Source organism: Cherax quadricarinatus, chromosome 37, assembly GCF_038502225.1.
Source record: "Cherax quadricarinatus isolate ZL_2023a chromosome 37, ASM3850222v1, whole genome shotgun sequence".
Lineage (NCBI taxonomy): Eukaryota > Metazoa > Arthropoda > Malacostraca > Decapoda > Parastacidae > Cherax > Cherax quadricarinatus.
This window is the reverse complement of record NC_091328.1, coordinates 5,402,218-5,524,113: the sequence shown is the minus strand read 5'-3', so window position 1 is coordinate 5,524,113 and position 121,896 is coordinate 5,402,218. Positions and strand designations below refer to the sequence as shown.

At 38.0% G+C, this 121,896-nt stretch overlaps 3 protein-coding genes across 10 annotated transcripts in view; 2 read left to right on the top strand and 1 right to left on the bottom strand.

Annotated features, from left to right (window-relative positions):
• Positions 1–316: 316 nt before the first annotated feature.
• LOC128701865 (ubiquitin-protein ligase E3B) lies at positions 317–67,892 on the top strand. 3 transcript variants are annotated; one of them, XM_053795829.2, is made up of 20 exons: positions 317–539; positions 1,706–1,902; positions 7,685–7,837; positions 14,945–15,047; positions 17,054–17,278; positions 20,459–20,647; positions 21,343–21,534; positions 31,279–31,497; positions 32,090–32,375; positions 32,762–32,933; positions 35,044–35,140; positions 39,704–39,898; positions 42,097–42,242; positions 49,129–49,265; positions 53,121–53,284; positions 54,662–54,799; positions 55,032–55,286; positions 55,464–55,628; positions 61,169–61,268; positions 63,803–67,892. In XM_053795829.2, the coding sequence occupies exons 2-20, from the start codon at positions 1,742–1,744 to the stop codon at positions 63,985–63,987; spliced, it is 3,282 nt and encodes a 1,093-aa protein (XP_053651804.1). In that variant the 5' UTR covers positions 317–539; positions 1,706–1,741; the 3' UTR covers positions 63,988–67,892. The 3 variants fall into 3 exon arrangements, with proteins under 3 accessions (XP_053651804.1, XP_053651796.1, XP_053651813.1); XM_053795821.2 differs by having other exon boundaries at positions 318–544; XM_053795838.2 differs by having other exon boundaries at positions 359–446.
• A 12,580-nt stretch (positions 67,893–80,472) lies between these two features.
• Positions 80,473–107,144, top strand: RhoGAP54D (Rho GTPase activating protein at 54D). Of its 4 annotated transcripts, none has more exons than XM_053795866.1 (11): positions 80,473–80,620; positions 82,975–83,124; positions 84,202–84,377; positions 92,105–92,314; positions 92,663–92,886; positions 93,749–93,835; positions 97,484–97,558; positions 99,450–99,710; positions 102,973–103,080; positions 103,385–103,951; positions 105,859–107,144. In XM_053795866.1, exons 2-11 carry the CDS (start codon positions 82,976–82,978, stop codon positions 107,047–107,049), a joined length of 3,048 nt encoding a protein of 1,015 aa, XP_053651841.1. In that variant the 5' UTR covers positions 80,473–80,620; position 82,975; the 3' UTR covers positions 107,050–107,144. The 4 variants fall into 4 exon arrangements, with proteins under 4 accessions (XP_053651841.1, XP_053651870.1, XP_053651847.1 ...); XM_053795872.2 differs by having other exon boundaries at positions 80,514–80,629; XM_053795876.2 differs by lacking the exon at positions 80,473–80,620 and adding an exon at positions 80,714–81,028.
• A 10,115-nt stretch (positions 107,145–117,259) lies between these two features.
• Sbat (LSMD1 domain-containing protein Sbat) overlaps positions 117,260–121,896 on the bottom strand; it is a 17,626-nt gene continuing 12,989 nt past the window's right edge. For 2 of the 3 annotated variants that reach the window (XM_053795908.2, XM_053795914.2), the window contains one exon: positions 117,260–117,870. The gene's annotated coding sequence lies outside the window, so the exon portion shown is untranslated. Of the gene's footprint in view, positions 119,035–121,896 lie in introns of all 3 variants that reach the window. The other variant, XM_070091811.1, reaches the window with a different exon arrangement.

Sequence of the window (121,896 nt, the reverse complement as noted above, 5' to 3'; positions counted from 1 at the left end):
ATGTATAATTAGACACAGGTACACATAAGTACAGTTAATATAAATAAGTATGTATATTTAGGCACAGGTACATATAAGTACAATTATTATACATAAATAAAAAAGTATATTGAGGCACAAGTACACGTAAATAGTACAATTATCACATAGGGTTCCTAGGATAACCCTCCCCCGAAAAAGGTCAAAGTGACTTATTTGCATTGTAAATAAGTCACTTTGTCTGACTTTTTTGGGTTATCCTACTTAAGTTACACTATATATGATAATTGTACTTATGTGTATCTGTACTTAAATAAACTTACTTCAAATTATAGTTGGTGAGGGTGTGACCACTGAGCTACGGGCGAGTCCCTGGTGGTGGTGACGTCACAGTGTTGTGGTGTCACAGTTGATTGTGACACTTGTGTTACCTGGTGTGTTACCTGGTGTGTCCCTACACCACACAGGTACACTGTACCACATCTCACTAACATCCCTGCCACTTGTACCACCTTAAATACGGGGAGAAGCCACAAGACCCTGCCAGGCAGGGGCTCCCTGTACGGTACTGTACACAAGACACTCTTGTGGTGTTAAGATTATTATGGGTCATAATTATGGAGTTGTCATATAATACCCACTAAGGGGGCATTTTATGAAGGGCTTTTGATCCAAGGGTCCTTTACCTGGTTACCTCCCACTTAACTAGTGCTCTTTGACTCCTACAGGCTTAGCGCTCTCCCATGCTAATCTTTTTACTTCATAACATTCTGTATAATCTTGCGGGTTTAGCTCTCTTCCATAATTCTAATAATTATAATACTTTATAACATCTGTAGACCCCAGTGGGTTTAGCTCTTGGTTATATTTGTAATAATAATAATCTTACATTTGTAAATTTAATATAAATACTACAGCTTAATGTGTCAAATATGTCTTGTTATAAATGTTCTTTTGGCTACTCGGCATTGTGTGACCCATACGGGTTTAACACCTTTTATTAATTAAATAACCTGTGTGTTTTTCTGGGGATTGAGCTATAGCGCTTGGCACCCCCCACCCACTGACTGAGGTGCATAGTGGCACCCAAGTATTGTACTGTGGGGTTACTCTTCGGCTTCTTGCCGCCCACATTAATATGTATACTTATGGATCTTGTTGTTTATTCATAACAAAAATGTTCATAGATAAACTTTAATTAACCTAACCTGTCTTTCCCTATCCTAACTACCTAACTTAATTTTACTTAACCTAACTCTTAATGCTTCCTATCCTAACTTTACTTAATCTAACTTTATGTAACCTATCTTAAAGACAAATTGAGGGGTAATATAATTGAGGTATACAGTTAGGTACTTTAATTATATCATCAGTTCATTTTTAAAATGTTGTACATAAGTAAATATGCTACATAAAATACAACATTCTCAGTTCATGTCGGTTAACTCATGACCATAAAATGAAATGTGCAGCCTTGACTCCTGCCCACGTCTTTGTAAAATTTAAGGCACAACTGGCATAAATCAGTAATTGATAACAAGACGATCGTTGGGCTAACACCCGGATCATTGCAACTAGGTAATCTACATATATGCTGCTATGTAGGATTATTTAACTGTATTTATGTGCATCTGTACCTGAATAAACTTACTAAATCATAACTCAAAATTATCATCACTCAAGACCATCCTAACTCAAGGGACCACTGTACTGTTTGTATTTTTAGAGGTGGATAAGGGCAACAGGCAGCAGCTCCCCCAAGATGTTTGGGACAAACAGTTCCAATCGAGGAGCATTTTTGGAGGCAACAAGGGAAGCTAGAGAAGAGCGAGCAGCAGAACGAAGACGAGATGAAGCTGCTGTGAAGATACAGGCCACTGTTCGGGGCTGGCTTGTCCGTTGTTCATTGGATAAAAATGTCAGGTGAGAGAAATTTTTTTTTTAGGGCTTTAAATGTAATAACAATTACATTATCCCAATATTTTTCAATACTGTAGTTTATTTTCAGAACAGTATCTTATTACATGTATCCAAATAATTTTGTTAAATCTTACAAAGCTTATTCACTGGCAATGTACTTATTGTCTTTTGGGGTTATTGCTTCTTGATGATTGTTTTGAGAATTGGTTTCTTCTAATGACATGGTGGACTTTCAAATAGCATCTAAAAAATGGACCAATAATTTTGCATTGTAATTGACATATACCAAGGGCTATCAGAAAGTTCTCAAACTCCTGTGAAAAAATATATAGGGTTATCTAATTACTTAGCTGAAGTTGTCTCCCTCAAAGTACTGTCTTTGGGAGGCTGTACACTGATTCCAGTTTCTCTGCCACTTCTTGAAACATATATGGAACTCTTCTTTCCTAATGGCATCTAGTGCAGCCTGTGATTTTGCATAAGTCTTACATCATTAAAACTGTCTCTTGAGTGCCATTTTTATTTATGGGAAGAGAAAGAAGTCATGGGGGCAGTATCTAGGGAGTAAGGAGGATGGAGGATGACTGCCACTTTGTTTTTGGTCAGAAAACGATGGTCTTTCTGGTCTTAAGTCAACAAGCTGGGCGCACATTTCACACCTACTCACCTCACGTTTAAATTTTCATTAAAAATGCTTTTACACAACTCATGAGAAATTGTCACAGAATTTGCACCATTCTGATGATAACCTTCATGAAAACCTTCTTCACTTTTTCAATGTTGACATCTGTTTTTGATGTTAAGAACATAAGAACATAAGAACGAAGGAACACTGCAGAAGGCCTACTGGCCCATGCGAGGCAGGTCCAAGTCCCTACCGGCTTAAGCCAATGCACCCAACCTAGTCAGGTCAGGTCACATTGACTTAAGGGAGGAACACGGCAACCGACCTGTTAGCACAAGCTATCAGGTCCAACTCACACCCACCCACATCTACTCATGTATTTATCCAACCTATTTTTAAAGCTACACAACGTTCTGGCCTCTATAACGGTACTTGGGAGTTTGTTCCACTCATCCACAACTCTATTACCAAACCAGTACTTTCCTATATCCCTCCTGAATCTGAATTTTTCCAACTTAAAACCATTGCTGCGAGTCCTGTCTAGGCTAGATATTTTCAGCACACTATTTACATCCCCTTTATTTATTCCTGTCTTCCACTTATAAACCTCAATCATATCCCCCCTAATTCTACGTCTTTCTAGAGAGTGCAGTTTCAGGGCCCTTAGTCTATCCTCATAGGGAAGGTTTCTGATACATGGGATCATCTTTGTCATCCTCCTTTGTACATTTTCCAGAGAATTTATATCCATTCTGTAATACGGTGACCAAAACTGTGCAGCATAATCTAAATGAGGCCTAACCAAGGATGTATAGAGTTGAAGAACAACCTGAGGACTCCTATTATTTATGCTTCTTGATATGAAGCCAAGGATTCTATTAGCTTTATTGCGAACACTTATGCACTGTTGTCTTGGTTTCAGATTACTGCTAACCAGAACTCCCAAATCCTTTTCGCAATCCGTAATATTAAGATCTACATTATTTAGTTTATATGTGGCATGGTTATTGTCCTGTCCAACATTTAGAACTTTGCATTTGTCTATATTAAACTGCATCTGCCACTTCTCCGACCACTGCATCAGTCTATTCAAATCTTCCTGGAGTGCTCGAATGTCCTCGTCAGAATGAATTCGACGGCCTATTTTGGTGTCATCGGCAAACTTGCCGATGTCGCTCTTTATGCCCTCATCTATGTCGTTTATGTAGATTGTGAACAGCAGGGGGCCCAACACTGACCCCTGTGGAACACCGCTCGTGACGCTTCCCCACTCTGATTTCTCCCCATTTATGCAAACTCTCTGCTGCCTATTTGTCAACCATGCCTCTATCCAGGAAAAAATTTCTCCTCCTATTCCATGTGCTTTAATTTTCCTCAATAGTCTCTGATGTGGGACCCTGTCAAAAGCCTTACTGAAGTCCATATACACAATATCATATTCATTACCATGATCTACCTCCTCAAATACCTTAGTGAAAAAAGTTAATAAATTCGTAAGGCAGGAACGCCCCTTTGTAAAACCATGCTGAGATTCGTTGATTAATTTATGCTTTTCAAGGTGGCTACGAACTGCCTCGGCAATTATTGATTCCATAAATTTTCCCACTATGGAGGTTAGGCTTATTGGTCTATAGTTCGAAGCTAAGGACCTGTCACCTGTTTTGAAAATAGGTATCACATTTGCCATTTTCCACTTATCTGGCACCATGCCAGTTTGTAGTGATATGTTGAAAAGATTAGCCAAAGGTGTGCTAAGCTCCTCTTTACATTCCTTTAGAACCCTTGCATACAGTTCATCAGGGCCTGGGGATTTGTTAGGTTTTAATTTATCTATTTGCCTAAGGACCATGTCACTTGTGACCCTAATAGTGCACAGTTTATTATCGTCCTGTTCTACATAATTCATCATTACTGGAATATCGCTGGTATCCTCCTGTGTAAAAACTGAGAGGAAGTATGTGTTAAAAATTCTACACATTTCCTTATCACTGTCAGTGAGCTGACCCGAGGAACTTTTGATTGGGCCTATCTTGTCCCTGATCTTACTTCTGTATACCTGAAAGAATCCTTTTGGGTTAGTCTTCGATTCTCTTGCAACTTTAACCTCATAATCTCTATTTGATGGACAACCAGAGTGTTCATCATCCTCAACTGATGTTCCTCCAACTTTGAATTGAGAAAACCATTCAGAACACTGTCCGATCCATTGCTTCATCACCAAATGCTTGCTGAAGCATTTTGTGAGTTTCACTAGCTCTTTTTACTAGCTTGAAACAGATTTTCACATATATACATGTTGCTTTCTTTTAAAGATCCATTCTGTTACCAAAAAAAAAAAAATTGCAACATCACACTGACAACACAACAAAAAATGCCTGTCTAACCTCAACAGAATGACTAATTGTAATGAAACTCACCATGATACTTAACATATTTCACCCACTAAGTGTGTGAAAAATTTATTACAGGAGCTTTTTGATAGCACCTTGTATGTGCACCATATGGGGCATATTCCATGGTACTCGTACCATGGAATATGCCCCATAGTCTTAGCTGATATTTGTAAAGAATTTCAGTCTTATTTTTCACTTCAGGTAATGTTTCTTGGTTTCTTGAAAAATGTTTAGAACATTATGATTGGACTACATAACTTTGGGTATTTTGGTACTCTTCACTGTGCTATTTAGGTATAAAGATAGTGAAACCTTTGTTGTATTATTGAGACTGTGCTGTACTTTTTCTTATTGGTATTTATAGCCCATTTGTGGAAACTTAGCGTATTTCATTATATTATAGGTGTAGATTTTTGGTTATGAGCAAATGTCTTGACTGCCTCACCTCAACTGCTTCCATGTTTTGTTAGGTAAGACACATATGCAACAGTTAGACAACTTTATTCCGAAACGTTTCGCCTACACAGTAGGCTTCTTCAGTCGAATACAGAAAGTAGGCAGGAACAGTAGAGATGTGAAGACGATGTAATCAGTCCATCACCCTTAAAGTCGTAGAATTTGAGGTTGTCAGTCCCTCGGCCTGGAGAAGTTCAGTTCCATAGTCAGGAACTATCTGAAGATCAAGCGACAGTGCGGAGACTTAAATACTGTCGGAAGGAGAGGTGCAGGGTAGTAGTAGTAGTAGTAGTAGTAGTGAGAGGCCACTGAGAGGTCATGTCCCTCTCAGATCCAACACTTCTCACTTGAAAAGCTTGTCCAAGGTGTTTTCTGTACCAAGATGCCACGTGTTGCAGTGTCTGACAAGATGAACATCAAAATGGTATACAATACCGACAGGTTGTTAGGTAAGACACATATGCAACAGTTAGACAACTTTATTCCGAAACGTTTCGCCTACACAGTAGGCTTCTTCAGTCGAATACAGAAAGTAGGCAGGAACAGTAGAGATGTGAAGACGATGTAATCAGTCCATCACCCTTAAAGTCGTAGAATTTGAGGTTGTCAGTCCCTCGGCCTGGAGAAGTTCAGTTCCATAGTCAGGAACTATCTGAAGATCAAGCGACAGTGCGGAGACTTAAATACTGTCGGAAGGAGAGGTGCAGGGTAGTAGTAGTAGTAGTAGTAGTAGTAGTAGTAGTGAGAGGCCACTGAGAGGTCATGTCCCTCTCAGATCCAACACTTCTCACTTGAAAAGCTTGTCCAAGGTGTTTTCTGTACCAAGATGCCACGTGTTGCAGTGTCTGACAAGATGAACATCAAAATGGTATACAATACCGACAGGTTGTTAGGTAAGACACATATGCAACAGTTAGACAACTTTATTCCGAAACGTTTCGCCTACACAGTAGGCTTCTTCAGTCGAATACAGAAAGTAGGCAGGAACAGTAGAGATGTGAAGACGATGTAATCAGTCCATCACCCTTAAAGTCGTAGAATTTGAGGTTGTCAGTCCCTCGGCCTGGAGAAGTTCAGTTCCATAGTCAGGAACTATCTGAAGATCAAGCGACAGTGCGGAGACTTAAATACTGTCGGAAGGAGAGGTGCAGGGTAGTAGTAGTAGTAGTGAGAGGCCACTGAGAGGTCATGTCCCTCTCAGATCCAACACTTCTCACTTGGCCTTCTCAGTGGCCTCTCACTACTACTACTACTACTACTACTACTACTACTACCCTGCACCTCTCCTTCCGACAGTATTTAAGTCTCCGCACTGTCGCTTGATCTTCAGATAGTTCCTGACTATGGAACTGAACTTCTCCAGGCCGAGGGACTGACAACCTCAAATTCTACGACTTTAAGGGTGATGGACTGATTACATCGTCTTCACATCTCTACTGTTCCTGCCTACTTTCTGTATTCGACTGAAGAAGCCTACTGTGTAGGCGAAACGTTTCGGAATAAAGTCGTCTAACTGTTGCATATGTGTCTTACCTAACAACCTGTCGGTATTGTATACCATTTTGATGTTCATGCTTCCATGTTTATTAAGCATATAATATTTGAAAACAGAGTAGTGAATTGGTTGAGCTGGGAATTGTCAGACTGCTTACAGTATAGTTTATAGTTAATGTGAAATTCTAATCTTAGTGGAGTTCATGGTCACTGGTCTGTCTCAGTTACTGATTGTGCCTTCGAGAGACATACCGAGCTACAACAGAATTTACTGACGGTAGCCTACATGAGAGCTTTGGATTCATCCATTCAAAAAACCATATCAGTCAAAAAACTTTGATAAACGTCATGTGCAGAATATCAGGGAATTCTTGAAAGATTAAGATGCTAGTCATATTAAGCAAACAAATAAAGTACTAGTTTATTCCACACGTGAGTAACGAAGAGGTATTGAAGATATTTATTCAAGGAAAGGTGTTGGAGTGCTATGCAAAATAAAGAAAGGACTTGGAAACAATGTAAGAAGTGGGCCATTCTAGAGATGTAATGTCAGTATCAGTACCAATTCAGTTGAACCCCCAAATTCGTGTACCTTCAAATTTGCTTGCATATATTACTCTACTTTTACTGAAGCATTTTCCACAAATAACTTTGATTATGTGTGTCTTTCCTCAGTTCTCTCTTTGCTACATATATCTTGTTAATTTGTCATACTACATACCCAGCAACTACACAAGAAATAATGTAAAACATCTATGATGATTGATTGTGTTATAGTTGATGTGATAGTGTTAATTATCATTTTGACGCTCTTCAGGGAAAGGTTTGACGACTTGTTCGGAAGTGAAGTAGTACTGTCGGACCAGACACCCACACTACCTCCTGCCTTGGATGTGTTCCAACAGATCACACACTTCATTAAGATATTTAAATTGGAGAAGGATGAGAAGAGATTTGAGATATTTACTAGGTAAATATACCTTTGATTCATAGCAATATATAGCAGTATACAGTTTATAAGTTCAATATATCCTTTCTATAACCAACTTTTGTTATGCAAGGCTTTGCTTCTTAAAGTCTCACAAGTTCTTCCTTACTCAGTATCAGTGTAAAGTATAGTACTACTGTACCGTAACAAAAGGTTACATATATTACACTTGTTAATTCACTATTGTAACAATGTAGATTCCATTATAATTTCTTTTACAGGTAATTCTGTGATTCATAGATTTTTTTTTTTTTTTTCAACAAGTCGGTCGTCTCCCACTGAGGCAGGGTGACCCAAAAAAGAAAGAAAATCCCCAAAAAGAAAATACTTTCATCATCATTCAACACTTTCACCACACTCACACATTATCACTGCTTTTGCAGAGGTGCTCAGAATACAACAGTTTAGAAGCATATACGTATAAAGATACACAACATATCCCTCCAAACTGTAAATATCCCAAACCACTCCTTTAAAGTGCAGGCATTGTACTTCCCATTTCCAGGACTCAAGTCCGACTATATGAAAATAACCGGTTTCCCTGAATCCCTTCACTAAATATTACCCTGCTCACACTCCAACAGATCGTCAGGTCCCAAGTATCATTCGTCTCCATTCACTCCTATCTAACACGCTCACGCACGCTTGCTGGAAGTCCAAGCCCCTCGCCCACAAACCTCCTTTACCCCCTCTTTCCAACCCTTTCGAGGATGACCCCTACCCCTCTTTCCTTCCCCTATAGATTTATATGCTTTCCATGTCATTCTACTTTGATCCATTCTCTCTAAATGACCAAACCACCTCAACAACCCCTCTTCTGCCCTCTGACTAATACTTTTATTAACTCCACACCTTCTCCTAATTTCCACACTCCGAATTTTCTGCATAATATTTACACCACACATTGCCCTTAGACAGGACATCTCCACTGCCTCCAACCATCTCCTCGCTGCTGCATTTACCACCCAAGCTTCACATCCATATAAGAGTGTTGGTACTACTATACTTTCATACATTCCCTTCTTTGCCTCCATAGATAACGTTTTTTGACTCCACATATACCTCAACGCACCACTCACCTTTTTTCCCTCATCAATTCTATGATTAACCTCATCCTTCATAAATCCATCCGCCGACACGTCAACTCCCAAGTATCTGAAAACATTCACTTCTTCCATACTCCTCCTCCCCAATTTGATATCCAATTTTTCTTTATCTAAATCATTTGATACCCTCATCACCTTACTCTTTTCTATGTTCACTTTCAACTTTCTACCTTTACACACATTCTCAAACTCATCCACTAACCTTTGCAATTTTTCTTTAGATTCTCCCATAAGCACAGTATCATCAGCAAAAAGTAACTGTGTCAATTCCCATTTTGAATTTGATTCCCCATAATTTAATCCCACCCCTCTCCTGAACACCCTAGCATTTACTTCTTTTACAACCCCATCTATAAATATATTAAACAACCATGGTGACATTACACATCCCTGTCTAAGACCTACTTTTACCGGGAAGTATTCTCCCTCTCTTCTACACACCCTAACCTGAGCCTCACTATCCTCATAAAAGCTCTTCACAGCATTTAGTAACTTACCACCTATTCCATAAACTTGCAACATCTGCCACATTGCTCCTCTATCCACTCTATCATATGCCTTTTCTAAATCCATAAATGCAATAAAAGCTTCCCTACCTTTATCTAAATACTGTTCACATATATGCTTCAATGTAAACACTTGATCTACACATCCCCTACCCACTCTGAAGCCTCCTTGCTCATCCGCAATTCTACATTCTGTCTTGGTATAAACCTTGGTAATAAATACCGACAAGTTGGTTTAGAAAGACACGTAAGCAAACACTATAACATATTTATTAGAAAACGTTTCGGTCCTGGAACCTTGATCACTTCTAACATACAGGGGTAGAAAGACATTATATATATAGGCGGAGAGTGAGATGTGACGCACGTGACCTGAGGAATGTCATAAGAACATAAGAATGGAGGAACACTGTAGAAGGCCTACTGGCCCATGCGAGGCGAGGGTAGACGATGAAATCACGTGACTCCTGTGTTGTTGGGTTGGTGCTGCTTAAGTATCATATATGCCAATGTTTTTGAAATTTTGTAGTTTCCAGTGTTGCGTTCTATAGTGTCGGTGACGGTGATTAGTGAGGCTTCTAGGCACCGTCGGCGTCTGAGGTCTGGTTCGGTGAGAACGAGTTGTGCCTCGTTCCAGTTCATCAAATGCCCCGTGGAGTCTCTGTGGAGGACACAGGCGTACCTTACATCGTCTCTGTTAGAGGCATTTCGATGCTCATTCAGGCGGACTGCAAGATCTCTGCCTGTCTCGCCCACATATTTCCTGGGACAGAACCCACAGGGGATAGTGTAGATGCCTGCTGTAGAAGTTAGAGGTGTGGGGCTGCGTTTAGTAGTGAGGTCTTTGATAGAGGATGTGTTTATGGTGGAAACGTTGATGTTACTCATACCAAGTGCCCGGCGAGTATTCGTGGCAACATCGCCACATGGGAGTACTATGAACTGTTTAGGGGGCTGTTCCATGGGCGGTTTGTTGAGGATAGCTTGTGCCTTGAGTCTGCAATCTCGGCTGAAGAAAGATGGGAACTGAAGATGTGTAAAGGCTTGTGTTATGTAAGTGCATTCTTCTTCTAGAAAACAAGGGCTGGAGATGCGAAGAGCTCTCAAGAAGAAGCCAATGAGGACTCCTCTCTTAGTGCGGGTATCTTGGTGTGAATAAAAGTGTATAAGATCGTCCTTGTTGGTAGGTTTTCTATACACTTTGAAGAGAAGTTTGTCACTGTCGGGAGATCTGCACAGTAGAACGTCGAGGAAAGGAAGTTTGCCATCATTTTCGAGTTCAAGTGTACACTTTATTGATGGTTCAACTGCATTGATCTTGTTGAGAAGGGCCTGGATATTGAGACGTCTCGGATAGAAAACCAATATATCATCAACGTATCTTAGCCAGGTAACGGTGTTGGGAATGAGGGTGCTGAATTTCTCTGTCTCCAAGTTTTCCATGAAGAGGTTGGCAAGCACAGCACTGAGCGGGCTGCCCATTGCCATCCCAAAGCATTGTTTGTAACAGTTGTCCTGATACTTGAAGAAGTTGAAATTAACACACAGTTCCACTAGATTGATGAAATCTAGAAGAGGTAAAGGGAGGTCGTGGTTTTCAGTGAGCCTCTGTCTCAGAATGTTGATTGCAGCGTCAGTAGGAACGTTGGTAAAGAGGGCTGTGACATCGAAGGAAGCCATGCTTTTGTTTTTGACATTCAGGTTGGAAATTCGGGAGAGAAGGTCACCTGAGTGTTTGAGGTGGGCTTGACTGATAGTGCCCAGAAGCGCTGAAAGGTATTTGGCAAGGTGGCCGGCTAGTCTGTGTGGTGCACTCCCTATGCCCGAAGTGATAGGCCGTAGTGGGATGCCAGGTTTGTGTGTCTTAGGAAGGCCATACAGGCGTGCTGGTTTCGGTTGACCTGGTAAAAGTTTAAGTAGTTTTTTGCCTTGTTCTGATTTTCGTAAGATGCTACGAGCCTTTTGAAGGAAAGTCTGGGTACTTTGAAGTAGCACTGATTCCGATACAGGCTGTCTTACCTCTAATTCTTTCAATTATAACCCTACCGTATACTTTTCCTGGTATACTCAGTAAACTTATTCCTCTATAATTTTTACAATCTCTTTTGTCCCCTTTCCCTTTATATAAAGGGACTATACATGCTCTCCGCCAATCCCTAGGTACCTTCCCCTCTTTCATACATTTATTAAACAAAAGTACCAACCACTCCAACACTATATCCCCCCCTGCTTTTAACATTTCTGTCATGATCCCATCAGTTCCAGCTTTCAGACTTTTTTGTGTGTTATGTTTCTCATATATAGTATATTTTTTTCTTTGCTGGTTGCTTAACTAGGAGTGCTGTATCAGTCTATTGTAGGACATGTTTTGCCAAGTCAAGACACTAATTAGGCAAAAAAGAAAGGTATGAGAAGGATGCTTCAAAATAGAAAGAAAGTAGTGGAAAGAACAGTCGGTAATTATAAAGGAGGAAGAGTTTTAGAAGCTGTGATGGCACCATTTGAAAATAAATGGTATAAAATACCGACACAATGGAAACATAAACACATATGCAGTTTAATGTGATCGTTTATTGACAACATTTCGCCCACACAGTGGGCTTTTTCAAGTCACACACAGATCTACCTGGGGTGGAAGGTACCGGAGAATTTATAGTCAGGTTCAGAATGTTGAGGTCAGGTGGAGAATGCTGCATCTGATGATCTACCGGGTGGGGTTAAAGAGTCTTGGGTAGCTTGGCAGGGGTATTGGAGAAGTTGTGAGTAGACCTTCTGCAGTGTTCTATGTTCTTATGTGGGATAGCGATGAAGAAGTTTCTTGGCGAGTGGTTCAGCTATGTTATAGAAGCCGTTGTTCTGGTTGAAATTGTTGGTACAACATCGCAATTTACACAACCATTTAATTAACTACAGAAACTCAAGACTTATGGCCACAGAAGACAACACTCAATACCGAAGAATCCTGGACTCATCGCTTATCTCTATAACCAACGATTTCATGGATTAGTTAGTTTAATATCTTTATTTTGTCATACCCATTGTGTGGGCAGCATTCAAATTATTAGAGGCACATAATGAGTCCAGGGACTGAGCCACAAAGTTTTAATAACTAAGCAAGTTAGTCATATGGGTCCCTGTTGACCACATAGATCTAGACACACACAAAAACACAGTAAATAATAACAAAAGCTGACCACAATATGTTTGGCAAGGTTTCTGCAAGCAACAGGTTAATCCTTTCACTGTCAGGCCCACAAAAATGAAAGTGCTGACAGTGTTGGAATTTAATAAACAAAATTTTTTGAAATTGTAGATATTATTTTTCTGAAGCTAATGGCACCAAAACTACAAAATTCGATGGAAAGCTTAATGATTTATACGGGAAATAAGTTGTTTGTTTGGGCGCAATTTACGTCTCGACAATTTTGCTCAGTTTGAATCCTATTTTAAGTCAATTCCATTGCTCAGTTTGACCAAGTTCTTAGCTTTTTACCTGGTATGCCTTCCAGTCTGGTTGACCAAGTTCTTAGCTTTTTTGCTATTATGCCTTCCAATCTGTTGATTGAACACAAGAACCCACTTATTTAACTATCAGAACTTCTCTATAACATTCACAGAAGTAGGTAATTTGGCCAGTTTGACAATTAAATAAATTCCAGTTTAAAAACAGAATCCAAAATAAACTCTGTAATACATTTCGGCAACTAATGCAACCTATCCATTAACCCTTTCAGGGTTGGCAGGCCCTCTCCTAAACTTGTTCTCAGGGTCAGAAATTTAAAAAAAAAAAAAAAAAATTTCTTATGGAATGATAGAGAATCTTTTCCCGATCATAATGACACCAAAAGTATGAAATTTGATGGAAAACTTACGGAATTACGCTCTCGCGAAGTTAGCGGTCTCGACGATGTTTGCGCATTGGTGATTTTGTCCACTTTGAGCCCTATTTTTGGCCAATTCCAATGTACCAGTGGACAAAAATCATAACTATTTCGCTAGAACTCCATGTTTTCTATCGAATGAGTACAAGAAACCACCCATTTACCGATTTCAACTATCCAGCAAAGTGGTCCGAAATTAGCAATTTTGCCAATTTCACACAAATTTCAAAAGATACCAATTTCCAAATAGGGTCCAGAATAAACAAGACAGACATTCCTGGCACTAAAATAACATTTCCTCTGTTCATTAGTCACATCCCCAGGCCTCTGTTACATTTCTTTTGTTTTCCACTTTGAATTTTTATTCTCACAAAAAATAGAAGATTTACTGTTATGCAGACTACTGCATTAGTGTAGAAATGGTCTAAATAATATCAGCAGACTTGTAAAAGAATATTAGACTCACCAATTGACGTGTATTGGACGCGTGGGTTGATTGATTTGATTTTGAACTCTGGCAAAAATCGAACATTTCTGCTACTTTGAGCTCAATTTCAAGGTACTTTTCATTGTGAAACCAATAAAAATCATCTCAATTTCCATAATATGTCTTCCATTCTATAAAATGAGACTAGGAAAACTAGAATACAACCATAAATAACATACGAAAATACACTGCAAAGTCGCTGTTTTAAACCAAAAACACGGTCGGAGTTTTTTTTTTTCTCATGCACTGTGTGCTGCAGGAGTTTTTTATACTGCACACACTGACCACATAGACACATTCTTTCATGTGTAGTCCTACCAGCTTTCTCTCGGTAGATTTGAAGGCGCTAGAATTTGAGTACTAGTTCGGCACCAACCCTGGCGTGCAAGCCGTAATAGTACGGCACCAACCCTGAAAGGGTTAATTGCATCCCCAGGCCTCTCCTATATTGCACTTGCCCTCCATTTTGAATCCATCATCATGCAGGAAATCAAAGTTTTATCCTATTTCTCGGATAATAAAATATAACCAGAAATGTTTGGTCATGGTTTAGGGGGTCCCATTGATTGAAATGGACTCATAAAAACCTATAAAACAAACTGGGGGGGGATGTGCCTTACCCTTTCTCTGGAAAAATTGTAAAAGATCAGATATTTCCGTGACTTTGAGCTCTGTTTCAGGTTACTTCTGGTCCTGAAACCAACCAGAATCATCCTATTTCAGTAGTGTGTCTTTCATTCTGTTAATTCATACCAAGAAGCCAATAAAATCATAAAAACCATCCTAGGAAATGCCTCACAGTAGCTATTGTAAAGCAAACACAAGGTCAGTGGTTTGCTTTTCTCATCATGCGGTGCATGGAGCAGGATTGTTTTATACTGTACACACTTGCTGCACTGAACCATTCTCTCGTGTCTAGGCCAAAATTTACCTCTCACAGGATATTTGAGGGTGCTGTGCTTAAAACATAGATATATGTAAGAGAGAGTGAAAGGGTTAAGGGTTAGAGAGGTGAGGATATTTAGGACAGATCAAAAATAAAAGTTGTTTGATGAACAGTTGATTGTGAAGATGAATGAAACTCTCTACATTATGTAACTTTCCTTTAGATATTTGTTGGCAAGCATGGACAGTGAGAACTTGCAGCTGAGTTATGTTTCCTGTGGCATGAATAAAGACCTTACTCTACATTGGATTCAGCATATGAAAGATGTGAGTATATGATAATCAGTATTAATCATATTGTATTTTAGTGATTTCTCTGTTATTTACACATTTTTGACACAGATTCTTATTAGTATATAATGTTATGTACTGAGCCTTCCTTTTTTAGCCAACTGAGAATTATTTTTTGATAACCTTTAGGAAAATATACAGGTTCTTGGAGTATGCTCATGTTGAATAATAATAGAAAAAAATATGCTGCTGCTAAACAGTACGGTAGTTTGCTGCAGCTAGGAGAATGAGTTTCCCAACCTTGAGGTTCCTGGCTCTAATGAAAAAAAGCTTACTCCTTGAATGTTTCTTGAAATGCCACACTTTGAGAAGCTTCTTGATTGAGAGAAGATACACTACAATATGCGAGTTTTTCTTGCATCATTGCCTCCAGTTTCTGCTATTAGCATTTCTAGATTAGTTGGTGACATTGCTAAGAGGATTAAATACCAGTTAGAAAAGCTGTTGAGCCTGGATATCATTCACTTGGTTAGAATAGTAGTGCTTCCTCTACCTTAGGGTTGCTTCTCATTCCTCATAGCTATGGATATAGGGTCATCTAAGCATAATGGTAAGAGGATCCTAGTCATGCACAGTTCAACTCCATTCCAGTCATTTTCCAAAACTACAAAAGCTAACTGTCAATACCTCCACTATATATATATATATATATATATTAAACCTTCTCAGAAGGATGAGGAGGGGTTGTTGAGGTGGGTAAAGAAAACTAAATAAAATATTCTCAGTGAACATAAAAAAATAAAAGGAAGATGACACTCGGTGAGTTTGATCTGGGCAGAACTAGAACCCTGAGGATGGTGCACAGTATGATGACTAGGAGGGTATATAAGTCTGGGGAGGAAGGTAAGAGGGGTAGAGATCATCCAAGGAAAGATGAGTGCTAGTGGCTTGCACATTCAGCAGGCTAGTGTGATCAGAATATAGACAAGTGGTTTGTATGACTTAATGTCCTGTTGGAATGTGAGCAGAGTAACATATAAGAGAGGATTCATGGAACCTGGTTTGCCAGACTTGAGTTCTGGAGATGGGAAATACAATAACTGTCCTCTGAAAGGAGGGGTGTGGATGTTACAGTTTGTAAGGCCATTTGAACTGTAATTTCAGCATGCTTCTGGCAATGGTGAATGTTTTTTAAGTCACTCAGCCTCACTGGGAAATGGCCTTTTTGTTAAAAAATAATACAGTGGTGTCCTTACAATCCAGTGGCAGTACCTTTGGCTCACAACTGAAGGACTTGAGTTCAATTCTGAGTGAGTAGAGATGTACATATCCAAATCTCTCCATACCTGTTACTTTTGTTCACTTAGCAGTATTTTGAATAGGTACTTGGGTGTTAGCTGACTGTTGTGGGTCACATCCTGGCTGCTAATGGTTTACTACACCTTTGGTAGAGTTGGGGTTTAAAATGAGCTGAAGTAAGATAGATTTGTTTTTCTATGTGTCTTTCTAACCACATGTCAGCTACACTATACCTCATCTATACATCAGGATGCAATTAAGTGGGGCTTTTCTGTAATATTTTCATGTAATAGTTATCCTAGTGTGGATTTTTTTACTAAATTGAATACCATGTCATTATGGTTAGTTTTTGAGAAAACACAAGTTTCATTATCAACAAGTGTGTGCCATATTTGAGATGGCAGGATCAGTAGGTAGATTTTGAAATAAAGATGGAATAGGAGAGGGCTTAGAATGCTCCCTTATGAGGAATATAGGTTTATTAGTAGAGTAAATGAAATCATTTATAGTTATAGATGTCTTCTGCTGAGGTAAGATCGGATAGCATTTTAAGTGACTCCTGACTCCATGGTGTGTTAGTTTGAGGAGTTTCTGTGGTCATGTCTGAAGTTTTCCATAAATCTATAAATAGTTCAGTTGGATATACAGTACCGTAGTCCTGAGTAGATTATATGTGGTACATTAATATATTTTTATGTGCACATTTACTTGCATTTGTACTTTATGCAGCTGGTGTCTGACAGGTTCTCTTCATTGCCTGCAAAGTATTGGAAAGTTTGCAAGCAGAAGTATCATCAGAGAACCGGCTGATATCCCTATACCTGCACCTCCTCCTTGCGTTTACTGCAACTAACACTTGGAAGATTGTGCGCATGAAGAATTTTGAACCACTTAGGCCAGCACTTAATAAGCTAACAGAAAACATCATGGGAGATTTAGTGTGCAGGGGCTTGTACACTACTTTGAATGTGAGTATTTAGCTATTACAGTGTAATGATACAGTGTTTGAGAAATTTTGGAAATAGGCAGTACAGTGCCTGCACTTTAAATGAGGGGTCTGGGATATTGACAGTTTGGAGGGACTTCTAAACTATCGTATCTGAGCACCTCTGCAAAGACAGTGATTGTGAAAGTGTTGAATGATGAATGTATTTTCATTTTGGGGATTTTCTTTCTTTTTGGGTCACCCTGCCTCGTTGGGAAATGGCCAACTTGTTGGAAAAAAAAAATTAATATTTTACGAGAATAGTGGTACTCTGTGGGGCTTTAAAATGAAGGTTATTTCAGTCATATGAAACACACTAAAGTTCCTGGTATTATGAAAGGACAAGATTGTGGTTTTTAGTTACACAACATTCTGGATAACTTGCTGTACTCTTCTTGCATCCTGTCCTCACATCATGTGTGAAGAAATATGTAGATTTTAATTACTGTATATGCATTTTCAGTGAGACCTTGCTGCCAGATGTGTCATTGCTTTTTTTTTCACTTGTGGTTAAGTAAACTTTTATACTTTTGTATAATATTATGTAAACCTACCCTAACATAACCTAATACAATACAAACAATTTAAGTGTTCAGAAATTAGCACCTGGCAATGAATAATAAAATGTTTTAAAAATTAGAATGGGTTGGCACTTTAAACTCCCATCAAAATATTCAAGCTGTTAACTTTATTGATCACCTGGAAATAAGATGACACGTATAATTAAAGCACTGAAGATTTTTTCCAGAGTATATCTACAGTACCACACAGTATACCATTCATATCATAACCTGTAATGAAGAATCACATTTTAATAACTGTAATGATATAAAAAATCTTATAGTATGTTGTGGTTTTGTTTTTTGCAATTTAAGATTTACTATAGCATTACTTTCAAGTTAGTTGTATTATTTCAATTTTCTTCTTCCCCCCCATCCCCTCCCCACGAAAACAAAGAAAAAAATAGAGCTTCACATGTTGCTTCTATAGCCAGGTTAGGAAGTGATTCCTGTCACAGATCTACTGGAAACTCCATACTAAATCTATAACAGGTAAAGATGAAGAAATGGAAGTGAAAACAAATCATAACTGAACTATGGACCAAGGCTTCACTTACCATATACTCGTGCTAAGGATGAATCCCACAGCATCAACTTTACGTGCAATGCAAGCAACTCAGAATCCTGGTTTTGGCCTGTGCTCATTTTCAAGACTCATAGGAGAAGTGGTGGTTCTTGCATACAAGAGAGAAATGTTGAAGAGTCAGCATTAAGAAATGTTCCAGTACAATAACAATTCATTTATAATATGTATATTATGCAGAGAGTAAGGACTGAAACTTATGAAATCCTATGGTTAAATTTTTGCTATAGGTGTTGTGCACCAAACATGAAAACATAATGGGAACCAAAAAAGCATATATGTAATCAAAACTATCCACTAAATGGGCTTCATTGGAAGCTTTGTGTAATATACTGTATTCCAATCATGTGGATTACGTAATGCATAAATTCATGGGTTGGGCTGTATTTCAGTGGGTCACCAATAGATAGTGATGCCTTGGGTATTCAGAAAATGCAGTTAGAGATGAAGTAATGGTAAATGTTTCTTCTTCAGGTAACCCTAAATTAGTAGTAAGCTGTAGATAAGTTAATTAAAATGGTGTATACACGTTACTACTGTATGACAAAAAATTCACAAGGATGTTGCAATCACTGTACAGGCAGGAACGCCCCCATGGTTTTACAAAGGGGCGTTCCTGCCTTACGAATTTATTAACTTTTTTCACTAAGGTATTTGAGGAGGTAGATCATGGTAATGAATATGATATTGTGTATATGGACTTCAGTAAGGCTTTTGACAGGGTCCCACATCAGAGACTATTGAGGAAAATTAAAGCACATGGAATAGGTGGAGAAATTTTTTCCTGGATAGAGGCATGGTTGACAAATAGGCAGCAGAGAGTTTGCATAAATGGGGAGAAATCAGAGTGGGGAAGCGTCACGAGCGGTGTTCCACAGGGGTCAGTGTTGGGCCCCCTGCTGTTCACAATCTACATAAACGACATAGATGAGGGCATAAAGAGCGACATCGGCAAGTTTGCCGATGACACCAAAATAGGCCGTCGAATTCATTCTGACGAGGACATTCGAGCACTCCAGGAAGATTTGAATAGACTGATGCAGTGGTCGGAGAAGTGGCAGATGCAGTTTAATATAGACAAATGCAAAGTTCTAAATGTTGGACAGGACAATAACCATGCCACATATAAACTAAATAATGTAGATCTTAATATTACGGATTGCGAAAAAGATTTAGGAGTTCTGGTTAGCAGTAATCTGAAACCAAGACAACAGTGCATAAGTGTTCGCAATAAAGCTAATAGAATCCTTGGCTTCATATCAAGAAGCATAAATAATAGGAGTCCTCAGGTTGTTCTTCAACTCTATACATCCTTGGTTAGGCCTCATTTAGATTATGCTGCACAGTTTTGGTCACCGTATTACAGAATGGATGTAAATTCTCTGGAAAATGTACAAAGGAGGATGACAAAGATGATCCCATGTATCAGAAACCTTCCCTATGAGGATAGACTAAGGGCCCTGAAACTGCACTCTCTAGAAAGACGTAGAATTAGGGGGGATATGATTGAGGTGTATAAGTGGAAGACAGGAATAAATAAAGGGGATGTAAATAGTGTGCTGAAAATATCTAGCCTAGACAGGACTCGCAGCAATGGTTTTAAGTTGGAAAAATTCAGATTCAGGAAGGATATAGGAAAGTACTGGTTTGGTAATAGAGTTGTGGATGAGTGGAACAAACTCCCAAGTACCGTTATAGAGGCCAGAACGTTGTGTAGCTTTAAAAATAGGTTGGATAAATACATGAGTAGATGTGGGTGGGTGTGAGTTAGACCTGATAGCTTGTGCTAACAGGTCGGTTGCCGTGTTCCTCCCTTAAGTCAATGTGACCTGACCTGACTAGGTTGGGTGCATTGGCTTAAGCCGGTAGGAGACTTGGACCTGCCTCGCATGGGCCAGTAGGCCTGTTGCAGTGTTCCTTCGTTCTTATGTTCTTATGTTCTTCTTATATAATATTATATTTTTTTAGTAAATTATTGCCATACATATAAACACATAATTTATTGTGATTTGATCGAAAGCATGTGTTGGTGCGAGGGTTGTGTCGAGGGAAGGCGGCACTGCGAGGTCCAGCTGTCACAACAATTACAACACTGGCACTGCGTCCTCTCGTGGCAGCTCAGTATTCGGACAAGCTTCTCTCACTGATCACCATCCACATCCTCAGTGTTCCTGCACTTATTCATCATCTGGTTACTTTAGCTCCTGAGGTATGTTCATAAAGTTTTTTTTATCTAGGTGTATACTTTATATTATTGTCATTGCATAAGAAAAAGTAGCATATATGCATATTGAAATTGTTCACTACAAATTTACTCTTGGGAAGCAATACAGTGTATGTGACAGTGATTTAAAAATTCTGAGATAATCCCTGGTCCAGATTATTGTCAAGAAAATTCTTTTTGTTAATCCTGTTTATATAAAATCAGGTGTATGTGGGTACAGTATTATCTGACATGAGAAGATATATTTGCTGTATATTATGAGCTAAAAGTTGTGCTAATTTATGTGCAGAATTTAAAGATTTATTCAGTGAAATGTGTCAAAGATTTAATTAAGCACCATTTTTTTTTCAGTTCTTCATACTTCTTTTTTATATGTTTTAAAAATAAAATTTTTGATTCTGATATCAAACAATTAATTCTGTAACCCTGAGTAATGAGTCACTGAAAGTAATGATGTAGGGGCTGGAACTTTACTTACCTGTATTCTGTAAGCTTTAACAAGTTTTGCCAGTTCATGCTCCTTTTAAAACACTAATTCATCTTCCTTATTTTTAGCATTTTTTTTTTCAGTGTTCTGTTTATCAAACTTTTTAACTCTATACAGTATTCTTTATTATCCCAGAAATTCAAAAATAATCCACAAACTTACTTGTTTTTACTAATGATAATTTTTTTATCAGGCATTACAAATGTTTCATGCCAATGAGCTATTTGAGAGAGTTGTGGAATTTGTACAGACGGAACAAAATTTGCGTATTGTCTTTAATACTCTGGAAGGTTCGTACTCTCTGTGTCTTCTAGCAAACCTCGTTCATCTGGCATATGAAGAAAAAGATAGAGCTCTTCCAAGGCTGGCATTTCCCAAGTTTAATGTAAGTACAGTGTAAGTTCATCTTCATTATGTATTTTCAGTTTGAAAAGTGTTAAACTAGTGAAAATCACTTTGCTTGGTAGCTTAGATGCTGTACATTATACTACTCAGTATATTGTACAACATAGACACTGCAATAAACTTTGCTACCCAGGATAAATTCAGCATTTGGAATACAGTTGACCCTTGAACAACATGGGTTTGAACTGTGTGGGTCCACTTATACGGCCGACTTGTTGAAAAGAAAAAAATATTGGAAATTTTTTTGGTTTACGACAATTTGAAAAAACTCGCAGACAAACCACATAGCCTAGAAATATTTCTTCTTTCAATGCACTGATCATATCCCACTGAGATGGGGTGGCCCAAAAGGAAAAACAAAAGCTTCTCTTAAATTTAGTAATATATACAGGAGAATGGGTTACTAGCCCCTTGCTCCTGGCATTTTAGTTGCCTCTTATGACATGCATGGCTTACGGAGGAAGAATTCTGTTCTACTTTCCCATGGAGATAGCCTAGAAATTACCACCCAAGCTTCACACCCATATAAGAGTGTTGGTACTACTATACTTTCATACATTCCCTTCTTTGCCTCCATAGATAACGTTTTTTGACTCCACATATACCTCAACGCACCACTCACCTTTTTTCCCTCATCAATTCTATGATTAACCTCATCCTTCATAAATCCATCCGCCGACACGTCAACTCCCAAGTATCTGAAAACATTCACTTCTTCCATACTCCTCCTCCCCAATTTGATATCCAATTTTTCTTTATCTAAATCATTTGACACCCTCATCACCTTACTCTTTTCTATGTTCACTTTCAACTTTCTACCTTTACACACATTCCCAAACTCATCCACTAACCTTTGCAATTTTTCTTTAGAATCTCCCATAAGCACAGTATCATCAGCAAAAAGTAACTGTGTCAATTCCCATTTTGAATTTGATTCCCCATAATTTAATCCCACCCCTCTCCCAAACACCCTAGCATTTACTTCCTTTACAACCCCATCTATAAATATATTAAACAACCATGGTGACATTACACATCCCTGTCTAAGACCTACTTTTACCGGGAAGTAGTCTCCCTCTCTTCTACACACCCTAACCTGAGCCTCACTATCCTCATAAAAACTCTTTACAGCATTTAATAACTTACCACCTATTCCATATACTTGCAACATCTGCCACATTGCTCCTCTATCCACTCTATCATATGCCTTTTCTAAATCCATAAATGCAATAAAAACTTCCCTATCTTTATCTAAATACTGTTCACATATATGCTTCAATGTAAACACCTGATCTACACATCCCCTACCCACTCTAAAACCTCCTTGCTCATCCGCAATCCTACATTCTGTCTTACCTCTAATTCTTTCAATTATAACCCTACCGTACACTTTTCCTGGTATACTCAGTAAGCTTATTCCTCTATAATTTTTACAGTCTCTTTTGTCCCCTTTCCCTTTATATAAAGGGACTATACATGCTCTCTGCCAATCCCTAGGTACCTTCCCCTCTTTCATACATTTATTAAACAAAAGTACCAACCACTCCAACACTATATCCCCCCCTGCTTTTAACATTTCTGTCATGATCCCATCAGTTCCAGCTGCTTTACCCCCTTTCATTTTACGTAATGCCTCACGTACCTCCCCCACACTTACATTCTGCTCTTCTTCACTCCTAAAAGATGGTATACCTCCCTGACCAGTGCATGAAATTACTGCCTCTGTTTCTTCCTTAACATTTAAAAGTTCCTCAAAATATTCTCGCCATCTACCCAATACCTCCATCTCCCCATCTACTAACTCCCCTACTCTGTTTTTAACTGACAAATCCATATTTTCCCTAGGCTTTCTTAACTTGTTTAACTCACTCCAAAATTTTTTCTTATTTTCATTAAAATTTCTTGACAGTGCCTCTCCCACTCTATCATCTGCTCTCCTTTTGCACTCTCTCACCACTCTCTTTACCTTTCTTTTACTCTCCATATACTCTGCTCTTCTTATATTGGAAGAAATTAAGAAAAAGTTAGGTATGTCATAAATGTATAAAATGTGTAAATACTAGTCTATTTTATAATTTACTACAATAAAATACAGCCTCTCTTCACTTAACAATGGAGTTGCATTCCTATGACCACGTTGGTAAATGAATTCGTCGCTAAGTGAGGAGCACACTATAATGGTAGTGGGTTTGTGTCAACCATCTTTGATATTCTTTTAATGTCACCTTTGCACCATTTATAACATTTCTGGTATATTTTTAAATGTTTATACAGTAGTGTACTGTATATTGTAATAAAAGGAATAGAGGAAATCAGCTCTAATACACATTATTTAGGTATGCATACTGGTCAGAGAGCCCGTTGTAAATCTGAGTTGTCAGCAAACAAGTATGTTGTTAAGTGAGGAGAGGCTGTGTAAACAAATCTCTTATAAAAAGTTAAAATTGATCAAAACCTACACACACAAACACTTGCAGATTATACATGGCACCATTTGCAGTCGAGAGAAATGTAAGCAAATGTAATGATGCAATATTAAATCTCAACTGCATAAAATTAACTGTAGTACATACTGTATTACTGTTATCTTTTCATTTTTGATGTCTGATGTTCGTAATATGTATAACATCTACAGTGTTTTGTGTCATACAAGACAATATTGATGTAGATACTGACAGACACAATTCATCTCATAAACAGATGATGTAAACTTTTAGTATTGATAAATACAGTACAGTGCTGCAATAATAACATTTTCTTTTCTCTATCTTACTTTATTGTAAGAATACAGTATATAATACATTTAACATACAAAATTGTAGGTAGTAGGTTGGTAGACAGCAACCACCCAGGGAGGTACTACCGTCCTGCCAAGCGAGTGTAAAACGAAAGCCTGTAATTGTTTTACATGATGGTAGGATTACTGGTGTCCTTTTTCCTGTCTCATAAACATGCAAGATTACAGGTACGTCTTGCTACCTCTACTTACAATTAGGTCACACTACACATACGTGTACAAGCATATATATACACACCCCTCTGGGTTTTCTGCTATTTTCTTTCTAGTTCTTGTTCTTGATTATTTCCTCTTATCTCCATGGGGAAGTGGAACAGAATTCTTCCCCTGTAAGCCATGCGTCTTGTAAGAAGCGACTAAAATGCCAGGAGCAAGGGGCTATATTACTGTATATATTACTAAATGTAAAAGGAGAAACTTTCGTTTCTCCTTTTGGGCCACCCCGCCTCGGTGGGATACGGCCAGTGTGTTGAAAGAAAGAAAAAAACATACAAAATATATGTTAATCAAGTGTTTGTTATCGATAAGGCTTCTGGTCACCAGTATAGGTTATTAGTAGTAAAGTTTTTGAAGGGTCAAAAGTTATACGTGAATTTTCAACTGTGTGGGGGGTCAGTGCCCCTAACCCCTACGTTGTTTAAGGGTCAGCTGTATATAGGTACATGTATTCAGTATGCTGATGAATAGCTCAAGAATATTAATTTCTCTCATACTCATAATTTTTTCACATGCAGAACTTAAGTTTTAAAATTAGAATGGTCTCTACAATTTGTTTTCTGAAGAAGGGAAAATTTTGAAAGAAGATTGCTTAGCTAGCCTGTTAAGACTACAGTCAAACCTTGTATTGTGTGGTAGTTATGTTCTTGGAAACATGTATGGTACAATATAAATATTCCTTGCTGTAAAAAAAGTAAAGAATATACAGTACCATACAAAAGAAGTACAGTGGAACCTCAGTATTCATCATTAATTCGTTCCAGAAAGTCTGACGAAAGCCGAATTCAATGAAAACTGAAGCAATGTTTCCCATAAGAAATAATGTAAATCCACTTAATTCATTCCAGACACCCAAAAGTATTAACAAAAAATGCATTTTATAAAGAATAACTAGTTTTACATACAGAAAACAATGAGAAATAATTTTTTTTTTTTTTTTTTTTTTTTCAACAAGTCGGCCGTCTCCCACCGAGGCAGGGTGACCCAAAAAAGAAAGAAAATCCCCAAAAAGAAAATACTTTCATCATCATTCAACACTTTCACCACACTCACACATTATCACTGTTTTTGCAGAGGTGCTCAGAATACAACAGTTTAGAAGCATATACATATAAAGATACACAACATATCCCTCCAAACTGCCAATATCCCAAACCCCTCCTTTAAAGTGCAGGCATTGTACTTCCCATTTCCAGGACTCAAGTCCGACTATATGAAAATAACCGGTTTCCCTGAATCCCTTCACTAAATATTACCCTGCTCACACTCCAACAGATCGTCAGGCCCCAAGTATCATTCGTCTCCATTCACTCCTATCTAACACGCTCATGCACGCTTGCTGGAAGTCCAAGCCCCTCGCCCACAAAACCTCCTTTACCCCCTCTTTCCAACCCTTTCGAGGACGACCCCTACCCCTCCTTCCTTCCCCTATAGATTTATATGCTTTCCATGTCATTCTACTTTGATCCATTTTCTCTAAATGACCAAACCACCTCAACAACCCCTCTTCTGCCCTCTGACTAATGCTTTTATTAACTCCACACCTTCTCCTAATTTCCACACTCCGAATTTTCTGCATAATATTTACACCACACATTGCTCTTAGACAGGACATCTCCACTGCCTCCAACCGTCTCCTCGCTGCTGCATTTACCACCCAAGCTTCACATCCATATAAGAGTGTTGGTACTACTATACTTTCATACATTCCATTATTTGCCTCCATAGATAACGTTTTTTGACTCCACATATACCTCAACGCACCACTCACCTTTTTTCGCTCATCAATTCTATGATTAACCTCATCCTTCATAAATCCATCCACCGACACGTCACCTCCCAAGTATCTGAAAACATTCACTTCTTCCATACTCCTCCTCCCCAATTTGATATCCAATTTTTCTTTATCTAAATCATTTGAAACCCTCATCACCTTACTCTTTTCTATGTTCACTTTCAACTTTCTACCTTTACACACATTGTCAAACTCATCCACTAACCTTTGCAATTTTTCTTTAGAATCTCCCATAAGCACAGTATCATCAGCAAAAAGTAACTGTGTCAATTCCCATTTTGAATTTGATTCCCCATAATTTAACCCCACCCCTCTCCCGAACACCCTAGCATTTACTTCTTTTACAACCCCATCTATAAATATATTAAACAACCATGGTGACATTACACATCCCTGTCTAAGACCTACTTTTACCGGGAAGTAGTCTCCCTCTCTTCTACACACCCTAACCTGAGCCTCACTATCCTCATAAAAACTCTTTACAGCATTTAGTAACTTACCACCTGTTCCATATACTTTCAACATTGCCACATTGCTCCCCTATCCACTCTACCATATGCCTTTTCTAAATCCATAAATGCAATAAAAACTTCCCTACCTTTATCTAAATACTGTTCACATATATGCTTCAATGTAAACACTTGATCTACACATCCCCTACCCACTCTGAAACCTCCTTGCTCATCCGCATCCTACATTCTGTCTTACCTCTAATTCTTTCAATTTTAGCACTTTTCCTGGTATACTCAGTAAACTTATTCCTCTATAATTTTTACAATCTCTTTTGTCCCCCTTCCCTTTATATAAAGGGACTATACATGCTCTCTGCCAATCCCTAGGTACCTTCCCCTCTTTCATACATTTATTAAACAAAAATACCAACCACTCTAAATAGCTCTTGTTCCTCTTTATTTCTTCTATTGTCCATGGGGAAGTGGAAAAGAATCTTTCCTCCGTAAGCCATGCGTGTCGTATGAGGCGACTAAAATGCCGGGAGCAATGGGCTAGTAACCCCTTCTCCTGTAGACATTTACTAAAAAAGAGAAGAAGAAAAACTTTATAAAACTGGGATGCTTAAATGTGCGTGGATGTAGTGCGGATGACAAGAAACAGATGATTGCTGATGTTATGAATGAAAAGAAGTTGGATGTCCTGGCCCTAAGCGAAACAAAGCTGAAGGGGGTAAGGGAGTTTCGGTGGGGGGAAATAAATGGGATTAAATCTGGAGTATCTGAGAGAGTTAGAGCAAAGGAAGGGGTAGCAGTAATGTTGAATGATCAGTTATGGAAGGAGAAAAGAGAATATGAATGTGTAAATTCAAGAATTATGTGGATTAAAGTAAAGGTTGGATGCGAGAAGTGGGTCATAATAAGCGTGTATGCACCTGGAGAAGAGAGGAATGCAGAGGAGAGAGAGAGGTTTTGGGAGATGTTAAGTGAATGTATAGGAGCCTTTGAACCAAGTGAGAGAGTAATTGTGGTAGGGGACCTGAATGCTAAAGTAGGAGAAACTTTTAGAGAGGGTGTGGTAGGTAAGTTTGGGGTGCCAGGTGTAAATGATAATGGGATCCCTTTGATTGAACTTTGTATAGAAAGGGGCTTAGTTATAGGTAATACATATTTTAAGAAAAAGAGGATAAATAAGTATACAAGATATGATGTAGGGCGAAATGACAGTAGTTTGTTGGATTATGTATTGGTAGATAAAAGACTGTTGAGTAGACTTCAGGATGTACATGTTTATAGAGGGGCCACAGATATATCAGATCACTTTCTAGTTGTAGCTACACTGAGAGTAAAAGGTAGATGGGATACAAGGAGAATAGAAGCATCAGGGAAGAGAGAGGTGAAGGTTTATAAACTAAAAGAGGAGGCAGTTAGGGTAAGATATAAACAGCTATTGGAGGATAGATGGGCTAATGAGAGCATAGGCAATGGGGTCGAAGAGGTATGGGGTAGTTTTAAAAATGTAGTGTTAGTGTGTTCAGCAGAAGTTTGTGGTTACAGGAAAGTGGGTGCGGGAGGGAAGAGGAGCGATTGGTGGAATGATGATGTGAAGAGAGTAGTAAGGGAGAAAAAGTTAGCATATGAGAAGTTTTTACAAAGTAGAAGTGATGCAAGGAGGGAAGAGTATATGGAGAAAAAGAGAGAGGTTAAGAGAGTGGTGAAGCAATGTAAAAAGAGAGCAAATGAGAGAGTGGGTGAGATGTTATCAACAAATTTTGTTGAAAATAAGAAAAAGTTTTGGAGTGAGATTAACAAGTTAAGAAAGCCTAGAGAACAAATGGATTTGTCAGTTAAAAATAGGAGAGGAGAGTTATTAAATGGAGAGTTAGAGGTATTGGGAAGATGGAGGGAATATTTTGAGGAATTGTTAAATGTTGATGAAGATAGGGAAGCTGTGATTTCGTGTATAGGGCAAGGAGAAACAACATCTTGTAGGAGTGAGGAAGAGCCAGTTGTGAGTGTGGGGGAAGTTCGTGAGGCAGTAGGTAAAATGAAAGGGGGTAAGGCAGCCGGGATTGATGGGATAAAGATAGAAATGTTAAAAGCCGGTGGGGATATAGTTTTGGAGTGGTTGGTGCAATTATTTAATAAATGTATGGAAGAGGGTAAGGTACCTAGGGATTGGCAGAGAGCATGTATAGTTCCTTTGTATAAAGGCAAAGGGGATAAAAGAGAGTGCAAAAATTATAGGGGGATAAGTCTGTTGAGTATACCTGGCAAAGTGTATGGTAGAGTTATTATTGAAAGAATTAAGAGTAAGACGGAGAATAGGATAACAGATGAACAAGGAGGCTTTAGGAAAGGTAGGGGGTGTGTGGACCAGGTGTTTACAGTGAAACATATAAGTGAACAGTATTTAGATAAGGCTAAAGAGGTCTTTGTGGCATTTATGGATTTGGAAAAGGCGTATGACAGGGTGGATAGGGGGGCAATGTGGCAGATGTTGCAGGTGTATGGTGTAGGAGGTAGGTTACTGAAAGCAGTGAAGAGTTTTTACGAGGATAGTGAGGCTCAAGTTAGAGTATGTAGGAAAGAGGGAAATTATTTCCCAGTAAAAGTAGGCCTTAGACAAGGATGTGTGATGTCACCGTGGTTGTTTAATATATTTATAGATGGGGTTGTAAGAGAAGTAAATGCGAGGGTCTTGGCAAGAGGCGTGGAGTTAAAAGATAAAGAATCACACATAAAGTGGGAGTTGTCTCAGTTGCTCTTTGCTGATGACACTGCTCTTGGGAGATTCTGAAGAGAAGTTGCAGAGATTGGTGGATGAATTTGGTAGGGAGTGCAAAAGAAGAAAATTAAAAGTGAATACAGGAAAGAGTAAGGTTATGAGGATAACAAAAAGATTAGGTGAAGAAAGATTGGATATCAGATTGGAGGGAGAGAGTATGGAGGAGGTGAATGTATTCAGGTATTTGGGAGTGGACGTGTCAGCAGATGGGTCTATGAAAGATGAGGTGAATCATAGAATTGATGAGGGGAAAAGGGTGAGTGGTGCACTTGGGAGTCTGTGGAGACAAAGAACTTTGTCCTTGGAGGCAAAGAGGGGAATGTATGAGAGTATAGTTTTACCAACGCTCTTATATGGGTGTGAAGCATGGGTGATGAATGTTGCAGCGAGGAGAAGGCTGGAGGCAGTGGAGATGTCATATCTGAGAGCAATGTGTGGTGTGAATATAATGCAGAGAATTCGTAGTTTGGAAGTTAGGAGGAGGTGCGGGATTACCAAAACTGTTGTCCATAGGGCTGAGGAAGGGTTGTTGAGGTGGTTCGGACATGTGGAGAGAATAGAGCGAAACAGAATAACTTCAAGAGTGTATCAGTCTGTAGTGGAAGGAAGGCGGGGTAGGGGTTGGCCTAGGAAAGGTTGGAGGGAGGGGGTAAAGGAGGTTTTGTGTGCGAGGGGCTTGGACTTCCAGCAGGCATGCGTGAGCGTGTTTGATAGGAGTGAATGGAGACAAATGGTTTTTAATACTTGACGTGCTGTTGGAGTGTGAGCAAAGTAACATTTATGAAGGGGTTCAGGGAAACCGGCAGGCCGGACTTGAGTCCTGGAGATGGGAAGTACAGTGCCTGCACTCTGAAGGAGGGGTGTTAATGTTGCAGTTTAAAAACTGTAGTGTAAAGCACCCTTCTGGCAAGACAGTGATGGAGTGAATGATGGTGAAAGTTTTTCTTTTTCGGGCCACCCTGCCTTGGTGGGAATCGGCCAGTGTGATAATAAAAAAAAAATAATAACCAACCACTCCAACACTATATCTGCCCCCTGCTTTTAACATTTCTGTCATGATCCCGTTAGTTCCAGCTGCTTTACCCCCTTTCATTTTACGTAATGCCTCACACTCCTCCCCTACACTCACATCCTGTTCTTCTTCACTCCTAAAAGATGGTATACTTCCCTGACCAGTGCATGAAATTACCGCTTCCCTTTCTTCATCGACATTTAAAAGTTCCTCAAAATATTCTCGCCATCTACCCAAAACTTCCATCTCCCCATCTACTAACTCCCCTACTCTGTTTTTAACTGGCAAATCCATTCGTTCTCTAGGCTTTCTTAACTTGTTTAACTCACTTCAAAATTTTTTCCTTTTTTCATTAAAATTTCTTGACAGTGCGTCTCCCACTCTATCATCTGCTCTCCTTTTGCACTCTCTCACCACTGTCTTTACCTTTCTTTTACTCTCCATATACTCTACTCTTCTTATAATGCTTCTGCTTTGTAAAAACCTCTCATAAGCTAACTTTTTCTCTTTTATCACACCCTTTACTTCATCATTCCACCAATCACTCCTCTTTCCTCCTGCACCCACCCTCCTATAACCACAAACTTCTGCCCCACATTCTAATACTGCATTTTTAAAACTATTCCCATGCATATAATAATAATTAATAGCAAGTTCTCTCTGTTAGTTTGTAGTGAAGCGTCTCCTGGAGAAGTGTGGGGAATATGTAACCACGAAGCAGAGTAGCCTGACACAGTGGCATCCTGTACTCGGTTGGTTCTCTCGACCCCTTGACCAGCACCTCAATGAATCTTTAACGTTGGTCAAGTCACAGCTGCAGCTCCTGTGGTCAGGCTCAATCATTAGAGTTATGTTTTCATGTCTTTCTGACCTTATGGCAGATCAGGTTAGTAATATTCATTCGTTCTTCTGAGAGGTGTGACCAATAATGAATGATATACTAAAATATTATGATTATATTGACACATTGGTGTATGTACGTATTCTGATTGAATGTGCATAATTTTACAAAAACAGAAAATGCATATTGAATGAATGGGTATAACTGTAGAGATACAGAATAATTAAAAAAAAAGTGGGTGAACATGTCTCTGAGTGATTCTTATTTAACCCTTAAACTGTCCAAGCGTAGATCTACATTTGCACGCGTAGCGCTCCGAACATATAGATCTACGTTCAATTTTACATTGTTTCTTATGTTAAAAAAAAATATATCTACGTTTGGAGCACTACACGTGCAGACGTAGAGCTACGTTTGGACAGTTTAAGGCTTAATGAACAATGGTTATCATTTCCACAGTTTATCATTATGAAAACCGTGATGCATAGAAATCATGTAAAGTACTTGTATAGACAAATACAATATATAGAAATGGTTGTCTTTTAGTAATTTGGAACTATAACTTGTGGCTCAGTGATTATTGCCAGCGACATATAGTGGCATTTACTTACTAAATATTACCTGTGCCTTCCATCAGGAACCACAGTCAAATGACTCCAACAGCAATTCAGGAGTTACTGCAACTTCAACCACCTCCTCCTTGAGCAATGCAGGTTCCATTACACCTTCGAATCTCTTGAAGAAGGTACTGGAACGTAAACTTAGTTGTACTGTTACTGGAGGGGGCCTTAGAAGTGGAGGTCTACGAGGTGGAGGTTGTCGGAAACTAGGTTCCCCAACAGTGTCCACTGTGGCCATAGTGTGTTCTATGTACCACACAGCAATAACAACTCTATCTCAACTAAGAATGGATATTCTTACAGGTAAGTAATTTCACACGTCTTCTTTCCTCTGCGTTGAATTAAGTCTGAATTCAAAAGACTTTTGCAACATAATTCAAGCCGCATGTAGTTAACATGAACATCTGTATTGGGCAGAACAAAGTTACAAAGTTAGTGTATCTGGCCATGTTTTCTTGTAATTTACATTGTTTATTTTGCATGATCTAAAGCATTGTGTTCAAATACATCTTTTTTTTTTATAAGAGGTATTACACTAATTCACCATTATTGAATCTTCTGTTCTGCTATCCAAAACACTGTTAATGTTTGAACATGATTTCTAGGCTGTTAATGTTTGAACTTGATTTCTAGGCTGTTAATGTTTGAACTTGATTTCTAGGCTGTTAATGTTTGAACTTGATTTCTAGGTTTATGCTACAAGAGTGATATGGTGCCTCAACTCTGGCATATCCTGCTGTCACTTGGTCCATCCTGTGGAATCAAGAATTACTTAGACCTGCTTTCAGTGTCAACAAAAGCTACAGCACCTGAATTCCACTTACTCATCCTTTTCTGTGATGCAACCACTCATCTTGTTACGTAAGTTTCGTAATGTTTTTCATTTCAGATTTGCTCTTTCTTAGTATTTCTTTTATTTCTTTAGTGTTCTTGTGTATTTGAAGCATACAGAAATGCATACAGTATTTGACTGATTATATTGAGTTTAGCTTCTTTGTTGCATCATGTGGTTTCTCAGTTGGTTGATTCCTAATACCTCTAATTTTTTTCATGGAAAAAAATAAAGTGCTTATTTAAGCTCTTTCATTACTTTTTTAATAAGAAGAGACCATAGGGTTTCCTGTATCTAAATTATCCTAAAAAAAATTATTGAAACTTATTTTTTTTATATGCGTTATGTGAAAGTATATTGACCTAGGTACTGTAAGTTGATTGGGGTTGAAAGTGTTCCATGTTGGTTATTACATTATTATATGTACAGTAGGTGTACTAAATATGCATGGGCACAAGTACACCTTTAGCAGACTATTTGCTGACAGTTTTGAGAAGTGCTAGGGCAACTTTTGTATGTAAAGCTGTGCCCCTTGCCATACTGCCAAAGACACAGTTGCCTAATGATTGTGAAATTTCAGTCTTTAATGACTAGCCTTATAATTCACCAGACATAAATCAGATAGCGAACATGTGGAACCTAATTGAGTGTCAGCTTCATGGCATGGATGTGTCCACTATTCCCAAACACTCAAGTGCCATTAAAGCAGCTGTGGGAGGGTACTGACTCTTCTATCCTCCATACTTTAGCTTTATCAGTGCTTATGAGATTTAAGGAGAGCATCAAGAAGGGTAATCCTATGAAATACTAGGCTAGGTGACTAACATACACACATTTCAGTATTTTATGTTCAAAATAGTAATTGATAATGAGCCTTCTCTTTAACTGTATGATGATTAGTATATATTTTACATGATGATTACTGTATATATTTTATTATTATACCCAGTATAAAACAGTTTTGATTTAAGCTATTCATGGATACTGTACATACACAGTAATAAATACTACCTGGTATCTACTACACCCAGCATTGGTGAATTTTGTTGAAAATTAAAATAAACTATAATTTTTTTTTTCAACAAATCGGCCATCTCCCACTGAGGCAGGGTGACCCAAAAAGAAAGAAAATCCCCAAAAAGAAAATACTTTCATCATCATTCAACACTTTCACCTCACTCATACATAATCACTGTCTTTGCAGAGGCAATGAGATGTGACAGTTTAGAAGTCCCTCCAAACTGTCAGTATCCTAGATCCCTCCTAAATTTAAAGTTCAGGCATTGTACTTCCCATTTCCAGGACTCAAGTCTGGCTAAATCTATAATAACTGGTTTCCTTGAATCCCTTCACTAAATATTACCCTGCTTACACTCCAATAGCTCATATACTGAAAAAGTATGATACAGTTAATAATGTTGAAAGAGTTTGTCCTGTGTAGTTGGAGCATAGCACTGTGGGTGTAATAAGTGGGGCACTTGGCATCTTAGTTTACTAGGTTTAAAGCCTGTTAATGCAAGACTATCATTGAGGCCACGTTTCACCCAGACATTAATATCAAGGATACTTTTAATCCATACCTTAACATATATATACATATACACACACTAAAGTGTACATAATGTGATGGTAGATTTAGTTAACTACATTATTTCAGGATCACTTCACATGAGGATGCTGGAGGAACTTACGTGAGGGTTGATGTAAGCACTTTGAAAAACTGAATGGTAACAAAATGTTCTGACCATTATCACATCTCTGTTTTAGTCTGCACTTTTATCAAAGTCATAACCCCACCAGAAGTTTTTCATTTTTTCACCTGGGTCCTATTCCAAACATGTTTTCACAATAAATTAATACTCAATGCATCAATTGAACTAAGTCAATAAAAGCTGGCTCATGTATGTCTTCATTTTCACAATGTTCATAATGAAATGCTGTACTGTACACTACATTCATATTAATTAATAAAAAGAAATCTGTACTAGGTTAGGGATAAAAAAAAATAGCCTTGACAGGATATCACTTACCCAATAGAATACAGACAAGGGATTTTCATCACCAATGGAATGGTATGTGGTTAATAGACAAAAAAAAAAAGCATAATAAATGCTATATTTATACATGTTACATTTTCAGGGTTCTGGATGATTTAGAGATGTACGAACAACAAAAGCCTTTCACTCTTGCTGACTACTCAACTATGGCATCATTTCTTAACAACTTCACTTACAAGGTATATTAATTTTTGTATATGATACATTGATCTTAGTATCCTGTTGGTCCTTGCAGGTTTTTGTTGTTAAACCTTTCTGGGTCCGTCCAGTAGATCTACGGCTTTACGTTCAGGGTCCAAACCGTAGATCTACGTCATGAGCTCAGCTCACTCTGATAAACTGTGAGTGGTAAATTTGGGCCTAGATATGAGAGAATACATCTATGTGGTATGTGTGCACCACATAAAACAAATCCTGCAGCACACTGTGTATAATGAGAGAAAAAAACTGAGACCGTGATTTTCGATTAAAACAGCGACTTTGCAGTATTTTTTCGTATGTTTTTTATAGTTGTATTTGTGATTTCTTGGTCTCATTTGATAGAATGGAAGACATATTACAGAAGTAGAGATAATTTTGATTGGTTTTAGCACTGGAAATGGCTTGAAACTGAGCTCAAAGTGGCGGAAATGTTAAATTTTTGCCGATGTTCAAGAGTAAACAAACGACCTCACACGTCTAATACACGCCAGCTTGTGGGTCTAATATACATTCACAAATGTGGTGATGATATTTATACAATTATTACAATATTGCATAACAGTAAATCTTCTATTTTTTGGTGTGAATAAAAATTCATTATGTGAATAAAAAATCAAAATGGAATTTATTTGTAAAGCCTCAAAACATAACTAATGAACAGAGGAAATGTTTGCTTAGTGCCAGGAATGCCTACATTGTTTATTCTGGACCCTATTTTGAAATTTTAATATTTTGAACTGTGTTAAATTGGCCAAATTACCAATTTCCGGTCACTTTATTTTGTAGTTGAAACAGTTGACTTGGCGATTTCTTGTGCTCAATTGATAGAATAGAAGTAATACTAGTGAAATAGCTAAGAATTTGGTCGACTGGAATAATGTAATTGGCCGAAAATGGGAGTCAAAGTCAGCAAAATCACCGATTCGTAAATGTCGCTGACACATCAAAATTCACGAGAGCATAATTTCGTCAATTTTCCATCAAATTTCATACTTTTTGTTTTATTACATTCACAAAAAGATTCTCTACCATTTCATAAGAAAAAATAACAATTTTTTTTTTTAAATTCTTGGACACTGGGGCACCACTTCAGATTTTGGCCTTGGACCCTGAAAGGGTTAAAGGATCAGTGCTTGTCCCATTTTTAGTACACTGCAGTATTTAGTGTGTATCCCATTCCAGTTGTCTTCTTGTATTTGTGAAGACATTTCTTCAAATTTCTCTGATTTTTTGCTGTAAAGGATATTTCTGACTGAAATTGGCACCTTCTCACATATAACTGAACTGTAGTATTGGCGCAACTCTGGCAAGACAGTGATGAAGTGAGTGACAGTGAAAGTGTTTCTTTTTCAAGATGCCCTACCATGGTGGGAGATGGCTGGTGTGTTAACCCCTTGACTGTCACAACCCCAAATCTTAGAGGTGTCTCCTGGTGTCGAAAAATTTTTGAAAAAAAAAAATCTTATGAAATGATAGAGAATCTTTTCCCGATGGTAATGACACCAAAAGAACGAAATTTGATGGAAAACTGACGGAATTACGTTCTCAAGAAGTTAGCGACCTCGGCGATATTTACAAATCAGCGATTTCACCCACTTTGAGCCCTATTTTCGGCTAATTCCATTGTTCCGGTCGACCAAACTCATAGCTATTTCTTTAGAACTCCATCTTTTCTATTGATTGAGTACAAGAAACTGCCCATTTACCGATTTCAATTACCCAATAACATGGCCAGAAATTTGCAATTTTGCCAATTTCACGAAAATTAAAAAATATGACAATTTCAAAATAGGCCCAGAATGAACAATGCAGACATTCCTGGCTCTAATATAGCATTTTCTTTGTTCATCAGTCATGTCTCCAGGCCCATCTGATATTACTCTTGCTTTCTATTTTGAATTTTTATTCAAACAAAATATAGAAGATTTACTGTTATGCAGACTACTGCAATATTGTAATAATTGTATAAATAATGTCAACCCATTCATGACTGCATATTAGAATGGCTACTTGGACATTTATTGGACAATGACATCATTTGTTTACTTTTGAACATCGGCAAAAATCAAACATTCCCCTTACTTTGAGCTCCATTTCAAGGTTCTTTTCATAGTAAAACCAATCAAAATCACCTCTATTTCTATAATATGTTTTCCATTCTATCAAGTGAGACCAAGAAAACGAGAATACAACCATAAATACTATACGAAAATAGACCACAAAGTTGCCATTTTAATTATAAAAAACGGTCGTAGCTTTTTTTTCTCATTATGCACTGCGTGCTGCAGGATTTTTGTTTATATGGTGCACACAGACCAATTCTCTCACATGTGGGCCTACCAGCTTTCTCCTGCTTGATTTGAAGCCGCTAGAATTTATGAGTATACGTATATACATCAAACATAGTGGCTCATAAGACGTATTTATATGACCGAAACAGTCCAAGGGTTAAAGAAAAAAATTATGTAAGGCAGTGGTGCAAGCTGGCTAGTATCTTGCACATGGCATGTGCAGTCAGTTTCAGGTTATATTTGTAATTTTATAGGTAAATTCTTAATATTTTAATTACAATCATTCTGGACCACAGTTTGTATTTGAAATACAGTGGACCCCCGCATAACGATGGCATCACATAGCGATTATTTCGCATACCGCTTACTTTAATTGCAAAAATTTTGCCTCGCATACCGCTTAAAAACCCGCTTACCGATTTTCGTCCGAGACGCGTCCAATGTGCGGCCTGAGCCACGCTCACATGTTCCGCCGGTGGCATTGTTTACCAGCCAGCCTCCGCGGTAACATCCAAGCATACAATCGGAATATTTCGTATTATTACAGTGTTTTCGGTGCTTTTTCTGGAAAATAAGTGACCATGGGCCCCAAGAAAGCTTCTAGTGCCAACCCTACAGCAATAAGTTTGAGAATTACAATAGAGATGAAGAAAAAGATCATTGATAAGTATGAAAGTGGAGTGCATGTCTCCGAGCTGGCCAGGTTGTATAATAAACCCCAATCAACCATCGCTACTATTGGTGGTACAGCTGCTGCTGCTGCTGCACTGTCAGCTGCTGCTGCTGCTGTAGCACCGTTGTTGGTGTGGCTTATTGAGAATACCAAGAAACAATTAACCCCAGAGGATTTGCCACCCAGGATAACCCAAAAAAGTCAGTGTCATCGAAGACTGTCTAACTTATTTCCATTGGGGTCCTTAATCTTGTCTCCCAGGATGCAACCCACACAAGTCGACTAACACCCAGGTGAACAGGGAAAAATGCCTGGAACTAGTGCTCATATTGGTGAATTTAAAGCCAGCAAAGGTTGGTTTGAGAGATTTAAGAATCGTAGTGGCATACACAGTGTGATAAGGCCTGTTCTGGAAGAAAATGCCAAACAGGACCTACAGTACTCAGGAGGAAAAGGCACTCCCAGGACACAGTGTCTCATCAGTCATTGCTGCATCTTCAATAAAGGTAAGTGTCATTTATTCTTCATTTAGTAGACTAGTACATGCACAATATATACTGTGCATGTACTACTCTACTATTGTGCATGTATCCTTCTCTTTGTGTGTGGGAAAATGTATATTTCATGTGGTAAAATTTTTTTTTTCATACTTTTGGGTGTCTTGCACGGATTAATTTTATTTCCATTATTTCTTATGGGGAAAATTCATTCACATAACGATTATTTCGCATAACAATTACCCCTCTTGCACGGATTAAAATCGTTAACCGGGGGTCCACTGTACTGTATAAATTTTAGCATATGAGTATGAATATGCATACTCTTTTTTTTTTTTTTTTTTTTTTTTTTTTTTTTTTTTTTTTTTTTTTATCTCCACGTCAGTCTTCTGTCAGGGATGATAAAAAGAAGGAAACACTTTCCATCATGTGCTCAACCACTGTTTTACTAGAAGTTTCCTGACACCACAATTCAGACCTCTCTCCAGCTGTGACATCCCCACCCCTCCTTCAGAGTGCTCAAGTCTGGCTAATTCATTTTCCTGAATCCCTTAATACAAGTTACCTTGCTCACACTCCAACAGCACATCCGTTAACCCTTTCACTATTATGACATCTGAAATTTAAAGCTTCACCAGTGTCCAAATTAAAATAAATAATGTGAGGTAGATAGGTATCTGTAGTTAGATTATTAGGCAGCACAGGAGGGCCCCACTTTACAGCACTTCAGTTTACAGCATTTTGCTAGTGCAGCAGTTTTCAGTTATACCCATTCTTCATTTATTCGGACTTTTTACAATAAATATATTCACAACTCCCTATAAGCTAAGGACAGAAATATTTTAAGGTAAGTAATGTGTGTATTGTATATGCATTTTTTAGGCCTAGCTCTATTGCTCACATATATGATGGTGTAAACATGTTATCAGGCTTTTATATATGCATTTGAAAGTGAAAAAAGGCTTTGTTTCAATTTACAGCAATATTTACTCTTAGCGGTAGCCTGGACTCTAATCTGCTTTATTTAATAATACTGTATTTTAATAATATGTATAAGATTAATCACAGTATCTCTTGCAGATAATTAACAATGGATTGGTTGATGTTCGCAATGTCCAGAATAGTGCCCTCTTTGTCTCTGCACACACACTCCTCATGCTCTTATATAAAAGAAACTCTCGCAGAAGCTATGTACCTGACACACACTGGCTTATTAAGGAGGTGCGCGTATCTGCATTCATGGCTGATCTGGAGCATGGCAAGAGATCTGCACAGGTAGGAATTTTGCTGTTCTTAAAAACAACAATTTGTCATGACTTTTGGTTTTCCAGTTAATTTAAAAAAAAAAATTCTGGTATGATTGTTGCTCTGCATTCTAGCTAGTTGATCAGGATACATCTAAATAGTATTAATGCAGTAGATAGTATTAATACAGTATATAAATGAGTACAAATAGTAAGCATGTCTGTCTTGTTCTCAGCAGACAGAGGATCAAGCCTTCACCGTGTCTTGCACTGAATGACCCACATTTGTTTAACGCTTAACAAGAAGTATTATAGCAACTGTGTCAATTCCTAATTTGATGTTTGCATGCTTTCTAGATGTATCATATCTGTTCTACTCTGTATGCATATATTTTCACCTGAACCTCTGGCAAGACAGTGATAGAGTTAATGATGGTGAAAGTGTTTCTTGTTTTTTTGGGTTACCCTACCTCACTGGGAGCTGGCCAGTTTGTAAAAAAAAAAGAAAATTGAGGTAAAGCAAAATATTGTGTATTTATTAATAATGTATTACATAGCATGTGTCATGGTTATTTTAAAGTCAGAGTACTCAGACAGGCTAATTTTTCTACAATTTTTTTTTTACAGTAAAAACACACACGCACGTGCACATGCATGCACGTATGTATGTATGTCAGTGGTAGGTAATGAATGGGGCTTTGGTCACAGTTCAAAGATGAAGTAGAATTCAGTAATGTAGATGGATCCTAAACAAATGAAGCCAGGACTGCAGAAAAAGGCACATAATTGGATCAAAAGTGCATAGTTACTCATAAATTACAAATATATTTGTATATCTGTCAGTGGTTGTTGTTCTCTAGTAGTTTATTGAATCCCAGCCACAAATGCTTTCAGTAGCTGGGCAGCTGGCACACATACAACTATAGTCTTTAACCCTTTCAGGGTCTGTCCCATAGATCTACGGCTTTACGTTCAGGGTCCAAACCGTAGATCTACGCCATGAGCTCAGCTCACTCTGATAAACTGTGAGTGGTACATTTGGGCCTAGATATGAGAGAATACATCTATGTGGTATGTGTGCACCACATAAAACAGATCCTGCAGCACACTGTGTATAATGAGAGAAAAAAACTTAAATCATGATTTTTCCATTAAAACAGCAACTTTGCAGTGTTTTTTCGTATGTTTTTTATAGTTGTATTTGCGATTTCTTGGTCTCATTTGATAGAATGGAAGACATATTACAGAAATAGAGATGATTTTGATTGGTTTTAGCACTGGAAATGGCTTGAAACTGAGCTCAAAGTAGCGGAAATGTTAAATTTTTGCTGATATTCAAGAGTAAACAAACGACCTCACACGTCTAATACACGTCAGCTGGTGGGTCTAATATACATTCACAAATATGGTGATGATATTTATACAATTATTACAGTATTGCATAACAGTAAATCTTCTATTTTTTGGTGTGAATAAAAATTCATTATGTGAATAAAAAATCAAAATGGAATTTATTTGTAAAGCCTCAAAACATAACTAATGAACAGAGGAAACGTTAGTTTAGTGCCAGGAATGCCTACATTGTTTATTCTGGACCCTATTTTGAAATTGGAATATTTTGAACTTTGTGTTAAATTGGCCAAATTAACAATTTCCGATCACTTTATTTTGTAGTTGAAACAGTTGACTTGGCGATTTCTTGTGCTCAATCAATAGAATAGAAGTAATACTAGTAAAATAGCTAAGAATTTGGTTGATTGGAATAATGTAATTGGCCTAAAATGGGAGTCAAAGTCGGCAAAATCGCCGATTCGTAAATGTCGCTGACACATCAAAATTCGCGAGAGCATAATTTCGTAAATTTTCCACCAAATTTCGTACTTTTTGTTTTATTACCTTCACAAAAAGATTCTCTACAATTTCATAAGAAAAAATAACAAATTTTTTTTTTGAAAATTCTTGGACACTGGTGCGTGACTCCAGATTTGGGCCTTGGACCCTGAAAGGGTTAATGACCATACTGTACTTGGTTATTGCTGCAAAATTAACAAGTTGAAAATCAATCTTACTTACTTTCACCAGTTGAGGCAGATAAATAATATATTCACATTTAGCTTCTTTTCTTCTTGTGAGACTTACTTATTACATTACAAATTTCATTTATTAATGGCTGGTTGGATTACTTTTTTGCTGGAATTATTTTGATACATTTAACTTTTTTCTTTGCAGGTTCTCATGCAAAAAATGCCGCACATCATCCCTCACACAGAGCGAGTTTTGTTATTCAGAAAGAACGTTAATAATGAGAAGGCAGTGTTAGGGCTAACGGATGCTGCATGTGCCACACCACATTCCACCCTCATCACAATACATAGGTGAGTCAAAGCACTTAATAAGCACACATTTCTTAAGAGAAATTTTTGATTGTTGCTTTTAAGGGATTCTTTACTGTACTAAATTCTCTTTTCTTTACTTTTTATTGTCAGCAATTTCACTGCATCATTTGAGATGCTAAGTAAATCAGTGCAAATGAGTAAGTTTTTAACATCTAGCTCTATCCTACTGTGTGCAGTATTTTTTTGGTCGTAAGTGATAAGTTTGTATGTGGATTGAAACTATTGTCATCATTCTTAATAATGGGTTCTGTAATAGGTGTATACTCTGCAGTTCCTTCAGTGAGAATCTCACCAATAAAAGACTTAAATGTGGATACAGTCATAGTAATACAAATTTGTTGTCTTTATATAGGTAAAGATTTTTTTCCAACAAATTGGCTGTATGCAACCAAGGCAAGGTGAGCTAAAAAGGAAAACAAAAGTTTTTTTCCTTTTAAATATAGTAATTTATACAGGAGAAGGGGTTATTAGCCCCTAGCTCCTGGCATTTTAGTCGCCTCTTACAACATGCATGGCTCACTGAGGGTGAATTCTTTACCAATTTTCCATGGAGATAAGTGGAAATAAAGAAGAGCAAGAACTAGTAAGAAAATAGAAGAAAACCCAGATGGGTGTGTAAATATATATATGTATGTACCATGTGATGAAAGATTGAATATCAGATTGGAGGGAGAGAGTATGGAGGAGGTGAACGTATTCAGATATTTGGGAGTGGACGTGTCAGCGGATGGGTCTATGAAAGATGAGGTGAATCATAGAATTGATGAGGGAAAAAGAGTGAGTGGTGCACTTAGGAGTCTGTGGAGACAAAGAACTTTGTCCTTGGAGGCAAAGAGGGGAATGTATGAGAGTATAGTTTTACCAACGCTCTTATATGGGTGTGAAGCGTGGGTGATGAATGTTGCAGCGAGGAGAAGGCTGGAGGCAGTGGAGATGTCATGTCTGAGGGCAATGTGTGGTGTGAATATAATGCAGAGAATTCGTAGTTTGGAAGTTAGGAGGAGGTGCGGGATTACCAGAACTGTTGTCCAGAGGGCTGAGGAAGGGTTGTTGAGGTGGTTCGGACATGTAGAGAGAATGGAGCGAAACAGAATGACTTCAAGAGTGTATCAGTCTGTAGTGGAAGGAAGGCGGGGTAGGGGTCGGCCTAGGAAGGGTTGGAGGGAGGGGGTAAAGGAGGTTTTGTGTGCGAGGGGCTTGGACTTCCAGCAGGCATGCGTGAGCGTGTTTGATAGGAGTGAATGGAGACAGATGGTTTTTAATACTTGACGTGCTGTTGGAGTGTGAGCAAAGTAACATTTATGAAGGGATTCAGGGAAACCGGCAGGCCGGACTTGAGTCCTGGAGATGGGAAGTACAGTGCCTGCACTCTGAAGGAGGGGTGTTAATGTTGCAGTTTAAAAACTGTAGTGTAAAGCACCCTTCTGGCAAGACAGTGATGGAGTGAATGATGGTGAAAGTTTTTCTTTTTCGGGCCACCCTGCCTTGGTGGGAATCGGCCGGTGTGATAATAAAAAAAAAAAACCATGTGTATGTGACCTAAGTGTAAGTAGAAGTAGCAAGATATACCAGTTATCCTGCATGTTTATGAAACAGAAAAAGACACCAGCAATCCTACCATAATAAACATACATGCATATTTATGATTAACATGAATACTTAAAACTTAAGTTTAGTCCAAAATACAGTACATAAAATTTTTTTTTTTTTCAACAAACTGGCCGTATCCCACCAAGGCAGGGTCGCCCAAAAAGAAAAACGAAAGTTTCTCTTTTTAAATTTAGTAATTTATACAGGAGAAGGGGTTACTAGGCCCTTGCTCCCAGCATTTTAGTCGCCTCTTACAACACACATGGCTTACAGAGGAAGAATTCTGTTCCACTAACCCATGGAGATAAGAGGAAATAAACAAGAACAAAAACTAGAAAGAAAATAGTAGAAAACCCAGAGGGGTGTGTATATATATGCTTGTACATGTATGTGTAGTGTGACCTAGCGTAAGTAGAAGTAGCAAGACGTACCTGAAATCTTTCATGTTTATGAGACAGAAAAAAGACACCAGCAATCCTACCATCATGTAAAACAATTACAGGATTCCGTTTTACACTCACTTGGCAGGACGGTAGTACCTCCCTTGGTGGTTGCTGTCTACCAACCTACTACCTGCAAATAAATTAAATATTAATGCTAATTTAAATAAGTATATAGAATCATTATCAACTTATGCATATATTTTCATATAGTCGGACTTGAGTCCTGGAAATGGGAAGTACAATGCCTGCACTTTAAAGGATGGGTTTGGGATATTGGCAGTTTGGAGGGATATGTTGTGTATCTTTATATGTGTATGCTTCTAGACTGTTGTATTCTGAGCACCTCTGCAAAAACAGTGATAATGTGCGAGTGTGGTGAAAGTGTTGAATGATGATGAAAGTATTTTCTTTTTGGGGATTTTCTTTCTTTTTTGGGTCACCCTGCCTCGGTGGGAGACGGCCAACTTGTTGAAAAAAAAAAAAAAAGCATATATTTTTTTTTTTTCCAGCACTTCTTCCATCTCCCACCAAGGCAGAGTGACCCAAAAAAGAATAAAAACACTTTCACTATCATTCACACTTAATCACCGTCTTTGCAGAGACACCCAGATACGACAGTTCATATGTCACTCCAAACAGCCAACATCCCAAACCCCTCCTTTAAAGTGCAGGCATTGTACTTCCCATTTCCAGGACTTGAGTCCGGCTAACTGGTTTTCCTGAACCCCTTCATTAAATGTTACCCTGCTCACACTCCAACAACTCGTCAGGTCTCAAAAACCAGTCTCCATTCACTCTTATCTAACATGCTCACACATATCTGCTGCATGTCCAAGCCCCTTGCACACAAAACCTCTTTTACAGAGTACAGAGTACCACAGTCAAACATTTTTCACTTTAGTGAAAAACTAGGAAACATGATTACTGATGCACACATGAATGAAGACCACCTACTACTAACAGGTGATTTCAACATAAACATACTACACGACCAAGACCCACAAGTAACTGAATTCACAAACACAATGAGTAACTGCCTGTTGCTACCAGCAATATCTAAACCTACAAGAATCTCTGAGACAAGCATCTCCTTAATAAACCACATCTGGACAAACACCATATCCCCTTTAAAATCAGGCATAATCATAGACAACACTACAGACCACTACCCAACCTTTTTCATAACTAATCTGGGCAAACTACCACAAGACATTACTAAAGTAACCTTCAGACTACATAACGAGACAGCAGTTAACAACTTTATAGCAGCTATGAATAACATCGATTGGCAAAATGAGCTTGAAACATATACAGATATGAATGAATGTATAAATAATTTTCTAAAAAAAGCCCAATGCCTCTATAACAGACATTGCCCCAGAAAAACTAAACAGATCACAGCAAAGACATTGAATAATCCCTGGCTAACACCAAGCATCCTCAAATCCATTAACACAAAGCACAAATATGAAAAACAGAAATTACTCATCAGCGCTTACCAGCCTGATAAGAAGGTCAAAAAAATTGTATTATGAAAATAGATTACATGACATCAAAGGTGATATGAAAAAAATCTGGAAAACTCTATCTGAAATTCTTGGAACTAAAAAGTTATCCAAAAACCAAGCAATCAAACTAACAAAATCAGACGAACCCCTACTCACTCCAACCGAAACAGCAAACAGACTTAGTGTTTTCTTCTCCACCATAGGAAAAAATCTAGCAAACAAAATACCAAGCGCAAACGCCTGCCCATCAGACTACCTCATAGAACCTACCCAAATACGCTATTCTTAGCTCCAACCAACCCCACTGAAGTTATGCTCATCATAAACACCCTTAAAAACAAGGCAGGAGACATAAACAACTTGCCTGCTTTTATGTACAAAAAAGCTTCTCAAATATTGTCACCAATTATTGCAACGCTCTTTAACAAATCCATTGAATCATCTACCTTCCCAACAATCGTCAAAATAGCAGGGGTCACTCCGATCCATAAAGGAGGTGACCAAGCTGACTTGAATAACTATAGACCAATATCTAACTTACCACTGCTCTCTAAAATCTTTGAAAAATTAATTCATAGACGGATCTGTTCCTACCTCGTTTCACACAGCATATTAAACCCTTGTCAGTTTGGATTCAGGAATAATAAAAGCACAAATGACGCTATCATACACATGCTAGAACTAATATATACCACACTTGAAAAGAAAAGTCCCGCTGGGCATATTAATTGATTTACGTAAAGCTTTCGATACAGTCGACCATGTACTACTGTACTCCAAATTAATGCACTATGGTATCAGAGGCCACTCCCTCAACTACCTAAAGTCAAATCTTAGTAACAGAACTCAATATGTGTATGCAAATGATGCAAACTCCTCCACCCAACCAATCACAGTAGGAGACCCACAAGGAAGCGTCCTTGGACCACTCCTCTTTTTCATCTACATCAATGATCTACCGAATGCATCACAGCTACTCAAACCCATATTATTTGCAGATGACACCACATATGTATTTTCCCACCCAAACGCAGTCATACTAGCAAACACAGTCATTGCTGAATTACAGAAAATATCTGCCTGGATGATGACTAACAAACTTACCCTGAACACTGATAAAACCTATTTCATTCAGTTTGGAAACAAAGCTGCAAATGATCCAATTAACATTACACTAAATGGATCATCAGTCACAAGACTCTCAGAGGAAAAATTCCTAGGTATCCACCTTGACAGTAGCCTTAAGTTCCGAACACGCATACAACAAATCACCAAGAAAATCTCCAAGACTGTAGGCATACTATCAAAGATAAAGTACTACGTTCCACAATCATCTCTCCTGGCACTGTACCATTCACTCATATACCCTTATCAACAACATCAAATCACCTAAAACCCCTAATAACCCAGCAAAAGGCAGCAGTAAGAATGATAACAAATTCCCAATCCCACAAGCATACTCCACCAATTTTCAAAAGTCTGAATCTGCTTACCATTAAGAACATCCATACTTATTCGTGTGCCTACTACATACACAGAACAATACACGCAAATATAAACCCCCCACTCAAACTTTTCCTCACCAACCTAAACAGGACACATGACCACAACACAAGACACAGATCTCTTTTTGATATACCTCGTGTCCATATCACACTGTGTAAAAACTGTATGCACATAAAGGGCCCCAAAATATGGAATTCATTACCAGAAGATATTAAAGTAACCCAGTCTGAAAATTAATTTAAGACTCTTCTCAAAAGCCACTTAATTACCCTAGACTAAATGCTAAATACTCAGTACATATTTACTCACCTATGTACTCCCACATCATATCTGAAACAATCACATTGAACCTTTTATCCATTGTTGACAGGAATATAATTGAATCATTGTTTTACACAAAAGCATTTTAGAATATAAATACGTATATCTTTGTATTATACAAATTTTGATTCATTTATAATTAATATTCTACTGTACAATTATGAAATAACTACTTTCCTGCTGTACAACTATGATATACTACTCCTTAGTGTTAAGTAGAATGTAAGCCAATAATGTTAAGTTGGCCCATAATGCCAAGGCATAATAGAGGCTCTCTTTGCATTGCAACCCACTATTGTATATACACAATCTCAATGTACTGTTTGCAAAGACATTAAATAAATAAATGAATAAATAAATAAATAATTTTTTTTTTTCCCAACAAGTCGGCTGTCTCCCACCGAGGCAGGGTGACCCAAAGAGAAAGAAAATCCCCAAAAAGAAAATACTTTCATCATCAGTCAACACTTTCACCTAACTCACACACAATCACTGTTTTTGCAGAGGTGCCCAGAATACAACAGTTTAGAAGTATATACGTATAAAAACACACAACAGATCTCTCCAAACTGCCAGTATCCCAAACCCCTCCTTTAGAGTGCAGGCATTGTACTTCCCATTTCCAGGACTCAAGTCCGGTTATATAAAATAACCGGTTTCCCTGAATCCCTTCACTAAATATTACCCTGCTCACACTCCAACAGATCGTCAGGTTCCAAATACCATTTGTCTCCATTCACTCCTATCTAACACGCTCACGCATGCTTGCTGGAAGTCCAAACCCCTCGCCCACAACACCTCCTTTTTACATATTTATACAGTTAAATTCACGACAGAAAATAGATTTTTTATGATAGGCTTGAACAGTTTGGGTGGCACTCGTAAGTTAATCTAACACTTGAATCTAATTCCCTCTTTACAAGTGATTCAAAGTATCTGTACTTGTAGTGGCCATATAACAAGAATGTTACCACTATTATGGGGAGTAGTCTGATTAAAGAATTTCCTCTTAAGAAGATAGTTGTAAAAGTTCTATTGTTATTTCTAATTGGATGTGAATATTTTCTGAATAAAGAATTAGGAATAAAACTCTTATATTATAATTTTATGTACAATTTATATATAATGAAAAGGTCACTGGAAGATGAAAGAAGAGCATAGTTAGATCGTTCAACTCGGTGGATAACCAGAGAAATGAGTGACAATGAAATTTAAGAGGATATAGAGTGAAGGTGCAGATCCCAGAAAACTTGGATGAATTAGCTGTTAAATACAGGGTTGTTGCAAAAAATATATATTGTCTGTATGCACATAGTTCATCTGAGAGTGTTTTTGTCTGAGAAAAGCATATTATTAAAGGCATAGGCATCATTTAACCAGTCATCTTAGAAAGTAATAATGTTCTGCTTTTAATTAATAACATGGAAGTGTTTGCTTTAATTTGTGATGTATGAATTTAAGCTCCATTTTTTCTATAGGTTTCTTGCTATTTCACAGATGTCGCCTTGTTGAGGATGGCTATAGACAACTGGCTTCACTTTCTCCTCGGTCCCTAAAGGGTATGATTCGGGTGCGGTTTATCAATGAGCAAGGATTAGACGAAGCTGGAATAGACCAGGATGGAGTTTTTAAAGGTGATTGTCTTTATTACTTTTACTTCAGATGTCAGACATAAATAAAATAAAAAAAGCTATATTCAGGTAATTACAAATATGTATTTTACAGGTGATGGCATGCATTTCTACCAGTGTTTTAGGCATACAGCAATAGTACATAATTTTGATTCAACCTAGGATGAGCAAATTAAGCCAAATAGTGAACTTGGTTCCACAGTAGTCCTTGTCATGCACTGTTGTTGTATCTGATATATTAACTCTTGAAGAAGCATTGAAGCTCCTTCATAGTTTTATTTTTAGTAAATTACTTTTCCAGTATTTTTCTCTGGTGGGTAAGAGTTCTTTTTTCTATTGACAGAGAATTATGAAGCCCTGTTATTCCTTGGCATGATTGTTAATAAGAGTTAAATCCCATAATATAATGGGGTTAAGTTCCTGGAGGTGACTTGAATCCTGAGGCTGCAGATAATAGGAAATTACACACTGACCCGTATACCTTTCAATATTGCCTTAATCTGCTTAGCACTGACATTCATAAAAAAGAAGTACATGGTTGCTTAATATATTTATAGATGGGGTAGTAAAAGAAGCAAGTGCTAGGGTGTTGCGGAGAGGGGTGGGATTAAATTATGGGGAATCAAATACAAAATGGGAGTTGACCCAGTTATGATTTGATTATGATACTGTACTTTTGGGGGATTCTAAAGAAAAATTGCAAAGGTTAGTGAACGAATTTGGGAGGATGTGTTAAGGTAGAAAGTTGAAAGTGAACAATAGATAAGAGTAAGGTGATGAGGGTATCAAACGATTTAGATAAAGAAAAATTGGATATCACATTGGAGAGAGAGAACCTGGAAGAAGTGTGTTTTCAGATATTTGGGAGTTGACTTGTCAGCAGATGGGTTTATGAAGGATGAGGTTAACCAAAGAATTGATGAAGGAAAAAAAAGTGAGTGGTGCATTGAGGTATCTTTTGAGACAAAGACTGTTATCCTTGGAGGCAAAGAAGGGAATGTACGTGAGTATAGTGGTACCAATATTCTTATATGGGTGTGAAGCATGGGTTGTAAATGCTGCAGTTAGGAAGTGGTTGGAGGCAGTGGAGATGTTGTGTCTAAGGGCAATGTGTGATGTAAATATTATGCAGAGAATTCATAGTGTGGAAATTAGGAGGGGGTGTGGAGTTACTAAAAGTACAGTGGACCCCCGCATAGCGAACTTAATCCGTGCAAGAGGGCTGGTCGTTATGCGAAATGTTCGCTATGCGAATTAATTTTCCCCATAAGAAATAATGGAAATAAAATTAATCCGTGCAAGGCACCCAAAAGTATGAAAAAAAATTTTTTTACCACAAAAAAATGTTAATTTTAGTACACACAAACTGAAAAAGGCATGCACAATTACATGACACTTACTTTTATTGAAGATCTGGTGATGATTGATGGGATGGGAGGAGGGGAGAGCATTACCTTCTTACTGTTTAGAAGGGGAATCCCCTTCCATTAGGACTTGAGGTAGCAAGTCCTTTTCTGGGGTTACTTTCCTTCTTCTTTTAATGCCACTAGGACCAGCTTGAGAGTCACTGGACCTCTGTCGCACAACAAATCTGTCCATAGAGCTCTGTACCTCCCGTTCCTTCAAGACTTTCCTAAAATGGGCCATAACATTGTCATTGAAATAGTCACCAGCACGGCTTGCAACAGCTGTGTCAGGGTGATTTTCATCCATAAAGGTTTGCAGTTCAACCCACTGTGCACACATTTCCTTAATTTTTGAAGTAGGCACAATGGATTCCACAACTGGCATAGGCTTCTCAGGGTTAGCCCCAAACCCTTCAAAATCTTTCTTAATTTCCATACTAATTCTCACCCTTTTTACCACAGGGTTGGCACTAGAAGCTTTCTTGGGGCCCATGGTCACTTATTTTCCAGAAACAGCACCGAAAACACTGTAATAATACGAAATATTCCGAGTGTATGCTTGAATGTTACCGCGGAGGCTAGCTGGTAAACAATGGGACGGGCGGCACATGTGAGGCTGGCTGAGGGCCCACATTGGACGCGTCTCGGACGAAGTTCGCTGAGCGGGTTTTTGTCTACTATGCGGGGCAAAATTTCAGCGAACAAAGCGTTCGCTATGCGGATTGTTCGCTATGCAAGGCGTTCGCTATGCAGGGGTCCACTGTATTATTCAGTGGGCCAAAGAAGGGCTGTTGAGGGGGTTTGGTCATTTAGAGAGAATGGAACAAAGTAGAATAACTTGGAGAGTGTATAAATCTGTTGGGAAGGAAGGCAGGGTAGGGGTCATCCCCAAAAAGGTTGGAGGGAGAGGGTAAAGGAAGTTTTGTGAGCGAGGGGCTTGAACTTCCAGCAAGCATGCGTGAGCGTATTGGATAGGAGTGAATGGAGATGAGTTGTTTTTGGGACCTGACGAGCTGTTGGAGTGTGAGCAGGGTAATATTTTGTGAAGGGATTCAGGGAAACCAGTTAGCTGGACTTGAGTCTTTCAAATGGGAAGTACAATGCCTACACTTTAAAGGAGGGTTTTGGAATACGTATTGGCAATTTGGAGGGACGTCTCAGCTGTCGTATCTGAGCACCTCTGCAAATGCAGTCATTATGTTTGAATGATGGTGAAAGTGTTGAATGATGATGACAGTTTTTTCTTTCTTTTTGGGTCACCCGGCCTCAGTGGGAAACAGCCGACGTATTAAAAAAAAAAAAGTACATTTTGAATGAAATTCTATGGTTATTTTTTGGTTTAGGGGTTGGTCACCCAGCAAAAGAGTTGGCATCAAGAAAGAACATGAATAATACAAGCTATCTACTTAAAGGCCTTCTGTAAAACACTATATAATCAAATCGTGTGAATTACAAAGCATGTGTTTTTCAGGTTCATCTTTACCTGGTTAATTAGAAAGAGGTATAGCATACATACAATTGTCCGCCTAGTAGATAAAATATTACAAGGTGAAGTAAGAATCTGTGATGATTTTCAAGGAAATAGTGAGTGTTCCTGGTGAGAGCTATGATTAGATTGAGAATACAGAATGAACGATATACACATTCCAATATTTAGAAAGAGCTTGAATCTGTTTCCTCTAGTGTAATAAATAACTAAAATCATTATGAGACAGTTTTCAAGACAGAGACTTCTGAAGAGACAACTAATGTTTGATCCTGTCTTCCTTTAGTGCATTGAATAGATGGAAAGTATTAGAGTATAATTTCTGCAGTTAATTAAGACAAAAGTTGCTGCGTATTCTGTACTGTATATGTGAGGCAGTGGGCCTCCAGCAGCAACAGCCTGGTTGGCCAGGCAAGCACCAGGCGAGCCTGGCCCATGGCCGGGCTCAGAGAGTACATAAACTCTCAAAATTCTTCAAAGGTATATCAAGGGTATTTCTGTGTAAGGTTCGATGAAGCACTTTAGCATACAACCTCTACTGTAATACCTATCCTTGCCTCAGTATGGTATATGGTCTCCATCACTTTTAGCTGAGTTCACTGCTCCTACTTTTCCTAGGGAGTGTCTATTATCTATTGTCCTTTGACTTCGCACTCCCAGCATATCCTGTCGTGACAACTGTTGTCTCTAAGGGTAGTATCTCTTTGTTTATTCATTGGTATGGAAAACACTCAGGCTGGTGATAAGAATAGCAGTTTCTTACATAACTTAATTGATACTTAATAAAACCACATTGAATGTTAGTGCATTTAATTTTCTATTATATACAGTACAGAATTTTCTGTTATATACAGTACAGTACCACATTAGCATAACCTTTATATAAATTATGCCCTGAATTATTTATTTCAAATCCCAAGAGTGAGATTGTGTACAGTTTTCTGACAAGCACTTGTACTCCTCAAGAGTTTCTAGAGGAGACACTCAAGAGGGTATTCGATCCTTCCCTCAACTTATTCCGTCTTACAAGTGAGGAGCGGCTCTACCCATCTCCAACCTCCTCCATGACAGAAAATCACCTCCAGTTATTTGAATTCACTGGGCGTATGTTGGGAAAAGCGGTATATGAGGTAAATTTTAACTTAATTACTGATTTCAACTTAAATTTTAATGAGACAAATGTGGTGATAAATGTGATAGCTGCTGTTTAGGCATAGAGAAATAAAAATTATATTTATAAATATTTTAACCCTTTCAGGGTCCGTGCCGTAGACCTACGGCTTTACGTTGAGGGTCCAAACCGTAGATCTACACCATGAGCTCAGCTCTCTCTGATAAGCTGTAAGCGGTGAATTTGGGCCTAGATATGAGAAAATACATCTATATGGTATGTGTGCACCACATAAAACAAGTCCTGCAGCACACAGTGCATAATGAGAAAAACTGAGACCGTAATTTTCGATTAAAACAGCAACTTTGCAGTGTTTTTTCGTATGTTTTTTATAGTTCTATTTGCAATTTCTTGGTCTCATTTGATAGAATGGAAGATATATTACAGAAATCGAGATGATTTTGATTGGTTTTAGTACTGAAAATGGCTTGAAACTGAGCTCAGATTAGCGGAAATGTTAAATTTTTGCCTATGTTCAAGAATAAACAAATGACCTCACACGTCTAATACACGCCAACTGGTGGGTCTAATATACATTCACAAATGTGCTGATATTATTTATACAATTATTACAATATTGCATGACAGTAAATCTTCTATATTTTGGTTTGAATAAAAATTCATTATGTGACTTAAAAATCAAAATGGAATTCATTTGTAAAGCCTGAAAATGTAACTGATGAACAGAGAAAATGTTAGTTTAGTGCCAGAAATGCCTGCATTGTTTATTCTGGATCCTATTTTGAAATTAGAATATTTTGAACTTTGCACTAAATTGGCCAAATTACTAATTTCCAATCACTTTATTTTGTAGCTGAAACAGTTGAATTGGCGATTTCTTGTGCTCAATCGATAGAATAGAAGTAATACTAGTGAAATAGCTAAAAATTTGGTTGACTGGAATAAGGTAATTGGCCTAAAATGGGAGTCAGTGTCGGCAAAATCGCTGATACGTAAATATCGCTGACACATCAAAATTCACGAGAGCATAATTTCGTCAATTTTCCATCAAATTTCATACTTTTTGTTTTATTACCTCTAGAAAAAGATTATCTACCATTTCATAAGAAAAAATAACAAAATTATTTTTCGAAAATTCTTGGACACTGGTGCACACTCTGAAATTTGGCCTCTGGACCCTGAAAGAGTTAATTGGTACATTATATTCAGATGTAAATGTTTTATTTTACTCTTCAGATTTAATTGTTGATGTACATTTGCTTATAGTTATATTTTATTATTACTGCTATGTTGTAATTAACTGTATGTTATTTGAATTGTTATGAAATGATCTAACATAGTATATTTTTACAATGCCTGCCAATTTACTTTGTAGGGTATTGTGGTTGACTGCCCATTTGCATCGTTCTTTCTTAGTCAAGTATTGGGTGAACAGCAGTCAGCCCTCTACTCTTCTATTGATGAGCTGCCTTCACTAGACCCAGAACTGTACAAATCAATGACATATATTAAGGTGATAGAGACATTGCCTTTAATAGCTTATGCAAAAAAAAAAAATTGATACTTCACAGTAGGAGTATGAAATAAAATATCACAGCAGATTAGTGTTTAATAGTATTTTCCATACAGCAAATTTTTGTGAGTTGTTTGATTTTGTGTGTCAAAACCTCATCTGTAAAATATACAGTACTGTATGAAAATATTTTCAAATTATTCTAATAGTAACTTTCATTTTACATTGTCAGCATTATGATGGAGATGTAAATGAATTGGATCTCACCTTCTCTTATGATGAAGATTACCTGGGTCAGATAATTACTCATGAACTCAGACCTGGTGGTAAGGTAGTACCTGTGACTAATGATAACAAGATAGTTTACATTCACCTTATGGCCCACTTCAAGATGCATACACAGATCAAGGACCAGACAAAAGCCTTCATCCGTGGCTTCCGCTCCATCATCAACCCAGAGTGGCTGTCACTCTTCTCTGTTCCAGAGGTATATTTTCTAATTAATGAATTAAAGAGTCCAACTGTTTAATGTGAATAATAGTACAGTACTTATCATTAACTATATTAATAATTTTGTGAAAAGTGCCCATAGATTGTCATGTATATAATGCTATGCATTTCTCATATTGAATAAAAGATTAATTTCGCAAATATTTTCTCCTAGTTTCAACGACTGATCTCTGGAGACAATGTAGCAGTGGACCTTAAAGATCTGCGTGAAAACACACTTTATTATGGAGGCTTTCATGATAAGCATAGAGTTGTATGTTGGTTGTGGGATATTCTTGAGCGAGATTTCAAAGAGGAGGAGCGAGCTCTTTTCTTGAAGGTATTGATTTGGTGATAATAGTAATATAGGTTCGTTATGGAAGTTTTCCTTTTTTGTAGTTGCTGCCTTATGTAGTCTCCTGGCAACTGCCAATGATTGCCACATATCCTCTGTCCTAGTAACCAGCAGTAATGTTCAATATTTCTTTCCTTTTATGTTTGCCATAATATTTATATATCAAACTTAGAATTTTGACATAACACTTCAACATTCTTGATCTGTTACCTTATTACAACATTCAGATACTATGATTGACACTCATGCAAAAGTGTAAGTATCACTATACAGTTCTGTAAGACTTTGATTTAATGTGCTCTGATTTAACCCTTTGAGGGTTTTCGTCGTACTAGTACGTCTTACGCGTAGGGGTTTTTGACGTACTAGTACTCATAAATTCTAGCGGCCTCAAATCTAGTGGGAGAAAGCTGGTAGGCCTTCATATGAAAGAATGGGTATATGTGGTCAGTGTGCACAGTCTAAAAAAAATCCTGCAGCACACAGTGCATAATGAGAAAAAAAAAACTTTGACCAATTTTTTTGAATAAATCAGCGACTTTGCTGTGTATTTTCGTATGGTATTTATTGTTGTATTCTAGTTTTCTTGGTCTCATTTTATAGAATGGAAAACATATTACAGAAATTGAGATGATTTTGACTGGTTTTACAAAGAAAGGTGCCTTGAAATTGAGCTCAAAGTAGCAGAAATGTTCGATTTTTACCAAACTTCAAAAGTAAACAAATTGTGCCAAGCGTGCAATACACGTCAACTGGTGAGTCTAATATTCTTTCACAAGTGCACCAATAATATTTATACCATTTTTTACACTAATGCAGTAGTCTGCATAACAGTAAATCTTATATTTTTTGTGAAAATAAAAATTCAAAGTGGAAAGCAAAACAATATAAGAGGGGCCTTGAGACATGACTAATGACTAGAGGAAATGTCATTTTAGTGCCAGGAAAGTCTTTCTTGTTTATTCTGGACCCTATTCGGAAATTGGCATCTTTTGAAATTTGTGTGAAATTGGCAAAATTGCAAAATTCTGACCACTGTACTGGATAGTTGAATTTCATAAATGAGTGGTTTCTTGCATCCATTCGATAGAAAAAATGGAGTTCTAGCGAAATATTCATGTTTTTTGTCGACTAGTACAGTGAAATTGGCCGAAAATGGGGCTCAAAGTGGGCAAAATCGCCGATGCGTAAACATCGCCAAGACCGCTAACTTTGCGAGAGCATAATTCCGTAAGTTTTCTATCAAATTTCAAACTTTTGGTGTCTTTATGATCGGGAAAAGATTCTCTATCTTTTCATAAGAGAAAATAATTTTTTTTTTTTTTAAATTTGGCCGACCCTGAGAACGAGTTTCGGAGAGGGCCTGTCGACCCTCAAAGGGTTAATGGATTTCATATTAATGGATAAATTTAATGGACAAAATCTGTTCAATCCAGAATTGTCCATTATTGTTATTTTTTTTTTCAACAAGTCGGCCGTCTCCCACCGAGGCAGGGTGACCCAAAAAAGAAAGAAAATCCCCAAAAAGAAAATATTTCATCATCATTCAACACTTTCACCACACTTGCACATTATCACTGTTTTTGCAGAGGTGCTCAGAATACAACAGTTTAGAAGCATACACATATAAAGATACACAACATATCCCTCCAAACTGCCAATATCCCAAACCCCTCCTTTAAAGTGCAGGCATTGTACTTCCCATTTCCAGGACTCAAGTCCGACTATATGAAAATAACTGGTTTCCCTGACTCCCTTCACTAAATATTACCCTGCTCACACTCCAACAGATCGTCAGGTCCCAAGTACCATTCGTCTCCATTCACTCCTATCTAACACGCTCACGCACGCTTGCTGGAAGTCCAAGCCCCTTGCCCACAAAACCTCCTTTACCCCCTCTCCAACCCTTTCGAGGACGACCCCTACCCCGCCTTCCTTCCCCTATAGATTTATATGCTTTCCATGTCATTCTACTTTGATCCATTCTCTCTAAATGACCAAACCACCTCAACAACCCCTCTTCTGCCCTCTGACTAATACTTTTATTAACTCCACACCTTTTCCTAATTTCCACACTCCGAATTTTCTGCATAATATTTACACCACACATTGCCCTTAAACAGGACATCTCCACTGCCTCCAACCGTCTCCTCGCTGCTGCATTTACCACCCAAGCTTCACACCCATATAAGAGTGTTGGTACTGCTATACTTTCATACATTCCCTTCTTTGCCTCCATAGATAACGTTTTTTGACTCCACATATACCTCAATGCACCACTCACCTTTTTTCCCTCATCAATTCTATGATTAACCTCATCCTTCATAAATCCATCCGCCGACACCTCAAACTCCCAAGTATCTGAAAACATTCACTTCTTCCATACTCCTCCTCCCCAATTTGATATCCAATTTTTCTTTATCTAAATCATTTGGCACCCTCATCACCTTACTCTTTTCTATGTTCACTTTCAACTTTCTACCTTTACACACATTCCCAAACTCATCCACTAACCTTTGCAATTTTTCTTCAGAATCTCCCATAAGCACAGTATCATCAGCAAAAAGTAACTGTGTCAATTCCCATTTTGAATTTGATTCCCCAAAATTTAATCCCACCCCTCTCCCGAACACCCTAGCATTTACTTCCTTTACAACCCCATCTATAAATATATTAAACAACCATGGTGACATTACACATCCCTGTCTAATACCTACTTTTACCGGGAAGTAGTCTCCCTCTCTTCTACACACCCTAACCTGAGCCTCACTATCCTCATAAAAACTCTTAACAGCATTTAGTAACTTACCACCTATTCCATATACTTGCAACATCTGCCACATTGCTCCTCTATCCACTCTATCATATGCCTTTTCTAAATCCATAAATGCAATAAAAACTTCCCTACCTTTATCTAAATACTGTTCACATATATGCTTCAATGTAAACACTTGATCTACACATCCCCTACCCACTCTGAAACCTCCTTGCTCATCCGCAATCCTACATTCTGTCTTACCTCTAATTCTTTCAATTATAACCCTACCGTACACTTTTCCTGGTATACTCAGTAAACTTATTCCTCTATAATTTTTACAGTCTCTTTTGTCCCCTTTCCCTTTATATAAAGGGACTATACATGCTCTCCGCCAATCCCTATGTACCTTCCCCTCTTTCATACATTTATTAAACAAAAGTACCAACCACTCCAACACTATATCTCCCCCTGCTTTTAACATTTCTATCATGATCCCATCAGTTCCAGCTGCTTTACCCCCTTTCATTTTACGTAATGCCTCACGTACCTCCCCCACACTTACATTCTGCTCTTCTTCACTCCTAAAAGATGGTATACCTCCCTGACCAGTGCATGAAATTACTGCCTCTGTTTCTTCCTTAACATTTAAAAGTTCCTCAAAATATTCTCGCCATCTACCTAATACCTCCATCTCCCCATCTACTAACTCCCCTACTCTGTTTTTAACTGCCAAATCCATACTTTCCCTAGGCTTTCTTAACTTGTTTAACTCCAAAATTTTTTCTTATTTTCATTAAAATTTCTTGACAGTTCCTCTCCCACTCTAGCATCTGTTCTCCTTTTGTACTCTCTCACCACTCTCTTTACCCTTCTTTTACTCTCCATATACTCTGCTCTTCTTATAACACTTCTGCTTTGTAAAAACCTCTCATAAGCTACCTTTTTCTCTTTTATCACACCCTTTACTTCATCATTCCACCAATCACTCCTCTTTGCTCCTGCCCCCACCCTCCTATAACCACAAACTTCTGCCCCACATTCTAATACTGCATTTTTAAAACTATTCCAACCCTCTTCAACCCCCCCCCCTCCCCCACTACTCATCTTTGCACTAGCCCACCTTTCTGCCAATAGTCGCTTATATCTCACCCGAACTTCCTCCTCCCTTAGTTTATACACTTTCACCTCCCTCTTACTTGTTGTTGCCACCTTCCTCTTTTCCCATCTACCTCTTACTCTAACTGTAGCTACAACTAAATAATGATCCGATATATCAGTTGCCCCTCTATAAACATGTACATCCTGGAGCCTACCCATCAACCTTTTATCCACCAATACATAACCTAATAAACTACTTTTATTACGTGCTACATCATACCTTGTATATTTATTTATCCTCTTTTTCATAAAATATGTATTACTTATTACCAAATCTCTTTCTACACATAGCTCAATTAAAGGCTCCCCATTTACATTTACCCCTGGCACCCCAAATTTACCTACTACTCCCTCCATAACATTTTTACCCACTTTAGCATTGAAATCCCCAACCACCATTACTCTCACACTTGATTCAAAACTCCCCATGCATTCACTCAACATTTCCCAAAATCTCTCTCTCTCCTCTACACTTCTCTCGTCTCCAGGTGCATACATGCTTATTATAACCCACTTTTCACATCCAATATTTATTTTACTCCACATAATCCTTGAATTAATACATTTATAGTCCCTCTTTTCCTGCCATAGCTTATCCTTCAACATTATTGCTACTCCTTCTTTAGCTCTAACTCTATTTGAAACCCCTGACCTAATCCCATTTATTCCTCTCCATTGAAACTCTCCCACCCCCTTCAGCTTTGTTTCACTTAAAGCCAGGACATCCAGCTTCTTCTCATTCATAACATCCACAATCATCTCTTTCTTATCATTTGCATAACATCCACGCACATTCAGACTTCCCACTTTGACAATTTTCTTCTTCTTATTCTTTTTAGTAATCTTTACAGGAAAAGGGGTTACTAGCCCATTGTTATTATGGAAAATAATCTCATGATTTGGATTTAAATGGTAATTGGCATGAACTTCCTTAAATTAAATTAAGGTTCACTGTATTTAGTCAGTTTTTCTGTGTTCCCTTCCTGATATACAATGTACAATATACAATGTATATTGTACATTGTGACTATACCCCCTTAGAATCTTCCTTTAGTATCATGAGTCTCAATTATTTGAATCTGTCCTCCTAGCTCAGTTTTAAGTTAATGTTGAAATGGTTAAGTTGGGGCTTCAGAACTGAAGACATTATGGTATGTGAGCAGTACAAGTCGTGCCTTTGAAGACATACACTGATTATTCCTTTTAATGAAACTGCATGTTAGATATTAGTGGAGAGAAATGATTTTTGGGACTTGAAGAGTTGTTGGAGTGTGAGCAGGGTAATATTTTGTGAAGGGATTCAGGGAAACTGGTTAGCCAAACTTGAGTCCTGTAGGTGGAAAGTACAATGTCTGCACTTTAAAGGAGGGGTTTGGGATATTTGCTGTTTAGAGTGACATCTAAACTGTCGTATCTGCGTGCCTCTGCAAAGACAGTAATCACGTGTGAATGATGGTGAAAGTATTTCTTTTTTTTTGGGGGGGGTCACCCTGCCTTGGTGGAAGACAGCCAGTGCATTGAAAAAAAAAAAATGTAAGTAGGTGTGAGGGGACACCTACTTACATTACCATCTTACGTTATTGTTATTAATATTGTATCTCTCTTTCAGTTTGTGACCAGCTGTTCAAAGCCACCACTCTTAGGATTTACACACTTGGAACCACCTTTTTCTATTCGTTGTGTTGAAGTAGGCGATGATGAAGATACAGGTAGAGTAAAGTATATTTTCATTGTTTAGCATATTCAGTGTATGTCTACCATGGCAACTTAGATAATACAGTGTATGTTTCTACTGCTGCTTTATAGATAGCAAAAATTGAAAAGGTCATTTCTTTCTTTCAACAAACTGGCCATATCCCACCGAAGCAGGGTGGCAAAAACAAGAAGAATGAAAGCTTCCTTTTTTAACTTTAGTAATGTATACAGAAGGGGTTACTAGTCCCTAACTCCCGGCATTGTAGTCGCCTCTTACGACACGCAAGGCTTACAGAGAAAGAATTCTGTTCCACTTCCCCATGGAGATAAGAGGAAATAAACAAGAAAAAGAACTAGTAAGAAATCCCAAAGGGGGGTGTATATATATGCTTGTACATGCATATGTAGTGTGATCTAAGTGTAAGTGCATGTTTATGAGACAGAAAAGACACGAGCAATCCTACCATCACGAAAAACATTTACAGACTTCTGTTTTACACTCGCTTGGCAGGATGGTAGTATCTCCCTGAGTGGTTGCTGTCTATAAACAGAAGAATGGACGCTGGCTCGAACCATGGACCATACATGTAACAGGCCCACCGCTGTAAACAGACACATTTCTTCTTTCTTTCAACACACCGGCCGTATCTCTCCGAGGCGGGGTGGCCCAAAAGGAAAAACAAAAGCTTCTCCTTTTAAATTTAGTAATATATACAGGAGAAGGGATTACTAGACCCTTGCTCCTGGCATTTTAGTCGCCTCTTACAACATGCATGGCTTATGGAGGAAGAATTCTGTTCCACTTCCCCATGGAGGACAGACACATTTATATTTTTTAAATTAATTTTTCAGAAAAAATATGCTATTTTGCATTTTTTCATGCCTGTTGTTCTTTTAATATGACGTTTGGTGCTTTATACAATATTTTTTTTTTTAATTTATACTTAGCTGGTCATTCCAGTTTTATGGTTCATGCACAGTGGAGGGGTGGGGGGTACAGGAGACTGAGTGATAGGGGCTTGAACATCTAACAGCCTTGTGTGAACATGTTAGATCAGAATGAGTGGAGGCAGATGGTTTTTGTGGCCTAACATGCTGTTAGAGTGTGAGCAAGGTAACATTTTTGAAGAGATTCAGGAAAAGTGGTTAGCCAGGCTTGAGTCCTGGAGAAGGAAATACAGTATGTGTGGTTTGCCACTCCTTTGTTCTTATCTACTATTTCATATACAATACAGTAATTCATCTGAACACTGCCACAGTTCGAATCTTGACCTAATCCATTAAAAAAAATCTACAGTACCCTAAATTTTAAGAATTCATATGTAAAATCTTTCACCGAGATAAAACTAGCAATTATCCTACTCTCATAAAGGAATGTGACTTGCCTAATGTTCTACTATTACTGCAGCCTTGTTATAATATTCAACTGTGCAGAGGTACTTTTAAACTTGTTAATGCATTCAGCAGTTGCTTTCCCACATTTGTCTGCCCCACAATTTATGTAGTAGCGTCAAATTTTATATCACTCGTTATCATTAGGTCATGCTTATTATTGCTGCTTCTTGAAGCAATTGATAAATCAGCATTACTAGATGCCTTTTTCAAAGGATTTCAATACATACGTTAGAAAGGATGGAGCAAAGTAGGATGACTTTGAGGGAACACAGGGTAGGGATCATCCTAGGAAAGGTCGGAGGCAGGGATGCAAAGGAGGTTTTGAATGCAAGAGGATTGGACATCCAGCAAGCATGTGTAATTGTGTTAGGAGTAAGTGGAGGCAAGTGGTTTTTATGACTTGATGTTCTGTTTGATTGTGAGCAAGGGAACATTTGTGAAGGAATTCAAGGAAACCAATTAGCCAGACTTGATCCTGGAGGTGGGAAGTACAGTACTTGCACCCTGAAAGAGGAGTGGGGATATTGGAGTTTGGAAGGGCATCTGAACCGTGGTATTAGCATGACTCTGGCAGGAGATGGTCAGAGTGTTTCTTCTTTTTTGGGTCACCCTACCTTGGTGGAAGATGGCCTATGTTAAAAAAAAAAAGTCACTCTTAATTGAATAAAAGTTAATTGATGCTAGGTCACAGTGCTAAGTGAAGTGTATAACATCAGTGGGACAGTGCATCTCACATCTACAATAAATACCCATATGTCAATATAGCCTTACCATGCCAGTATTTTACTTAACTTAAATGTATTTACCAAAATGTAACTTATGCCAAAAGTTACTGGTTATCACTTTCTTATTTTTACTCCTCTTTTTTTTTGTTTTAGCACTTATGGTGCCCAGAATCTTCTTTCCTCTTTTTATTCTAATGCTCTTGGCTCTCTTGCCACTACTAAGGCTTTCTGCCACAGAAAAAATCTCACTGATAGGACGTGCAGTCAAGCAAAGAGCATTCATAGTGTTAAATGTTTCAATAATCACCCACAACATTTGCTTAAGCATTCTTCAATATACATATGCTAGAGTAACAAACCTGTGATTGTTTTAATCTTATGTAACACACAAACTACAACTAATAAGCCCCTCTAATTTTAATTTTTAGGTGATACAATTGGCAGTGTTATCCGTGGCTTCTTTGCTATACGAAAACGTGATCCTGTGAACCGCCTTCCCACCTCATCCACATGTTTTAACCTGCTTAAACTGCCAAATTACCAGCGAAAAAGCACCTTAAGGGATAAATTACGTTATGCTATCACAAGTAATACAGGATTTGAGCTTTCTTAAGGGTAAGAATTAAATAAACTGAATCGGCTCTATTTTTTTTTTTTTAATTCTGTTGTTGAATTATAAAAGATGGTATGCTGTATCATGAAAACTCTTTGATATTGTAAGATTTGTTAGGAAATACTTTTCAAAATGTGGAACATATGTGACCCATAACTGGTTACAAGGATACAAGGTACTAAAGTGGAACTTGTAGCCATTGTAGAACTGTATTGTAGTTTAAAAAAAAAGTCAGTGGCGAGCTATTATTTTCTCAGAACTAAAAGTTAAAAAAAAATTCACTTTATACCTGAAGATATTATTTTTCAAGACAATTTGATCTTATATTATTAGAATATATGAAGGTATTTTAAGATATTACATATTAATTTTTGTGCCTCATCAGATTTGCACGGGACATTTAAACTACCTATGTATTATACTGTATAATTATCCTTGATTCCAAATTGTAGAATGAATAATGTACAGTATATTGATAATTTATTTTCTGAATAGAATCCAATAGGAAATTATAAGCTGTGTATACTTGAATAGTATCATAATTATTTACAGAATAGTACAAACATACATCTGTCAATTATGTGATGGGATGATACATATAAATGTCACTTGTATTTCTTCTTTCTTCTTTCAATGCACCAGCCGTATCCCACCGAAGCAGGGTGGCCCAAAAAGAAAAGCAAAAGTTCCTCTTTTTAACTTCAGTAATGTATACAGGAGAAGGGGTTACTAGCACCTTGCTCCCAGCATTTTAGTCACCTCTTACAACATGCATGGCTTACGGAGGAAGAATTCTGTTCTACTTCCCCTTCTAGTTATCATATTCATTAAGCTTATCATACTAGATTCGTGTATGACTCAAGAAATAACAAGCATTTGTTACTAAGTAATGATTGAGCATGCAGGTAACAGTTATGTTGCTCTCACATGTAATAACACTAAGCAGTACTTCATGTTTGTTTCATACATCTTACTCTAAGTACTCTTTAATTTGTATGATAGTTGATAAAAACCATAGATATTTCTTTTATAATTTTTATTGTAAAATAAGTGATTACATACAGTGAGGAATACAAGATATGCAAGAACAATCTTCTCTACAAATTCACAGGGTTATGTTCTAGATTTCCTGCAAAATGGAAACTATTCCTAAGATCTCCATACCAAATTGAGTTTAAATTTGGGCTCATTTTAGAGGGACATGTGAACTATCGTATCTGAGCAACTTGGGAAAGACAGTGTTATTGTGTATGATGGTGAAAGCATTTCTTTTTCGGGTCACCTTGCTTCAGTCGAGACTGCCAGCATGTTAAAATATGTAAAAAAAAAAAAATCTGTAAAATATCACTTTGATATTGACATTCTTAAAAATAGTTACCAAAATAAGAGAGATTTGATTGTGGGAAAGTCATTGTACCAGAAAAACATTGGATAATTAAATCTATTTGCTGGATGCCCATCTGTAAAAAAATTTGATGATCAAAGCCCATTAATATAGAAGTACAGTAGGACCTCCATATCCGTGGGGGATATGTTTCAAGAACCTACCGTGGATACTGAAACCATGGATAATAGCAAACCCTACTATTTAGAAAGTTTAATTGATAAATTATGCACAATAAATGGAGAATTTGCAGTTTTTCACTGATGGGAAGCACTTCACAGTTTCTCTTAGGCTTTGAAGAACTGCCAGCTTCTCTACATTTGTGTTTTGGGGCCATTATTATGCAAAATTAAGAGGTATTTTTGGGCCACTGCAAACCGTGGATAACTGAGGCCATGGATGCCAGATCAGTGCATATGGGGGTTCTACTGTATCTGAATCTGTAAGGTTAATTGGACAGTAGATTTGATGTGTAATATAGGTCTGTATTATACTGTATGCTCTCTTATTAGATAGCATATAGTATTAGAGAGCATATAGGATAAAAGAAGAGTTGAAAATTATATACCGTGATGGATTTAGGAATGAATGTGTTTGCTTATTTTCATAATTCATATATAATTACTTTAGGTAACACTCATGGATATGTAATTCATAACTGATACAAGCTGTTGCATATTATATACAGTTATACAACTTTTTTTTTTTTAATGTTGGTTGAGAATCTAAGCTCTTCATTTCATCATCCAAGTCTAACTAGCTGAGTAGCTTCCTGAGAATACTTAGTGGATGACATAATCTGGAGGATATTTGAAGTACATGTTCTTCGTTGTATGGAGACATATTTTTGAAATGGGAAACAGTGATGTAATGGTGAATGCTAAAGCCATAATCATGTCCAGTCCAGTATTTACCTATTTTAATTACTTTCTTGTTGCTACAGGAGCAGGATATTTCCTCTTAGATGTTTAATATACAAAATCATATCATTTTTAAAAATTTTCAGTGGTTGCAGCAGTTATTACCTCGTTTTGTAACCTGTTTCATTGTTCTACCACTGTTTATGAAGAATGTCATTTTAGTATTCTTTCTGCACCTGTTCTTCCTTAGTTTATAGTTATAGCCTCTTGTTCTTCCTGTTGTTGATGTTAAGAAACTTTCCTGATGTATTTTTTACTATCATTGTATTTTTTTTCTTTTCAACCAACGAGGGCATGGTTAATGATTTTAGTTTTTATTCATGACTTATTGATTTTTTTATTATTTTTATCCTCATGATTTTTGAATGTGTGGATATCATATAACCACTTCATATTGCAGTTTTAAACAGGCTTTTTATCATTACTTCACTTGTACAGGCACTCCTCACTTAATGACCTACCTGTTGAACAACTGCTTGGACTTACGACCAGCTCTCCGACCGGTATACAAGCCTAAATAATGTATATTAGAGCAGATTTCCTCTATTCTGTTTATTACATTATACAGTACACTATTTTATAAATATTTAAAAATATACTAAAAATGTTATAAATGGTGCAATTGTGACATTAAAACAATATCTAAAGATGATTGACACAAACCCACTACCAGTACAATATGCTCCTCGCTTTATGATCAATTCGCTTATTGACCTATTCTTAGGAATGGAACTCAGTTGTTAAGTGAAGAGTACCTGTATATCAAAAATCTATTCTAAGTGTGTTCTACAGTTTAAATAATGTGATCTGTTGATGATAGTCATTGGTGAATCTTAGGTCCTCAGCTTTCTCTTAGGCTTTTATATTTTATCACAATCTATTCATGTGGCCTATTTTCACTTTCTCCTATATCTCTTACATGACACTTATCTGTTTTAAATTCCATAATACATCTAACATTCTACTTGCTCAGCTTATCCAGGTCTTCCTGCAGACAGGGATTCTTAGTCATATACAGTGGACCCCCGGTTAACGATTTTAATCCGTGCAAGAGGGATAATTGTTATGCGAAATAATCGTTATGCGAATGAATTTTCCCCATAAGAAATAATGGAAATAAAATTAATCCGTGCAAGACGCCCAAAAGTATGAAAAAAATTTTTTTTTACCACATGAAATGTTAATTTTAATACACACAAACTGAAAAAGGCATGCACAATTACATGACACTTACTTTTATTGAAGATCTGGTGATGATTGATGGGATGGGAGGAGGGGAGAGCATTATCTTCTTACTGTTTAGAAGGGGAATCCCCTTCCATTACGACTTGAGGTAGCAAGTCCTTTTCCGGGGTTACTTCTCTTCTTCTTTTAATGCCACTAGGACCAGCTTGAGAGTCACTGGACCTCTGTCGCACAACAAATCTGTCCATAGAGCTCTGTACCTCCCGTTCCTTTACGATTTGTCTAAAATGGGCCACAACATTGTCATTGAAATAGTCACCAGCACGGCTTGCAACAGCTGTGTCAGGGTGATTTTCATCTATAAAGGTTTGCAGTTCAACCCACTGTGCACACATTTCCTTAATCTTTGAAGTAGGCACAATGGATTCCACAACTGGCATAGGCTTCTCAGGGTTAGCCCCAAACCCTTCAAAATCTTTCTTAATTTCCATACTAATTCTCACCCTTTTTACCACAGGGTTGGCACTAGAAGCTTTCTTGGGGCCCATGGTCACTTATTTTCCAGAAACAGCACCGAAAACACTGTAATAATACGAAATATTCCGAGTGTATGCTTGGATGTTACCGCGGAGGCTGGCTGGTAAACAATGGGACGGGCGGCACATGTGAGGGCACATTGGACGCGTCTCGGACGAAAATCGGTGAGCGGGTTTTTAATCGGTATGCGCGGCAAAAATTTTGCGATAAAAGTAAGCGGTATGCGGAAAAATCGCTATGTGATGCCATCGTTATGCGGGGGTCCACTGTATTGCTTAATTTTCATAAAATCTCTGCATATTTACAGACAGGTTCATGTAGTTTTTTATTCCTTCTTGCAAGTTATATAAATTAAAAAAAATTATTGGACCAAACACCTATCCTTGCTGTAACCCACTGGTGACGTTACCCATTTTACCTCGTATCACTTTTCACATTTTTATTTCAAATGCAAAATCTTCCACACTAATGGTTTGAGTTTTGTTCCTCTTATCTTTAGTTGTTTCCATATAAGTTTTTATTGGTTGCATAGTTATATTGTTTGCCACTGAATATTTGGTATTGCATGAATATTCTCTCTCAGGAATATGAACACATACAGACAGTTCAACATACTTTTATTTGAACAATAAATTTGTACAGGTTGTGCTAGAGACACAAGCAGCAGGTGTGTGGGGGTTGTTGGAGATACAAAAGGAAAATCTGTGCAGGTTATGCTAATAAGATAAGATAAAATAAGATTTCGTTCGGATTTTTAACCCCGGAGGGTTAGCCACCCAGGATAACCCAAGAAAGTCAGTGCGTCATCGAGGACTGTCTAACTTATTTCCATTGGGGTCCTTAATCTTGTCCCCCAGGATGCGACCCACACCAGTCGACTAACACCCAGGTACCTATTTGCTGCTAGGTGAACAGGACAACAGGTGTAAGGAAACGTGTCAAAATGTTTCCACCCGCCGGGAATCGAACCCGGGCCCTCCGTGTGTGAAGCCAGAGCTTTAGCCACCAGGCCACCAGGCCACCTAATGGTGCAATGACTTGTTCATGTTTTATACCTTGTTCTAGTATGTATTTATGTCTTTTTAAAAACAAATGCTTGTATTCCCTACTTTTGGTAATTACACTTCATTATCACCTAACTTTGTCATTTTACTAATCATTCACAAAATACTTGTTTCCATTATTTAATATTTCCTTCTATTACTTTTGTAATGTCATTTTATAATTCAAAATCATTTCACTTAAATGAAAATGCACACTATTATTCACTGTTAGTCATGATCAATAACTTCAGTTTATAGCAATATTAATAGTGCTAGTTATCAGCTTGAGCACCGATATTTAATTATCAGTATAATTTTTTTTTTTTTGGGGGGGGGGTGAAAAGTATTATGTATTAATCTTCTGCATGTTGTAGCAGTGGTGTGCTAGATGTGTACTGTTGGTCTTACTCTGTTTGTGATCAGTAATTCATAAGTTCTCAAGCAGAGAGGTGGGGTATACAATATATCTAGCAGTAAGTTAAGGGTAGAACTGTATTAGTAAGTACTAAGCTGATAAATATAATACTAAGGTTATAAGAGACAAAGCTTCACTGTGAGCATATATTGTTGTCTGTGATATTATTATGTGGGTATGTGTAACCTTACATTGTAAATACTTATACTGTTTATAACATCTCAGCTGAAGTCATACTGGTGATGTTTTAGAATATAAGTTTTAAAACTGTAGGACTAATGTTGACCAAATCTTCTTTAAACTTATTAATTTTTGTTACTTAACTTTTTATCTTATTAACTTCAGTTTTAGTGCAGCCTGTATAAGCTGCACTATTATTGTATTTTATAAATTAGTAAATTTATGTGGGGTGTTCATTGCAATGAATGGTGGATGCTCCAACCTTCACCTGCTGATAGTGACCCTGCCTCTGACCAGTCAGGCTATATTATCGGTAATGAAGGTAGGGATGACATGATCATCCATTTATAAGCAAGATTGTTTGTTCTAGGTTATGCTATGCATTCCTAGTTATGGAATTACTGCTAATTTCAGGCCTTTGTCCAGGTACCTTGTGTGTACTTAAAGCTCTTTCCATTATTACTATACTCCAATTGTATTACTGTATTATTCAACAGTGTATATGCTCTTCTGTGAAGTAGTAGAATTTAAGGAAAGGGTTTTCTGAATTGGTAAGAATAAATTCCATGTTAAAAATGTAAGTAAAATGTAAAGGATGCGTGGGTCTCATAGAGCCTAAGAAGAATAGGTCAGGGTATTAAGAGTGAGTGAGTGTGTATGTGTGTATGTGTATGTCCATTGGCATACTGAAGAGTGATATACTTTCAATATTTCTCTGCCTTCAAACTCTATCTCAGACTCAAGCCTTTATAGAAAGTTTTGAATGTACATATAATGAAGAAGTAAAATTAAATATAACAATAGTGTTCAGATGATTAATGTAAGGTCTTTATGGATGTAGATCTTTACATCTCATCCTACATGATAATTTATCTTGTTAAAAAGGTGACCTGTAACTTCCTTTGTATTGATTATTTCAGTAATACAGGTTCTGACCTGATACCCTGACTAGATGCAGTTTTGGTTATGATGTTTTATTAGGATTACAGATGATGTCTTGTAGTACAGTTACTGTGAAAAGTGATATGGGAAAGACAAAACAAGGTGGATTTAGGAAGGAAAGAGATGTATGTATGTATCAAGTGTTCACATAAGAGCATATGAGTGAGCAATACTGTGATAAGAGTAAGGAGCTGTTTGTTGCATTTATGGATTTAGAATAAGCTTCTAATATAGTGGATACGGAAGTAATATGGCAAGTATTGTAAATGTATGGAATGTGTGATGTTCTACTAAAAACTGTAGTGTTTTTATGAGGAATGAGGAGAGTTTGGCTTAGGTTAAGTTATGTAGAAGATGAGGGTATTTTTTATTAAAAGGTGATCTTAGGGATGTCATATGTCACTGTGGTGAGTTAACGTTTATAGATGGGGTTATAAATAAAGTGAATGTTAGTATTGGGGATAACTGCAATATAAAGGGAAAGGGGACAAAAGAGATTGTAAAAATTATAGAGGAATAAGTTTACTGAATATACCAGGAAAAGTGTACGGTAGGGTTATAATTGAAAGAATTAGAGGTAAGACAGAATGTAGGATTGCGGATGAGCAAGGAGGTTCCAGAGTGGGTAGGGGATGTGTAGATCAAGTGTTTACATTGAAGCATATATGTGAACAGTATTTAGATAAAGGTAGGGAAGTTTTTATTGCATTTATGGATTTAGGAAGAGAGTGCAAAAATTATAGGGGGATAAGTCTGTTGAGTATACCTGGTAAAGTGTATGGTAGAGTTATTATTGAAAGAATTAAGAGTAAGACGGAGAATAGGATAGCAGATGAACAAGGAGGCTTTAGGAAAGGTAGGGGGTGTGTGGACCAGGTGTTTACAGTGAAACATATAAGTGAACAGTACTTAGATAAGGCTAAAGAGGTCTTTGTGGCATTTATGGATTTGGAAAAGGCATATGACAGGGTGGATAGGGGGGCAATGTGGCAGATGTTGCAGGTGTATGGTGTAGGAGGTAGGTTACTGAAAGCAGTGTAGAGTTTTTACGAGGATAGTGAGGCTCAAGTTAGAGTATGTAGGAAAGAGGGAAATTATTTCCCAGTAAAAGTAGGCCTTAGACAAGGATGTGTGATGTCACCATGGTTGTTTAATATATTTATAGATGGGGTTGTAAGAGAAGTAAATGTGAGGGTCTTGACAAGAGGCGTGGAGTTAAAAGATAAAGAATCACACACAAAGTGGGAGTTGTCACAGTTGCTCTTTGCTGATGACACTGTGCTCTTGGGAGATTCTGAAGAGAAGTTGCAGAGATTGGTGGATGAATTTGGTAGGGTGTGCAAAAGAAGAAAATTAAAAGTGAATACAGGAAAGAGTAAGGTTATGAGGATAACAAAAAGATTAGGTGATGAAAGATTGTATATCAGATTGGAGGGAGAGAGTATGGAGAGGGTGAATGTATTCAGATATTTGGGAGTGGACGTGTCAGCGGATGGGTCTATGAAAGATGAGGTGAATCATAGAATTGATGAGGGGAAAAGGGTGAGTGGTGCACTTAGGAGTCTGTGGAGACAAAGAACTTTGTCCTTGGAGGCAAAGAGGGGAATGTATGAGAGTATAGTTTTACCAACGCTCTTACATGGGTGTGAAGCATGGGTGATGAATGTTGCAGCGAGGAGAAGGCTGGAGGCAGTGAAGATGTCATGTCTGAGGGCAATGTGTGGTGTGAATATAATGCAGAGAGTTCATAGTTTGGAAGTTAGGAGGAGGTGCGAGATTACCAAAACTGTTGTCCAGAGGGCTGAGGAAGGGTTGTTGAGGTGGTTCGGACATGTAGAGAGAATGGAGCGAAACAGAGTGACTTCAAGAGTGTATCAGTCTGTAGTGGAAGGAAGGCGGGGTAGGGGTCGGCCTAGGAAAGGTTGGAGGGAGGGGGTAAAGGAGGTTTTGTGTGCGAGGGGCTTGGACTTCCAGCAGGCAAGCGTGAGCGTGTTTCATAGGAGTGAATGGAGACAAATGTTTTTTTTTTAATACTTGACGTGCTGTTGGAGTGTGAGCAAAGTAACATTTATGAAGGGGTTCAGGGAAACCGGCAGGCCGGACTTGAGTCCTGGAGATGGGAAGTACAGTGCCTGCACTCTGAAGGAGGGGTGTTAATGTTGCAATTTAAAAACTGTAGTGTAAAGCACCCTTCTGGCAAGACAGTGATGGAGTGAATGATGGTGAAAGTTTTTCTTTTTTGGGCCACCCTGCCTTGGTGGGAATCGGCCAGTGTGCTAATAATAAAAATAAAAATATTATGGATTTGGAAAAGGCATATGATAGAGTGGATAGGGGAGCAATATGGCAGATGTTGCAAGTATATGGAATAGGTGGTAAGTTACTAAATGCTGTAAAGAGTTTTTATGAAGATAGTGAGGCTCAGGTTAGGGTGTGTAGAAGAGAGAGAGACTACTTCCCGGTAAAAGTAGGTCTTAGACAGGGATGTGTAATGTCACCATGGTTGTTTAACATATTTATAGATGGGGTTGTAAAAGAAGTAAATGCTAGGGTGTTCGGGAGAGGGGTGGGATTAAATTATGGGGAATCAAATACAAAATGGGAATTGACACAGTTAGTTGCTTTTTGCTGATGATACTGTGCTTATGGGAGATTCTAAAGGAAAAAATGCAAAGGTTAGTGCATGAGTTTGGGAGTGTGTGTAAAGGTAGAAAGTTGAAAGTGAATATAGAAAAGAGTAAGGTGATGAGGGTATCAAATGATTTAGATAAAGAAAAAATGGATATCAAATTGGGGAGGAGGAGTATGGAAGAAGTGAATGTTTTCAGATACTTGGGAGTTGATGTGTCGGCGGATGGATTTATGAAGGATGAGGTTAATCATAGAATTGATGAGGGAAAAAAGGTGAGCGGTGCATTGAGGTATATGTGGAGACAAAAAACATTATCTATGGAGGCAAAGAAGGGAATGTATGAAAGTATAGTAGTACCAACACTCTTATAGGGGTGTGAAGCTTGGGTTGTGAATGCAACAGCGAGGAGACGGTTGGAGACAGTGGAGATGTCCTGTCTAAGGGAAATGTGTGGTGTAAATATTATGCAGAAAATTCGGAGTGTGGAAATTAGGAGAAGGTGTGGAGTTAATAAAAGTATTAGTCAGAGGGCTGAAGAGGGGTTGTTTAGGTGGTTTGGTCATTTAGAGAGAATGGATCAAAGTAGAATGACATGGAAAGTGTTTAAATCTGTAGGGGAAGGAAGGCAGAGTAGGGGTCGTCCTCGAAAAGGTTGGAAGGAAGGGGTAAGGGAGGTTTTGTGGGTGAGGGGCTTGGACTTCCAGCAGCCGTGCATGAGCGTGTTCGATAGGAGTGAATGGAGATGAATGATATTTGGGACCTGACGCTCTGTTGGAGTGTAAGCAGGGTAATATTTAGTGAAGGGATTCAGGGAAACCGGTTATTTTCATATATCCGGACTTGAGTCCTGGAAATGGGAAGTACAATGCCTGCACTCTAAAGGAGGGGTTTGGGATATTAGCAGTTTGGAGGGATATGTTGTGTATCTTTATATGTATATGCTTCTAAACTGTTGTGTTCTGAGCACCTCTGCAAAAACAGTGATTATGTGTGAGTGAGGTGAAAATGTTGAATGATGATGAAAGTACTTTCTTTTTGGGGATTTTCTTTCTTTTTTGGGTCACCCTGCCTCGGTGGGAGACGGCCGACTTGTTAAAAAAAATAAAATAAAATAAAGCTAGAGTTGCCACAGTAGATTTTTGCTGATAAAGTGCTTTTAGTGGATTCAGAAGAGAAGTTGCAGAGGTTAGCAGAATTTAGAAGGGTGTATAAAGGAGAAACATGAAAGCAAATACAGGAAATACCAATTATAGTTGATAGTAAAGAGTGTAAATAATGTCAGTTTGGGCATGATCCTGGAGGGAAGGAGAATGAAGGAAGTGAATGTATTTGGTTATTTCAGCATGAAGATGTGGGCAGATGTGTCCATGAAAGATGAAGTGAATCATAGAATATATGATCGGTTTAGAAAAACTGGTTAGCCGGACTTGAGTATAGCTGATAAGTATAGTGCTTGTACTTTGAAGGATGGGTGGGGATGTTGCAGTTCAGTGAATTGTGTGAAGACTTATGTCCTTTCACTTCTAGCAAGACAGGTAGGTAATAATTGATGGGAAAGTATGTTCCTAATTTGGGATTTGGTCATCCTACCTATGTAGAAAATTGCTGATGTGCTAAGAAATTGGTTTAGAGAAATTTAGTGCAGTGGCACTGTTATATGATACGCTGATAAAATGAGAACGAGGGATATAGTATTGTAAAGGTTGACTGTTGATTGCCAAGTACACTGCGATATCAACACTAAAATAATATAAGAAAAAGTATTTAAAGTTGTGCACAAGCACCAATTTTTTACATTAAACTTTAGACAGTGGTTTAATTCACAAGCAATTATCAATTGTTAAATGCATCTGTATATATCACTGTACTTTATATCCGTGTATTTATTTATAATTAACAGCAACTGTTTAAGCTGTCACTGGCAAAAGTATGTATTGTATACATGTTAGTTATTATAAAAAAATAGTTGAAAAGTTGGTGCCCTACTGACATGAATTAAGTGTTACTCACAAATATATTAATGTTTTCAGTCAAGACAGTATAGTTGTTGTATATTGGCTTCACTCTTCATTTAATTGCAAACAGTAAGAAAAATATAATATGTTAAAACCTAGACAAGAGTAATGGAAATCTTGCATTTTGCATTTATATAAAACACTAAGATCTTGTTCGTATGGCAGTATTTGCTGAAGCAGTAACACTTAATCATTGTCTGATGTAGATGTCCAATAAGTTACCCATTGCATAGACAAACCCTGTACAGAGAGCTTATACAAATTTGCAGAAATAAGTACTGCATTAAAGTGAGAGTCAATAGCTAAGTGCCTCAGATGTTGTGTAATTGACGTAGATAGACAGAAAGCCATGTACTGTATGGTTTTTGCCATAGAGGATGAACTGTATATTCTCAATAAAATGCAAATGTTGTATTGTCTTATTTACTAAGATCTAGATCCTTCTTGATTGGTCTTGCCCGAGTGCTGCCTCAAGGAATTTGGAATTCCTCAAAGTGGATGATTTTTTTTATTGCTCATGCTAGCATGAACAGTCAGGCAATGGTTGCTTCACTCCTATGTAGAGTTGACTATTTCCAGTTGGGCCAGCTCATGGCTTGAGGTTTTCTGTATCCACATAATGATCAAGCTGACTATCTTTTCCCAGTTAGCTCTCTTCCTGTTGAGTAAAAGGACACAAGTGCAACTAAAGTGACATTTTATTGTGACAATGTTTTGCTCTCCAAGAGCTTTATCAAGCTCCTGGAGAGTGAAACTTTACCAGAGTAAAATGTCACATTAGTTGCACTTGTGTCTTGTTACTCAAAATATTGTCGGTGTGTAAAGGTAGAAAGTTGAAAGTGTATATAGATAAGAGTAAATTGATGAGGGTATAAAATGATTTAGATAAAGAAAAATTGGATAGTACAGTGGAGGGAGGGAGGGAGTATGGAAGAAGTGAATGTTTTCAGATATTTAGGAGTTGACTTGTCAGTAGATGGGTTTAAGAAGGATGAGGTAAACCATAGAACTGATGAAGGAAAAAAGGTGAGTGGTGCATTAATGTATCTGTAGAGACAAAGAATGTTATCCATGGAGGCAAAGATAGGAATGTATAAGAGTATAGTGGTACCAACACTTATATAGGTCTAAAGCATGGGTTGTAAATGATACTGCAGTGAGGAGGCAGCTGGAGGCAGTGGAGATGTTGTCTAAAGGGCAATGTGTGGTGTAAATGTTGTGCAGAGAATTTGTAGTGTGGAAATTAGGAGGAGGTGTGGAGTTACTAAAAGTATTAGGCAGTGGGCTGAAGAGGGGCTGTTGAGGTGGTTTCGTCATTTAAAAAGAATGGAACAAAGTAGAATGACTTGGAGAGCATATAAATATATTGGGGAAGGAAGGCAGGGTAGGGGTTCTCCCCGAAAAGGTTGGAGGGATGGGGTAAAAGAGGTTTTCTGGGTGAGGGGCTTGGACTTCCAGCAAGTAAGCATGAGTGTGTTAGATAGGAGTGAATGGAGCCGAATAGCTTTTGGGACCTGGTGAGCTGTTGGAGTGTGAGCAGGGTAATATTTTGTGAAAGGATTCAGGGAAACCAGTTAGCTGAACTTGAGTTCTGGAATTGGGAAATAGAATGCCGGCACTTTAAAGGAAGGATTTAGGATATTGGCAATTTGGAGGGACGTCTAAACTGTCATATCTGACGCCTCTGCAAAGACAGTGATTATGTATGAGTGATGGTGAAAGTGTTGAATGATGATGAAAGTTTTTTTTGGGGGGTTTTCTTTCTTTTTGGATTACCCTGCCTCGGTGAGAGGCAGCCAACGTGTTAAGAAAAAAAATTGTCGGTAATTCTACCAACTTCAATAAAGCTCTTCCTGTACCCTGGTTCTCTAGACTTACATTCCATGGTGAATTATCCTTAGTCTTCATTCTGCTTTAGTCTTTTCTAAACTTGACCATTGCAGCAAGTTACTGTATTTTTTCAGCTGCCTTTTCTAAACTTGATGACATTCAACATTATGGTTTGTGTTTTTTTTTTTTTCTCAATTTTTTTGTTCCTTAATTACAGGCTTTCCAAGATCCAGTATCCTGTTAACTTTCATGGCCTTTATTATAAAGCCTATAGAATTATTGATGATATCAGTAAAATTATTAATGTATTTGCATCTCCAGGTACAAACTGATAATTTTTTTTTGAGTCCCTGATTATTCTGGTGATCAGGGTAATGAACTCTCCAGACTTCCCTGCATATTTTGTAGTTAAGGACCTTCTAGTCTCCTGCAGGAAGGGTGCTCTCTGACTATTTTCCAGTACTGTCTTGGCATTTGTAAGGCTGCTGGCAGCATCATTGATCTGAGTTAGTGACTTAAGACAATTTTTAATTATATCAGAATTAGGCTTCGTGCTATTCTCCTTTCATCACTGTTGGTTGAGGGGAACAGTGCAGTTATGGTTGTTGTCTGTATTAAGGGACAATGTAGCACTGTATGACTCATGGAATTAGCATTTTTTGCAAATTCAATAAAAATAATAGACACACATTCATGTTGTGGAGAGCTGCCCAGTGATTGTGTGTGAATTCTAGCATTTTTGGTAGGTTATCCCAATTAACAGTCATATTAATTTTAGTGTCAACCTCTCTCTTTTAATGGCCTGACATGTCTGCTGTTGTCCCACCTCTTTATAAGACTCACTTTGTCTTACGTGAAACTGATTCACTGCATGAACTGTAACTTGATTCTTTCACCACAGTGCTTACTCTCCATGCTTATCTTCTAACATGAGTGCCTCTGTCATGCAGCATTGAACAACCTACATGGGCTTCAGTGCTTTCTGTGAATATATTATGTAAAGTATATTAACTATTATTAGGAGGAAGGATCTTAACATTTCCTTCAAGGTGAAGGGCTATGCTCATGGCTTGGTTGGTAGCATCCTCAGCTCTTGCAGACAGACCAGAGATTAATACTGGGCATATTTCCTTACACCCGTTGCTCCTGTTCATGTAGCAATAAATAGGTACATACCTGTATGTTAGCCAACTGCTCTAGGCTGCATTCTGGGATAGAAGTTTAAAGGATCACCGCGGAAATAACATGGACAGTTCTCAATGATGCATGGGCTTATTGGTTATCCTGGGTAACTAACTTCAGGGATAAAAATCCAAACAAAATTTTATCTAGATAATTGGTGCAACCTCCCTTTTCTTGGATTGAATCTGATTGTCTCCTGTTCCCCCAGCCTCTGTACAACCTGTACAAGATTAGTATTCCCCCATGAATGTAATACATGAATCAAGTCTGATTATTTCCCATTCCCAGGCAGCACTGTATGACCCTCGTGGGTTTAGTGCCCCTTTGTTATGATTGTAATAATAATCCTATTCCCCAGATGCTGTATGATCTCTGAGTTTAGTGCTTCCCCATTAAATGCTGTACCTCCCATCCTGCACCCTGAATAAAGGATAAGGGTGGGAAGTATGGTGCCTGCATTATGAAGGAAGGATGGGGTGGGAAGTATAGTGCCTACACTGGAGGGATGGGATGGGAAGTACAGTGCCTACACTGAAGGATGGGTGGAGGTGAGAAGTAGTGCCTGCACTCTGACAGACGGGGTGGGTGGGACATACAGCGCCTGCACTCTGAATGACGGGGTGGGTGGGACGTACAGTGCCTGCACTCTGACGGACGGGGTGGGTGGGACGTACAGTGCCTGCACTCTGACGGCAGTGGTGAAGTACAGTGCCTACTCTATGAAAGGACGGGTGGAGGTGAGAAGTAGTGCCTACACTCTGACGGACGGGGTGGGTTGGACGTACAGTGCCTACACTCTGACGGACGGGGTGGGTGGGACGTACAGTGCCTGCACTCTGACGGCGGTGGTGAAGTACAGTGCCTACACTATGAAGGATGGGTGGAGGTGAGAAGTAGTGCCTACACTGACGGATGGGGTGAGTGGGACGTACAGTGCCTGCACTGACGGCGGTGGTGAAGTACAGTGCCTACACTATGAAGGATGGGTGGAGGTGAGAAGTAGTGCCTACACTCTGACGGACGGGGTGGGTGGGACGTACAGTGCCTGCACTCTGACGGACGGGGTGGGTGGGACGTACAGTGCCTGCACTCTGACGGCGGTGGTGAAGTACAGTGCCTACTCTATGAAAGGATGGGTGGAGGTGAGAAGTAGTGTCTACACTCTGACGGACGGGGTGGGTGGGACGTACAGTGCCTACACTCTGACGGACGGGGTGGGTGGGACGTACAGTGCCTGCACTCTGACGGCGGTGGTGAAGTACAGTGCCTACTCTATGAAAGGATGGGTGGAGGTGAGAAGTAGTGCCTACACTCTAACGGACGGGGTGGGTGGGACGTACAGTGCCTGCACTCTGACGGCGGTGGTGAAGTACAGTGCCTACTCTGTGAAAGGATGGGTGGAGGTGAGAAGTAGTGTCTACACTCTGACGGACGGGGTGGGTGGGACGTACAGTGCCTACACTCTGACGGACGGGGTGGGTGGGACGTACAGTGCCTGCACTCTGACGGCGGTGGTGAAGTACAGTGCCTACTCTATGAAAGGATGGGTGGAGGTGAGAAGTAGTGCCTACACTCTGACGGACGGGGTGGGTGGGACGTACAGTGCCTGCACTCTGACGGCGGTGAAGTACAGTGCCTACTCTATGAAAGGATGGGTTGTTTCATTTGAAAGGGTCTTTTAATTAAATTGTGACGCCAGCACACTTCTAAGAAGGCAGCTGGATTACGTGAAGCCAGCAGCAACAGCCTGGTTTATCAGGCTCTGAGCCACCCGGAGGGCAGGTCAAAGAGTGTGCCATGGGGGCGTTGACCCTGGAACGACCTCCAGGTGGACTCCTGGTAGGTAGGTAGGGTTCCCTCTCCTTTTGTGGGTCACCCTTCCTTGGTAGGGGTTACTCTACCTTGGTGGGGTCACCCAAATAAAGCTATAATATATATTTTTTTTTTTAATTATTCTTGATTCAATCATCACTTAAGAGAGGTGCCACTGCCCTGTTTCTGAAGTCTTTCATTCCAAGAATTGGAGCTACCTTCTTCCCTTTCCAAGATCAAAGTTCATTACCTCCCTACCTAGTCTCTATATGACCCCCACCTGATTATAATAATAATAATTTCTCCACAATTGTCATAAAAAAATATAATTTCGAACTAGTTAATGAGGCGAGTGTCAGGACTAGTGAGGAAGGCGCCTCACTATTGGCTGGGAGGGTTGTGGCTCAGCCAATCACAGTGCAGGTAACGTCCAGCCACCAGAATTTGAATGTTGTTGTTATGGTGCGAGTGTGTGGAAGGTGCCACCTTATTTCACTATTTTCTCAGCAAGTGACGGCTTAAATATCACCATGATTGTTTAAGAGAGCAGCCTAGGGTACGAAGGGTAACTTGACAATGTTTCTTGGAGCAAGGTGTGGCGGGAGCTGCAATATTCCGTAATAATAACCAAGCTACTGTCATTCTGGTTATCACGATTTGTAGATAAAAATATTTACTGCTCATGTTTACGGGAATCAGTATAGCTCCTGGCCCCACCTCTTGCATATTGACCGGCATGGCTTTTCTGAGCCCTACCATACTTATCTTTGCAATTGTTTTAATTAAACTTAGACCATAAGAATACAAGAATAAAGGAATACTACAGTAGGCCTACTCGCCCATGATAGGCTTGTCCAACTCAGACATACTTTTCCTACCAAAGTTCTTGCCTCAGTGATGCTGGATGAAGACAAGGCAGTATAATTTATAAAGGCTCCGGGGGAAGGGAGCTTTATCAAGTCAAGTATGTATAGTGAACACCATCTTTCTCCTCGATAGACCTATCTGACTTGATAAAATCCATTGGTTGGGCCAATTTTTATAAAAATTGGAGAGAATTTTTATATTTCTCCAGTGATGCTATATCAAGAGTTTGTTTCACTCGTCTACAACTGTTACCAAACCAATACTTCTCTATATCCTTTCTAAATCTATTTTTTTAAATTTTAATCCATTTCTGAGTTGTGCCTTTATTAAATGCCTATAATTCCGTGCCTTTCCAAAGTGCAGATTCATTCCTTTTCAGAGTGAGATATTACATGAACCCCAATGAAACAAGTCACTGACTCTTTTTGGGGTTATCCTAGGTAATCTACACACATGCTGCTATGTATAATAATGTAACTATTTGTGTGTACCTGTACCTTAATAAACTTACTTATTCATTCCTTTCCAGAGTGCAGATTAGTTGCCTTTGGCCTATTTTCATAGGAAAGGTTTCTGACAAATGCAGTTAACATCTTTATATTTTCCAACACATTTATTTCCATCCTGTAATATGGAGACCAGAACTGAGTAGCATAATCTAAATAAGGCTTCACCAAGGACAATGAAGTGCTGTAGTATAAACCTTATGACTTATACTTCTTGGTATGAAGCTAAGAAGCCTATTAGCTTTAAATTTCTGTTGACCAGAACGCCTAAGTGATTTTTGAATTCATTTTGACTAAGATTTACATTATTTATCTTTAGAGTACTATAGATATTTTGTTTTTCTAGGATTAGACCCTTTACTGGGCAATGGGGGCAGTGACCCCCAAAACTCTAGATATTACATCTACCACTTCTCTGACTTATTCAAGTCATCCTGAAGCTTTTTAGTGTCCTCATCAGAACTGATCTTTTGGCGTATTTTAGTGTCATCAGCAAACTTGTGTTGCTATTTACTCTCTTGTATGTCTTATGTACATGTAGATTGTAAACAAGGATCCCACTACTGACTCCTTGTCATACCACTCATTCTGATTTCTCCCCATTTGTGCACACACTGTGAGCCATGACTTCACCAAAGAAATCATTTCTATGCCATGTGCCATTACTCTCATAATCAGTCTCCTGTGTAAGACTATCAAAAACCTTGCAGAATTTTTATTTAGATTCTTTATTTCCAGTCACTGCATTTGCAAAATACAGTATAAAATCAAAGTCCACAGGATGCATTGTGTATTCTTTATCTTAGTATAATGCTTCTAATATCTTAGTGAAAAAGGTTAATAAATTCAAAAGACAAGAATACCCCTTTGTAAAATAGTGTTGAAATGTGTTGATGAAATGTAGCTTTGAATTGCATTGACAGTATTGATTCTACGTACAGTGCTATGTACCCTCTACTTGCCATGCCATTAGACTTTGTGCAGTTAATAGTGCATATCCTACTCTAGTTTTTATACATTTTTTGTCAATCAACAACCCTGGTTACCTACATATAAATATTGATATAAACATTGGCAACTGATACCGCCAAGGTGTAAAAAGAAGTAAGCAAATACTAGGACACAGCTTAGGACCAATTTGCCTGTCAAGATAGTGATGGAGTGAATGATGATGAAAGGTTTTCTTTTTTGGGCCACCCTGCTTTGGTGGGAAATGGCCAGTGTGTTAATAATAATAATAATGAAAATATTTTTATTTACTATTTCATTGTTATACTTTTATACTTAACTTTTTAAAAGTTCCTCTTTTATTTGATTATCAGTTTTGACACTAGAGAGCATATGTCACTTATACTGTCCTGTAATAAAATCCTAGTGTATAATTAATTATGAAGGTTCACTCCATGTACCTGCCTCATATATCAATATCTATAGGGATATGTAAGTTGCAGAGTAAACACAGCTCTACTCTATGGTATCAAATGTGACAAAATCTAGTAAAAGTTATTTGTACTGTATATCTTTTGTTGACTTTCAGGATGAATCTGTCACTAAAGCAGAATGATGGGGGTAGCAATAATTGTAGTATACAGCAGCAGCTGTGGAATCTACGTCATGAAGACCCCACGCAGTACCACACACTCGTCAAGATGCATCTCTCTTTTGCCACAGACCTCCCTACAGACCAGTATGAAATTATAAAAGTGTACAGCATATTTGCCTATGTCTTCTTTACTACTTTTTTATATTTGATTTTAATAACTGGAATACTACAATAATTATATTAATTTCCATAGCATCATTTTGTACCTAGATAGTTTGTACATTGTGAAGACATATATTAGTATAGGTCGGCCATCACTAATCCGGCAATCAGTTATCCAGTTCCATCAGTAATCCGGCACTAATTTCGGCTAGCATGATTTCAAATTTCATCATTATACTGACTCAAATTTCATCATTATATGTACTGACTCAGAAATTGTGCAGATGCTTGTAAATCCACAGCAGCAAGCCAGTGGAGGAGAAAGCAGTGATGAAAATGAGAAAGATGTAGCAGTCTCTCTGTTGATAGGTTAATTAAGTGTATTCTAACCTAACCATTCTGTAATTTGGCAAACTCACTAATCTGGCATGCTACAGGTCCCAATGATGCCAGATTAGTGATGGTCAACCTGTACCTATGTATTTAATTCCATAAATTCATAAGTGTTTGTCTGGTACCTGGCAGATTGTAATAAAATACAAACTTAAAAAAAAAGAAGATAAAGTACAAGACAAAAGTTCTTTTTTTTTTTTTTTTTTAAAGTGTTTAAATGAGAGAGAAAATTGAACATGTACATATACAATAACCCCTTCTCCTGTGCACATTACTAAACATAGAGAGAACCCCTGCCTTGGTGGGATACGGCTGGTTTGTTAAAAGATGATGATGATTATATGGAGACAAAAAATTTTGGACTGCTTTCTGTGAATTATTTCGCAAGCATTGTAGTGAAGACCAGGCATTTTCACGAAACTAAACCTTTGTGATTATTCCCATGGATGGTTGGTCAAGTTTAAGAATTGCTGTGGTAGTCATCTGGCTAAACCATATGGGAAAGGGGCTTATGTGGATCATGCTGTGGATTATTTTTTCTGAATTGGGTTCTTTACTGGAGAGAGTGGCTGCTGTAGCATGCATATGTATATTTCAGTGACTGGAATGTGACTGCCTTGGGAAGTTCTAGAATATCTACTTTCCTTCTAAATTTTTTCTTTGAAGCTGTGAAGGAAGAGCAAATGAACAAACTTCCAGCAGACGATGGCATTTGGCACCACTGATCAGGAAACTGGGCCGTGTTGCTGTACCCAACAAGGGAGTGATGGAGGGGGCTCCACTCACACAAGAAGGGGTGTGCCAAGCCTTTCAACTAATACACTACCTCAATAAAGATTACAGTATGTATTAGCATTGTTAATCTTTACTCTGGTCTTCAGGTTTTTCTTAAAGAGTGATTAAAGACTTCATCCTTCATCCTCTTGTTACTATTTGTGCCAATTTTTTTCTACCTTAAATCTCCTCTTTTTGAACAAATACCCATGTGCACCTCACAACATGGAGAAGATAGATAAGATTTTTTATTTACTTTATAAGCCCCCTTTTTTTTTTTTTAACAAGTCTGCCATCTCCCACCGAGGCAGGGTGACCCAAAAAGAAAGAAAATACTCTCATCATTCAACATTTTCACCTCACTCATACATAATCACTGTTTTTGCAGAGGTGCTCAGAACACTATCTTTTATATGCTGTATTAATTTAAAATTTCTAGTTTCCTTGTGGTAGATTTGGTAATTAGTTATTTTTGAGACCTATCAGTCAGTATCTTGAGTGACCTTAAAGTGGGCAGGAAGTCAGTCTATATAGAGTCCATCCATTTTTGTCTAATGTGCTGTTCACATTGGCAAAACTTGTTTCCCATGATGCTGCTAAGTTTGTAAGGTACTAAGGTACCACAGCAACTGATTATCATCCTGTATATCTTTTAACCCTTTTTATTATTCATTATTCTGATGAAAAATTAGACGTGTGTGCAACATCTGGGTATCTTTATTGTAGGCATTTTGCTATCCAGTGGCTTTATCAATACAGATTCAAGGACATAATTGGAAGACAGGAGAACTATATATAAAAGATGAGGTAATCAGTCCCTCAGCCTTGGAGTTGGTGTGAAGAGCACCATAGTCATGAAATCGAGAATCTTCAAACTCACTGAGGGACTGATTACCTCATCTTTTGTATACAGTTCTCCTGTCTTCCAATTATTTTTTTTTTAACAAGTTGTCCTCGTCCACCAAGGCAGGGTGACCCAAAAAGAAAGAAAATTCCCGAAAAGAAAATACTTTCATCATCATTCAACACTTTCTGCTCACTCATACATAATCACTGTTTTTGCAGAGGTGCCCAGAACACAACAGTTTAGAAGCATATACATATAAAGATACACAACATATCCCTCCAAACTGCCAATATCCCAAACCCCTCCTTTAGTGCAGGCATTGTACTTCCCATTTCCAGTACTCGAGTCTGGCTATATAAAAATAACCGGTTTCCCTGAATTCCTTCGCTAAATATTACCCTGCTCACACTCCAACAGCTCGTCATGTCCCAAATACCATTTGTCTCCATTCACTCCTATCTAACATGCTCACGCATGCGTGCTGGAAGTCCAAGCCCCTCACCCCAAAACCACCTTTACCCCCTCTCTCCAACCTTTTCGAGGACAACCCCTACCCTGCCTTCCTTACCCTATAGATTTATACGCTCTCCATGTCATTCTTTGATCCATTCTCTCTAAATGACCAAACCACCTCAACAACCCCTCTTCAGCTCTCTTGACTGATACTTTTATTAACTCCACACCTTCTCCTAATTTCCACACCGAATTCTCTGCATAATATTTACACCACACATTGCCCTTGGACAGGACATCTCCACTGCTTCCTCGCTGCAGCATTTACACCCCAAGCTTCACATTCATATAAGTGTGTTGGTACCACTATACTTTCATACATTCCCTTCTTTGCTTCCATAGATAATGTTTTTTGTCGCCACATATACCTCAATGCACCACTCACCTTTTTTCCTTCATCAATTCTATGGTTAACCTCATCCTTCATACATCCATTCGCTGACACGTCAACTCCCTGATATCTGAAAACATTCAATTCTTCCATACTACTCCTCTCCAATTTGATATCCAATTTTTCTTCATTTAAATCATTTGATACCCTGATCACCTTACTCTTTTCTATATTCACTTTCAACTTTCTACCTTTACACACACACCCAAACTCGTCCACTAACCTTTGCAACTTTTCTTTAGAATCTCCCATAAGCACAGTATCATCAGCAAAAAGTAACTGTCAATTCCCATTTTGTATTCGATTCTCCATAATTTAATCCCACCCCTCTCCCGAACACCCTAGCATTTACTTCTTTTACAACCCCATCTATAAATATATAAAACATCCATGGTGATATTACACATCCCTGCCTAAGACCCACCTTTACTGGGAAGTAGTCACCCTCTCTTCTACACACCCTAACCTGAGCCTCACTGTCCTCATAAAAACTCTTTATAGCATTTAGTAACTTACTACCTATTCCATATACTTGCAACATCTGCCACATTGCTCCCCTATCCACTCTATCATATGCTTTTCTAAATCCATAAGTGCAATGAAAACTTCCCTACCTTTATCTAAATACTGTTCACATATATGCTTCAATTTAAACACTTGATGTACCCATCCCCTACTCACTCTAAAACTTCCTTGCTCATCCGCAATCCTACATTCTGTGTTGCCTCTAATTATTTTTTTTTTTTTTTTATTATCACACTGGCCGATTCCCACCAAGGCAGGGTGGCCCGAAAAAGAAAAACTTTCACCATCATTCACTCCATCACTGTCTTGCCAGAAGGGTGCTTTACACTACAGTTTTTAAACTGCAACATTAACACCCCTCCTTCAGAGTGCAGGCACTGTACTTCCCATCTCCAGGACTCAAGTCCGGCCTGCCGGTTTCCCTGAATCCCTTCATAAATGTTACTTTGCTCACACTCCAACAGCACGTCAAGTATTAAAAACCATTTGTCTCCATTCACTCCTATCAAACACGCTCACGCATGCCTGCTGGAAGTCCAAGCCCCTCGCACACAAAACCTCCTTTACCCCCTCCCTCCAACCCTTCCTAGGCCGACCCCTACCCCGCCTTCCTTCCACTACAGACTGATACACTCTTGAAGTCATTCTGTTTCGCTCCATTCTCTCTACATGTCCGAACCACCTCAACAACCCTTCCTCAGCCCTCTGGACAACAGTTTTGGTAATCCCGCACCTCCTCCTAACTTCCAAACTACGAATTCTCTGCATTATATTCACACCACACATTGCCCTCAGACACGACATCTCCACTGCCTCCAGCCTTCTCCTCGCTGCAACATTCATCACCCACGCTTCACACCCATATAAGAGCGTTGGTAAAACTATACTCTCATACATTCCCCTCTTTGCCTCCAAGGACAAAGTTCTTTGTCTCCACAGACTCCTAAGTGCACCACTCACTCTTTTTCCCTCATCAATTCTATGATTCACCTCATCTTTCATAGACCCATCCGCTGACACGTCCACTCACAAATATCTGAATACGTTCACCTCCTCCATACTCTCTCCCTCCAATCTGATATTCAATCTTTCATCACCTAATCTTTTTGTTATCCTCATAACCTTACTCTTTCCTGTATTCACCTTTAATTTTCTTCTTTTGCACACCCTACCAAATTCATCCACCAATCTCTGCAACTTCTCTTCAGAATCTCCCAAGAGCACAGTGTCATCAGCAAAGAGCAGCTGTGACAACTCCCACTTTGTGTGTGATTCCTCTAATTATGTCCTTGAATTTGTATTGATAAAGCCACTGGATGGCGAAACGTCTACAATAAAAGATACCCAGATGTTGATATTGTATACCATTCATGTACAATTTATGTTTCTGTTCTTGGTAGGTGTTTTTCCACTTCATGAATTTGGAAAACTAGATATTCATAAAGATGATAAACTGAGGTGGTCTTTAATATTATGATTAATGTTGGAGGCAGTGATGTCCTGTCTAAGGGCAATGTGTGGTGTAAATATTATGCAGAAAATTTGGAGTGTGGAAATTAGGAGAAGGTGTGGAGTTAATAAAAGTACATGTATTAGTCAGAGGGCTGAAGAGGGGTTGTTGAGGTAGTTTGGTCATTTAGAGAGAATGGATCAAAGTAGAATGACATGGAGAGCGTATAAATCTGTAAGGGAAGGAAGGTGGGGTAGGGGTCGTCCTCGAAAGGTTTGAAGGGAGTCAGTAAAGGAGGTTTTGTGGGAGAGGGGCTTGGACTTGCAGCAAGTGTGTGTGAGTTTGTTAGGAGTGAATTGAGACGAATGGTATTTGGGACCTGACGAGCTGTTGGAGTGTGAGCAGGCTAATATTTAGTGAAGGGATTCAGGGAAACCGGTTATTTTATATAGCCGGACTTGAGTCCTGGAAATGGGAAGTATAATGCCTGCACTTTAAAGGAGGGGTTTGGGATATTGGCAGTTTGGAGGGATAGGTTGTGTATTCTTTATACGTATATACTTCTAAACTGTTGTATTCTGAGCACCTCTGCAAAAACAGTGATTGTGTGAGTGAAGTGAAAGTGTTGAATGATGATGAAAATATTTTCTTTTTGGGTCACCCTTCCTCGGTGGGAGACGGCCGACTTGTTAAAAAAAAAAATTAGGGATGTGCCAGAGTATCAGTAGTGACTAAAATTGGGTATTGGGAGCATCAGTTAATTTTGATAGTAATGGGTACTGGCTATTTTTTATGGGAGTGGCATTGGCCTAAAATTGATTATCAATATCTGTATCGGCAAAACTTTTGGTATCATCTCATCCCTGCTTAATATATTAATTGCCTGAACCAAATTGCTTTATAGTAAACCTTTGCTTTGCGAATATGCAATGCATATTTACAGAAGACTTTATTGCTTCCTAGATGCATGTTTTAATACTACTTCGGACAATCTTTCTTATGGGCAGTTGTTTTATTTGAGTATCCTGACAACTCTAACCTAATTTCTTCACATTTGATAAGCTTGTCCTTGGAATCTTAGTGTTGTGCTTTCAGATGGAATATTTTAGAATGTAATACCTGTCACATTAATTGGTATGTTTGTCAGGTCCATGATTTCTCATAAACAGAATTCAGCCATCACTAAATCTGACCAAGTGATATCAAGTGATAAGTTATTGCTTAACAAAGCTTATAGATTCTGAGCTCAAAAGGTCAGTTGTTACAACTGTCCCTATATCCTATTTATCCTTATGGGTAGTAGGTTGATAGGCAACAACCATCTAGAGGGGTACTGCATCCTTTCATTTGAGTGAAACAGGTGTCTGTTAAATGTTTTGCATTCTTCTGAATTTTTTTTCTTTCTGTCTTGGAATACTATATTATGGTCCATGAGGAGTATGTACTTTATATAAACTTAAGCTTTTGATCTTAAAACTGTATTGCACTGCTGGAAATGGAACATCACGCACAATAACTACAGATTACTAATCTCGCACCTAACTTTACTACAGTAACAGCACAGTAGGATGGACTTAGCCCACTACACTGGCATTTAAACACGCTTTCTTAGGGAGACAGTGTAGGATGAACAACCCTTGAAGTAAAATGCAAGTGTCAGTCAGATGAAATGCTATTAGCACCTTGCAACAAGTTCGACATTACTTCCCGTGGCCTCCTTGACCCAATCGCCTTTCAGGTAAGCACAAGGAACATGCACTCTGATCACCAAATGATCAAAATTGCAGTAGACTGGAGTGCACATCCTGGGTCACTGGCTCACTGGAATAAGACTTTGACTGCAGCATTGTTGGGCTGAGTAATAAAAGTTATTTTTTTTTTTTTTCAAAATGCAGTATATTTATATCACTGGCACTGTATGACCCATATGGGTTTAACACTATTGTGAATATAACAATTATAATGGTGAATGTGTTTTCTTTGTGTCACTCTGCCTCAGCAGGAGACAGCAGTTGAGGTAAACAAAACTGTTTATTCACAATGTTTTGGGATAGTCTGCTACTGGATACACTATACTCATTATCTTTGCTCTAATAATTAGTACCTTGAATGTGTTTTTTCTATATTCTGTGTTCCTCTAATTTATGTTTATTCTATAATCTTAAGAATTGCCAGGAAGTTTCACATACTGGGTGAAAGTTGCAGTTTCCTTTTATTGTTTCATGACATATTTTTGGTGAAAATAATTTTTTCAAAATGTACTTAATCATTACAAAATCAGGTGACATTTCATACATTTTATGAAACCCCTGGTTATGCAGAGCATCTTGGGCAGACTAAAACTAGAACTTAAAACTACTTGACATTGTATAGTTGAAGTTAAATTATATGAATGCAAAGTCTGATGTTAATTAAGTTGTCTGCAGATGATAATTGTAAGCAATCAAGCTTTGTTTATTAAAACAGCAGTGTTAATGTGAGATAGTTGTATAAAACTTCATTGACAATTTTAGTTATAATAATTACTGTGGGTGTAGAAATAGCAGTTTCACAGAGTAATCACCTGTATGTACTTGCCTATTTGTGACTGCAGATGGAGTCATGACTCTTAGACAATTACCCCCTAAACTTGCCACTTGTCAAGGTCACTCTCCTAGCCTCGTGGAGCCCTATTATACCTGCTCTTATAACTATGTATGGAGCCCATGTCCTCTGCTTCATCAAGATTATTCTACTTCCCAACAACTCTTGAGACTGAAGAAGTGCATTCCTGACATGCTTGTGCCTTATAGTATATGTCTTTAATTTCCAGCTATGTCCTTGTGTACCTGTTTCATGCCTCTTGTGTAACCTTTAAAACCCATCACCATCTACTCTTATCAGTTCCTCTTGAGTATTTATATGTTATGTTATGTCTCCCCTGGCTCGTCCTCCAATGTCAATAGATTAAACTGTTAGCTTCTCCTTGTAGTTCATACTGCTTTGCTCTGGAACAAACCTCATTACATATGTCTGCTTTCTTCAGTATCTTAATATTCTTTTATAGATGTGGGTTCCATACTCCGAGATGGGCCTGACATACTCTACATAAAGGGCCTACAATGACAGTGTGGACTGTCTTCCAGATCTCTTGCAACTTTCCCTTGTCCATTGACCTGTACATCTTAGCTACTAGGTCAGACAGTGCTTCTGCTCCCTCGGAATCCATGGTGACACCGTGTCAGGTCTCATTGCCTTTGATGCACCCAGGTTCATCCAAAGTTTCTTTACCTCTCCTCCTGTTGCATGTATAGCATCTGGTACCTATTGGAGCAACCTCTTCCCTAGGCTTCTTGGTGTTGCCCATTTCCACCGAGAAGACTTCTTCAAATCTTTTGATCAACACTTCACTAAAATTCCTTATCATTTTTTGTAAGCTCCCCTGCCTCCATTCATTTGTATTACCTGGATTTTTGGCTGTTGTCTTTTTTCTGATGTGGCTATGAAGTAGCTTTGGTTCAGACTTTGCCTTTGCTGCCATGTCATTTTTAAATTGTCGCTCAGCCTTTCTCATCACCCTTGCATATTTGTTTTTTGGTTATTCTACTCACTTCTATTCCTGTATGTGTGCTGTTGGGGTTGCCAATGTAAACATCCCATAATTTTACTTATTTGATAATAGTTTGATTGTGAATGACTTTCAGATGCATTCGTTGTAATTTTGTCATTTTCTTGAAATAGTAGACTGACTCTGTCCCATGGCATGTGGGGGTGGGTGTAGCAGTGTTGTACACATACATTAATGGTGTTCATTCTACAGGCATACTTGTATTCTCTTAGGCATATAGGAAAACTCCTAGCAGTTTCTCCAGTGCAGGCTTGATCATATCCAGTAATGGGAAGGCTGTAAGTTCCATGTCCTTAGGTTCTGTGTACGGTGTAGAAGTCCTCATGATGTGTCATGGTGGCAACCACAGCAATATTATTGTTGGATTTTCATAGTATTTGGGTCACTGTTGACTGTGGTCTCATGTGCAGAGAGCGCTGAATGAAAAGTATATTGTTACAGACTAGACATTAATATTTTCAGATATCTCTCAGGAAGGTTTGTTCCGAAAGAGTGGAAGTCTAAGTCGGCAGCAAGAGCTAAAAGCTCTCCTCAACTCAGGTGGTGACCTCAACTTGGACTATGGTGTATACTCAGCCCATGACTGTGCCTCAGTTCTCAAGAGCTTCTTGGCTGATCTGCCAGAACCTCTCCTTACAGAGGGTCATTATTCCATCCATTGCAAAGTGGCTGGTAAGGAATTTTTTCATGATTATGAGATTTCTGAAGGATTTGCATACTGTAATTTTAGGAAGCATCATACTTCAGTAGGCAAATAATGCAATTGTCACATGGATCATGGTAATGTTCTTTTATTTAATAAACTCAATGAAGATGTAGCAGAAATGCAACATGCAGAGCTACTATTTCAGGTGACATTTCACCTTCAGTGTCTGATAAAGATCACAATAGCAGGTCAAAATATGTAGCCCCTCACATTGTGTGTTTTGCTTATTGGTTTATTCACATACAGACTAGTGTTTAATATACTTCAAAAATTTTCAGCTGTTAATCCATGTAAAGGGTAACATTACTTCACAGAAATGCTGCAGTCACACATGAGCACTGACCAGAAGGACCTTGCTCATTCTCGTCAAATCAAGGCACTTCGTCTTTTGTTTCTTTTACTGCCTCCAGAAAATTACCAGTTGCTCCATGACTTACTCATGTTACTACATCGCGTGGCAGCCCACCAGAAGGAAAACCTGATGTCAGCTATTAATCTGGGAACAATGTTTGCTCCACATATTTTGTGTCCAAGAAAGGTACAGTATGCTTTCAATCAAATATTTATATTTTATTATGCTCAGGTAACAGTTAAAATTTGGCTGTTGGGAAAATTATAAAGAAAATGAGAATAGTAAAGATAGATGAGAATATTAATAGATTAAAAGAATTGTATAATTATTGTTATATTCATGGGGAGCACTAGAAATGGGTCATACAGTATTTGGGAGATGTGAGTTAATGGGGTTTGATGAAAGGAAGAGAATAGCTCCAATTTTTTGTATCAAGAGGTCTTCACCAGTATCAAGGTATCTGTAAGGGTAAAAAGAATTAACCAGGAATGGCGTTTTGAAAACCTGACTGGGAAGCAACTGGTTAAAAAAGTGCAAAGAAATGGAGAGGAAACAAGATGGAAGACCAGTTGATATATGCACTTTGAAGAGGTAAGAGCATCAGTGCAAAAGTTAAAATATGGTAAAGCAGCTGGAGTGGATGAAGTGATGTGCAGAAATTAATGTGCCAGAAAAGAATAGAATGGATGTAATGGATCTTCAGAAGGTTACCAAAATGTCACTTTAATAGAGCATTGGAGGAAAAGCTGGGAACTGGGGAAGACTAGCATTTTTGTATTTATAGAATTTTTTTTTGAAGTGCATATAAAATTTATTTTAGTCTATGCAATAGTTTTGCAGATTCATATATTTTATTAAATGTTTAACAATGTACTCATTATGTACTCACAGTCTGTTATCTCATTCCACCAGAACAATTTTGGAAAAATAATTTAATCTGAAATAAGTTAGCAACTGTTGAATTTCAAGAGTTTTGGGGATCTGTGAATACCATGGTGTTCACAAAGTTAAATTCATTATATTAAAAGTACTTTTTTCAACTTTTCAGATGGCTCCCAATGATTTGCAGTATTTATCAGGTACACTTAGTACTGCTGTAGCCTTCATGATCGAGCAGGCTTCACAGCTGTTTCAAGTAAGCTCATGAAGATTGTATTTGGGTACAGGTGGTGTACCATACTGACAAGCACAAAGCTTTATTGAATCCTGTAGACCCTTCTTGCAAAACAAAATATGTAGGTAGCAATGCAGGTAAACAGAAAGGGCGAGATGACCACTTTATATCATTGCACACGGTTAGCTGAACAGAAGTTCTGAGATGTTTGAAGGCTTAAAGCTTTGCAAGTTCTGTCTTGATGGTATTTGTAGTGTTAGCCCAGGCTCATACAAAGCATCACCATTTGTCTGTCTTCTGAAATAATGAGGTTGGCTTCAGCTTCACCTCATGAAAGAAGCCGAGGCCCAACTAAATACAGGTACCATCCGACTTACGACCAAGCTTGGTTCCCACCAACCTGTCGTAAGTCAAAATGGACGTAAGTCAAACCTTTGAAAATTGCCGACATACTGGGTTGGGCATACTGTCAAACCTTTCCTGTATAAACTACCTACATAGTAATGTAATGTACAATCATTATTTTTTCTTTTTACCATAATTTACTTCTATTTTTATACTGTATATAATGTATACATGGTAGTGAACTGTATTGCAAATTTTACATCGCATACAGTATCATATGTTACTGTTATCTTTATGTATTGTCGACACAGTGGAATGGGAGAATACCACTGGTAGTGTCATTCTGTATAACCTATATCCTAAGTAAGGAGAAACCACTCTGGAACATGTGTAATATGTATCTGGCTGGCTGGCTGGCCGGGTGGGTGGTTGGTTGGCTGACTGAATGTGGCTGTCTCTGTCTCTCTCTTTCTCTCTCTCACAGGCACACGTACGTGAAGTTATCATACATAGTATAAATTACCTAGGATAACCCAAAAAATCCAGACGAAGTGCTATATAGTGGATCTGTGCTCCAGTGCCCTAAATTAATAGTAATATTAATAATTATTATTATTACAATAATACATACGTACTGATATTAATAATATTATTATTATTAAACTATAATATAATAATCGTGTCCACTCATTACTTACCTTAAAATATCTGTAGTCTTAATGTAGAGTGAGAGGCGAGTAAACAAGATTAAATGAATAAATGAGAGAGAGAGAATGAGAGTGTAGAAGGTTCACGAGTTATGTAAACAAATGTTGTTGTTGTTACCAGCCCGGACACGAATGGTTTTTGTTCACTTTCAGAAGAACATCTCATATTTGTTAATTTATATTTATATGTTATGAATTCAAAATGGGAATTGACACAGTTACTTTCTGCTGATGATACTGTGCTTATGGGAGATTCTAAAGAAAAATTGCAAAGGTTAGTGGATGAGTTTGGGAATGTGTGTAAAGGTAGAAAGTTGAAAGTGAACATAGAAAAGAGTAAGGTGATGAGGGTGTCAAATGATTTAGATAAAGAAAAATTGGATATCAAATTGGGGAGGAGGAGTATGGAAGAAGTGAATGTTTTCAGATACTTGGGAGTTGACGTGTCGGCGGATGGATTTATGAAGGATGAGGTTAATCATAGAATTGATGAGGGAAAAAAGGTGAGTGGTGCGTTGAGGTATATGTGGAGTCAAAAAACGTTATCTATGGAGGCAAAGAAGGGAATGTATGAAAGTATAGTAGTACCAACACTCTTATATGGGTGTGAAGCTTGGGTGGTAAATGCAGCAGCGAGGAGACGGTTGGAGGCAGCGGAGATGTCCTGTTTAAGGGCAATGTGTGGTGTAAATATTAGCATGTTTATTACATAATTTTGAAAGAAAAATCATAGATGGATTAAGCAAAATGTCTATATTAACGTTTTATACACGTTCAATGCGCCTCGGTGATTATTATTGTGTTATTATCATTATTAATATGGCATCTTCAAGACCACTTACACTCTTAATGAGTGGCTCTGAGACAGAAGCAGACAGAAAGACACACAGGTAGACAGAAAGACAGACACACAGGTAGACAGAAAGACAGACACACAGGTAGACAGAAAGACAGACACACAGGTAGACAGAAAGACAGACACACAGGTAGACAGAAAGACAGACACACAGGTAGACATACACACACACAGAGATACAGACAGACACAGATATACAGGCAGACAGATACAGACAGGTTTATGTGCAACAGTGAAAACAAATAGAGAGTTCGAGAGTAAGAGCCTTTCTTGCCACAATCTCCAGTGCAAGATTCAGACTTCATCTTAGGGGCCATGGTGAAATTTACTGTCCAGTTAGTACAGTTAATACAGTATGTTGCTGCTGATAGGGCAGGGTTACTCAAACTGATGCTGCCTGCATGATGCATTGCCGCCACGAGTATTGTCAAATATTGTACAGCAGTGCGCATCAGTCGGCCCAGCCCATCTGCCAGATGCACGGTCGTAAGTCGAGTGGATGTATGTCGAGCAGGTTGTAAGTCGGATGGTAGGTGTAGTTATTTCGCTGAAGACAAGAGGGAAACAGCAGTGCTCAGAATCAACCTGCACTGCTGCCCAGTATTTGTATGTTTTTTCCAGGTATTGCATTCTCTACAAAATTAATAAATGCTTGATGTCTATACTCCTTATGCAACTTTTATTAGAATATATACAGTTGGGTTCCTACTTAGACACTTTAACAAATTAATTTCTTATTAATGCTGATCTGCAGATATAATAATTATTAATATTCACACATTATTTTCATTATGTGTGGTGGGTTCATGCCTGTCATAGAAAATGGTCAAGAATTTAAAATTAAATACAATTTTGCCAATAGCTGAATTTAATGTAGAATTTTTCCTCGGTTCCTTTTCTAGAAAAAATGCATTAAAATTTTGTATTATTTTACTGTATGTATGTGTGGAAGGCTCATGTTTGGTAGAGATTGGTCAAAAGCTAGAATTAATATTTACAGTAGTCCATTAGGCAGAAATTGTCACGTCATCAACTGCATGTCAGTGAGTGAAGTGATGCGGCTTAGTTCACCAACACCACACCCCTCCCCCATACACTGCAGTCTGGCCTGCAGTAAACTGCATTGTTATTTTCTCACATACCAGCATTCCCAGGCACCTAATACTCTCAACATTAAAGTGAGAAAGTGGAAAACATATGCAGAGAATGCCATTTCTGATATGATGAGAAGGAAGAAATAGGAGATATTGGAAGAGAGGGAGGCAGTACTGTGGTTGCTTCCTGTGTCATGTGGTAGACATGATGGGAGAGTGGAAGTGTGTTCAAGAGAGGGAGGGAAGGTAGGAGAGAGGGACCCGGATGAGTGTTGTAGCTGGTTTTTTAATTCATTATTAAAAATGTAGATTAAATTAAATATGGAATATTATGGCTGAGAATCCCCTCTTGGATTATAACTTGGGTGTCTGGAGAAAATAGGTCCCAAGTTCCAAACAACCAAATAAAAAAAAAATTTTTGGAAACTACTATGTCATAAATCAGCCCCGTTTGTTTGCCTTATCATCTAGTTTGGTTTTAGCAACAATCATCCTTTTGGAAATGAAAAAAAGAGCATTTATTTTTTGTAAATTCATAAATTAAATTATCAGTATGGAGAAAATAATGTGCCTTGGCTTTTGTAAGTATTTGAACCAATGAATAAATGCTACATTGTACTTCATTAATTTTTCCCTGCTTGACTTACTATATGCATTTATTTTCCAGATTCCACTTGAGTTGGAATATGATGTTCGACAGTACTGGAGCAATAAAAAAAATATGCGACATCAACTATCAAAGGTAAATGCTATACAACATTAGTATTCACAGCATCATGGAGGGATTGTCAGCCAATGTAAAATTCAGTGCTATTGATTTTTTCTTTTTTAACATGCTGGCTGTCTCCCACCAAGGCAGAGTGACCCAAAAAAGAAACTCTAACCATCATTCACCCTATCACTGTCTTGCCAGAAGTGTGCAGATAAGACAGTTTTGATGTCCCTCCAAACAGCAAATATCCCAAACCCTCCATTAGAGTGCAGGCACTGTACTTCCTCCTCCAGGACTCAAGTCTGACTAACTGGTTTCTCTGAATCCCTTTCACAAAATTAAATATCTGCATAAATTTTTGGAAAATAGAAGATACAGTATCCCTTAGGCTGCATTCTGAGAGTTAATTTAATAAAATTACTGACCAACTTTGCTAACCCTACTTTATAAAAGTCTACTAAACTTGCTTCAATAAAAAGGAATTAAAGCACTGGTCTGAATAATAATCTTGGAATGGAACATTTTTTCTTCTTTTTTCCTTTTAAAAAAATTCTGGTTCTTCATAATTCAGGAGCATTTAATCATGAAACAAATATGAAACTACGACAATCTCCAGTATTTTTTAACCACTGGTATAAGGTTTAGCTTTTGCAAACTGCCTTCATAGCTAATTTTCCTTATTTCAGGTACTCATTTTGATACTGGGAGTTAACTACTTTGACAGCTGTTGCACTACATATTTTAGTCAAGGTGTCATATAGTGGATAGGTTTGTAATGTCTCATCTGTTGTATGTCAGAATGTTGTACTGTTCATAAAATGTTAAACTTGATTTACCTTGCCAATCTACAATTTTTTGTTGTACATCTTTGTAGGAATATTGAAATTATATTGTTAGTTATATTTATATTATATTATATTATATTATATTTAGTGAAGGGATTCAGGGAAACCGGTTATTTTCATATAGTCGGACTTGAGTCCTGGAAATGGGAAGTACAATGCCTGCACTTTAAAGGAGGGGTTTGGGATATTGGCAGTTTGGAGGGATATGTTGTGTGTCTTTATATGTGTATGCTTCTGGACTGTTGTATTCTGAGCACCTCTGCAAAAACAGTGATAATGTGCGAGTGTGGTGAAAGTGTTGAATGATGATGAAAGTATTTTCTTTTTGGGGATTTTCTTTCTTTTTTTTTTGGGTCACCCTGCCTCGGTGGGAAACGGCCGACTTGTTGAAAAAAAAAAAAAATTGTTAGTGCTATGCTGCAATCTCTGCTTTTTGAAGGTCTTACTAAATCATACTTGTGCCTCATGGCAGGACTTTTGGTATTAGTGTTTTTAGTTTTAGTTTAGCTTTCAGCAGTCAAATTTTTCCTCTAAACTTTTCTTGCATTCTTTAGGATTTTATACCACCTTTTTTTTTTTTTTTTTTTTTTGGCCAGTAAGACTTGGAAGCTGTGGATTCTGGTGTTCTAGTTTTAATTTGTGTAGTTAAAAAAGAGTAATTTGTTTTTGGGTTTGAGTAAGGAAGTTATTTACTCCTGTGTTGATATTTTGTATGTAACATTTCAATTTTAATTTTTAGCTGTGACTGCATTTATTGTGTAACAAGCCTCAGATATTGCACTATAGTGATGGTAATGAGTAAGGTGTGTAGTAATCAGTCATTCTGTCAGTCATTATGCCTGATTTGGAAGGGACTTTTTTGTTCATCTTGATATTAACTTGTCTAGCTTGATTTGCTGAAGAATGTTATAGTATATTCTCAGTATATGTAGATGAAGATAGTATATTAGAATACACTGTAGTACTCTTTGTTCACTCTATCAACAAAATTTTAAAATGTTGTACTTAAAATATTAGCATTTTTATGTATAGCATTTTGTTCCTTAACTGCCATAGATACTTTTTTTTTATTGCAGCGATCGATGATGGAAGCTCCAGCTAAAACAATTTTTACCTTCATTGACCGAGAGCTTACAGCACAAGCCAATGACAAAGATGTTACTGAGATAGCTCTTGCTGAACTTTATGCCTATGTTCAGTCACTTCCAGATTCTGCTAAAAAACGTAGACTTATTAAACAATTTAACCATGCTAGTGGTTCAGGAACCCCTCAACTTAACCAGAGTTTTATCAAGAAGCAAGAGGCTCGAGGCAAAAGGTTAGGAGATTCCATCAAGGTAAGTCAGCAGCAACATTCTTGGTAATGTTTTAAGCTTTTCATCCTAATCTATATTTGGGAGTGTTTAATTGGCAAGGAGGCATGAACTAAATCAGCTAACACAATCACTAATTTTTTTTTTTTCTTCACGATTTAAAGTCTAAAAACTGTGATGACAATGAAGTTCCTTTCATAAGTGGTTTCAGAAATGCAATGCTTGGAGCATATAGAAACCTGTATTGGAAATTTCTTGGACAGTAAAATCTGTATACCAATGTATAAATTGTACAGAAGTTATAAGCTAAACAAGTTGCAAGGAGTAGATATGCATGCAAGAAACAGTTGCACAGAAATGTTGAAATTATTAAAAATGTTAGCAGTGCTTGGAATAAAAGTAGAGACCAAAAATCTAATTGTAATTGTATACAAACCACCATTAGCAACATCAGTGGAATTTACTGAACAAATAGGGAAAATAAATTGGAAGAAGGGAATATGGAAATGGATGTATTTAAATATTTGGGAGTGGACATGTCGGTAGAAGGGTCTGTGAAAGATGAGATGAACCATAGAATAGATGAGGGGAGAAAAGTTGGGTAGTGTGTTGAAATACCTGGAAAGGAAGAGGTTTATCTGCAGAGGCAAAAAAGGGAATGTACCAGAGTATAGCAGTACCAACATTAGAGGCAGCAGAGATGTCATGTTTGAGAACTGTGTGGTGTTTATATCTAGAAATTAAAAGGCAGGGTGACCACAGATATATTTCAGAAAGCTGAGGAGGGGATGTCAAGGTGATGAAGAGGTTATACAAATCTGGGATGGAAGGTTGAAGGGGAAGGGGCCATTCCAGGAATAGCTGGAGGGAGGTTGTAGAAGAGACTTAGAATTAACTTAGGGACTTGAGCATCCAGCAACACTATGAATGTCAGTGAAGACTAAGTGGCTTTTAATGGATGTACTGTTGGAGTAAGCAGGGTAACTTTAATGAAGAGATTCAGGGAAACTGGTTAGCTGGACTTGACCCCTGGAGGTGGGAAGGATAGTGCCTGCATTCAAGAAGGGATGGTAATGTTGCATTTGGAGGAGTATTCTAATTATGTTGTCAGCACACTTCTAGAAAGACTGATTGAGTGAATGTATTTTCTTTGAGTCACCCTGCCTTGGTTGGAGACAGCTGTTGAGTTTAAAAAAAAAAAAAAGTTGCTCTGAGATTCTGAAGAATCCTACACCAAATATTAGTTTTCTTTTGGGGATTTAACCTTCCAAATGTCAATTGGAAGATGATGGCATTGTACAACATTAAAAATACTGTAGTAACAGGAAGTACTCTAGCACAGCGACTACATTACAAAGAACTCCTAAGACTGAAAAGTTTGTATCATCTTTTGCAGGCAATACCATAATAAGAATGAAAGTCACCTCAGAAGCAGTTACAGAAAATTTACAATTATCAACAAAGTCTTCCAGTGTGCATATGAAAATATCATGTTCAGTAGTAAAAAATTTTGGTTGCTTAGTTACAAATAGAATGAAGAGTTCAAAATGAGCACAAAATGCAGGCATACCATCTCATAGAACATAAGAAATGGGTAAAATAAAAACTTAGGAATAATAATGTTGAAGAATGTCATTTAGAGAACACAATCAAATGCAGCAAAGGCCTGAAAAATGACAGGTGAACCATGAAAACTTTAAAACTGAAATAATGTGAGTGATGGTACTATTCAAATTATTTGAGCTTTCGTCTTTCAACAAACCTGCCATATCCCACTGAGGCAGGGTGACCTAAAAAAAAAAAAACGAAAGCTCTCTTTAAATTTAGTAAATCATACAGGAGAAGGGGTTACTAGCCCCTTCCTCCTGGCATATTAGTTGCCTTTTAAGACACGCATGGCTTATGGAGGAAGAATTCTGTTCCACTTCCCCATGGAGAATTTGTTCTTTCATATGCAGAATATTACTTTGTGCTCACAGCTCTGTTCAAGATGGGAGAGAGATCAGGATTTGAAAATATAGACCATTTACTGACTGCATAGTTTGTAAAGCATTTAAACTACTAGGAGCCTGATAATAAATATCTGGATGATGGAAGGTTAGGTCCCAAATATACACACTATTGTGACAGCTTATGGGACTGAGAGATGGAGGAAGTGTAAAATAAATCATGTGAAAAGCAAGGATGCCTGCTACCATTGGATATTAAAAATATTGCCTGAACAAATGTAGAAGCCTTCCAGAAGAAACTGGATCACACCTCTGCCAAGTACCAATCAACCAAGTTATGATGGCTATGTGGGCCACTAACAGCAACAGTCTTGTTAAGCAGGCACCCTGGCTTTTCAAGGCTGGGTTGGTAGGGTAAAAAAAACCTCAAAATCAGTCACAGGAAAGACAAAATTACCTACTTAGAAACAAAGCTGGAATAAAAATGTCAACTAATTTTAAAAAAGGTATCTCCACAGATGCTTCTTGAAGGAATGAAGAATAAACGTCAAGAAAGACACAAGGCTCTATAGTTTGCTTCATGTAATACCTGCAATATGGAAAAAAGAAAAAGTATGCTCATCACCAAAGTTTTAATAATGTGACTGTAAACAACTCATGGAATGGGAAGGATTTTAATCCATGGCAAGTTAATCCTAAAACAGTAGGTCAGTGTTTTAAACCACTTTTCCATACTGTTAGTGGTTAGAGCACTGACCTAATGTTTAGGACTGGCCATGAGTTGAATCATGCCTGTTATGAGAGTGAGAAGTATGCTGCCTAAGATTAATTGCAGAATCATAGCTTCAAGAAATATAAGTATTATTAGGTCATATATGAAAGGGCATTATGTACATGACTTGAAAGTTTTAGAGAAAAAAGCTGAGGAAGGAGCATTTGACAAAACAAGGGGTAAGTTTGAGACTGGAGGCCAATTGGCTAATGATCATATTCAAAGCTTTGTATTATGTCCCTCATCAGCTATATTCTAAATTATCTTCATGCACTCCAGTTCAAATAACCTAACCTTTTGTTCTCTTGCTTAATTGACAACATTGTTTACTTGCACTGTTAAAGTATGGTTATTTAACACCTTTTTTTTGCATGTGTTCATCTGCAAATTAAAAAAAAAAAATTCTGTGCTAATTTGGATTTCTTACTTGCACTGTTAAAGTATGCAAGTAGAAATGGTTGCCTTACTCGGTTTTCTTCGTGGGAGTTGAATTAAATTCATAAATGGTGATTCTCACGAAGATATTTTTAAGACTAAATAGGTTTATCTTCATAACCTGTTTCAGAAGCACCTATTCCACAAGAATGTGAAATCTTCAAAGAGTAAATCCCAGCCTTTTACTTCTACTGGCTGCACCAAAGTTAAACGAACCAACAGTGAAGATGTACTTAGTGTGAGTTGATGCTTCATGTGATGGGCTCGTATTGAACATGAAAGTTGTTTTTAGAGTCCGCTTTAGAAATTATTGCTAATTATGATACATTTGATTAAGGAAATTTTTATAGTATGTATTAAATTATTGTGAATAAACAGTTTATAATGTATTGTTACATAAGCTTAAGCTTTCAGTTTTTTCATATTAAGCTTAAGCTTTCAGTTTTTTCATATACATGTATCTGATTTTGCAGATACGTTGCATGTATCACCACCTTAGTACTCTGATTTTTTATTGTTAATTTACTGCATGTGCATTGCAGAGTCCTTCCACCAGATCCCCCGAGCTGCGTATGTTCCGTCGAAATCACGAATTTGGCACTCCGAGTCGTTTAAAAGCCAAATCTCTTGATGATTTATCGTCCCACAGAAGTCACCCTCCCACTGACTCGTCTTGTTCCACCAACTCCATGTTATCCTCCTTTGTCCAAACGGCACTTCATGCAAAATCCCATTTCTCTCAAAGGGCAAAGCAACCCCTTCCCTTCTCTACACTGTCACTGACTACCAGAGAATATCTCGGTTCATCCTCTTCAGATCAAAGTTCCTGTATTGACCCTATGTCCCCTCTGCCTCTCCTGTCATTTTCCCCGGATACAAGTTGCAATACTAGGGAAGCTGTCAGAGAGAGCATTTGCAGTCACTCTGTGTTCAGCAACAAAGTTGAAGGATTTTCCCAGTCTGCTTTCAACTTTGCCCCTACTACATTGGAGGATGTTACAGAAAATACTCTTCCCTGGGACAGCATGCTGGCCTTTACCCCTGCTGGCCCACAGCTGAAGGTGCACTCCCCCATTTCCCAGGCTATGATAAGAGCCAGCATACCTCAGGTACTGACTATTGCATCGCTTTTTTTCACAGCATGAAAAAACGTTCAAGATGGCTCTGCATGTCTTGTATTGTTAATTTTTTTCCTTGCTTACTAACAGTTGTTTTTCTTACCAAATTTTAATTATTATTTTTTATTCAAATGTATTGTACAATCTTCAAATATATGTTTAGAAAATAATTTATGTGTAGAAAAAAAGCAGTTTGTTGGAGCATCAAAGTGTCTTGAACACTTGTCAATGGCAGAAGGAAATCCACATGTACACAAAACTAGGAGACTATTTGAAATGTATATTTCAAACATTCTCCATGGGAAAGTGGAGCAGAATTCTTCCTCCTTAAGCCATGCGTGTCGTAAGTGGCGACTAAAATGTCAGGAGCAAGGGGCTAGTAACCCTTTCTCCTGTATATATTACTAAATGTAAGAGGAGAAACTCTTTTTTTCCTTTTGGGCCACCCCACCTCGGTGGGATATGGCCGGTGCATTGAAAGAACATTTCAAACAGCCAAAGATCAAAATATACAATTCAACTAATCTATCTCTTGCTTACATGGATGTTTCCTTGTACTACATAACAAAATATAAATAAGTGAGCTTGCCATTAGTTGATTCATTCATTGAATTGGCTAGGAAATAGTTAAGAAATTCAATGGATATAAGGAGGGAATAATACTACATGTTCACTGAGGAGACATGAGACACCAAGAAGGTGGATAATTGGAATGTTGACGCACATTTTTTCAACTCGACGACTGTCTCCTGCCGTATATGTGTGTTTTAATGAGTTGGCATGGTGGAAGTGCATGAGGCAGTGAGTAAAATGAAATTGGGTAAAGCAGCTGAGATTGATGGGGATTATAACAGAAATGTTAAAAGCAGGTGGGATATAGTTTTGAAATAGTTGGTACTTTTGTTTAATAAATGTATGAAAGAGAGCAACTGGCAGAGAGCAGGCATAAATCCTTTGTATAAAGGAAAGGGGGAAAGATAAGAGGGTGTAAACATTATAGGGGGATAAGCCAGTTGAGTATAGCAGGTAAGGTGTATGGATAGTTATTATTGAAAGAATTAAGGGTGAGAAAGAGAGCAGAATTGTTTGATCTTTCTTATGTTTGCTTTAAATTTCCTTCTTTTACATACCCCTTTCAATTTTGTCCACCAACCTTTGCAACTTCTCTCCAGAATCTCCCGAAAAGCATTGTCATCAAAAAGCAACAGTAACAACTCCCATTTTGTATTAGAATGTGCATGTTTTAATCCCACACCTGTCCCCAACACCCTAGCATTGACTTCTGTTACAACCCCAACTCTAAATGTTAACCATGGTGACATCACATCCATGTCTAAGGCCTACTTTTACTGGAGAGTAATTGTCCTCTCTTCTACATACCTGAGCTACACTATCCTCATAAAATCTCTTAACAGCATTTAGTAACCTACCCCCTATTCCATACACTTGTCACATCTGCCACTATCATATCCACCCTATCATTTGCCATTTCTAAATCCATGAAAACTTATCTGTCTTTATCTAAATATTGTTCACTTATATGCTTCATTGTAAATATTTGGTCTACACATCCCCTACCCTTTCTAAAGCCTGGTTCATCTGTAATCCTGCTCTCCATCTTACCCTTTATTTTTTTTTCAGTAATAGCTACCATACACTACCTGGTATACTCAGTTGGCTTATTTCCTTATAATTTTTACTCTTTTGTCCCCCTTTCCTTTATACAAAGGAACTGCACATACTGCCAGTCCCTAGGTACCTTATACAGATCAGTATTCAAGTTAATTATTCATTTCATAAAATAGTGTTTGCTAGCTTTTCAGTACATTGTGCATGTAAGCTGACAAATGTATAAAATGATAAGTTTATCAGTCATTGGTGTTATCCATTTTTTTCAGAAGGTGATAATGACTCCACGCAGCCGTTGCCCAATCATCATCAACTCTGCTACAAGTTTATCAAATGTTGCCATTCCTGAGGAGAACTCCCACTCTCATGTTTTTCATAATGCAGAAAGAAATGAGAGTAATGCAAGTATTGTGAGCATGCACACATCCCCTGTTATTGCTAACCCAGCAGCTCAGCTTGCTTCCCCACCAAGGCCTGTCCAACCACTTGCTGATTCTACAAACATTAGTACTATTTTGTCTGATCAGAGGAAAAATGACAGTGATGATGATGTAGAAAGTGAAAATAGTAAGGAAAAAAACCCAAGAACTTCATACAATTGTAAGAAGATGGAAAGTAAACTCAGCCGTTGGGGTTCGTCATCCCTCCGTCGGACATTAAGCTCAGCTAGTTCAACTGGCTCACTCTTTGGTAGCTTCTTTCGTCACTTGAGTACCTCTTCTCTGGCTCAGTTAGCCACTAGACTGACATCATCATCATCACTTCAAAATTCTGAATTAGAAGATGAAAATACCAACATTGAGAATGAATTTGTGGCAGAGGAGGAGGAGGATGATGATGATGATATGAATGAATCTTTATCAAGCGTATTTAAGGATTACCTTTTAAGTCGTAGCATACTTACAGAAAATCCAGTTGATTTATCATCTGACTGTTTAGACAATGAAGATATTGAAGCTGGAGAGAAAAAGAGTACCTCTCCATCAGGTAAAATGGCTGGCAAAAAAGACAAAATTGATCAGAATTTTGGTGATTCTGCATACTACAGCTCGCAGCCTCCAAGTAAATGTACCTCACGGCAGTGTTCAAAAACTTCTTTGGGATCTTTTGACTCTGCTGTTGACCTTTACTCTAGTACAAATCTTTCTGAATCTTTGTTATACTGTCTAGATGGAAAAAATCCTCTGTGTGCTTCTAGGTCTGGAGAAGGGAGAGAATGTGAAAATTGTCAAACCAGGATACATACACAAGATGCGGTAGTACAGTCTCAAAGTTCATTCTGGCAAGAACAGCATATACCCAAGCATAAACATGAGCTAGAACTCCATTCCTGCTCACCTGACAGCCGGCGTCAATCTCTGCTCAAGACAAAACATGGTACTCCAGTACCACAACGAGAGAAGGAACTCTCAGATAGTACAAAGAATGCTAGAGAAGTACTTTTTGAAACTTCATTTTAATGCTAGCTAATTGCAAAAATTTGTCCTTATTCACTTGATGGCTACAAAATATTTAAAAATACATTATTGTCATATATAATAAAGGCTGTTGTGCTTGGCTCATTTTTAATCTCAGGTGTACAGTATTGATCAACTCTTTGTGCCAAAGCAAAAGCTCTTCCACCCCCTCCTGCCCTGCCTCCCCTCCCCCCCTTTTCCCATTTTTGTGAAAACATGACCACCCAGGTATTTCTTGGGATGACACCAGAGCTTTTTACCAATGGGATATAACATTACAGCTTTTTTTCTAGTTATTTTTCATATACATTTATATATTTATGATGCAAAGTTCCCAATGGGTACATCCCTTTTTGAAGGGAAATACCCATTTCAACTTATTTTTTAAAGTCAGTATGTTGAAAATTTTCTTAATTTTGTTATCACAAGGTATGTATGTCAATGGGATACTGACAAGTATGTTAATAAGACAATATGCAGTTTTTTTTTTACTTTTCATCAAACAGAGACTAAACTCAGATGCACAAGTGATGTCAGCTGCAGTAATGTTCCTCAGCAAAGGGAAACTTGAAAGTTTAAAATTAGGCAATGGAGGGGGGAGGGACAGTAGGCCAACTTCAGCACTTTTCCATATAGTTAATGGAATAGCAGGTAAGAATAAATCTGGCCAGTGCTTCAGAAATTAAGGATGAACCTGATTTGTGTGTTAGTGGTGCAGTCTGAGCAGATTCCAAACCTGGTTCTGTCTGCCTGTTGCATTGATGAACTTGCCCAGTATCAAACTAATTATCAGGGAAGCAGTCAGAATAGATTTTTTTTTTTCTCCAACAAACCGGCCGTATCCCACCAAGGCAGGGTGGCCCAAAAAGAAAAACAAAAGTTTCTCTTTAAATTTAGTAATTTATACAGGAGAAGGGGTTACTAGCCCCTTGCTCCTGGCATTTTAGTCGCCTCTTACAACACACACAGCTTACGGAAGAAGAATTCTGTTCCACTTCCCCATGGAGATAAGAGGAAATAAACAAGAACTAGTAGGAAAATAGAAGAAAACCCAGAGGGGTGTGTGTATATATATATGATTGTACATGTATGTGTAGTGTGACCTAAGTGTAAGTAGAAGTAGCAAGACGTACCTAAAACCTTGCATGTTTATGAGACAAAAAATGGACACCAGCAATCCTACCATCATGTAAAACAATTACAGGCTTTCGTTTTACACTCGCTTGGCAGGACAGCAGTACCTCCCTGGGTGGTGCTGTCTACCAACCTACTACCTAGGAGAATAGACTTCATCTATTAAATTCTCTGATTGCCACCATTAACACCACACACAAATCATTAATTTCAGAAGCATTGGCCAACCTTATTCTCACTGGATATGACACTAAAATTACATAAACTATATAGAGAAGTACTAAGGTTAGCCTACTGTCTTGCCTAATTTTTAACTTCAAAGTCTCCACTTTGCTGAATGTGATGTCACTTGCCCACTACATCAGCTCACGTGTCTCCTATATATACGCTCTTTTTCTACCCATCTCTGGCCAACAAAACATCCCAATAAAAATACAATAAACAGCATATTTTATTTTATTAACATACAGATTAGGCAATTACTACTTGAAATGAGAAACAAAAATGTGAAAGAAGGTTAAATGGTTGCCTCTCAATTATATGCAAGTGGGGAATTTAGAAAGAAAGCAGAAAATGCCAGAAAGGTAAAAGAATTGGATAAAAAATTTTATTTACTCAGTATTTTCAGCAGCACCACTTTAGCAACTCTCCACTTTTACAATTTTCTTATTTCCTTCCTTGTGCTCTCCTAATTGCATATTTCCTTACACCCTTCAATGATTTCACATTTTTTCTCGATGTAAAGAATAGTCAAGTGTTCACTTATATTATAGTTAAACCCTTGTGTAAATAAAGCTGTGCTTCTATTTAAAAAGAGAAATGTAATTAATTTCATTATTCTTTCTGCAGTTTTACATTTATTATTTCAGTAATTCATTAGCAGGCATCACTTATCAATACCCGATTACTTTTTTTTTTTTTTTTTTTTTTTTTTTTTTTTTTTTTTTTTTTTTGCAAAAAATTGTCTATCGTAGTTACAGAATACTGTTAAATTTGGTCACTGATATTCACACTTACCAGTCAATATTAAAAAACTTCTGGGAATATATTTGTAGCTGTAATTTAGGAGATAACTGTACAGAGGTAATATTGTAGGTGCCTTAACAAATCATTACACAAACAACCCACACACAGAGGAGACCCCCAAAAATACACTTACATAATTATTCGAGTTGGGAGCAGTTCGAAACTCGAGGTACCACTGTAATTTATACAGAAGAAGGGGTTACTAGCCCCTTGCTCCTGGTATTTTAGTCACCTCTTACAACATGCATAGCTTGTAAGAATTCTTTTCTACTTCCCCATGGAAATAAAAGGAGTTTTGAATCAAGTGTGAGAGTAATGGTGGTTGGGGATTTCAATGCTAAAGTGGGTAAAAATGTTATGGAGGGAGTAGTAGGTAAATTTGAGGTAAATGTAAATGGGGAGCCTTTAATTGAGCTATGTGTAGAAAGAAATTTGGTAATAAGTAATACATATTTTATGAAACAGAGGATAAATAAATATACAACGTATGATGTGGCACATAATGAAAGTAGTTTGTTAGATTATGTATTGGTGGATAAAAGGTTGATGGGTAGGCTCCAGGATGTACATGTTTATAGAGGGGCAACTGATATATCGGATCATTATTTAGTTGTAGCTACAGTTAGAGTAAGAGGTAGATGGGAAAAGAGGAAGGTGGCAACAAGTAAGAGGGAGGTGAAAGTGTATAAACTAAGGGAGGAGGAAGTTCGGGTGAGAAATAAGCAACTATTGGCAGAAAGGTGGGCTAGTGCAAAGATGAGTAGTGGGGGGGTTGAAGAGGGTTGGAATAGTTTTAAAAATGCAGTATTAGAATGTGGGGCAGAAGTTTGTGGTTATAGGAGGGTGGGGGCAGGTGGAAAGAGGAGTGAGTGGTGGAATGATGAAGTAAAGGGTGTGATAAAAGAGAAAAAGGTAGCTTATGAGAGGTTTTTACAAAGCAGAAATGTTATAAGAAGAGCAGAGTATATGGAGAGTAAAAGAAAGGTAAAGAGAGTGGTGAGAGAGTGCAAAAGGAGAGCAGATGATAGAGTGGGAGAGGCACTGTCAAGAAATTTTAATGAAAAGAAAAAAAAATTTGGAGTGAGTTAAACAAGTTAAGAAAGCCTAGGGAAAGTATGGATTTGGCAGTTAAAAACAGAGTAGGGGAGTTAGTAGATGGGGAGATGGAGGTATTACGTAGATGGCGAGAATATTTTGAGGAACTTTTAAATGTTAAGGAAGAAAGAGAGGCAGTAATTTCATGCACTGGTCAGGGAGGTATACCATCTTTTAGGAGTGAAGAAGAGCAGAATGTAAGTGTGGGGGAGGTATGTGAGGCGTTACGTAGAATGAAAGGGGGTAAAGCAGCTGTAACTGATGAGATCATGACAGAAATGTTAAAAGCAGGGGGGATATAGTGTTGGAGTGGTTGGTACTTCTGTTTAATAAATGTATGAAAGAGGGGAAGGTACCTTGGGATTGGTGGAGAGCATGTATAGTCCCTTTATATAAAGGGAAAGGGGACAAAAGAGACTGTAAAAATTATAGAGGAATAAGTTTACTGAGTATACCAGGAAAAGTGTACGGTAGGGTTATAATTGAAAGAATTAGAGGTAAGACAGAATGTAGGATTGCGGATGAGCAAGGAGGTTTCAGAGTGGGTAGGCGATGTGTAGATCAAGTGTTTACATTGAAGCATATATGTGAACAGTATTTAGATAAAGGTAGGGAAGTTTTTATTGCATTTATGGATTTAGAAAAGGCATATGATAGAGTGGATAGAGGAGCAATGTGGCAGATGTTGCAAGTATATGGAATAGGTGGTAAGTTATTAAATGCTGTAAAGAGTTTTTATGAGGACAGTGAGGCTCAGGTTAGGGTGTGTAGAAGAGAGGGAGACTACTTCCCGGTAAAAGTAGGTCTTAGACAGGGATGTGTAATGTCACCATGGTTGTTTAATATATTTAAAGATGGGGTTGTTAAGGAAGTAAATGCTAGGGTGTTCGGGAGAGGGGTGGGATTAAATTTTGGGGAATCAAATTCAAAATGGGAATTGACACAGTTACTTTTTGCTGATGATACTGTGCTTATGGGAGATTCTAAAGAAAAATTGCAAAGGTTAGTGGATGAGTTTGGGAATGTGTGTAAAGGTAGAAAGTTGAAAGTGAACATAGAAAAGAGTAAGGTGATGAGGGTATCAAATGATTTAGATAAAGAAAAATTGGATATCAAATTGGGGAGGAGTATGGAAGAAGTGAATGTTTTCAGATACTTGGGAGTTGACGTGTCGGCGGATGGATTTATGAAGGATGAGGTTAATCATAGAATTGATGAGCGAAAAAAGGTGAGTGGTGCGTTGAGGTATATGTGGAGTCAAAAAACGTTATCTATGGAGGCAAAGAAGGGAATGTATGAAAGTATAGTAGTACCAACACTCTTATATGGGTGTGAAGCTTGGGTGGTAAATGCAGCAGCGAGGAGATGGTTGGAGGCAGTGGAGATGTCCTGTCTAAGGGCAATGTGTGGTGTAAATATTATGCAGAAAATTCGGAGTGTGAAAATTAGGAGGTGTGGAGTTAATAAAAGCATTAGTCAGAGGGCAGAAGAGGGGTTGTTGAGGTGGTTTGGTCATTTAGAGAGAATGGATCAAAGTAGAATTACATGGAAAGCATAAAAATCTATAGGGGAAGGAAGGAGGGGTAGGGGTCGTCCTTGAAAGGGTTGGAAAGAGGGGGGTAAAGGAGGTTTTGTGGGCGAGGGGCTTGGACTTCCAGCAAGCGTGCATGAGCGTGTTAGATAGGAGTGAATGGAGACGAATGATACTTGGGACCTGATGATCTGTTGGAGTGTGGGCAGGGTAATATTTAGTGAAGGGATTCAGGGAAACCGGTTATTTTCATATAGTCGGACTTGAGTCCTGGATATGGGAAGTACAATGCCTGCACTTTAAAGGAGGGGTTTGGGATATTGGCAGTTTGGAGGGATATGTTGTGTATCTTTATACGTATATGCTTCTAAACTGTTGTATTCTGAGCACCTCTGCAAAAGCAGTGATAATGTGTGAGTGTGGTGAAAGTGTTGAATGATGAAAGTATTTTCTTTTTGGGGATTTTCTTTCTTTTTTGGGTCACCCTGCCTCGGTGGGAGACGGCCGACTTGTTGAAAAAAAAACAAAAGAGCAATAACTTAAGAAAAAAGAAGAAAACCCAGATGGATATGTATATACAGTGGACCCCTGACTTACGATATTAATTCGTTCCAGAAGTCTGTTTGGGTGCCGTTACTGAATGAATTTGTTCCCATAAGGAATATTGTAAATTAGATTAGTCCGTTTGAGACCCCCAAAAATACACTTACATAATTGTCTGAGTTGGGAGCTGATCGTAAGTAGGGGGTCCACTGTATATATATACATATATATATTGTGTACATGCATGTGTAGTGTGACGTAAGTAGAAGTAGCAAGATGTACCTGTTATCCAGCATGTTTGAGACAAAAGACACCAGCAATCCTTCCATCATGTACTACAATTACAGGTTTCTGTTTCACACTCACTTGGCAGGATGGTAGTACCTCCCTGGGTGGTTGCTGTCTACTATTATTCCATGCTAGAGATATTTCATCTGACTACCCTTACGTTTTCCCCTTTTCCGAGTCTCATAACAGCAAAATAAATTTTATAAGTTGAAAGATGCATTTCTCTATCTTGTATCATCTGAGGATATAAATTTCCATCTCCCCAAATGTAATATTTTGGCTCACAACTGGGGCTGGTCTGGGGCATATTTGTCACTTGGTGCTTGTGCACCATAACAATAATACAGTAATGAGCAGGGCAAACAAGGCTGCTCTGGGGAAATTAACTTAATGATTGAATTGGCATTGAAACAGCAGGTATTAACCCTTTGAGGGTTTCGGCTGTACTAGTACGGCTTACGACCCAGGGTTTTTGACGTACTAGTACGCCTAAATTCGAGCGCCCTCAAATCTAGTGGGAGAAAGCTGGTAGGCCTACATATGAAAGAATGGGTCTATGTGGTCAGTGTGCACAGTATAAAAAAAAAATCCTGCAGCACACAATGCATAATGAGAAAAAAAAACTGACCGTTTTTTTGGAATAAAACGACGACTTTGCACTGTATTTTCGTATGGTATTTATTGTTGTATTCTAGTTTTCTTGGTCTCATTTTATAGAATGGAAGACATATTACAGAAATTGAGATGATTTTGACTGGTTTTACAATAAAAAGTACCCTGAAATTGAGCTCAAAATAACAAAAATGTTTTGTTTACTTTTGAACTTTGGTAAAAATCAATCATGCCAAGTGCCCAATACATGTCAATTGGTGAGTCTAATATTCTTTTGCAAGTGTGCCAATATTATTTGTACCATTTTTTACACTAATGCAGTAGTCTGCATAACAGTAAATCTTCTATTTTTTGTGAGAATAAAAATTCGAAGTGGAAAGCAAAAGAATGTAAGAGGGACCTTGGGACGTGACTAATGAACAGAGGAAATGTCAGTTTAGTGCCAGGAATGTCTTTCTTGTTTATTCTGGACCCTATTCGGAAATTGGCATCTTTTGAAATTTGTGTGAAATTGGCAAAATTTCTATATTCTGACCACTGTACTGGATAGTTGAAATTGGTAAATGGGTGGTTTCTTGCACTCATTCGATAGAAAAAATGGAGTTCTAGCGAAATATTCATGTTTTTTGTCAACTAGTACAGTGGATTTGGCCGAAAACAGGGCTCAAAGTGGGCAAAATCGCCGATGCGTAAACATTCCCGAGACCGCTAACTTTGCGAGAGCATAATTCCGTAAGTTTTCCATCAAATTTCCCAATCATAATGCCACCAAAAGTATGAAAAGATTCTCTATCTTTCATAAGAATTTTTTTTTTTTTTTTTTTTTGAAATTTGGCCGACCCTGAGAACAAGTCTCGGAGAGGGCCTGTCAACCCTCAAAGGGTTAATAGGTATAATAAATTGCATCTCGGCTCCCTTTAGGCCCTGATGCAGAAATGCATCTTGGCATTCAAAACTGTCATTAGTTTTATAAATGTTAATATGTGGCACCTAAAACAAAGCATGGTTGCTATTTGGTATTGTTGACTGAATGGTCATTGTCATATCAGTTGCACACATGCATGTGCACACACTTATACATACAGTATCTCAAATCAAGCATTTGGTTCTTACTTCACTTTAAAGTACATAGTGTGAAGATATTTTAATTTTCATTGTAAAATTTAGCAATACACTGTAGGTACAACATATTCATTTTTCTATTCCTTGATTACATTTTTCCAGCAGCTTTTCAGTAGAACATTCAATGTGTTCATACAAAAAAGTTTTGTATTTTTTTTATTAACACATCGGCTATTTCCCTCCAAGGCAGGGTGGCCTGAAAAAAACTTTCTTCATCATTCACTCCATCACTATCTTGCCAGAGGCATGCTTGCACTAGTTATAAAAGTGCAACATTAACACCCCTCCAGAGTGCCGGCACTGTACTTCCCATCTCCAGGAATCAAGCCAAGCCTGCTGGTTTCCCTGAATCCCTTCATAAATGTTACTTTGCTTACACTCCAACAGCATTTGCCTCCATTTGCTCCTATCTAACACGCTCACGCACGCTTGCTGGAAGTCCAAGCCCCTCACACAAAACCTCCTTTACCCCCTCCAACCTTTACCCCCTCCACTAAAGATTTACTCTAAGTCATTCTGTTTCATTCCATCCTCTCTACATGTCCAAACCATCTCAATAACCCCTCTGGATAATAGTTTTGGTAATCCCACACCTCTTCCTAATCTCCAAACTACAGATTCTCTGCATTATATTCACACTACACATTGCCCTCAGACATGACATCTCCATTGCCTCCAGCCTTCTCCTTGTTGCAACATTCACAACCCATGTCTCACCCCCATACAAGAATGTTGGTATTACTGTACTCTCATACATTCCCCTCTTTGCTTTCATGGACAAAGTTTTTTGTCTCTACAGACTCCTTAGTACAGCACTCACCTTTTCCCCCTCGTCAATTCTATAATTTACATCTTTCATAGACCCATCTGCTGACATGTCCACTCCCAAATATTTGAATACATTCACCTCCTCCATACTCTCTCCCTCCAATCTTCTGTTACCTAATTTTTTTTATCTTCATCACCTTACTCTTTCCTATATTCACTTTTAATTTCCTCCTTTTACATGCCTTACCAACCTCTGCAGCTTTCTTCAGAATCTCCCAAAAGCACAGTGTCATCAGCAAAGAGCAACTGTGACAACTCCCACTTTGTGTTGGGTTCTTTATCTTTTAACCCCACCTGAGCACTCACTTCTCTTACAACTCCATCTTCAAATATATTAAACAACCATGGTGACATCACACATCCCTATCTAAGGCCTACTTTTACTGGGAAATAATCTCCCTCTCGCCTACATACTCTAACCTGAGCCTCACTATCCTTGTAAAGACTTCACTGCTTTCAATACCCTACCTCCTATTCCATACATTTGCAACATCTGCCCCCTCCCCCATCATATGCCTTTTCCAAATCCATAAATGCCACAAAAACCTATACCCTTATCTAAATACTGTTCACCTATATGTTTTACTGCAAACACTTGGTCTACAAACCCCCTACTCTTCTAAAGCCTCCCTGTTCATCTGCTATCTTACTCTCCATCTTACTCTTAATTCTTTCAATAATAAATTTACCATACACTTTACCAGGTATACTCAACAGACTTATTACCCTATAATTTTTACACTTTTGTCCCCTTTGCCTTTATACAAAGGAACTATGCATGCTCTACCAATTACTAGGTACCTTACCCTCTTCCATACATTTATTAAATAAAAACAATAACCACTCCAAAACTATATCCTCACCTGCTTTTAACTTTCTATCTTTATCCCGTCAATCCCAGCTGCTTTACTCCCTTTCATTCTACCCACTGTCCCATGCACTACCCCCACACTCACAACTGGTTCTTCCTCACTTCTATAAGATGTTATTCCTCTTTGCCCTATACACTAAATCACAGCTTCCCTATCTTCATCAGCATTTAACAGTTCCTCAAAATATTCCCTCCATCTTCCCCAAACCTCTGACTCTCCGTTTAATAACTCTCCTCTCCTATTTTTAACTAACAAATTCATTTGTTCCCAAGGCTTTCTCAACTTATTAATCTCGCTCCAAAACTTTTTTCTTATTTTCAACAAAATTTGTTGATAACATCTCACCCATTCTCTCATTTGCTCTCTTTTTACATTGCTTGACTAACTACTCTCTTAACCTCTATTTCTCTCCATATACTCTTCCCTCCTTCCATCACTTCTATTTTGTAAAAACCTCTCATATGCTAACTTTTTCTCTTCTTACTACTCTCTTTACATCATTCCACCAATTGCTCTTCTTTCCTCCCACACCCACTTTCCTGTAACCACAAACTTCTGCTGAACACACTAACACTATATTCTTAAACTTGCCAAAAATATTTTATACATGTACATGAATTTGCATTTAATAAAAATCAAAAGTATTATATATTTTGCCAAAGATGATATTTATCTAGTTTATGTATATTCATATGAAACTTCTTTTTACCACATTAAAATGTAAGAAAATATCTTTTATGTAACATATAAATAATGAGCTTAAAGCCAGTGGCGGCTCATGTATAGGCACTGCTGAACTGCAGCACCCCCTATTTTCACTCGATATTATTGATAACATTCAATATAATGAGTCTTTTTTTTCTTTAATTCTTTCTTTAGACCTGTACATTATATAATCCTTAAGCTTAATGTCAGTAGTCATCCTCTAGTACATGAAAAAATTACAAAAATCCTTGTATGGAACTGTGCACTTCACGGTTCCAGCGACTTGGTCTTTGGCTGTTGTGCGCATGCGCACGTCTGAGATAAGACGCTGCACGCTCGGTAGAGAGAGCACTGTCATAAGTGTAAGATAGTGTTTCTTTTTGACTTGGTGACATGTGTTGTGCTTAAAAACCATGTATGTACCATATTCTTGAATGTGATAGTTTAGAATTAGATCATTATCGTGCTTCCAGCTATTTTATTTAATTCATAGTTTTTTCGGTTTATAATTTACAGAAAATTTAAATAATTTAATCATGGCGTCCTTGCATCCCCAAGAAATAAGTTCTGTGGCTGTAAGTGAACTTCAACAGCTTAAGTTTTCACAGTTCTCTCTCCATGAGAAAGTTAGTTAAAAAAAGAGACCGTTCAACACCTGATATTCAAATATCTCAGCCAGGAATAAGCAACAAGAAGTGTATATGCTTGTTTCATTTTATGCATTATTAAAACTGGCTAAAAATTTTCTGAAGTAGCACTTGGCAGGAGATGCAACATTCCCCCAATGAAAAGCAGGGGTGCCACAAGTACACAGAGAGACAACACAACAACTGTCCAGGGCCCAAGACTGTTCAACTGCCTCCCAGCATACATAAGGGGGATTTCCAAAAGACCTGGCTGTCTTCAAGAAGGCACTGGACAGGCACCTAAAGTCAGTACCTGACCAGCCGGGTTGTGGTTCGTACGTCAGTGTGCATGCAGCCAGCAGTAACAGAATGGTTGATCAGTCTCTGATTCCACCATGAGGCCTGTTTGGAGTAACACCTGAACTGTCATATCTGCACACCTCTGCAAAGACAGTGATTGTGTGTGACATACCTAACTTTTTCTTAATTTTTATGATTGCAAATCTCCAAATAATTTTCCAATATGTCAGCTGAAAAAATCCATGTATAGGTGGACCCGCACAGTTCAAACCCATGTTGTTCAAGATCAACCGTATATTTTAGTGTTGGGGAGAGATGTATAAAGAGAAGTTGCACAAGTTTGACAGTGTGTAAAAAAAAAAAATTATTCTAGCTTATTTTTATGTACAGAAAAAGCACTAAATTTGAATGCAAGAAAGAAATTAAAAGAATGTAAAAAAGATAGAGGTAATAAAAGCAACAAAGTTTAGGCAATAAAAATTATATGTATAGCAGAAATAGATGTTCTTAGATACCTGGAAGTGGACGAGTCTATGAAAGTAAGGCAAACCATAGATAAGCTTATACGTTAAAATCCAAGTTTTCCTAATTTTCCCTCAATATATAATGTACCAGAGTACAGTGATACCAACCCTTTTATATTGCAATGAGGAGGCTTTGTTTGAGCAGTATCTGGTGGGAATATTATGCCCCCAAAAATACCTTCAGCCCCTTCCCAATAAAAATAGTAATGTTGTTTCAAGTAGCCCTTAGCCTTTCCAACCAGAGAGCCAATCTCAAGAACCTCCCAGTATAGAAATTCTGGTTCCACCCCTGCCTGGAATGGTTATTGGGAGGGTTTAGAGGCAGCTTGGGTTATATAAAATTTTGAAAATTTTAATAAACTAAATTTCCAATTAAACCAAATACTGTCTACAAGACTCCTTGCACATTAACAAAACTCATAAATCCCCAAAAATATAAATTAAAGAATTTGTAATGTGTATTCATGTTAGTCATCACGTATCTGAACTATTCATTGATTTACGTAAAATTAAGCTTGAATACCTTCCACATTCCCTGCATAATCCTACGGGTTTAGTGCTCCCCCTTGATTATAATATGTAGGAGGGGTTGGGATATTGGCAGTTTGGAGGGGTATGTTATATATCTATATATGCTTCTAAACTGTTGTATCTGGGTGCCTCTGCAAAGACAGTGATTATGTGTGAGTGAGGTGATAGTGTTGAATGATGATGAAAGTATACTTTCTTTTTGGGGATTTTCTTTCTTTTTGGGTCACCCTGCCTCGGTGGGAGACGGCCACCTTGTTGAAAAAAAAAAAGTAGGATTAATATTCAAAGGCAATTACAATGTACAAGGGTATTAAAAATTTTGGTATAAAAGATGTGGATGAATAAAAAGAGAACTTGACTGAATAATTAAGGGAGTACCTCACACATGAACCATGATGTCTTTCTATTATTGAAATTGGTGTGCAAGTATAAAACCAAGTGTGTTGGATTAAAAAGGAAATTTATTATGCAATCAAAAAACTTGCACCTATAAATTCTGCACAGAACTGCCATTTGGAAATTAAAAAATAGGCATATATCTATATACAGTGTGAATACCTAAATTGGCAGTGTGACATTCCAAAGAATATCCTTCAAAGATGTTAATTCAACTTCCTTGCTAACCTACTAATTATTGAGATAAATATAGAAATTATTTTCTGTAGGTAATAATATAGTAATAACATCTTGGCAGATGCTAAGATTAACAGTTAAAAATGTCTTCTGTCCTGAAGCTGGCAGACAAACTGGACAGTGCTTGTGAGTCAGTTCACTGATAATGCTAGTAATTTATTACTCATTGCACCCTATGTATATTTAAGTTACAAGGAATAGAATTTTAACTAATACTGTATAAGTTCTTTGGAAAGGAATATTATAATAGTATGATTATGTGCTTTTAAACAAACGCACTTACATAAATACACTTACATAATTGGTCGCATTTGGAGGTGATCGTTAAGCGGGGGTCCACTGTATTATAATAGTTGATTATGTGCTTTTAAAATTAAAAAGCTTGTTTATGGAAAAGCTGTAATCCATAGTTTAATGGAACTTCATATACCACTGTTAAACACTCATTCTTTGAAATAAATTTATAAATTAATAATTTTTATTCTTAAGAAAAGACCAAGCAGTCGGAGTATCCCAATCTTTTCTAAAATCAAACCTGAATGACCATACTATTTTTAATTGTGGTTTAGATAGAGATATTTCCCATCAAAGTTAACTACTTTTAAGGTAAAAGGAATCACTATTCAGTTTTGTCATTAACTCTCACCTCGTTTGTTTGAGTTTTGGTAGCCACTTAATTTACCTCCTCTACATTCAATCTTATATATATTCATTTTTCCTTCCTCTGAGAAATAACACTGATTCAATGTTTGCTCCTATCTGTTTCCACGTCTGTTATGGACTCATGTGCTCTCTTGAACATCTTTAGCCCCCATTTGCAAGCTACAGCATATGTGCTAATTGTTTCAAATCCCAAGATAGGGTTAAGTATGTGGCTTTTTCTCCAAAAAAGTAATTATGTATATTTTCTGGTCAATCATTATTTTCACCACATGGTAGTATGCACTGCTCTCCATTGTCAAACACATTGCAATCATGTCTGCCTCTTGTTTCAGACTTCCAAAGGTGCATTACAAGCAATCTAGAAATTTGAATCTACAAATCCATCATACTTCATGTACAACAATGACTGTCCCATTTTCAGTAGGTAAAAAGAAATTATATTTTGCTGTATCCCTGGACATTAGAATTCTCAGGGCAAAGAACCTGCAGACTGACACTTGTTCTGCTACTGGCCTAATTTTCCACAGCAGGGTCTATTTTTTTTTTTTTTTAAATTACTCTCAATGGCTCAGACTAATGGCACTGATCTGAGTACTGGTGAAAAAAATCTTGATTTGAGAAAGCACTAACCTTGCTTTCTCAAATCAAAGCACTGTATTAACCTTATTGTTTTAATGCTTCCCCATAAATTGATTAACATTCCTTGGATCAAGTCTGATTACTTCCCATTCCCCAGGTGCTGTGTAACCCCAATAAGGGTTAGTACTTCCCATGAATATAATACATAATGGTGTTTGAGAGGTTCACCTTGCACTGGCCCTGGTTGTATTCAACTTGTGTATTTACACTAGATATTATCCTTAATTCTAGGTAGTAGGTTGATAAGACAGCAACCGCCCAGGTAGGTACTACTGTCCTGCCAAGTGAGTGTAAAACGAAAGCCTGTAATTGTTTTACATGATGGTAGGATTGCGGGATTACCAAAACTGTTGTCCAGAGGGCTGAGGAAGGGTTGTTGAGGTGGTTGGACATGTAGAGAGAATGGAGCGAAACAGAATGACTTCAAGAGTGTATCAGTCTGTAGTGGAAGGAAGGCGGGGTAGGGGTCGGCCTAGGAAAGGTTGGAGGGAGGGGGTAAAGGAGGTTTTGTGTGCGAGGGGCTTGGACTTACAGCAGGCATGCATGAGCGTGTTTGATAGGAGTGAATGGAGACAAATGGTTTTTAATACTTGACGTGCTGTTGAAGTGTGAGCAAAGTAACATTTATGAAGGGGCTCAGGGAAACCGGCAGGCCGGACTTGAGTCCTGGAGATGGGAAGTACAGTGCCTGCGCTCTGAATGAGGGGTGTTAATGTTGCAGTTTAAAAACTGTAGTGTAAAGCACCCTTCTGGCAAGACAGTGATGGAGTGAATGATGGTGAAAGTTTTTCTTTTTCGGGCCACCCTGCCCTGGTGGGAATCGGCCAGTGTGATAATAAAAAAAAAAATAAACATGCAAGATTTCAGGTACATCTTGCTACTTCTACTTACACTTAGGTCACACTACACATACATGTACAAGCATATATATACATACCCCTCTGGGTTTTCTTCTATTTTCTTTCTAGTTCTTGTTCTTGTTTATTTCCTCTTATCTCCATGGGGAAGTGGAACAGAATTCTTCCTCCGTAAGCCATGCGTGTCATAAGAGGCGACTAAAATGCCGGGAGCAAGGGGCTAGTAACCATTTCTCCTGTATATACATGTACAGTGGACCCCCGGTTAACGATTTTAATCCGTGCAAGAGGGCTCATCGTTATGCGAAATAATCGTTATGC

Excerpts from the sequence above, each read along its gene's own strand:
- LOC128701865 (XM_053795829.2), top strand. The coding sequence starts at position 1,742 with ATGTTTGGGACAAACAGTTCCAATCGAGGAGCATTTTTGGAGGCAACA. Across the intron at positions 15,048-17,053 it reads GGATTCAGCATATGAAAGAT|GTTCTCTTCATTGCCTGCAA; the intron begins GTGAGTATATGA and ends GGTGTCTGACAG. Across the intron at positions 39,899-42,096 it reads ATGGCAAGAGATCTGCACAG|GTTCTCATGCAAAAAATGCC; the intron begins GTAGGAATTTTG and ends TTTTCTTTGCAG.
- RhoGAP54D (XM_053795866.1), top strand. The coding sequence starts at position 82,976 with ATGAATCTGTCACTAAAGCAGAATGATGGGGGTAGCAATAATTGTAGT. Across the intron at positions 83,125-84,201 it reads ACAGACCTCCCTACAGACCA|CTGTGAAGGAAGAGCAAATG; the intron begins GTATGAAATTAT and ends TTTTCTTTGAAG. Across the intron at positions 103,081-103,384 it reads ACAGTGAAGATGTACTTAGT|AGTCCTTCCACCAGATCCCC; the intron begins GTGAGTTGATGC and ends TGTGCATTGCAG.